Source organism: Tyto alba, unplaced genomic scaffold (genome assembly GCF_018691265.1).
Source record: "Tyto alba isolate M040663 unplaced genomic scaffold, T.alba_DEE_v4.0 Super-Scaffold_40, whole genome shotgun sequence".
NCBI lineage: Eukaryota > Metazoa > Chordata > Aves > Strigiformes > Tytonidae > Tyto > Tyto alba.
Genome location: NW_024881316.1, coordinates 32,682,683 through 32,826,861, shown reverse-complemented (window position 1 = coordinate 32,826,861; position 144,179 = coordinate 32,682,683). Strand labels below are relative to the sequence as shown.

The 144,179-nt window shown below is 40.8% G+C and overlaps 3 protein-coding genes across 10 annotated transcripts; 1 reads left to right on the top strand and 2 right to left on the bottom strand.

The window, feature by feature from the left end:
• Positions 1 to 25,055: 25,055 nt before the first annotated feature.
• On the bottom strand, positions 25,056 to 92,450 carry RNF144A (ring finger protein 144A). 8 transcript variants are annotated; one of them, XM_042803408.1, is made up of 10 exons: positions 92,245 to 92,449; positions 79,485 to 79,589; positions 75,395 to 75,484; positions 55,610 to 55,755; positions 37,825 to 37,929; positions 37,557 to 37,617; positions 36,385 to 36,592; positions 34,357 to 34,504; positions 32,940 to 33,029; positions 25,056 to 29,804 (listed from the first exon to the last, which is right to left on the bottom strand). In XM_042803408.1, exons 4-10 carry the CDS (start codon positions 55,742 to 55,744, stop codon positions 29,673 to 29,675), a joined length of 879 nt encoding a protein of 292 aa, XP_042659342.1. In that variant the 5' UTR covers positions 55,745 to 55,755; positions 75,395 to 75,484; positions 79,485 to 79,589; positions 92,245 to 92,449; the 3' UTR covers positions 25,056 to 29,672. The 8 variants fall into 8 exon arrangements, with proteins under 8 accessions (XP_042659342.1, XP_042659343.1, XP_042659341.1 ...); XM_042803409.1 differs by lacking the exon at positions 79,485 to 79,589 and adding an exon at positions 77,168 to 77,219; XM_042803407.1 differs by lacking the exon at positions 79,485 to 79,589.
• Positions 92,451 to 93,832: 1,382 nt separating this feature from the next.
• Positions 93,833 to 102,325, bottom strand: RSAD2 (radical S-adenosyl methionine domain containing 2). The gene is made up of 6 exons (XM_033009846.2): positions 102,004 to 102,325; positions 101,635 to 101,796; positions 100,974 to 101,203; positions 99,509 to 99,658; positions 97,579 to 97,611; positions 93,833 to 97,033 (listed from the first exon to the last, which is right to left on the bottom strand). The coding sequence occupies exons 1-6, from the start codon at positions 102,323 to 102,325 to the stop codon at positions 96,869 to 96,871; spliced, it is 1,062 nt and encodes a 353-aa protein (XP_032865737.2). The 3' UTR covers positions 93,833 to 96,868.
• Positions 102,326 to 110,645: 8,320 nt separating this feature from the next.
• On the top strand, positions 110,646 to 117,640 carry CMPK2 (cytidine/uridine monophosphate kinase 2). The gene is made up of 5 exons (XM_042803449.1): positions 110,646 to 110,750; positions 111,706 to 111,820; positions 112,603 to 112,804; positions 115,013 to 115,246; positions 117,052 to 117,640. Exons 1-5 carry the CDS (start codon positions 110,646 to 110,648, stop codon positions 117,170 to 117,172), a joined length of 777 nt encoding a protein of 258 aa, XP_042659383.1. The 3' UTR covers positions 117,173 to 117,640.
• Positions 117,641 to 144,179: the final 26,539 nt, after the last annotated feature.

Sequence of the window (144,179 nt, the reverse complement as noted above, 5' to 3'; positions counted from 1 at the left end):
AAATGAATGTGTGCACAGAATTCAACGAGTAATTAATCCCAGCGTTAAGCAACATCAAGCTGGAAAGATGCATAAAGATGGGATCTACAAGGTTCCATGCTCAGTCTGGTAGTCTCCAGTATCCACATTAAATAACTTGGACATCAGAACAGAAACATGTTTCTGAAATCTGAGGCTGTACCAATCTGGAATTGTAAGTATAGTAGGTGGCAGAATTAGAGCTCAGAATTACTTCGAAAAATTGAATACATTCTTGATGTCAAGAATGACATTGAGAAATTGAATAAATGACATGCAATAAAGGGGACACAAATCAACAAGGATATATGCAAAATATGGCACTGTAAGAAATAAACAGATGTGAAGTACAAATACATCAAGAAATCAACTGGTTAGAGAAAAAGCTCTTGAAGCTATGGTGGATCATGCACTAAATACAAATTGATGGTGGCATACATTACAAAAGGGCTAACATCACACTGGTAACAATAAGCAGGTTTATGGTGTGGTAGGCATGTGATGGAATCTCTTCCACTTCAAATAAAATGTGACTTCAGCCAGAGGCCCATTCTATATGTACTCCTGAATAAAAAGGCACTTCTGGCCTGACTCCAGAGGTCAGTGACCTAGGAAGGAAACTTGAACTAATTGTCTTTTTTTTTTTTTTTTTTTTTTTTAAAGTGCAAATAAAAGAAGTGAAGGAGAGGCTTAAAAGCATTTTTCAACTATATCAAAGTTTACTGAAAAAGGGAAAGAAATGTGTTTGGTATTAGTTGTTTTGAATTTTATTTTTTTCATGCACACTGGAGATAGAAAAAGTACTACAGGTTTAAATTGCTGTGGTAGGAATTTGCATGAAGTTTTCTGACTGTATGGAGAGAGAAATACCAGATTAGCTTGCCAATGATAATTATAGAATCCTAAAAGTTTGTAGACCAGGTTAGGCAAATAACTATTATACACAGTAGATAGGCAGATAAGTAGATATTTTACCTTAGGTTTAGGAATTTGGTTACTTCTTCTAGGCTCTTTCCTATATACTTTATTTGATTCTATAATATTTACTGGATTCTATTCTTTCCTTCTTAGGGAACAAAAATGATACAAAGCAATTTTAATCTCTTTCTGTGGCTTCAATCCTGTTGTCAGTTATTGGAAATGGTCAGTTACTTTGAGAGATGAATGTGGATAAGATAATATAACATTGGGATTACAATCTGCTCTGGAAGATTGCAGGATCTGTGATGGACATTACTGCTCCTCTGAGAAACATTGATGTCACTTGCAGATGAGACTCACTGTAAAGCATGCAGTTATTCCAAAGGAACTTGGCTATCCATGAGCCTAGAGTTAGAGAGTTATTTTTAGATATCCTTGGTTTAGACTATAGTATATCTTGAAGGCTTTGAAACCAGCATGGAGCTTGAAAGACAAGTTGTGTTGCTGACAGATTCATATTCTGGAGTATCGTATGATATTAGTTCATTTAGGGAGTGAGAAAGGCATAAATGTTCCTTTTCCTTATCTGTCAGGTAGAGCATTCTGTCATCGACAGGGTATGACTGAAAGTTTTAACCACAAGCACTTCTTCTTGAAATCTGTGCATATAAGTGAAAAATCCTTTTCATCTGTGAGAATAAAAGTAGAGGGCTACACTCAGTTTTAAATATATACAAAATAAAAAATAAAATTACAAAGAAAAGGAAAAACAGACACAACAGGAAAACATTTCCTTCCAGCTCTTTCTTTAGTGAATTTTGTCTCATAAACTCTAATGAAAAACGTATATGACAAACCCTTAAAGTTGTAATGTTTACCTATAAATTATGTGCTATAGACAAAAAGAAATTATGCTGCTTCCTTGATTTGATAAAGGTTGATTTCTTGGTTTATGTGAGAAGAAAATAAACACAGGTAGTCTTCTTTATGAAAAAAAAAAGAAAAAAAAAAAAAACAAAGAAACCCAAATAAAAATTAAATTTCAGTTCTAATTACTATGGAACGGTTTTACCTCTTTCCTTTTTTAATACATATATTAATCCTACGGTTTCATCCTTACTAAGGGAAATTTTCATTTTTCTCATGCATGCATATTTAGTATTTGAGGGAAGGCTTCATTGATTTTGATTATGTACTGCAAAAAAAAAAGAAATTTAAAAAATAATTAACAGAAAAATACCAAGAAGACATTTTTATGTGTCTAGAGAACTTATCATTATACAAAATTATTTCTAACACTTATCTGCCCTGGTGCGTTTATATTTATATACTAGCCAAGGAGAGAAAACCCAAATAAAAATAAATCTTCAGCAGTCCCTTTAAGTAGTTGAACATTTTTTTCTACTTTCATGTGAAACATGGGAATATAATCTAGGTCCTTATAGGCCTTTTTCTGAACTTTTATTATCAATTCTATTTAATGCAACTAATAAACAAGAAAACCTGATTGATTAAAGACAGAGGAATTTTTTTTTTTAATCTACATATTTCATTATGTGCATTGGAAGTTTAAAGAAAATGATTTTAGAAATCTTTTCAGGGGGCAAAGATTCTCATATGTCTGTCCTATGAAAATACATGAGGTTTAGTCTAGGATAAGTCATCCAATTATTATATTCATGCAGCTTTTATCATGTGAGAGGAAAAATAGCCCATACCTTTATTGTTCATTTCTGATAAGAATGTCTTGTTTTTTGGGAGTGGTATCTGATAGAACTGAACACTGGTTTGCTTAAATGTTGTTTTTGGAAAAACAGACCTCAGCTACTTTTCTCCTTGGCAAGGTTTGCAGTGCAAATAATTAATGCCAGTAAAACCAAGGTAAGAGAGCTAGCTAAGCTTAAAGTTGACTTTGAATTTTTCTTACTCATAGGACCATCAGAATAGTAAAGTCCATGGACTAGTTTGACTGAATAAACTTTATACACTTTGCAGTGCCCAAAGGTCTGGAATGAACACCACTTATTTTACATTATTTTGGCACTATCTCAGTGACATTGCAAGGAAAGCATGAGGATGATACTGTCTCCATAATATAGCTGTTGGATAAAATCTTCTGTACCAAAAAATGAGAAAGATGAATACTAACAGGGTCCTTCGGAGAGAGTGTGGCATAGCAGGGAAGCCAGACCATGCATTTTTGTCTCTTGGACAATATCAATGGTTCTAGAAGTCTGATGAGTTCATTTAAGTTAGATTTCTGCTTCCAGGTTTCTAGTGTAACTGACCCAAAATTAAGGCAAATTGCTGAGCAAATAAGATATTCTGGGCACCTCCATCCACAGAATCACAGATTCACAGAATCACAGAACTTTTGAAGCTTTGAAGCTGGAAGGCATCTCTGGAGATTGCCTAGTCCAAAGCCCTGCTCAAAGCTGGGTCAGCTATAGCAGGTTTCTCAGGACTGTGTCCTGCCAGGATTTAAATATTTCCAAGGATGGAGACACCACAGCCCCTCTCAGCAGCCTGTTCCAGTGTTCAACCAGCCTCACATTAAAAAAAAACTTTTTTCTGATGTGTAAACAGAATTTTCAGTACTTCAATTTGTGAGCATTTCCTTTTGTCCTCTCGCTAAATATCACTGAGAAGAGCCTGGCTATGTCTTCTGGTCAAATATTTATATACATTGACAAGATGCCCCCTAAGCCTTCTCTTCTCCAGGCTCATATGTCAGATTCTCCACTCCATCATCTTTGTGGTCCTTCACTGTGTCTGTTCCAGTATGTACATGTCCCTCTTGTACTGGAGAGCTCAGAACTGAACCAAGCACTCCAGGTGTGATATTCAGGGCTGAATAGAGATGAAGGATCACTTCCCTTGACCTGCTGTCATTGCAGCCCTAATGCAGGCCAGGATGTTGACCTTTGCCATGAGGGCACTTTGCTGACTTATGGTCAACTTGGTGTCCAACAGAAACCCCAGGGCTTTCTCTGCAAAACTGCTTTCTAGCTGGCTGGCCCCCAGTGTGTACTGGTGCATGGGGTCGTTCCTCCCCAGCTGTACGACTTGGCATTTCCCTTTGTTGAACTTCATAATATTCTTGTTGGACCATTTCTCTTGCCAGTTGAGGTCCCTCTGAATTGCAGAACAAGCATCTGGTGTGTTAGCTACTCCTCCCAGTTTTGAACCACATGGATACAAGCTGACAACATGGATTTACGTGCAGCATTGGTGGTCCTCCTTTACGCAGAATTATACATACACACACACAAACATACATATTATGCACTAGAATATATAGAACAGGTGAATAGGCAATTGGACTAGATGAACATTGTAGTTCTCTTCCAAAGGAAATGGAAATATTCTATTCTATTCTATTCTATTCTATTCTATTCTATTCTATTCTATTCTATTCTATTCTATTCTATTCTATTCTATTCTATTCTATTCTATTCTATTCTATTCTATTCTATTCTATATTCACTAATGTGTGGATGTATATACATATAAATTCACACACTGATATCCACATGGGTATACATTAGGTGTAACAGGTAAGTTTATGAGGTGTGAATAGATTTTAGGTAGATGAATCTCATTTTAAGCACATTTTAGAAAGTGTCAGTCCCATCTATATTCCACAGACAATGAAGAAAAGTATGCTTATGAACAGTGAGGCATCGCCCTGCTCCCCACCCCACCCAGTTCTGATCACCAGCATGTGCCAAACACAGTCACAGGGACAGCACACACCAACATTCTCCTAGTCCTATCAGCTCTTCGGAAAGTCTAGAGATTGCTGTACGTAGTATCAAGGTCCATTGAAGTAAACACATACTGTCTGTCAGCCAGCTAAGACAAATATACCTACCTTGACAGTAAACCATCGGGAAGATGACATTAAAATCACTCTTTGCCCTTAACCCATGCAATGTGAAGGTAAAACTCCTTTTAAAAATTCTCTGCACTGCAAGAATTGCACAAGCTGGTAGGGTCAGATATTCAAAAATTCAGAAGTCAGTCTCACTCTGATGATCATTTTAATTAAATGGTACCTCAAGGTGAGCTGATTTTCTTGAATGTCCCTTAAGAGGACTTTCCAACTGACACCAGATCTAGAAAACAAGCTGTATTTAATGTCTTTAGTAAAAAGGTTTGAACTACATAGCCACAGCAGGAAGTAAAACCTGGGTTTATATAGAAGCAAGCAGATGATTAGACCGGAATAGATTTAGAGATGAGATTTAGGCAGAATGGACAGAAAAGATGTAGATGGGTAGACACAGTGCAGAGATGGAGAGATGAAGAGATAGATACAGCAGATAGATTCTCATGAAATAGTCTTTCCGTGTTTGGTGTGCAGCTGCATAGCACCTGCCCGACATTTACAGCAGATAGCTTTTATTCATTTCATGGGATATTCATCAAAATGTGGTTGAGAGATGGAGAAAATTCCAAGTATGTGTCATCACTTTACTGGCTTGTGCAGCTGTTTCCTAAAGCACACAATGATGTTGTGTTGTTAAGGAAATACACTGTCACCCTGCTGAACAAATAAAGCATTTAGTTTTATTGAGTAACATTACAATAATGATGGGAGATAATAGACTAAAAATACTGTTTATTCAGTGAGAATGGACAAAAACTTTACTGTCCATGAAAGAATCACTTCATGTACAGAAAATAAAAATTGTGCTATTTATTTAGTTAATATTAATTAATTCAAGCTACCTTTTTAATACTACTGGTGTAAAATACTTCCTGACATAAGCTTTGATCAAGTATAAGGACCGGCAAGCATCCTTAGCAGCAGAACTCATCAGAAATACCAGAGTTCAGGCCACTGGAACCAGACAGAGGACTGTATCTATTGGAGTCTAACAGGCAGCAAATAATTATGCTGGGAAATGCATAAGCTTAAAACAGATGGGGGGGGGGGTTGTTGTTGTTATTGGGATATTGATTTTCTGATCATACCAAAGGCTCATGTTACCCTTTCCCAGGAACAAGACTGCCTTGATTTTACATCTTTTTTTATAAGATGCTAAATATTTCTCAAAAACTGATGCTTTTAGAAACATTTCTTTAAGATATTTATGATGAAGATGGTGACATTTCAGCCAAATCATCTAAGCCGCAGCCCCACAAGACCAGGCTGTTAACTGTATGGAACTCTTTTGCATAGGCAAATCTAGCTCAATATCAGAATATTTTCTTCCTTTTTATTTTATTTCTTCAGATTTTGAAACTGTTGCAGAAGAAAAAGATATCCGTCGTAGTATTTCCTTTCAGAGGGGCAGCTGGGACCCATTTTCTGGTTTCATTATAACGATTCTTCATAGATTTTCTTATGTTTGAGCTTATGGTTTGAGGCTCTTACTTTAATTAAACAAACCTCCATGTGAAATCTCAGGGAAAAGATACAGGTTTTGCATGGTTTGTGTGTGAGACTGTGTTCGCCCAGCCAGGGTCAAAATCAGACTTAATTTCAAACAAGACCCCATTCATGAGCTTTACCTGCCTCATCCTGAACCTGTCACCCATCTCCCACACATCTGAGCTGCTCTTCCGGGAGAGGCACCAGAGACCACCTTGCACCCCATGCTTCCATGTGTTAGCTCAGTGGCATTGCTGCACAATGTAATGACAAACCCCATCAGTGGGGTCAGAAAAGCAATTACCTGAGGACAATCTACAACAGGCCTGTGGGACAAAAGCAAAACTAACTCTTCATCAGCCCAGGATTACCCAGCAAACTCATATGAGCTCCCCTTGCATGGGTAAAGGACAATGTGCTAAAACAGGGCACCAGCAATATGTAATCTGGTATACCTGCCTGGAACAAAAGACTGTAATGGTGCTGGGAGCCAAGAGAGATAAAGACAGAAAGGCTTTTACAAATGAGAGAGAGGGAAAAAATAGTATTCAATAGATTCATGATGTTTATTTATTTCTGCAAATCTAAAAAAATAAATATTCTGTTAAGAAGGTGCTGCAGAGGGCTGAATGCTCAACTACTGACGTAAGCCTTTAGAACGATCTCTGCAATCACAGCTATGGTGACATGCAGTTACTGAACCCGTCCAGGCCATCTGTGGTGGCAGCTGAAGAAGGGAGTTGAGATGCACTGTTGTAATTTATGGAGAAAGCTTCAGAGCTCCCTGAGAGCCCTCACTGTTCTAGAGACAGCCCTAACCACTGCAACCACAAGCTTTTCTAACTTGAGCACTCAGTAGCATCCTCTCGACTAAAAGGATAGTGGATTCAATTCATAATGCAAACTGTCCATTGAAGCCTCCCGCAGCTAAGTAAGGAACTCACGAGGGTTGGAACATTTTAGGCTTTGTCCTGTAGAACAAAGTTGTTAAACTATGACCTCATGGTGCCTCTATCATTACCATGGCCTAGATCCAAAGGCAATTGAAGTCAACTCCTACTGATTTCAGCGGGCTTTGGAACAAGCCCTCTTCCACTCCAGCACAAGGCTATTTTTAATGAATCAAGACAACCTCATCAGAATCCGTTTTGGCCTCTAAAAATGGAGTGTACTGTTGCACTGGAACTGAAAGTCTCATCGTGATGCTTGGCTATGATATCAGGATGGAAGGAGAGATAAAAGCCCTTTTCTTGCATCAAGCTGCTCCTGCTGGAGCTGCCTTTCTCTTGTTACTTGTTGCTAAAATAGCAGTACTATTGTTTGCTTTTATTGGTCTCATCTGTTGGGATTTGGAAATCTCTTCTAGGGGAGAGGAGGGCAACCTGCACACGCACGCGCGCACACACACACAGACACACCTGTCTTTTGTGCTCATTGCTGTCTACATTTCTGCAGAGATATTTTATCTTCATTGTCTACAAGTCACTGGTTGTCTATCCAAAATAAAGTTGTTACTTGTTTATAATCCAGGACAGATTTCCCAGAAGAATCCACTATCATATTGCTCTGCACAAGCACTTTTTCCATTCCTTAAACATGTAGCAGAACAACTTTCATACTACTTCTTGTGCTCAAGAGAGATATTTTTACTTTATTGCCTTATAGTTTTCATAGTGTGTTGTCCTGTCTTAAAGCATCAAACAGTTTCATTGTAATATAAACAGGAGATAGTGATTAAAAAAAAAAGAAAAACAAAAAGAGAAAAAAAAGAGAGAAATTTCATTTGTTACTATGTTATTACAGAGCAACACTCTCCATGATCTAAAAAAAAAAAAAAAACCTCATAAAAAATCTAAACTGGACTTTTCAATCACATTATGATGTTTTATAGGCAATGATAGCTTGCATTTCAGACAGTAATTAATGATAGATATTGACTGTCACATGTATAAAAGAAGAAAATCCCATTTCATAAGCAAATTATTAAACTGAAAAATGATCTCTGACTTCGTATTTCAAAATCTGAATAATTCCTTAGGTTATTATGTTTTAGAATATTTGTTTCATAAGAAATGAATTGTTCTAAATCAGAATGAGAACACATTTCAATATATTACAATTTATTATTCAAAATTAATTACAATTTTCATCTGGCTGTGAATTGTGAGAGCAGTAGAAGGTAAGAAGACCTGTATTTCAAGATGAAAGGTCTTTATCTTGCTTGATATTAATAGAACTTATAAGAGGAAATATTCTGAACTTTCACTGAGCTCTGTGGATGGAAGTCACTACAGAAGTGGAAAGTGCTGTTATTAAAAGGAATAACAGTGATTGCAGGTACTGAGCCAAAATGAGACAGGATATGGAAAGAGCCCGATCCAAAACCCTCTGGAGTCAGTCAAAGTCTTTCCATTGCTTGCCGTGGAACTTGATTCAAATTGTGAGATTCTCATGGTGACATCTGTGCGTCCTTCATTGATGGATGTGGTGAAACAGTGCTGGAGACAATCACAGATAGATGCCATTGCTGCAAAATGACAATTTCCTGGCTTTGTGTAGCATTTCTTCAGTTTTTCATGCCATTCTTTGAATGTCATCATTCATCTGTTTCCCATGGCTCTTTTCTGTTTCCTACTTTGATTTATTCTCTCTTTTTTTTTTTTTTTTTTTTTTTTCACAAGATAAAGTAATAACATATACAATCAGATGTAAAACACTATTTTGAAATGTGACCAGTCAGACTTTACACTGTTTTACTCTGTAGTATTTTGTTTCTTTCCAACTCTTGAGATTGCTTTTTTCTTTACATACAATACAATACAGGTAAGAAGGGTGGTGATGAAGCACAGAATTGCATTTATGATAACCTAAAGAATAACACCTTCCCTCCTTTCCCATGTGAGATTAAATTATGAGTAACATTTTTTCCTGCCACTCCACCATATGTAAATTCCACTGCTATCTTACATTAGAAATATGCAGGAAAAATGAGAGTGCAGTTGTCTCCTTGCTTTTCATCTCATAGGAAAACACATTAATATGATTTTATTCCATTACTTTGGGAGTAGGGGAGAATTTAGGTCCAGCTGAGGTCTACCAAATATGTAATATTGTGTGAGATCAATCTATGTAAATCTTGCATGAGTAGTACCAAGTCTGACTACTGGTCCTCAGTGCATATATTGTTCTGCAGTATAATTGTCCAGTTCATAGCTTGCCCAAAGGGACTAAGGAAGAATATAGTATGCACCTGGAAAACACTAACTTGTCAATATGTCCCTGGGAATGTTATCTTCGCTTTGATCTACACAAAGTGGGTAAAGGAACAATTTGGTTTTGTGCACTGTGGATGTGTAGGTTTAGAAAGGGTCTCTAGATTCTGTAAACACCATGATATGGCAGGCTTTTGAGAGGTGATTTCACTCCACTAAAACCAGAAGATGACAAAGAAAGTGGAGATTTAGTCTATTGACTTCCCAAGTAAGTCTGACTCGGCAAACAGCACTGACTGTTATTTCTTTCCCTTCAGAAAAAGCTTACCTTAAACACTGCAGCTGATATCTACAAAGACAGCAGTCTTGCCTCCAGCCAGAGAAGTTCTTTGTTCTGTTTTAAATCTACTCAACCTGGCACAGCTGATGTGCCAAACTGTCCTACTATTTAGTTATCAAAATAAGAATAATATTGAATGTGTCTACATCAGATCTTACCTTCTGGACAAGTAAAGTTGTCTTCTATTGAAGGTTTGACACAGGCCTTTGAAACAAGTCTTTCCCTTACCACAGGTCTTGCCTAAATACCCTTTGCTCAGTGTCCTTTTGTTTCTTGAGCTCTCTCCACTCCCAAGTTTTTGTTGAAACTATTTCAAAGACAGATATTTTGCCCTCTTTTACTATATTTTCTCAAAGCCCCTGTAAAACTGAGACCATTGCACAGGGTGGTCTGTCCTTTCATTTTCACTGCTTTTATTGTGGGCTGTTAGAAGAGCAAGGAAAAGCCTCTTCTATTCATTAAGCAATATTTTACCTCTTGTTCGCAAACAGCCACTTAATAATGATATGAATACCAAAACCCCTGAAGCAGCTGCCGGGACAGACTCAGACTGTTTCCTCCATATGCTATCTTGAGTATTTGTTGCCACGGAGTGAGGTTTTGATAGCCTTCCTGTATTATAAAACACCTTAGGATCCATAATGACTCTCCCAAGTGTTTGAATGCATGTGTGAACTTTCCTGAAGGTTTGGAGTAGGTGCTACTTGAATGGTTATTGATAACATAAGGTCTCATCATGGATATGGAGTTGTTGGACATCAGAGTTTAGAGATGTTTCAGGAGGCCCCAATCCATCACCAAAACATCTTTCCTATGAAATATTTGTCCAAACTGTTATCAAAACCTCTAACACTAGGAAACATCAAATCCTTAGCCTGTTACAGGGCTGTAGTAAATCTTTGTTTCTGGCTTCATTCTCCTTTTTTGCAGGCTAAAGCCACTCTTTACCCATCTGCTACAGACTGAATATGCCTCAACATCAATTTATTGCTCAGAGGAAAACAAAGCAGCTCAAGCATTGCAGGGTAGCATGATACAGTGGGAAAGGGTGATAGTAAGTGACCACAGACCCCTGCCAGGAGAATTTTGAGATAATCCTTAATTTAGCCATATAAAGTATGTATCTTCAAATGACTGCATAATTCCTAGTTTATAACTCAGAAGATTACAGTTGGGGTTTTCAAGGGCTGAATACCTGCAGGTGTAATCAATTGGCTGGTGGGATGACCAGTTTTCAGATGGAAACTCGACACCTACCCAGCCATTAGAAGGACTGTCCAGACTAAAGCGAGCTGAAGAAATCCCTTGTTTTTGTCATACAGTCATTACAGCCCTGCTGTGCAGCTGGGATTACAGGCTACATCCCACCCAACAGCCAGGAGCTGGGCATCCTCTCAAGACATCTCATTTTCTGGTGTGGAAGGTTGCAATAACCTTCCTCAAATGCTACATATACTTCAGTAGCCTTGTAGGCTGCTAATTACAGAACCTCCAAAACACTCAAGTGACTAAAAAAAGGCCTATCTTTGTTTTCATACTGTTCCCCAGAACCTTGTCACTTTGAGTTACATAGGGATTTAGAGTTAAAAAAAAAAAAAAAAAGAAACAAAAAAAACAACCAAAAATGGAATAGGTGTTTCATGCTAACCCAGAAATAATAATCTGAAGTTATTCAGATATGAATTCAGAAATAATGTGAAGGTCACAGCCTTCAGATTTAGGAGATTATGTTTTCAAACAAAAGTGAATCTAAGATGTAACTGTGAGACTTGAATTTAGCCAAAATACATTAGAGAGGTAAGACCTACTAAAAATATGTTAATGCCAACAGAATTTACTTTGACCTGCATTTTTTGAACTTCATTTTCATTAATAAAATATCATTTTGGAATATCAAACATCTCAGAAACAGATAAATACTTGTGTTAAGCAAGTCTTAGAGAGTTACACCATATGAGGAATTATTATTTAGCACATTTTTGAATGAGAAAGATCAAAGCATTCATCTTTCATCAGGATTTTTGAATGTAACACACCCATCTATTTTTAAACTGATTAATTGCTCTAAAAACAAAGATCAGTCAGAAACAATAATCCGAAGGGGACTATGGACTACTAATAAATATTCAAAGTGAAGACATCTGGCTTCTGGCATTGTTGTTCTGTGGTTATACTGGAAGAGAGACACAGGAAGTAGAAGAAAATTGAAAGAAGGAATATTACCTAAAATGATATTGATTTAAACTGTGAATGTCCTGATATGGGCCTTTTAATATACAGGCTACATCTGATTAAATGAAATTGTGAACTGTTAGCTGGAAAAAGGACACCTGCATACCTGGTGGTTATAATCAACACTAAACAGAAGAGTTGCAAAGTAGGCCCCATGTGTTTTAGGTGAGTTTAGGTAAGTCAGCTGTGCAGAGAGCTCAGCTGACTGCTTCTAATCAAAGTTCAGAACAGAAGACACAAAAGTTTAACCATTTTCCATTTTCACTCTTAATCAAATTCACTTTGTGTTTCCATGTATGGCTGTATCAAATTCACTGTTTTCACTTCAGTATCAGGTGCTTCCCTCGGGAATTCAACTGCTGAAATACAGAGCATGTGCCACACTCTGTTTTCATTTCCCAAAAAGGTTTCTAGTCTTATTTTTTTTCTTTTTCACAAAACTAGTATGTGAAAACAGCAAGTGTATCTTGTCAGCTCAGAAACCAGAATGGGAATCAACCTCTGTAGAGAACTGTCAGGAACATAACCCTCTAACCAGTCCCACAAAAGCAAACACACAAAAGAAAACAGAAATACAATTATCTTGCTGTGGTACTGCAATGTTTTGTTGCTTGTTACATGACCACTGCTAGAGCCATCACCACTGTTTTGATGCAGCTTTCTTGGGTTTGGGTTTTGTTTTTTTTTTTTTTCTTTAAATCAGAAGTTTCTCCAAGATATTTAAGGATTTCCCTGTTTGATAGAATGAAAGTAAGAGAAAGAGAAGATGCTGAATAATATAACACAAGTGGCTTTTGTGGTTGCTTTTCGGGTCCATTTCTTGACTGGTCTTAAGATTTGCTTCTAACATAGAATACAAAAAAACGTTCTTAGAAACCAGTGATGGGAAAATCAGGGTCATAAACTTTGCAAAGGTGGTATGAAGCTACATTTTATTGGAAAGACATCAGGCTCTATCAGCAGGGCCAGCATAAGTTAGGATCTAAAAGTCCAGTCTCCTATGAGAGACAGCAGTTCCTAGCCCTGTCTCCTCAGGGGTTTGAACCTCTCATCAGTGTCACCTTTTCTGGCTGAGAAGCAGTGCCTCTGGCTCCTGTCAACTCCCTACCAGCATACTTAACCTATAATTTGGGGAGGAAAATACAGACTGGTACAACACCCTCAAAAGGGTGCCAGTCCCTGATTTCAGTCCACCCTCTGCCAAGGTCAAATTCTTCTCAGTTTCCAAGCTCATTTCATTCAGTTTTATCCCCTGTGGTTGAGAAGAGTTTCCCATGCACACCTTTGAAACTGCTTCATCATTTTTTATATTGACACAACTCTTAATAAATGTTAAGTTATGAGATGCTGAAATTACAGTATCACAAGGTTTGGTTTTTGAACTTGCCCTGTATGATAATGCAAAGTACTCCCTCTTCAGTGACTCCAGCTGGAGTGCTGAACAAAGGCAAGTCTATTTGTGCTTGGCCAGGTGGGAGAGATGCTGCCACTGATGGAAAGTGTCCTGCCAGCAGTCCTGGATTGAGTAGATTTCCATATCGGGTGCAAAGTAACCCTGATACCTACTTTTCTACACAGACAGTTTATCAAACACAATAAGAATAGACTTTCACACAGGTAGTCTATGAAGTAAAGTATGTATGTTTTTTCACACAAACATTTTACACCTGCTCAATTTGCATTTGGTGTTTTTTCTCCTTTCACTTGTATTTTCATAGTGTTGTTTTTGTTTTTTTTTTTTTTAATTACACTGCTGTGTGTTTCCCTTTTTCATCAAATACAGTATCTTCTTGTACTCTACTGGATGCCTCTCCCCTAACTCTTTGAGCTCTTGTCCTTGCCCCCACTATGAATCAGCTCTGCCAAGTTTTCAGCTGACACAACATTGCTCATCTAGGAAGTTACTGGGCTCCTACCACTTTCCCACTCCTCATTAACTATGGATTAAAAATACAGTCTCTCTTCAGATGCCTGTGAGATCTCACTGTTTTGCTAACTGGGACCATGTTTTTCAGAAGGGACAATTTGGGAACACGTTCCTGGGAGAGAGGGGTTACTAGTACATGTCAATGCTATTGATCATTGCTTGCTTGGCAGTCCATAGGGAAAAAACCTGGGTCTCATTATCTCCATGCATAAAAGAAACACTGTCATTTAAAATAATATCCAAAATAAATGGCAATAGTCATTTGTGGAACTATCTGAAAACATGCTAGAGCAATTCAGATGCAATAAATCCTCCAGTATCATCTGTGGCTATAAACAGTGTTGGCTACAGGCAGTACAGATACAAAACACAGTAAGCGAACCACAGCTAAAACACTACTCATCAGAGTAACTTCAGACTAGTGAATCTGGTTGCTTCCCTGTCTCTTACTCACTCTCCTTTAGCCTCTCAGGTTTCTTCAGAAAGCTGATCCTAAAGTGGTATTACACACCAGAATATCTCCATCCTCCATCTTCGGGAAGTGTCTACACCCCCCAAATATTTCTGCTGAAGAACTGAGTGAGTAACTTTCCCTCTTCAAAAATGTGGCTAACAGGGTCTTTTTTCATCTCTTTGATGCTCCATATGTGGAGACAAGAGGAATCAGAAAAGGTGTCTGGACTTCTCTCATACATCTGGTAAGCGGATCAGTTCTCCAACAGTCTGCCTGGAGGACATGTGTCAATGTGTTGTTCAGTGCTTGTTGCTACTTTTCCCACATGTTCTTCCTCAGTTGCTGTAATGAGTAGCTGTTGTTCTGACATAGAAATTAGTATTCATAGAATTAGTATTCAGAGGTTAGTTATGCAATACCACCAATCCCCAATGCCAAAGTCCGTGATGGCATTATCTTCTGGAACTTCTGCTGTCATCAGCGCATCTTGTGCAATAACTCCTAGAAATGGTGTCAAGATCACAGAGGCAAATAAGGGTGGAGAGACTTATGGTCAAAGTGCCCTCCAAGTAGCTCTGATTGTATGCAAAGGCTTGAATGACAGTGATGTTCATAAGCCTTCAGAACTGCCTAGTGCCTAACTCCTGAGGGATTATGAGTTTAGTTCAAGGTCTTCTCTTTCATTCTTCATTTAGTCAAGAACTAAATACACAGTAACTCCTGAATATAGCCTTTTGTCCCCTCAGGTGGATATAGCTTTCCATTCCAATAAAAAATAACATTTCTCCTTCCATTTAAAAAGAAAGACAATATCCTGTTTAGTCAATGGTAGGTTGTTTGTGGCTACCTGATATCTGGAACATGTAATTCAGGACTGACCTAGCACAATGGAAATAAGATGCCTGCAAATAATTTCATACAAACAAATAAAAAAACAACACCTTGTATGATTTATAATTTATTCAGAAATCCTACTTTTGGAGCTTGTGTTGAATCTCAGTTTTGGGCTTGGTTTGTTTGTTTTGTTTTGTTTTTTTGTTTTGTTTTAAAACACATTGATTCTGGTCTTCATAATGAATGAAAACTTTCAGATATGGATGCTTATGGTTCAAAAACAAATAGGTGGACATAAAGAATCCAGAACTTCCTTCTTCATGATTTAGGCTTTTATACCTCTCATGATTTTCAGGAAGCTGCCTCATAAATAGGTTGCTCATTCATCATATAGGAGTTACTTCTGTGTTATGCAGAACAGTGGCTGTAGGAATCTGCTGCAGGAAATTCTCAGACTTCGCAAGCTCTCCTGCCAGCTGTGGTCCCTTCACAGGATGCACAGTATGTCTGCAGGTGGAACTGCAAAACAGCCTTGCTGGTACACATTTGTAGAGCTGGCTTACCAGGTGTAAGAATGGTATTTAATGATTAAAAACTTGAATTTGGCCCTTTATTTTGGAAAATGTATGCAATACATGACTCTTTATCAATGTAGAGGAGAAGAGAAAAAATAAGAATTGGGTACTTTGTTTCTGAATGAGCAAGTGAAACACCTGTTAGGCTGAAAAGCTTAACTGAATTTTCAGTGAGTTCTCTTTGTATAACATCAAAGTGTCTTTAAGGTTAAAACATCATCATATTGAGGCACGTACTGAATATTTCTCAGATGAACCACATTTTCATATCTGATTATTAAGGCGATAAATCTAATCTTTTTAGAGAAATTGTTAACAGCAATGTTCACTAGGTTGTTCCTATTAAAAAGAGCATGCTTTGTTTTACTCATAAGGTTTACTAAAGTTTAAGAAGATCTGTTTCTCTTAATCACTTACTACCTTTTTCTGCTTTTCCCTTTGAATCTTCTTTTGTCTCAAATCTTTATATTAATTCAAAGTTAGTAATGTTCATTGTCAGCTTGCTGCATGTTCAGATTAGTGACCACAAAATTTATTTACCAGAGAAAGAAAAATCCTTAGTAACAAAGAGCACCTTTGATACTGTTTTGGCAAAAATAAAATCACAAGGCCAGGCTAAACCCAACATGTAAGTAGAGGCCATCTTGCCTGGATTATAATTAATTTTGAATTCTTCCTGTTGCCATGACACCATGCATGAAAAGAAATAAGCCAGGCATTGTGCAGTACTCAAGAGCTTGTTGGAATTTTGGGTTTTGGTTTGGTTTTTTTTTTTTTGTGTGTGTTTAATATAGCAGGAAAATTCCATTTTAGTGAAACAAAAGTCAGCAGTAACACCAGAGAGGTTTTCCTCTCTGTGGAGTGGGAGAGTGGTGAATGCCAGATATCTTTTCAAACCTTGCTCGTTGAATTAAATAATAATAATAATGAATCAGAGATGTTTGTTTAAATTGCCTGATTCTACTCCTGGCAAATCAAGTAATTATTGCCTTTTCTAATCTTTGTGTACTACCCTCATTTAATTTTCCTCTGTGCCACCCCCTCCCAGCTGCTTCAGGGGCAGCAATTAACCAGAGCGCAGCACACAACCCACACACCCATCACACAAACCTTATGTTGTTGAGTCTTCAGTAGCTCTTCAGAGATGAAAAGAGAGGATGAGGTCTTCAGGGTGGAAATGATGATTTTACACAAGGGGCATACAGGACACCCTAGAGTCATGTTCCGACTGGTTTTATGACCTTTAAAGAGATTATGATATTTTCCCGTAAACAGAAAAGGTTTTCCTTCCCCTACCAACACATCGAGTGCTCCTTGTATCCAGGAGCTTTTACAGTTCGTAGTGTTTCATACATAGTTGTTGAATACTCTGAAACATAAAGCCCAATAAAACCCTTCCACTGGGGCATCGTTAGTTGTTTTACTGGCAAATGCCACCCGATGCAGCCTCACGACTGAGACCAATAACTGTTGCTTAAAGCAAGACACAGGGAACATCACAATCATCTCTGTGGGGCTACTGCCCACCTGTGTTTGGAGACGAACATCTATGAACAGACACTATCAAGACCATTTCTGTTGAGTGCTCCATGGTGCTGAGAGCTGCAGCAAAGGGGCAGGCAGGCAGTTCCCAGCTGCACTGCTGGCACTGGGTAGCAACTAGAGCTCCTTTGTGAGCTTCGTGTTCAAGTTGGAGTAAGGAAAATGGTAGTCCATCTAGCCAAAAGAAGTGTTATAACCTTATTGAGCTGTGCTGACAGGCTGCACATTTGAGGTTGCCATCAAAAACTTTAAAGACCTTAAGTACTGAGTGTCCTGAAGGGTCATTAAGGTATCCTGTGATTTAAAGCAGATGTTGCTGGAACCTCAGGCATTTCGCAGTTTTCTTTGCCTCGCAGCCACAGCCTCTGGCCAGACCTTGTGGCTCAGAAGGGGTTTTCTCAGGCAAAACAGTAAAAGCTATCAAAGGGGGATGGTTGTACCCTACAGAACTCTGGGTTTCAAGGGAACCCTGGGATGTCTCCAGAATGATCAAGGTTATTGCTTGCAGGTACTGTAGCTTTTCGCTTTCAGTTTATTTCCATAGACAAATGTCAGAGAAAATATCTGGGTTAATTACTTCAGTTTTAGAGCAAAGGAGCTGACTCAGAAGATCAGCTCTCAAATAAGACTCTCATATTTTAACCCAGTCACAACCCCCACTCTGTCTTCCTTACCAAGTCTTAGTTGTAAGGAGATGTAAGTAATTGACTTCAGAGCCTGCAATGCAGCACATCCTAAGATCACAAGTGAAAGGATAAAAATTGCTGGTAAGGGTGATGGCATTAAGCACGGAACTTATATTTCTTTCTATCTGTCACCGCATAGGTAGAGGTGACAGAGAGAAAAGTGCTCTTTCTCAGCACCTCTCCCTTCTGCTACTCTGGATCTCTGCTTTGTGTTTCCTATTGTGGGAAGCAGTGGAATGGCCCCAGTAGACTTGCATCTTCTAAGGGCCATCTTCAATACACAATGCTGCTCAGCACCTAGAAACCGTACCTTGCTGCTGGGAAGCCAGGAAAAGTTAGTTGCAAGCAGCACTTGAAGACCAGAGGCATCCTGCACCAAGAAGGTTTTCAGTCTGTAACCACCCGCTCAGTGCTGAAGGCTGGGGAAATTTGCTGTACAAAATGAGGTGATATGGAGGGAGTGAAGTGTTAGCATTCCGGTAAGATACACTGTGCTACCCCAGTCCTCTAATTGAACCATTTTGCATAAGATAATTGTGGGGTCCTGAAAAGGAAAAACGGATCCAGCTGAAAAACATGCTCCATACACATCCCTAACAGGCTGTAATTGGCATGAACCAGAAGTTTCCCAGGAGTCCCTGGAAGTTTGGCAGGGAGATGGTAGCAGTCAGGACAGCACATTATAATTTCTTTAAAAGCTAGAGTTCGTGTTAGTGTTGGCAGGATCCTGAAACATACCTCTAGGCCACAAAAAATACAAGAAACTAACTTTTTACTTTGTTTCACTCAGATGTGCTCGGGGGTGGGGAGAAGGAAGACACACGGACATTGGAATATATATAAATAGAGTGAGGTAAAGGCAGAAGGACTCACAGCAACCCCCTGTTGCAGCTTGCCTCCCCTGCCAAACATGTTGAGTGCTAAACGGATGGTTAGAGCTATTGTTTGGACAGTTGCATTGTTTCTGCTGAACATCTGTATTGAGGAACACAGATACGACAGCAGGCGTGGGTAGGAAGGGAGAAGAGAATAATTTGGCTTAGTTACAATATCCGTCAATTATAAAATATAGAGAAGATGCAATGTTATTAGCCAATACTTAATCTGTTTTGAACCAACTGATTTTTAGTGTTCCCCCTTCTCTCAGTGTGATTAATCAATGCTCTCTGAACATGACATTTTGAAAGAGACCTCTGGTTTGCACCTCTCATTTTCATTTGCAGATTGAAACATCTCTATGTGTATATCAATTTTCTGGAAGTTCAAATACTTGGGCTTTTTCACTTTCAGAAAAGGTTTATATACTCTCAGAGAACAGGAGCAATAACATATGTTAATATCCAGAGACTAGAACAGCCCCAGGAGATTGTGCAGGCCCATCATAACATCATTATTTTTAGTCATGATATCATTACAATTAACTCTGTGGAGGTTTTGAAACACAGACCTTAAAAGCTTGAGATAGAAATCTTGTTAATATGGATTTCTCAAAGAAAGGCAGTGCTCATTGCCTGGACTGGTGTTCAGAGACTGCACCCTGCTGGCTTGCAGCAGCACCGTTCGCTGCAAGGGCTTAGAATACCCTTTCCATGTACTTTTCTAGGGCATCAAGAAAAGTTTATCCATATTCCAACTCAGGTATCCCTCACTCGACCTATACCCATCACAGAAGTCACATGAGACTTCAACAAAATGAGTGCATGAATAATTACTGGGGCATGAAAATAAAGAAAGAAATGCTGCATTTTACTCATCTGCCAAGGCAATTTTTAAATGAAATTTTGCACAGTCTCATGCATTTCTCCCATGGCTAATGCCACAAAATGACAGTGTCATTTTCAAAATATAATGAGATATCAGGATTTTGAGGCAGCTCAAGCATTTCTGCCACCCACCAAAACCCAAATCATCATCTCAAGGGAGAAAAGAGAAAAAATAAAATCTGTGCTTGTTTGTAATTGTTCTCAAGAATAAAATACTTCAGTGTAGATCTCAGGAATGGCTGAGCCTGAAGACTTTAAGTTAGACTGGTATGAGCAGGTCAGGCCTACAGAACCTGGTAAATTAGTGTGTTAAGTTCACTCTCATTTAATGATATATAACTTTTTTCTCTTACAGTCCACAGTGAAATCAGTCTCTTGTATTCTGTCAGACAAAGTGGATCATGACAATTGAAACACTGACAGAGAAAACCCTGTAAGAAAAGCAGTTCTCTGTCACAGGTGCTCTCTTACACAGCAAAATGAGCTCATTGCTCACCTCAAATGAAATTCCAAATTCACTAAAAAGTAATGGAAGGACTAATCCAATTTAATGGTCTCTGAGTGTCCGATTCATACCATACATGGTGTCCCATTTATTCAAGATTATAGGTATTTGTTTTCCGTTTTACATCTACTTGAGGGAAAAAAGGCAATGTTTTGGAGGAGGAAGTGATTTAATTCTATTCATAATACATATTCTTCTATGTAAAGATACAAAAAATATCCCAGAACTTTTATCAGTCTATTTAATATGGGCAGTCTGCATTACTCCAGGATCAGACTTCTTGCTCTACAAAATTACGCAGTAGAATTTCTTCTTCCTGTAGACATATATAATCTCCACTGACTAGAATCCACATTTGACATTTAAAGACATGATGCACAGTACTGGTTGGGGCTGGCCTAGAGTTCCCGTTGGTCTGGCAGCGGGAGGAGCTGCAGCCCCCTGAGACCCCAGGGGCTCCCCAGGTCCCAGTGCCCTCACCTGTGTGCGGGGGCGGGGGGAGCACAGCTGGAGGGCTGGGCCCCGATTGGCCGATAGTCCGTGTCATGTGACATTGTGCTCACTATATAAAGGCAGGAGTGGGCTGGGAGGGGCTGCCCCTTCTGGGAGTGTGGCTGTGGGGCCTTGGTGTTTGGGATCACCGGCCGGGAGCAGGTGGGTGTTGGTTGGTCGGTCGGTCGGTTGGGTGGTGAGCAGCTGTATTGTACATTACCTGTTGATGCTGCTGTCAGAGTGTTATTCTGTTACTGTTATGAAACTGTTTTTATCTCAACCCGCGAGTCTCCCTTTGCCCCTCCGATTCCCTCCCCGTTCCCAACTGAGGGGAGGGTGGGTGAGCGACTGTGTGGCATTTAGCTGCTGAGTAGGCTCAAACCACAACATGAACGTAAAAATAAAATACCACAGGTCAGCTAGACACACGTGTTTACATTCAGATTTTAGAGAACAGCACTGAGTTAGGACACCTAGAATTTGAGAGGGTCTATTCTTTGGGACCTAGGTTTAAATTTAGCATTTATATACTGATTATAGTGTTAATTTAATTTTTGGCTTTTTTTTTTTTTTTTTTTTTTTTTAAAAAAGTGACCAGGGAACACCAGGAACAAAATACTAGTTAGCACATGCAGCTTCACATTCTTCTCTCCTGTGCACGCCCCACAATAGAACTGGACTATTCAGTTTTTCAAGTGTATTTCCATTGCTTGCATGTGTGAGTTAGTCTGCATGATTTGCAGCATCTAAACATTTTGTATATGGGTCACATGTTAAGATACAGTCATCACACACACATTCATCTGGAAACACTGTATGGGAGCAGAGTAAGCTGGTTCTAGTTTGCACCAAGTTCTGCCCTGGTATCTTGTGATAAGGCACCTTACGACTGTTTGTTTTAGCCATGTAATAGTTACACACCTGGACAAAGACAGTTGCCTAGACTTCTTCTGTCATCAAAGCGGGTGAGGTAAAAAAAAAAACACACCAGAGAAGCATCTTGAGAGGCTAAAAAAGGTAAGTTGACTAGACAACTGTCTTAGTAAGCAGCATAGGACAGGAAGGAAAATAGCCCAAAGACCCAGGAGGTGTATCTTTGCACTGACTACCACCAGTTAAGGCCAGACACCTGAATGATAAGACAAATCTCATACTTAAGTGGTGTCAGATTCAAGGCTGAATCTTGGTTTCCAGAGAACAGAGTCTGAGTACCAAAGGCTTCCTTGTACAAAAGAGCATTTTCTCTCTTACTTTCAAAATCAACAGAAGTTCCACCAGTTTATCTATATGCTACAGAAAATAAGACTCTTGGTATAGATGCACTGCTCATGGGCAAGTACCCACAGCACAAAATCTCCTATGAGAAACATCCTAGATGACCTTGAATACAAAAAAAAAAAAAGAAAAAACCAAACCCATAAAAAATACTTTTTGGATGTTATGGATGCACTGTGCTTGCAGGTTGGTAGTGTCAATCTCTAGCGCTACCCCCATACATGTATGTGTACATAATTCAGTTTCTACAGTCACATCTCTATTAGTACCATTACAACTAGCAGAATGCTAGAGCCAGCACAATGGTTTTGTGCTGTGGGATTCAATTGTTGCACTTGTTCGGTTATTACAGGACAGTTACGGGCATGATTTTGACTTGAACTCTCCCATCCAGTGTCCAGGTACAGTTCAGGAGTCATTTTGGGCCTGGGGCCCCTCCTATCAGAAATTATTACTACAAATCTGGGTCACCTCTGGCTTGATTGTGGACACTATTTATTAGAATGTACATGGGTTAGAAGTTTGACATTTAAGAGTTCAACTTAAATGATCTAATTTTAGACAGTCGAGACCCTGAAGTCTGTTAATCCACTTAGAGTTTCTGCAGTGCTTGATTCTCTGATCACAGACTTCTTCAGAAACCCAGTCACACAGCTGAAGGTATGAGTAAGAAAATCCTTCTATGGCAAGGTAAGCTGAAACTAGCAGAGAGACTGAGGAAATGCCCAGGAGCTAAACGCTACTAAAATACATGATAATTGCACGTGACTGAGAAATAATCTTCCTCTCTTCAGTTTTCTTTTAAAGCAAAACATACCCTAATTGGAAGCAACAGACTGTGGGAGCAGAGGAAGAAAGCAGAAAGATTGCTTTTTTAATAATACCTGTTCCTAGAATAGGTCAAAACCCCTTGTGGCATTTATAGGCTATTTTCTGCCCAATTAATTGAACAAAATATCTAAACTGATCTTTCCCTTACGGAGAAGAATCATTATGCTCCATGAAAATGAAAGAAGGAATGACTGAGTAGCAGCTATTATGTGGTCTTGATTTTTCCTAAATTGTCAGGTATAAAGCACATGCATGCATATTGACACCATCTACCTGAACATGTGCAAAGCATTTGACACTCCCACAGGACATCTTTGTTTCTAAATTGGAGAGTCATGGATTTGATGGATGGACCCCTCAGTGCACAAGGAATTGAGTGGATGGTTGCACTCAAAAAGTTGTGGTCAACAGCTTGGTGCCCAAGTGGAGACCAGTGACAAGTGGTGTTCCTCAGGGGTCAGTATTGGGACCGGTGCTGTTCAACATCTTTGCTGGTGACATGGACAGTGGGATTGAGTGCACCCTTGGTAAGTTTGCTGATGACACCAAGCTGTGTGGTGTGGTTGACATGCTGGAGGGAAAGGATGCCATCCAGAGGGGCCTGGACAGGCTGGAGAGGTGGGCCTGTGCAAGACTCATGAAGTTCCAACAAGGCTAAGTGCAAGGTCCTGCACATGGGTTGGGGCAATCCCAAACAAAAATACAGGCTGGGCAGTGAATGGGTTGAGAGCTGCCTTGTAGAAAAGGACTTGTGAGTGTTGGTTGACAAGAAGCTCAACATGATCTGTCAGTGTGCACTTGCAGCCCAGAAAGCTAACCATATCCTGGGCTGCATCAAAAGAAGTGCAACCAGCAGGTCAAGGAAGGTGATTCTCCCCCTCTGCTCCGCTCTTGTGAGACCCACTTGAAGTACTGCATCTGATCCTGGGGCCCTTAGCATAAAAAGGACATGAACGTGTTGGAGCAAGTGCAGAGGAGGCCATGAAGATGATCAGGGGGCTGGAGCAGCTCCCCTGTGAGGACAGGCTGAGAGTTGGGGTTGTTCAGCCTGGAGAAGAGAAGGCTCTGGGGAGACCTTAGAGCAGCCTTCCAGTACCTAAAGGCAGCTACAGGAAAGATGGGGGGGTACTTTTTACAAGGGCACATAATGATAGGGCAAGGGGTAATGGCTTTAAACTTGAAGAGGGGTGAGTTAGATTGGATGTAAGGAAGTTCTTTTACTGTGAGGGTGGTGAGACACTGGCACGGGTTGCCCAAAGAAGTTGTGGATACCTCATCCCTGGAAGTGTTCAAGGCCAGGTTGGACGGGACTTTGAGCAACCTTGTCTAGTAGAAAGTGTCCCTGCTCATTGCAGGGTGTTGGACTAGATGACCTTTAAAGGTCCCTTCCAACCCAAACCATTCTAAGATTCTGTGATACTAGTTATGCACACCATTTTTTGGAAGAAATTGTGCCTGTGCTTTTTTTATGGGTATAGACAAATTGTACCCTAACAAGTGAGAAAGAAACTATGGGGTCCGAAAGAAAGACTGCATCAGCTGCAGTTCAGGCAAAATGCAAAGTGCCTGTTGATGGAGTCAAGGACATGAGAACCAAGTCCCACTGTCAGAGACTTAAGTATGCTCTGTTGTCCGGGAGATTGGGCTCTGCCTTTAAAAGTTTCACCTCCACAGCACCAAACTGAGATGAATACACTCTACTTGCAGCCATCTCCACCAGAGCTAAACTCATGTTGCAAGAATCATCTCAGTGTGATCCTCAGAGCAGCACATTCATCCAGGTAGAAGGTCCATTAGTGGACTACAACAGGAGCTGGATCAAAGACCCAGCTGTGGTTCAAATTAGCTCTAGAGATATCCAGATTCACTCTTTTGGCTGAGATGGGAGACAATGAGTCAGAAACCACAGTTATGCCCAGAAATGAGGCAGGTCTCCAGGCTACAGGCTGTGCTTGCTCTGAAGGATTGAGAGACAGATACACATGGGTAGTCCTACCATAACAAAAGCACTTTTCTTTAGTGAACATACAGCACTGAAAAGTCACTAGGAAGAATCACAGGAGACACATTCATTTAAAATATCTATTGAAATTAGAAATTAAACTCTTCAATATGATTCAAAGTACAAAACACAACATTAAAAGGCATTCAACAGCTCTTTTATACATCACAGTGTTAGTGGCACAAAATATACTTACATTTCAAATACATCAACAGAACCATTTTTACACTGCTCAAATACATTATTTATACATACGCATGACTCCTTCATGCTTACCCCTATACAAGCTTAAAATATATCCATGATAAAATGATCAAGAAAGGTTCAGTTATGTACCACGTACCTGTACCTAATGTTCCTGGAATTCTTATATGAAAGATACACAAATCAAAGCAATAATGAAAACCACAGGGCTCTAAACACAAACAGCATGCCTTATTTAGTATAAGTGCATTAGCAATTAAGTGCTGATGCAGGCTTTTTTGATATCTTTAATATCACTGTCATCAACAACTGTATTCTACCTGTTTTCCTCAGGATTTTAGATTACGTATGTGAAAAGTACAAACTTTGGTTTTAAAAAAGCAAACCTGCACAAAGCTTTATGCATGCTGCGCCTCACTGGGATGAAAATGGCCTGTATTAAATATACTTATTCCTATACAGTAAAAGGCCTACAGATGAAATGCACAAAACTTCATTTACATTTTCCTGCCCATAACAATTTTAAATCAAAAGCACTTTATTTTTTCTGACCTATGAACATTTCATCCTGTCAGCTCCATAAACAAGAGAGCTTTTCACTAATTTTGATCGTGTTTCCTGCATGTCAGGAGATCAACTGTAAACTGAGAATTGATCCAGTCAGCTCTTATTTGGGATTCTGCCTAATTCATAAGCTGGAGTATTTGAGGAAAGATCATGCTGCTTGGTATGTGGCGGAAAGCATCCCAAGCTCTTGGCATGCTAAAGTCAGTAGTAGGAGGTTTCAGGATGAATTCCAACATGAATAAAATTGAAATATTAACATAAAACTACAGTAAGCATTTATATATAATCTTTCATCACAGAATCTTGAAGAGCTTCAAAACCGATGAATTTGCCCTCACAGCCCTCCTGTGAGGTAGGTAAATATTGGCCCATCCATTTAAAAGATGGCTAAATTGAGATAAAAAGAGATAAGTGACTTGTCCAATGTCACATGGGGAAAACCCAGTGCTACTGCCACTGAAGTCGGTGCAGGCTGAGCTACTGATCTCTCTCAGGACTGAATTCAGCCCAACTAATGAATGGCAAGTCTAGGGAGATGCAAAGCCTCTGGAGTCTGGACTCTACACTTGCTCACTAGACATGACACTACTCTACCCCAACAGAATATACAAATGATGTACTGTTAAAAACACCATTAAAAACGATCCAAAAAACCTAAATAATAGCATAACCACAAAAATGCAACAGAAATAATGCAGTGAATCTTACTTTTTCTGGTGAAAATCTAAAAAGCCAAGGCTGTTGTAACAGAATTTCATCTGAAAACCAGCAGAGACAAACATTCACTTTTCCATGGCAGGGGGTTTAAATGCCAGAGTTTAAAATAATGTATTTACAATTCAATTTCAGGGTATTAAATGTCACACTATCAACATAACCTGTAACATAAAACCACCCCGAATTCAACACATCACTGCCAGAAGCTGCTATTTTGGAAACAAATCAGCATTTAAAAAATAAAAAACAAAACAAAAAAAATCCCCAAGAAGAATACAGATGGAATGACATTTAGCAAACCTGAAAGGATTAGGTATTTGATAAATATATGTAGGCATATACTCTATCCCAACAGCCATGATGTGAAACAAGAGAGATGTCATAAAAATCTCCAGTAGCAATTCAAGTATGTTAAGATCAGAGACAGAGATATACTGACAGAAGCACACAGTTTTCTGATTATATATAATCTTATCTGTGAGCATCAATTATAAACAATCATTTAAAAATGTCCATATTTGTAAAGGACTCCTTTTTCTTTCAAATCTGGAAATGCATTAATTTTGACATTGATTATTAACTGGCCACACAGTACTGTGGAAAACTCAAGTTTTACTATATTTCCAAACAAAGGCTGTCTCTAAGAAAGGCACAGAGAAAATAAACCTCATATCAGGACACTCGGATACTGCTAACAGGCCAATGCACCTCTGATGTTTACTATCATCCCAGTAGTAGAATCAGTCAGTAAAGCCACTGCCACATAGAGCAAAATCCCTTAGTGCTCTCAATTAGAAAATTAACAATCCATGAAATCTTTACATCCTGCTGTCCAGTTGATTTTTTTGTTTGTTTAGGTTTTTTTTCTCCAGTAAAATAGAATTACAAGCCCAAGGATGAAAGGCCATAGTTCCAGCTTACCTGCAGGAAGCTGTCCTTCGCAGAAGGGTTTCCATTGCTTCTGCACACTGAAGCTGGGACTCGGGACAAGCCAGGTACCTCTGGGGACATGGACTGAGCTGGAGTGAGACCACCACTTCACTGCCTGCTGAACTCAGCAGTGCTTCACACCCCCTTTGTGGGCTGGCAAACACGAATTGAATGTACTACCCAGGCTTCCCTAAAGGTATTTTTGAACAACTAAGCAATCTTTAACAAAGATAGCTAACATACTAAAAATACTCTGATAACAAAAGATGTGAACTGTGCACTGCCATAAACAATCTGAAGATATTACAAGCAGTTCAGACTTGCTGAAAACCAGCTATCCTTTTACTTCACATCACAATGGCTGAACTCATTAAAATGAATGCAAGTAAGCCAATTGCAGTTAACCTCCAGCTCCCAAAGCTAAAATCTGTGGTTAGATACAGTTTGAATTTGGATACCATTAAACTTGGAAGAAGAGGAAAGAAATTAAAATCAAGAGAAGTTTTATGAAAAGACAGTGGCCCTTTTCAAAATTGTACCCCACAGTCTTTTTATTTAATAGATAGACAGCATAAAACAAGAGATAATAAAGGAGTCATTTCTTTATGCTTGAGCTATGAAAACATATTCCCAGCCCATGACAGCAGCCAGAAGCAGTTGCATTTAGGAGTCTTAATACATTTTCAGTGCAAAGTTATCCTGGCTTCAACATATTCATCCATCTCAGTACACTGATAATGCACAGAAATAAATGATGACGAAAAAAATGCAGCCAAACTTCAGTCCACAAGCCATTCAAAATAATGTTTTCCTTCAGTACTACACACAGACATACATATTGTTTCAGGTGCTTCATATTTCACGGCAAGAAGTTATTAGTCAAATTCTGGTAGGCTTTAAAATCAGAGCAAAATGGTTTTCAACAAAATATTTCTAAAGAGAAATTACAATGATTAATAATATGTTGACTAGCACGCTTTACTACCCTGGAAACACAAGCAATGTGTATTCCACAAAACTATCAAATCAAGTGATTATTTTTCAAATAAAAACTTGTTTCGTCACAGTATTGTTATTAACAGCATACACCATACATCACACGATATTAACTCTGAAAACGGGCTAGGTATTTTAAATGTAAAGTACAACTTCCACAAATATCCCAGGCATTTTTATTATTAGCTACAGGGAAAAACCTGATGTATTTTTATAGTTAAAATGAAATATTCACTGATAACCCAAGAGTCTGCTAAACAGTAAAGTTAGTCCTGTGTTTTTTAATAATTGCCCTAAAGACAGAAGCAAGCTATCTTGAACTTCCAAAATATTTCAATAGCACAGCTATTTACACATTTGGTTTAAATAGGATTATATATATATATCTCTATATAAAAAGATTAAGATACCTGGATTAGAAGTTACGTAGCCCTGTAAGTGTAGCAGAACCCTAAACAACAGCAAAAAATAACAATTCAGAAAAACACTAGTGGTCCAGCGGTAATCAATACCATCAATGCATTTTTAAAAGAACCTTGATTAGATAGCAGGTTTGTGTCACCACTCAACCTTACAGCTTAAGCAATTCATTTTTAAAATGTAGCTTTCAATCAAACAAGTTTCTTGTAAGACTTCAAAAAACTCCTGGAAGGCAACAGGACCAACTTTGTCCCTCTAACCCTCCCCAAATTTCCAGAAAGGCATAGGATGGCCTATATGCACCTTATTGATTTTGTTATACTTGGAAAAATAGGTACTGAAAAGGACACTGTGATGGCTTTAACAAAAACAGATGCGTAATAAACATGGTGAAGTCACACTAAGTTGACTATCTGATTTAAATGGTAAGTAACTTAAATATATACAGGAATAAGACACCAAATTTGGAAGCGAACAGATATGCAGAAGTTTATATTGGTATGCATTTTTAGCTTGTTTTGCTGATGTCATTCAGTACACTTCCCAGTCCACTGGCAGGGCAGCAGACACTTTCTGCATCATTTTTAGCAGTATCACCTCTTCATTTCAAATAGCTACCCAGGTCCGTGGTCTCCCTTTAGCACCAAACTTGCCTTTCATTACCCTCCTTGTCTATTATCAATTGATCTATGCAACAGTAGTAACAACAGTTCCTGGAACCAAGACTGTGTGTCAATGAAAAGCAGAATGGGACAAGTAAGGCTACAGCAATGTAAGTGCAAGAGGGAAACATCAACTGCAACAATAAAATCAAAACACATGTTGTGATGAGTCCAATCTTTTCCCAGTCTAGGTAGGTAGAGGGTCATCATCTCCTTTATTACATTTGCACTTGCAGCACAGAATAAAAGGTGTAGCAAGTAGAAGGAAAGGGGAGGCCACCAAAAGTAGAAGACCAAATCCTGCAAAAATTCCTACCACCTGCAAGAGAAAGGAATAGCATTGTGTTAGGGATAGCAATTGTCTAGATTCTGCTGACGTCAGTGCATCTTCAGTGTCCTTCAAAAGGATCTCAGGAAATGCCATTGAATTTAGCAGAGCCAGGACTTCCCCCCCATGTGTACGCTACAGTCAGCTCCTGTGATCAGTAGATGTGTGTGAAATCAGAGACTGAACATTCATTGCTCCCATCAGAACTGTGCCACACAACTCAGTTCCATCACACAAAGTGATGCAGGTAGTTATTCGCCTTTTTGAATTTTCCTATATCTCAAACAACTAATGAAGCAACTGACTAAATACATTTTTATTGACCAAACCTAAATATTAAATATCAGGATCAAGACTCCCACTTTCAGGTGTTCCCCTTCTTTCTGGAGAAAGCTCCAAAAAGAATCAGTCAAGGTTTTGGTGATGCCCACAGAGAATCTGGGAAGGCTCCCACAAACTTCCCACCAGTAGGAACAGAAGCTTGGGAACCTCAGCCACAGATTACAAACATTATGGACTATAGGAGGACTTTGCATATGCAATTGCCTTTTGAAGTCACACCTGAGCTCATCCTGCTGCTTCAGGGGGACATGACCTAACTCTATCTAAAAGCATTTTTTTAACTGACATTTACTGATCACGCTCTTCCCTGTATCGGCAGAGGAGGACCATGGACCTACCCATCCTGTCAATGTGCCAAACTATTAGTTTCTATAGAGTTTAAATTTGGAAAATTATTTAAAAAACATTCAAGTTGAGGTTCATTGCCTGAGGTAGTTTCCCATTTGCCACAGGCAACTGTAGAAGTAATGCTGCAACAATATACCCGCAAATTATTTGAGAAAGTAATTTAGATTTATTCACATGAGAGTGTCTGTGAATATTTTTTAATAATGAAGGCAGGAGTGGAATGCTAATCTACTAGCAAAACCTCACAATAGAAGGCAAAATTAAATTAGACTGCAGTACTCATTAAGAATTCTTCCAGCCAGGGCTAGATATGCCGCTTCAATTAGCTGGCAAATATTTAATTAGCCATGGTATAGATGGGATGATTTACTAGTACTTTTGTCAGCCACGGACAATTTCTCGTGCTGATTACTATGTATTTCTGCAATTCCCCTATCCAGGGATTTTCAGAGGGGGAGCTGAGAGGAAAGGCTGGTTGCAGGAGATGGCGCTGTGTGACAGCAGTCACTGCTCTCAGACTGCATTCCACTATGCCAAATTCTCTCAGTATTGGCTTTTGGCTGTCCAAGGATAAGAAGATCAAACTTCCTTGCCCTAACAATTTTATTTCTTGCCAAAGGCAATTTCTTTTTCAGTTTCAGAGGTGCGCATGTTTCATTACTCATTCTTTTTTCGGAGGTGCTGACAATCTGATGCAACTTCCATTTACTAATCTTTGCATTTATTTACCACAGATATAATCCAAAACTCAATTCTCATCTCCTTTAAAAACTGTGAGCTGCAACTATTGCCATACTGCTCTTTGGAGCAGCACGCCCTTGCCCAGCACTTTGCAGCCCAGGCTAAGAGTGCACTGGTCAGACAGAGCAAAGCTGGAAGTCAGCAATTCAGTGGATCTAAGTGACTACTGGTATTTTTTATGATCTATTTACACCATCCTTTCAGCCTCAATATGTCATCAAAGAACTCATTAAGTTCCATGTTGTTTGTTGTGGGTTTTTAAAATTATTTCTTTTGTATTTTTGTTTGTCTGTTTTTAAAACTAAACTGCCTGCTGAATATTATTTACATATTTTCCAGTTGGTTCTGTTGCTTCTGAAGAAGTTGCTGCCCTACTCAGCATCAAGCCATTTCCGCTGGCCAAAATAAATATTTTTTTTTAAATCCACAAACAACAAACCAAAGGCTCACCTCAATTTGTCTTGGACGAATACTCAAAGAAACTTAACATAAGGAAACGATTGCAATGTTGATTTGGCTTTAGTGGGTTTAACAGAATTATATCCTGTTTGGTAGAAAATTATCACTTTCTTCTCAAGAATGACCAGAACAAACGTATTGTCTATCAAACATATTTGCACTAACTGCTGTGGCTAAGAATAGATTACAAATATCAGATTCACCAGCTCATACTACAGCTATATCAAAGAAAGCTTATGTCCCCACACACTTCCTAAGATACCCCTGGCTAAGCCTAGCAAAACCCAGACCATAGCTCAGGGACCCAGGGGTGTATGTGGAGGGAGAAGGGTGCAAACCTTCTCCTTTTATTTCAGTTTAGCTGTTTGTCCAGACTTGGGGTTTATGCTCAAACGGAAAGAAATCTGTATGTCAGGAAAACCACTTCATCTCAAGCTAAGGTAGCTTTTTACTGGCACACAGTTAATTTAGGAAGAGATGATTCAGATACCCAGATGTCCCTGTTTCTCTGAAGTGATTGTAAAGGCGTAGATTGGACCAAGTCACACACTGGCATCTATATTGTATACATCAAAGTAGTACAGAGAACTCTTTCATTACCAGCATTCATGCTTGGTCCAGCAAGACTAGATCTAGACTACAAGAGGTATCACCACATTCTTTGTAACTGTCAATCTGAATCTGTGTTTGAACCTACTGATGTCCCTGATCATTGCAGGGGGAGTTGGAATTTAAGTAGGGGTTAGATCTTTAAGGGTCCCTTCCAACCCAAACTGTTCTATGATTCTATGGCAAGCTCACAAGGTCACCTTCTATCCAACCTACATGAATGAGTCAACTGGAGTCCACAGCAAGACAGTGAGCATACTCAGGCTACTTCTTCTACAGTCCTGGATCTGGACCTAAAGAGCCCTTGCAGGATGAGCTTCCCTGTTAATAATACGGATGGTGGCAACCTAGTTCATCCTCCAGGTTTACTAAGAACATATCTGGATTGGCACGTAACTGGCTCTGCAAACATACCCTTACTAGTTCTCAATGGCTTTCTGCCAAGCAGTGTCGTCTCTGGGAGATATAACTGTTCCTCTCTAATCTACTGCCCTCTTTAAATCTGATATGAAAATCAGTTACCATTTGGCACAGAATTTTACCCTAAGGTGTTAAAATGAGTAAGGCAATGGAAGGCACTATGACAGTAGTAGACCTGTACAGAGCTTTTAAAGATCTGAGCTTTACCTGTGTTCTGTGCCAGATAACAGATGCCCTGGAGTGTCCCAGCTTGTTTCGACAAGGTCCTTTGTCATAATGTATAAGGAGAAAATCATCCTACAAAATATTAAATGAAAAGGTATGCAATAAGCAGAAGTACAAACTGTTCTTAAAGTTATAAAATACTATTTCCTGAGAACTTAAAACCAGGAATTTACAAGAAGATGAAAGTTTAGTAAGGTGGATATGGCCAGGTCCAACCTTTCCAAAGTGCTTCGTTCATAGTTAGGTGTCTTCACAAACAGGTTTGTTTAGCAAGTGCTATATATCTATAATGAATTCTTCTCCCAAAGGCTCTCGAGCTGCATATTTAAATGCTAACATGGAGTTTAGCATAAGGATCCAAGAATATAAGCTGACCATTGCATAAATTTTACACAGATACAGAAAGAGCAAAGGAAAATTAATACTTGTATCTCAGACTTCCCAAAGCTGGTCCCTTCTACTAGTTGAAGAATAAAAGGACCATACAGATTTTTGAGAAATTATGTCCCTATCTGTCCTGCCATCTTCTCACAAACCAGCCAAGACAGCAGGCCTAGAATCAACGGAACACTGCTCTTTAACTGAGCACGTGAGAAGCCTGTGACTTAAGGGCTGTTAGTAAAGCATTCAAATGGGACAACCATTTGAATAGTCATAGGATTTGAATAGTCAGAGTAGCTTTTGCAAACCTAAACCATTTCCTTTGCTATTGTTAACAATGTTATAAAATAAAACAGATGACATGGAAACAGATGTTGTACATACTCTGATCCTTGGGCATGATAACAGCCTGATTTAAAAAAGCCATAAACATATGACAGCAGCAGCTTACAGACTGACAAATTCCTGGTGTTAGGAGAACATTGTATTCTTTTTTGCATGTCAGATCTATTTCTTGTCCCACAGAATACAATGAATGGTAAACAAATCTGACTGTTAATCTCCTTCATGGTGATGCGCTAAACCTAGAGATTGTCTGTTAAACTTCCACAGACTAAGAATATTGCTGTCCTCATCCTATAACTCCTTCAAGGAGGCGGACATTGAAAAGTCAGTACTAAATTAAGTATTATTAAAAATAAATTTAAAATAGCATCAATGCCCCTCCCTCATATTAGTTGCCATGTAAAGATTGCAAACAGATTATTTTCTTAAAATTTTACTTTTTAATCATTATTTACTGGCTCACATTGGCCAAATGTGAAGATTACACAGGTCAGACAAGTAAAACAGAGCATACAAATCTTATCAAATTATCAGCGTCAGCTCTGGTGTACTATGGTCCACCAAGCTGGGCAGAAGGTAGTGAGCTATTATTTAATTGATTAATGAGACAGCTGGATAGCAAAGCAATGAACTTCTAAGCTTCTGAGAACCAGAATGCATGGCATATACTCACATCAAGAGATTCCAGACAGTACCAGCAAAAGGCATGCTTGCAATTCTTACACATCATTTGGGCACAGCCTTCATCTCGTTCAATGTAAACTTTACACTTTGGACAGCGTTTGATTGGAGCATCATCTTCTTCCATTTTAAAAACTGAACTGTGGGAGAGAGTGAGGAAATAGTAAGATGTGTGGCCACGACAATTTAGAGGAGAACATCTAAGAATGGTGCTAAGAAGGTAAGCCTACTTTTTATTAAAAAAAAAACAAAACAAAACAAAACAAACAAAAAAAATTACTAGAGATCCAGGTATTCAGCTGAGTTTTATTATTCATATATTTTGGCTATACCCTATTTTTCAAATGTATCTCTAGAAAAAATGTCTAATGACTCCAGTGCCTACGTAAGAGTCAAGACATTCTCTTTACCATGTATTTTACCAATTGTTTTTGTTACCTAGTGATACTAACAGGTATTATACAGTTTTCTCCTGGAATATATCAGACAAGTACCAGTTAATTCACACCTAAATGCTTTCTATGTCTGTATCATTTTCCTTTCCCCTCCCTTCTTCTTTCTCAGAAAAGAAGAGGAAGCAATCCCTTGATGGCACAATAAACCCAGATCATGTTCTTTCAGACTGGGGCAACAGGGAGAGATTGCTTGTCTCTGCTCTCCTTGAGGATCCTTCCTAAGAATTTCCCTCCAAATGAGGAACCATGAGGTTTTTGGGGCATGCTGTTCTTTCAAAGTTGATCTCTTAATTTCTAACAGTATCTTAATGAGTCACTGTTCATGAATTAGGGTCAGCACTACCTCTTCTTATCTTGCACAACTGCAAAACCATAGGATGTGCCCTCTTATACTGGGCATAAAACAGACGACTATGGAAACACTCAAAGAACATTTATTTCCCTTGACTAGCTTTCTACCACATGCAGTTTTCATGTACACTAACAACTAAAATATACCTTAACAAATGACACTTCTTGCAGCCGCTGACAGTGGGAGATGGGAGATACAAGAACAACAGATGGGGAACCAAGAGTTTGCTGGAAAATGGGACTGACCCTTGATTGATTGATTGATTTGCCCAACAGCAGGATAAAAGGACATACACTTGTTAGTCACACTAGGACAACTGTATTACAGAAAAATGCTTTGAATCCATAAGTTGTATATGAAACTCCAAATGCAAGGTAACATAAACTGCTACTAGTACCTTATGCTCCAAAATAATGAAAAAACTAATCTCAATGGAGTAAAAAATGAAGCATGAAATAAAAACTAAAAGCAACTAAAACACTAAGGAAAATAGATAAAGTTTTCTACCTTGCCATGGAGTTTAGTGAGCTTCAGTTCTGGTCAAGCACACACAAAAAGCATGGGCAAAAGTTACTGTATTTGACCACAAACTCATCATGACAGCATCCTAGATAGTCATCTGTTACAGCAAAGCTTGAAAGAAGACAGGTTATGAAGAGCTAAGTCTGGGGCTGGCCAGGGCATTAATGATACCCTGAACTGCTACACAATCTTTGAAAAAGCCCAAACATTAAGTGAAACACATGCACAACGGCCTCTCTTATTCACTAGGTGCAGTAAGCCACTGGAAGCAGCTTAAACAGAACTTAAAATCATTGGCCAAATGTGCAGCAGTTAGGATGATTGACAGGGTATCCTAAAAATCACTGTCTGGCATGATGTTACCAACCCTCACGCTGTCCAAAATAGCAGATCTTATCTGAAGGGAAGTTCAGGAGCTGTCTGGATATCATATTTTTCCCACTGTGGCAAAAAGGCTGCTGATAGAGGCTCAAGCAGCTCCTTTGTGCTTTGCCAGAAATGGTGGCAAGAAGTGAGGCTGCCAAGAGCTATCCAGTTTTGGAATACAGCATTAAAAGAACAGGAATGACTAAGTGAAGGAAACAGCTTTAAAACAAAATATCAGGAAATTGCCTCTTTACTATTCATACTCTGGATTGTTCAAAGATTGGGTGTTTTGTTTCTAAATACTTGATCTTTTGCAATACTTTACCTTGTTTCTCCTGGAAGAAAAGAGATTGGCATGTTCTCTTGACAGCCTTGACCTGGATGCCAATTAGATTTGCAAGCAGAGCAGAACTCAATGTCGCAGGCTTTGCACTGGACCAGCTGGGGGTCCTGTGGGCTTGATTCCTGGAGCTGGCAAACTGCCTGGCAAGTAGAGGATGGACACCAAGTCCGACACGGATCCAAAAGCACTTCTGCAAAGGGACATAAAAGAACAAAATTTGAATTAATTGCCCACTTTCATTCACTGAACTAAACTTGTTCTGAGATCTATTTTTCTTCAGTGGTACTTGAAGTTAAATAGAGCATATACTATGCAGGTATAACCCACCAGAAACTGTTGTTACAGTGCCTTGCCCAGTAAGACTATTTCAAGTTGGCTTCTGCCCTAACGTAACCACATGATTAACAATAACATAAGACGGTTATACAGTTTCATCCCTTTCTTGCAGATTGCTTACTGGTAAGTTATTTCATGTTTCAAAGCCCAGTGAAGGTAATAAAAGCCTATCAGTGACTTCAGGGGTTTCTAGACTGGATCCTAACCTCAACAAAACCTTACTGTAAGTTCTCTATGGCCACACAGTTCCACATCCCCATAGGCACCCAGTCAGCTTATATACTCATAAAAATTAACGAGGTTCATGTTATCATTACACAGAACTGCCAAGTAATTCTGCAACAGATGCCATCACAGGAGATAATGGTGGCTCCATAAAAGGGGTCAGTCTACCTCCCCAGTCTCTAGAGTACTGGTAGTCAGCTCAAACAGCAATGCTTGAAATAGAAGTCACTCTCTCCCTTAGCTATAGAGCAATGTAATACATAGCAATTTTCTTTCCTTAGTTTATTCTCAGAACTTTGCAGTTCTGGGAATCACGCAGGCAAGAACAGAAACAATGTTTTCTGTTTATTGGTTTTCGTTTTTTTTTTTTTTTTTTTTGGTTGGTTGTTTTTTTTTGTTTTGTTTTGTTTTGTTTTTTTTGGGGGGGGGGGTGCAGGGTAGGGTGTGGGGGGTGGTTGTGGCTTGTGATGATCAAACAATTAATGCACAATGCTACTGCATGAACATGTGCAGAGCCAGATTCTGATTTATGGGATCGCTCTGCAGTGATACCATTCCCACAGCTTTGCAATGGGTAGTGTTACATGTGTTACCTCTTTCAAACTGTAGCTTCTTATACCTTTGCATGATTTCTGATGCAACCATGCACTCAATCTGTTAAAGGAAGGAAAAGACAAACTTCCAATTAGGAACAGCAATAATCTAAGGCAACAAATGGAGACAAAATATTTGACTTTTAGAGAATTATTAAAAACATATGTTGGCAACAATGGCAGCTGTAACATACAGAGCAAGACACATTTAAACATCCTGGAAAGAAAAGAAGAAGAAAAAAAAAAACTATTTGCAGTAAAAGTGTACCTCATTTTCTTGCAGATGACCTCGCTTTGGGCAGGCAGCATCAGGGCAGCTGATTGCTGTTTCTAGACCTTCTTTGATCAAAAGTTCCACATACTGCTTTAGGCACTGTAAGAGAGCCAAAGACTGAGTTAACTATCCCACCAGGAATAAACCACTCAGTATTTTAACAGCTTTCCTCTGAAAATCTGAAGAACTCAAACTTCTTTGAAAAACCAGATACTACTGTGTCGCTTCTACAGCCACAGGCCATGCTCACAGGTCTTTCCATGGTTATACCTTTACAGAGAAAACAGCAAGTTAATTTCCCATCACCCTTCCTCAATTTAAAATACACAGCAAATTAAAAAAAATAACAAAAAAAAAGGACAAACCAAACAGGGAGCTAAGAGGGGAAAAAAAATTAATAAACCGCCACCCAGATAAAATTAGATTAACCACAGTCCAAAAATATTTATGTGACTGGAAACCACAACAAAGCTTAGTAATCAGTAACTACCCATAGACAGACATGTGTCAAGCATACCAAAGAGCAAAAGAGTGGTGTATCTTGCCTTCTATTTCTAGAAAATAACGAGCTGAACTTCATGGTTAGACATATCTTTTCCATAGGAAGGAAAAATGTGAGAATTAGGACTCCCAGAAGAACTAGTTTCCATGGGGACTGAATAATAAATATTGGTAATACTAATACTTTTCTCCCCTAGCAACCACAGCATTTTATCCAAGTCACAACTGAAAATTTAGCATCTAACACAATAGTGCACAGCAAAACCGTCAGCAAAACAGAGAAGAAAGGTGGATATTTTAGACTAAGAGCAAATTAAGACCAAACCTTGTTATTCTTGAAGAGCAACCACCCCCCTCCACCTCCACACTTCCCGCATTGAGGTTAGAGCTACTGATTAGGTGTCTGCTGGGGAGGCAAGGGGAGTAATGGAGAGAGAGATCCTGCTCTGTGCAGATACCGTGCAACTTCTACCAGACTGATGCTACACAGAAAGAGCAAACGAGGGTCTGCTTTTCAGCAGATGGGTCACCCTGTGGTGTTCTCACCCTGCTTGTGAGCTCAGCTGGTGCTGGCAAACCAGAGACAATCACAAAAAGTAGGCCCCTAACTCTCTGTTACCAGATACATGAATAAAGAGTGCAGCTAGACAAACAGAGTGAGATGAAGATACAGAACAAGCTCAGCATACAGCGGGGCGGGAGGCGAGAAGGATTACACAGTCTGCAGCAAGCTGGCAAAACAGGGACTTCAACTATCATTTCCAGACAGAACTTGGAAAAGGTATGCAGCTGCCGACTCACCATCAGCCTGGGAAGGCAAAGGGCTGCATCGACCTTGCTGAGCCCAGCATGCCTAACTGCAGGTCAGAGCACAAAGCTGCTTCTTCCTTGCAGCCTCGCCAGCAAATGGGCCCATCAATGAGCACACTGCCAGCCTAACCCTTTGCTTGTGGCTTGTAGTTGCTAAGGTCCAGACTTTGAGACTGCTTATTCAGCCTCTTCTCTTTCTATTCTGCCTCTTGCTATGTCTATTCATCTCCTTTCAGAGATCCAATCACCTATAGTAACATTTTATTCTAGATTTACCTCTTGCAGCTTGATTGCAGCAAAAACTTCACTTCCTGCCCACACAATTTCTGCTGCTCTGGTACACAGCTTTTCTGGCAGCAACATGCCAGCACCTTGATAGCACAACAAATCATTTCTGTCAGAATCCCCTTCTCTATCTCCTACTCAACAGAGACAACAGGTCTATTTTTTGGAAAAGAAAAACAGAGGCTGGATAATTGATATCTTTAAAAGTTTTACATGTGTAAAAAAACCATGTGTGACACGTTATAGTCTGTCTTCCTCTTTATCAGTAGGGATTTAATGAAGACAATTGTTCACTTAGTAAATATTTGACTCGCAGAAGGTTTCCAAGCCTTCACTCAGAGCTTTGCAGGGTGGGTGGTGGAGCAGTTCATGAGAACCACTAGCAGCAACCACAGCAGGCTGAGCTTTACAAGGAACAGATCCTTAGTTGCATGCCTTGGCAAACTGTGATTTCAGCTGTAGTGGGGTATTAGTGTTGCTATAATGACACTGTTGGCTCTTCCCTTTCCCCTCCATTTGCAGACACCAAGTGTGGATTAAAATGAAAATGCATACATTTTTAATGCCAGCACTTACAGAAAGTACTTTTCAAGCTGAACAAGCTTTGCCGTCATTAATCATTAATGTGTTTAATTCTCCTCCTCAACCTGTTTGGGACCATTGCTAAAGCTTATTTGATATGTTTCCCTTTCCTCACATCTTCCAAGGAATGACGCAGTTCATCCCTGTCACGAGCAGTGTCCAAGACCTTTCCCCTGATGTGGCAGTGGCACCTATCTCCTCAAAACCAGATCAGCCAAACTGTACTTCTTATGCTACACCTTCTGGGAACACAAGATACTGTCTCAAGGCCATGAAATATCACCGTAAATTAGGCAGAGGATAAAACACCCTGTCCACTCAAGACTTCCTTACTCCAGAGACTTCTGGTGTGGAGTAACCCAAAGTGGCTGCAAGAGAATTTGAAGCACAGGGTACCTGCAGCTTCTCTTGAGAACAGACACAAGATGTACCACTTGTGTCAGAAAATTTTAAATTGGTTACTGTACTAGAAATGCACCACTGTGCAAGCAAACCAACACAGTAGGATTAGGTACTCAGTTACATAGCGTGAAAAATTAATTACAAAACAACTACAAAAAGACAACAAATTAAATGTTGCTCATTTTCTCTGCAGCTTGTGGTTGAACCCATGATGGAAGAAAATATCTTCATAGCCTTTACATTAATGCAAAAAAGTACTATATAGGATGAATGAAAAATGTGGGAGTGTAAGTCACCCCAAACACCTTTCAAAATCAACTGTATTACGTGGTTTTTCTCTGAGAAAAAAGGAGCTGAAATTAGGTACCTGAGGGCTGAGGACGGAATAAGGTCACAAGATATCCTTCTTGTTGTACATTGACCTTTATAAAAACAATAGGCTGAGGAGCATTTATTATTCCTTTAATGGATGCGTGTCAATGGAAAGTTAGCTTTATCTGAAGCAATACTTTTGCTAAATTCCACCTGTTTCTTTCTTTAAAAAAAAAAAAACAAACCTTCATTGTATTTCAATAATTCAATAACTAAATATTATTTAAGTCACACTTGGAGATACACTAAACCTATCAAAAAACAATGGTGTTTAAACTGTACATTTCTGCTTATGTATATAGTCTGACATGATGAAGCCAGGGTAAGACTTGGTATTTCACAAAAAATAACTCTTTACTGAATTAAGTAGGTCATAAGAGAAAATGCTTCCTTTGCATTCAGTTTTGTACTTCATTTCTGTACTCTGACAATCTTTGCCTGGAATAATGAAGACCTGCTGTCGTGGTTTAGGCCTGGATGGCAGCCAACCACAATGCAGCAGCTCTCTCTCCCTTCCCCTCTGGCAATGAGAAGGGACAGAGAGCCAGGCTTGGGGTTCAAGATAGGACTGGGATGGGGAAAAATCCCCCTTTTATGAACACGAGCAAAAGGCAGATTCGTTAGGGGAAGAAAAAAAGAACATACATTTATTACAGACACTAACAACACATAACAGAGTAGGACAGTGAGAAGCATTGCCACATCTTGAGAACACCTTCCCCCCACCCCTCCCTTCTTCCCGGGCTCAGCTCTGCTCCCGATATCTCTACCTCCTCCCCCAGTGGTGCAGGGGCAGGGAATGGGGGGTGCTGCCACTTCCTTCATGTTCGGTGAGGGGAGTGTCCAAAACTTGTTCCTCCTGCTCCATCGTGGTCCCTCTCTCACAGCAGACAGTCCTCCACAAACTTTCTCCGACTTGAATTCCTCCCATGGGCCGCAGCATTCCCCACACTGCTCCGTCATGGGTCACTAACTTCCTCCGACTGGTTTCCCTCCCACGGCTGCAGCCCTTCCCAAGCTGCTCTGGTGTGGGACTCCCCCGCATGCTGCAATCCTCCCAGCGCTGAATTACAGCAGTGGGGCTACCTTTTCCCATGAGACCCCGGCCTTCTTCGGGCACAGCACCTTGATCATCCCGGCGGAAAAACACAGGCCATAAATCAATGTCTGCTCCACCGTAGATCTTCATGGGTGGCAGGAGCCGCCCTGCCGTCTCACCACAGGATACAGGGGGGGTCTCTGCTCTGGCACACCTCCCCCCTCCTTTCTTCCTCCGTTCCTCCACTGACCTTGGTGTTCATGCAGCTGCAGCAACTCCTCCTCATAAGTCCCACTGCACGTCACCACGTCCCTTCTTAAATACGTTATCGCAGAGGCGCAGCTGATTGGCTCAATTTCCCAAACAGAAGTGGAGCTGACGTGGAGCTGGGGGAGCTTCGAGAAGCTTCTCACAGGGGGCCACCCCGATAGCCCCCTCCCCTGCCACCAAAAAACTCCACCCCTCACTCAACCCAGGACACCTGCTTAGCCACAAGAGAGGATCAAGTATGTAAGTTTTTAGTCATTAGTTCTGCTACAGTAACAAACCATGTGTGTGCTCCTACTCCTTTCCCAAAACAGAACTGAAACATGTCAGTTTATAACAATAGTTAGGCAAATTACTCTGCCTTACATTGCAGTTGCAACAAGCAAACAAGTTACTGTAGTAACTTAGATTTCTGTCCAGCATGCATACTGTCAGCATACCAAATGACTTGGGGGTGGAAAAGAACAATTACTATATGATGGCACCCTAGGACACTACTAAGTCTGTTTGGGTTCCTTAACTATACAGTTCTACACCTTAACATTCATTTTACAACTGCATATATTTTTAAATTAAAAGGAGATTGTAATATACTACCATATATGAACGTTAAACAGCAAACCCCATGAAAGCGGTCATGTAACTTTTATAATTTCCTGTAGACAAAGGAAAACAAAGCACTGCACAACATACGTGTTATATATAAACTATATATAGACTATATAAGCTATATATGTAAAACACATATATAAAAACTATATTTAAAACTTTATATAAGGTTATATTAACTATTGGTCAAGATATATTGCATGCCCCAATTGCTGCCAAGATCAGTCAGAAAAGACCGGTTAACTCCCCTGAGCGTGACACCTGCATTTTGACCTGTGTATGCACACTCCTTGTGCACCCCTGCTCTGTCCTCTTTCTGCACATCTGGATGGCTTTTTCTTTTACCTGGTAATCCAAGAATCCTACTGTTGTTTGCTGTCCCCATGACAAAGGGCAGGAGCACATCCACTTTGAGGAGTTTTAGCGCAGATCCATTCTCTCACAAGGATCGACTGAGAGCCAAACTCAGCAGCGATTTTACTATCAGCTGCCTATACAAATTAGGAACACTTTTTTTTTTTTTTTGTCTCAGCCCAAAAGACAAATGGTTAATAAAGGAACAACTTCCTTTCTGAAGCTGCCAAGCATAGCCTAAGATTTAAAGCTCTACAAGATGAGTTGTACTGCTAACCACTGTACATCAAGGATTGCACCACACAGAAAAGTATATTCCGTGACCATTGATGTGCTATTGATTCAGGGCTGCACATCCTTTTTCTAATGTTATAAAGATCGAAATACTCTATGAGAATCAAAATGGTACTTTTCTGCCTAATTTCCAAACCATAACACATAATTTTACTCTGCTGAATTTAACTCTAACAAACCTGCACAGGCCGCAGCAAAGTTTCAATATAAATAATTAAAATGTCCAGCTTTTAATTTTCTTTTAGGAGAATTCAAGCAACGATTATGTCTTTTTCTGATGGTGGTGCTTTGATTTATTTCTCCTGACATGCAAAACCAAATAAAAACCATCATAACTCATGAGAAAGAATCTGACTTCCACTGTTTCCATGTGGGCCAACATTTATCTACCACCTACTTTGACAGGAAAAATGCGTTCACTTGGTGCCTAACATAATTTTACAATACAAAATGCACATAATTTAAACCACTTGAAGATATTTTTGATTAATATCTGAATTTTTTAAAATAGAAGAGCATGCATTTTTGAAAAGTTACAAAAAATTTACTTTTAAGAATGTTATTGCTACTATAGCAGGAGACAAGAAATGACTTTTCAAGATGTCATCTTTTATTTGAGAGTTAGGCAAGCAAAAACATTATCCTGTATTATTTTCTTAAGAGCTGCTAGGTGGATATTGTCAAAATGAAGACTTCTGACTACACTAATACTGCAGATGCAAGTGCCAAGTCATATGGGAAATTTTATAAATAAGTCAGTGGATTTGGAAAGGCCAAAAAAGCATGACAGGATTTCAGAGTCAAGTATATCACTATCGTATCATGTGATTTATTTCTTAAAATTTTAAATGTATTTTAGTGCTGGCACTAGGCCACAGCCATCTCAAAATGAAATATGCACTATACACAAAATCATCACATGCTTGTATTGGTAAAACATTTTAAAAAACCCAAACTCCTACTAATAAAATTGAAGGTAAAAAAAAAAAAAAAAAAAGAAATAAAAAGAAGGAAATGTAGCATTTACTTAGTTATAAAAAAGAAAGGGAATTATTTTTTTTACAACGTGTTTGGTAAAGGTGAATATTGAAGGTAGACAAAGGCAGTTGCTACCGTTCACAAATATTAACCAGGTAAATAACCATTCATCTTGGGCAGACAATCACCAAGAGTTTTGCACCACTCTTCAGGAACACAAGGGCTGACATGCTTTTTCAACAAGTGAGATTTTTTTATTTTTACCAAAAAATATGATTCTACAGTTGGTGGACCCAAGTATCAATGCAAAGAGGGGAAATGGAAAATAATACTGGGAAGAAAGCTGAAACTGAACAAGAAAATGTTTCCAAGTAAGGTGATTATTAACATGTAGACTAAATTGCTGAGATCTTGGAAATTCTATATAATCTACAAACCAGGATTACATGAACTTCTAAAAATATACATACATATATATAAACACACACACATATATTTATATAAACTTGCATTCAACCACATGAGGAGCCAGGAAATGCTGGTTGGTATTTTATGATCCACATTACAAATTACATCAGGCTAGATGAATGTAAAGATCCCTTTTGGCTTTACATTCTAGGAAAGAATATGGAGAATATGAAAGGATATTGAGTGAGAAGCACACACTTCACAGTGTTTTGTAGCTACAAATCTACAATCCAGTCTGTGGGTAGTTTTTGTGCTAAAAGGATACTATACCAAAGCTCAAAATTCACATGATGACACTAGACAGGTGAACAAAACTACTTCAACAACTACTTTTGATAGTATTTGGTAATATTTTTATGCTTTACATACCAGGTATTTTGCTTTACATTACTTAAAAATTAATACTGAGAAGGTGATACCTTTTCTTGTCATAAGACAGTGTAATACCAAGGCTATTCCACTGCTCTGTGCTAATTCCACTAAACTAATTCTGCAGTCAGTTGAGTGAATAGGTATTTATACTTGTAGACATAATGTCCATAAGTCTTTCAGGTAATGTGATGTAATGCTTATTTTTAGCTTCAGATCCGTTGTGGTTTGAGCTCGGAGGGCAACTGAGCACCAGACAGCTGCTCACTCCTCCCTTCCCCCCCAGCGATGAGAAGGGAAAAATAAGCAAGACTTGGGATTCCAGATAAGACCAGGAGGGGCAAATCACCCATTATGGTCACGGGCAAAGGGCAGACTCGTTAGGGAAAAAAAAAAAAGAACATACATTTATTACCGGCACTAACAACAACATTTAGCAGAGCAGGACAGTGAGAAACATTGTCACATCTTGAGAACACCTTCCCTCCACCCCTCCCTTTTTCCCGGGCTCAGCTCTGCTCCCAAAATCTCTACCTCCTCCCCCACCAGCCCAGGGGGCAGGGGATGGGGGGTGGAGTCAGTGCTGCTGCTTCTTCCATCTTTGGAGTGGGGGGAGCTTCTGGCACTTGTTCTCCCTGCTCCATCACGGTCCCCCTCTCACAGGAGACAGTCCTCCACAAACTTTCTCTGACGTGAGTCCCTCCCATGGGCCGCAGCATTTCCTTACGCTACTCTGGCATGGGTACATCAACTTTCTCCAACTGGAGTCCCTCCCATGGGTTGCAGCCCTTCCCAAGCTGCTCCAGTGTGGGACACCCCCACACGCTGCAATCCTCCCAGTACTGAACTACAACAGCGGAGGCTACCTTTTCCAACAAGATCCTGGCCTTCTTCAGGCACAGACACCTTGGCCAGCCATGCGAAGCCCCTCACAGGCCATAAATCAGTGTCTGCTCCACCGTAGATCTTCATGGGTGGCAGGGGGGACCGTCCTGCCGTCTCACCACAGGATACAGGGGGGTCTCTGCTCCAGCACACCTTCCCCCATCCTTTCTTCCTCCACTGACCTTGGTGTTCATGCAACTGCTGCAACTCCTCCTCACCAGTCTGACTGCTTGTCACCACATCCCTTCTTAAATACATTATTGTAGAGGCACAGCTGATTGGCTCAGCCTTGGTGCAGAGGTGGAGTTGACTTGGAGCTGGGGGAGCTTCAAGAAGATTCTCGTAAGGGTCACTGCTGTAGCCCCCTCCCCTGCTACCAAAAAAAGCACATATGCCTGTAGCCATGTATAACTGTCATATGCTACCTTTTTTTAATATGTTGGGGGATACTTCTAAAAGCAACAGGAATGCTCATCTGGTAATAAGATAGATACACTTTTAATCTTAGTGGTTCATAGAAAAAGGAAAACCACTTTCTCCCAAATTTCTGTGGTTTGCTTAGTGCATGCAAGAAAACATGTGAGAGAAAAGAAAAAAATTGTAGGTTCCTTGGAGACCTTTTAAGCTTCTTTCAAACTTACTACATGGCCCTTTTATGTAAAGTAGTAGTTATAATCCTGCCTCAGACACTCTTATTTAATAACAGGCTCAACTTTGAAATACTCTTGCATTGCTGCTCTAGTGTGTACAATCCTCTACAGCAGATCTACAATCTGGCGTTTGAGTATCACCCTCATCCTACTTGGTTGACAAGTGACTTACTGGAAAAGATTTATGTACACTTAATCACAGAGATCTGTTTGAGGCATACGCAGCACTGTGGGAATGATTTTTTTTTTATTAAATATACTGTCAACTATACTGACTAAATCCAACCACCTAGATTTCAGAGACAGATATACATTAGACAGATGTTTAATGTTTGCGATACTACTTTGAACTTTGATAGATCATTTCTACTTCTATAGACATCTTCTCAGAGACAATAATCTACTTTCAAAGAAATCTTCACTATCAAAATTCCAATTTTTATTAACCCTGCAGCTGATGCATCACCCTTAAGAAAAAATCACAGGAGGAAACAGTCCCTTATCTTGACATGCAGTACTTCAAAATCCACAAATGTGACAGCAGTAACAGAATAGTCTTTCATGTTTGCTCTTTATATCCTTTGTTTTGTTGCAGAGACAAAAACATCATGCTACACAAGCATGCAAAACCTTGACTCTAAGACAAGTACCTGCAAGGCTCTTCAGAGGTCTGCAACAGGGAAATATCTAGTGCTCAAATTTGGCCTCCTATGCTGTGAACAAGAAGGTACAAACTGAGAAAGGGACCTGGGCCAGGACCAAAGATGAATAATGTCACAGGTGATAAATGCTTTCCCCAAAATGGCAAGTAATTTGAAAAAAGCTCTGTTTGACAGGCTTCCTGCCTCTACCTGCCCAACACTTGGCCTCTTTTTAAAGATACTTTTTTTGTTCAAAATCGTCAAGGGTAAATACCATTTCCTCCCCCCACGCTGTTGTTTTTTAAAGACTACAGCAGCTGTTCTGAAGCCCTGCTATTGCCTATATTGTCAGCCTAAATCGAGTCACATCATTGTGCCTGTGGATGATGGCCAAGCTGTGTCTTGGCTGGGGAAGATAAACACAACCCATGTGCTTCCCCATCTCAGGACAAATCATCTAAGCATCCCTTCCTGAACTGTAAAAATACGTCCTGTCCAAACGTCCTTGTGCTCCCATCCACTGGTCAAGTCTCAGGATGGGAAATGGCCAGGAGCAGGGACTCACCCTTTGCAAATATCACTGCGTTACTGTAAAGATGGCTGTTGATTTATCCTGTGGACAGCAGCCCGTATTTTGCTGCATGGGCTCTACCTCTGTCCAAATACTTTCTGACGGTACACCCAAATATCTCAGCAGTCCCAGGTCCACATTTCTTAACTGATGCAAACAACTCACAGACAAGATATTCACATTAGGGATGAGATGCAGCATCCCGCTGCTTGAGTACAGCCTCCAAACCCTCTGCATCAAAGTGTGCCAGTTTGTGTACAGATAAGTGTCAGCATCAGGCCATCAATCAACAAACGATGAAGGTGAGGCAAGAATAAATGTATGTATTATCAAGGATGCAGAAAGAGGAGTCCTGCTGACTTCTTTAGCTGGAGAAGTATTAGAACATGGCAAATACCCTCTGACACACAGCAATCAATGACTGTGGAAATCACAGGTAGCACCAAGCAATGGAAACTAAATGAACCTGAAAATACAAGTGGCTGTTTTCAGATGAATGTCTTAATAGAGAAAGGGAAGGCAATGAAGAATTACAGCTGCCTACCCTTTGAAATGAAGGGTTGTGTTGGTTTTGGGTTTGTTTTTTTATTTTATTTTTTTTTTTTTTTTGAGGGAGTTTATATACATATTTATGTACTAGTGCATACTATAAAATATATAGCAGATGAACAATTTTTCTTCAGAGACACATTTCTCATCAGTAGACAGCAGAAAATGGCCAAATGATACAAGAAAAACATCTTGTGGTTTGTGCATCTCTTCGTATTAGATTAGATATTTCAAGTGAATGTACATGTAAACTTTTTTTTCATGTTGGATTTTCACCCTTCCATTAGCTTGCATAAGTTGTTTGTTCTCACTTATTCAGGGCTGCAATTGGTAGAAACACACAGAATAAATTTACAAAAAGAAATTTGTTTTCAAATGCCAACATATGCAGGATGAAACTCAAATATTCAGGAGGCAAAAACAACAACAGAAAAATTCAGTCTTCCCTTATACAGTTGTTTGAGAAGTTTCAGAACAGATTGAATATTTGAGTGGTAGGACAATACACCTGCAAAGGACCTTTCACTTTCACATGCAAAACATTATGCAAAAAAAAAAAAAAAAAAAGAACTAGTTTTCAGTAACATCACACAGGAGAGGGGAGAACTGAAGGCTTTGGCCCAAGTTTAGTTTTCACTCAGGGTTATGCAGTTTCTAACTGTACATTAATTTCTCTATATAGGCAAGTTTATTATCTAAGCAGGGAGTTTTGTCATCTCAGCATTTACAAGATAAATCAGAACCCAGACAGCCATGTGAATTGCTATGCAAACACATAGTGACCTCTAATCATGAAGTATCTACTGACACATCACGTATCAAGATTAGTAGCAGTTCTGTGCTAGTTTGGGGGAAGTGAGCACAAGCAGCAAAATCTAAGCTTTGCCAGTGGCTGGTGGGAAACAGGGAAACATTACAGCTGCTAAGAAGTACCCAGAGCTCACAAGCCATAAGGTTTCCCTGCTCCCTCCTGTTTCAAAGCAAGCAGGGCATCTCCTCTTTGTAGAGGTAGGGACAGCCTGGCCTCAGCCCAGTGTTGCTCTGATAAGGCAGGTTTCCCTTGGCAAACAGGGATGCAGGATAGGGAAGGCAGCCAAGCCCACCTGCTCCCATCCATGCTGCTCTTGGTGTCTGCCTTGCCCCAGGGGAGGGAGAAGCTGACGCTGACTCTGCTTCATTTGGAATGAGGGATAACACTAAGTAAATCGCACTTTTTCCTGTCATTCAACTCAGAGGCCAGCAAAGCTCTATGCACTTCCAGTCAAGCATGACAACAGGAGGAAAAAAAAGGAAAAAAAAAAAAAAAAAAGGAAAAAAAGATGCCTGCTGCCAGCTACAGGCAGGGATAACGATATTTGCCTTGCTGATCATAGGGTCTTCCTTTCAGGTCTTCAGCCTATGCAGAAGATCAATTAGCGGAATGACTACAGTTAAGTAGATGTGTATGAACAGTCATGATTAGGCAAATGAAGTAATTGTAGTTAAAGAGGGCTAGTGATAGCAGTATAGTATCACTATCCCACTGTTATGCTACTTGAGATAGAATACACTTAGATACAGACTTAAATGACAGTTCTAACAAACTCAGAGGGACACCTAAAGGTCCAGGGAAGACTAAACAGCTGCCTTTAAGGTAGAGGCTAAGGGCAGAAAATCAGAAAATCAGAGTATGACTGTCTACTAAACAGATATAAAATTGGCATAGCAGTGTTAGTTTCAAATACCACAAAGGTGATCTACGTGTCTGCAGTTGGACAAGAAATCACAAGCAAGAAGCAGAAGGTAGGTCTTAACATTAGTTTTATTATTTTCTTTCTGACTGTAGGACCCCTCTCTCACATATCTGAACAACAGTCTTTCCTTCCATTGGTAACAAGGTGGACTTCAGATGAGTAATCAAAATAAATTTTTCCAAAGACAAATTCTCCCTCCGGCTTCATATTTCTTCTAGATATTTACCTGAATGGACTGCCTACTTGACTGATTTTCTTTTTAAATTTGAGAAAGGTAACAAATCCTCCTGTACCAGAATGATCAGCACTGCATAACATCTTGAAGGGAACTGAACAATCTATTTTGAAGTCAAGAGGAGCTTAACCTGTCTTGAGTAATAGTAGCATCACTGTACTTGCAACAAATTATTTGACACTTCTATACGTATATTCATATATATATAAATTATATATTATATATGTACAGATATATACATGTAATCCTAAATCAGATTTAAGCAACTAATTGGTTGACTTCCTTGCAACAGTGTCAACTGCAACAGAACCTGTTGTAACTTTAGTAGATATACAATTGGTAACACATCAAGGGAACATCCTGTCCTTTAAGACACATGAGAATTTCATCATACATTATGAAATAGTCAGACTTTCAAGCAGGAATTGGACTAAAATTTCTCCCTCCCTATCTCCTCTCACCCCCCAAAAAAGCTAAATAACTGAAAAATTTTGGTGCAGTAACTAATATAAAACAAATTAAACAAAAAAAGTGATGCTCTGTTTGCTTTACTTTCCCTTTCCTTCCATAAGGAAAATGAAAGCTTTCTCAAGAAAATGTGCAAAATCAATTACTTCTGTTGGGGCAAGCAACTGCTAAATGACTATCTTGAAATTTAAGGTTACTAGCTATGTACTGTGTGCTACTTAAGTAAGAAAAGGTGATTTAAGCGTTTTGGTCCAAAAGTTGAAAAGCGCACTTAAGATTGGTCCCATTGCTGACATGATTCCAGTAGAAAAGATACACTATTTTGCCCCTTGACAATACTCAGAAAAAAAAACAAACAAACAAAAAGCCAACAGCAGATAGCTTGTTTTCCTTCCTACTCTCTAGACTTTTGTTCCTTTGCTTCCTTGAGCAATCCAATAACAGATACATTCCTAATGGATGAGATATACAAAACTTGAGAGAGCTCACAGCATTGTATGTGCATTAACGATCATAACGATAAAAATCATAATGGAGTATTGTACTAATAGCCACAACTGGCAAAATAATACGATGGGAAATTGTAGCGTCTATGTCTTATCAGCAGAGGAGTGGCAGTCTGCTCTATTCAATGCATGAACAGCTCTGCCAGAGAGCAAAAGGAAACAGTGTCCCCATTCTATCTTTCTGAATAGCAATGTTGTGTTATTGTGTAAGTGTTGGGAAGAGACAATCCTTCATAAGATCTTTACCACAGCACTTCTATGGTTATAAAGAGTAAAGACTTGCAGACAGAAATATTACAGGATAGAGAAATCTTCATGTTGATCTAAATTCTGCCTACAGACCAGTAGCACTGCACTTGAAAGATTTCTTTGTAATACATACTCACGCTGTCTCAGCTTGCTGCAATTTAGACAGAAGGGCTAGAGCTAGGAGCAAGAGCCACAGCAAAAATAGTTTTCACACTTGTGACAGACATCCCTTCTTTCTTTTTTGCTCATATCACTGCAGAGGCCATCAGTTACCTCAGATCATTTACATGAAAGCAAGAAGCCAGAACAAAATCATATATTGGTCCAAGAACAAATCTGAAATGGTCAAATATTTCTCCAATTTTATTTCCACTTATCCTAGTATAGTGTACTAGATCTACTATATGTAGACTCCAAAGTCTTGAGCCAAAAGGATATGTTGTTTTTTTTTTTTTCCTGTTGGTTTTCAGTAACTTTAATTTGTCTGTTTACAAAACACAGTTCATATTGAGGACTGCAATGGAGGAACACCAATGGAGAAATCAGTGCATAGTTGTCATACTCTTCCTTAACCATTGACAGTGAGCTGAACAGTCTTAGATGACTCATTATGGGAATATTTTCTTAGGCACTTTATTAACCTACAGGCTGTCCACAAGGTAGAGAAGGACACCTTGGGTTTTAGTCATGCTGAATTCCCGGGCTGTAACTGCTTTATATCTATTGCATCTTGTAATTATTGGGATTGATTCTTATTTCTTCCCCCTCCCCCCCACCAATGAAATCAAGGGTAATATTATTTCCTATTAACTCACAGGAGAACTTCAGGGTAAATAACTTTTTCAAGCACGCAAATGTCACTGTAGTGAAGCTCATACAAATGGCAGATGAGGCAGACAAGGTATGCTGATTTGCTCAAACAGGACAAAGCTAAATGGACATTTCACGACAATGAAACACAAATGGTAAAAATGGACTGATGATTCCACCTGAATAGAGTTCGACACAAGAATTCAATGTCACCACTGTAAGTTTACTTATGCCAGGTCCTAAGAACATGTTATCAGCAAAGGTTATATCTTTAATATCTATAACAGATTCTATCTTTTGAAACAGCAGTAAGAGTCAGTAACTGTATTCTGCCAAGAAATGGAAAAATCAGTGATGGCAGCAAATGTCAGAAGGAACAAGGAGGAGAGGAATAGACAAATCTGACAACCCAGCCTTTCTGTTGCCACTTAAAGTGTTACTGGAAAAAAATGAAATTAAATTATTCTCGCATCCAGGCAACAGGGAGAGACACAAAACTCAGTTGTAAATACTAGAACAGTAGAGAACAGTTTTCATGAAGCCTATTATTTTATATTATTTTGCATGATTGAGCAAATACTCCTTTCAAAGTGCATAACAAAGCAATACTTATTTTTAAATTGGACAGGCACATTGTTTGCAACAGACTGTAGCTGTTTACCTGACTGTGTGCTCACTTTCTTTTCCCAAGGAACATAAACATTAAGGTTGGTTGCAACAACTTGGAATTTTTAGAATATTACATGTATTGGAAACTGAGCTGTTTGCATTGCTTCTTTTTTGTTGTTTTCAATAAGCAACAAAAAACTGTCTGTTATACTGGCAACCCCCTATATCTTCTCAATAACTCTGAGACAAAATTCTACTATTTAAAAATGGTAATATTTCAATGAAGAAAAATAAAAGATAGAAAGACTACTTTAAAAAATGCTTGCTCTTCAACATTAAAAAACGCACCAAAAAACTAACTTTGCTGAAAACAACTTTTGAATTAAAAAAAAAACAAAACAAACAAGCCCACAAAAAAAAAAATAAAAACACCCTATCCCATGTCTGAACCTATAATTTCTCAAGAGTTTATGACATGGTGTTAAAGTCTTTGAGCATCATGTATCCCAGAAATTATATTCTTACTGATGTTACTGTAAGTTTTCCACTGCTGAACCATCGTTACAAGGCCTTTGGTGTATCTGCATCTATGTCAAAATTAAAGGCTCTAACATTTTCATTCCAAATCATCATTAGGGATAGAAAACTACTACTACTACTTCTTTTCTTTCTCTGTTCGTAAACTAGAAAGACTCATTTACTGTGATGATAATCATTGTTATGTACTATACTTATGCTCACCAAATGGTGTTTTGTACTTAACTAACAAGACTCTTGTTATTCCAGGCATGTATTTGTACAATATGATAATGAAAACCTGTTATGTGATTGTAATTATGACACAGTGAAATTAGAATATATAATACATTAAATACTCTTCTAGTTATAAGTGTGTGTATGGCTATTCTGGGTACTATTGAAAGGTATTTAAAGAATAATGCAATCATCAGGCACAGTCAACATGGGTTCACAAAGGGAAAGTCTTGTTTAACTAATTTGATATCCTTCCATGATAAGGTCAGCTGCCTGGTGGATAAAGGGAAGGTGGTGGATGTAGTTTTTCCTGGATTTTTAGTAAGGCTTTTGATACCGTCCTTCACAACGTCCTCCTGCACAAGTTGTCCAACTGTGGAATGAGCAGGTTCACAGTGTGCTGGGTGAAGAACTGGCTGAAGGGCAGGGCTCAAAGGGTTGTAGTGAATGGGGCTACATCTGGCTGGTGACCGGTCACCAGCGGTGTTCCTCAGGGCTCAATCCTAGGGTCAGTGCTGTTCAATATGTTTAGCAATGATCTGCATGTGGGAGTTGAATACACCATTGGCAAGGCTGCTGATGACACCAAACTGGTGGGGGCTGTTGACTCTCTTGTGGGACAAGAGGCCTTGCAGAGGGATCTAGATAGATTGGAGCATTGGATTAATGGGATGAAATTTAGCAAGTGCAAATGATGAATTTCTGCACCTGGGATGGAGTAACACCCAGCACAAGTATAAACTGGGAGAGGAGTGGCTGCAGAACAGCTCTGCAGAAAAGGATCTGGGCTTGCTGCTTGACAGCAGGCTCAATACGAGTCATCAGTGTGCCCTGGTAGCCCAGAGGGCAAACAGCATCCTGGGGTGCACCAACACAGCCTAACCAGCTGGTCACAAGAGGGGATTATCCCGCTGTATTCAGTGTTGGTGCAGCCTCGTCTTGAGCACTGTGTGCAGTTCTGGGCCCCACAATTTAAGAAAGATGTGGAAGTCCTTGAATGTGTCCAGAGGAGGGCAATAAAGCTGGTGACAGGAATGTTCTATGAGGAGTGACTGAGGGCTTTGGGCTTGTCTAGTTTGGAGAAAAGGAGGCTGAGGGGTGACCTCATTGCTCTCTGCAGCTTCCTGAGGAGGGGAAGTGGGGAGGGAGGTGCTGATTTCTCCTCCCTGGTATCCAGTGATAGGACACATGGGAATGGTTCCAAACTGCATCAGGGAGGCTTAGACTGAACATTATGAGACATTTCTTTACCAAGAGGGTGGTCAAATACTGGAACAGGCTTCCTAGAGAGGTGGTCGATGCCCCAAACCTGTCAGTGTTTAAGAAGCATTTGGACGATGTCCTTAATAGCATGCTTTAACTTTTCGTCAGCCCTGAAGTGGTCAGACAGTTGGACTAGATGATCATTTTGGGTCCCTTCCAACTGAAATATTCCATTGTATTATAGTCTAAACAAAAACAAAACCCAACCAACCAAAAAACACCACCTCAAATTCAAGCCACTGATATATAAGAGAAAGTGTGAGTAACCTTGCTAAGGAGGTAACTGTATACAGTAGTATACTGAAGTGCTGAGTAAACCTTTGTTTTTGTTGTTTTTTGGGGGGATTTTAAGCAGGAAACCAGAAAGGTTTACTTGCTAGCATTTGCGTCAAGTAGGTAGCAACACTATTTATTTCCACTGCAGCATCAATACTTCAGGGTGAAATCCACTCAGCAGAAACACATGTGATTTCTGCAGTTAAAATAGTGCATTGGTTTTTATGCCTAATAAGAAAAAGGCAACTCACCAGGGTACAGAAGATGCATTGACATTGTGCTATTGTTGTCATCTGCTCAACGGGATATTCTCCAAGGCAGAGCTTGCAGGACACTAATGGATCAAGTACCAAGTCCCAGGTAGGCCTATATCTTGCTGTAGTCATTGCAGAGCAGTCTGGAAAACAGCACAAAAAATAGATGCTCCATCATTTCCTTATATTGATAGTCAGTACTTTTCTACTACTGAAAATCTCATTGTCAGCTGCTTCCTGTTAGCTCTTTGGTAAAAAAAACTATAAAGAGCAATGGCTAATTTGGCAGTGTCAGCAGTTGCAGTAGGCTATACATCCCCCGCTTGGTAAGCCATACATATAGCAAGCAGAAGGGAAAAAAAAAAAACAAAACAAAACAAGAAACCAACACACAATATACTGAGAAAATATGAGAGCAAGAAGGAAATATCCTTAGGTCACAGACTTTTGTCTGACACTATACATGCAAAAATCTCATTCACAATTCCTGTCATTTTCACCACTAGTTACAAACTTTCCCTCACCAACACTGATTACCCATCACTGAAAATACATTCCTTATCACTTAAAAGACATTTCTTAAGCCCCACAACTCCAGCTACTCAGGCAAGACTCACAAGGTCTTTATGAACCAAGCATCTATTATTCCCCTTTTCCAACTTGATGATGTTGCAACTCAGAGGTAGATATTTTTGTTCATAAGAGCATGACAGATCGATCAGTTTGCTAAGTTAATTTTAGAAAGAACAATGAATATTCTGAGTACATTCAAGTTTTTTAGCCTGCATTTTTCTCCTAACCCTTACAATATGCCAAGAGCACAACTCTGTTGTAGCAACAACCAAATGAGGCAAATAAGAACACAAAGTAAGCTATAAAAAAGAGGTTATAATACCTATATATCACCCTCAAAGACAGCAATAGAATAGGACCACACAGAACATCTATATCCTAGATTTTGGGGCCCAGATGGAGAGTTGTTAAATGACTAACCAGTAAGAAAATAATTTCACCCATAACAAATGTATTCCCACAAAGAAGAAAACTAATTTACAAGTTATATACATTGGGGGAGGAGGGGAAAAACAACAAAACAAACCGAAACAAAAACCCACACACTTCCTCAAACATCTAGGGTAACTTATAAAGTATATCTAATCTTAACACCCTATTTACTAGTATTGTTTTGTCACTGTGATTTACCTTCTAAGTGTAGGAAATGCACATCCTGAGGCTGCTGGGAGGTCCACAGTACCTCACCTCCCTCCTTCTCAAAATTAGCTGGTTCCCTACTTTTCCCATGCCAGCAGTTATGCAGTTACACTATTCCAACCATAATTACAGTGGTGTTGTTTTGTTTTGTTTGTTTGTTTGTTTTGGATTTTGTTTGTTTGGTTGGTTGGTTGCTTGCTTGCTTTTTTTTCCCCCTCCACTGGCACTTGCAGGAACTGCTTATATCCAAGTTATATTATCTGTGAACTTCCCAAGACCTCCAGAACTGCGACAAATAACCTTAAGGATTATTAGACTAGGTTTAGGCAGATGTTCAATCAAAATATGCTTTTTGCCCCCAAAGAAATCACATGGAGAGTTCAAAGAAGTGTTTGTGAAGTCTGAGTCTTTGATATTCAATAAATTGTGGACGTCTCCACTAAGGTCTCTAAATTCTCTGAAACAAAGTGAAGATTTTATGTTAGCCCTCCATTCCATCTAACTCATTAGAAGATGCCCTTTAAAGATTCATAAAAACATCAAAAAAAGCAGAGCCTAATAATTCTTATTTCTAGTGCAGCCAACAGGGAGAAGTGGGGGAGAGAGGAAAGATTAAACCACTCCATTCCCAGGGATGCTCTGGATCACTTCCTCTGACAGCCCCCACACAAGCTCCACACCATTTCAAAGGAAACATGAAATTGTCCTGCAGAATGGCACATGAATAATGGTCTCACATCACAAGATAGGACTTATGCTGTGCAGTCTTTCCTAACACTTCAACAGGAAAGTATGAAATGGTGATATGAATGAAAACCCAAGATTTTTAAAGCTATTAGTCTGCTTCTTTACTATCAATTGCCACTACTTTTTCATTTAACACAAAATATCAGCAAAAACAATTTTCTTCTTCCAAACTTTGGTTTAGCTGACATTTGCAGATAGACTCATGAAGTATTTGAAAAGCAGTGCTCAAACACACCTGAACTAACTCTGTTTGCTATTCATTTGAGTGTCCTTTGCTTGTCCTGCCCAGTTTATTGCACTTCTGTTGTTTATGGCACCAAGCAGATGAAACTAGCAGATGAACAATGAAGAAGGATAAATTTAAAGTTAAGAATACACTTGCACACACTAGGCAGTCCAAAATCCTAGGAAGCTTTATGGCAAAGACTTGAAATCTGACACAGTTCAGACTAAAAGCTTGCCAAACATATTGATACAATTTGATCCAGACAAAAAAGATTTATATATATATATATATATATATATATATATATATATATATATATATATATTCACTGTGGGTCAATAAGTGATGTTAAAGGAGAAAAATATTAACCTTTCCGCTCCAAAGCTTACACTTGTTCCCTAGGAACTTTCAACAGAGGCTTACTGGTATCACTGTGGTAATTTCTCTTCTGTAGCACAACTACACTGCAGTAACACCTCACTGGGAAATACTTTTCCTCTTTGCCTTCTCCTGCAAAGCGAAAGTGATTTAAAGTGAAACTTTTTTCAAGCTAGCATCCAGCAGGCCAGCAGATATTGGCTGTCCCATACAGTTGGCATGTAATCCATGACAAACGCAGCCATGGTGATAACAGAAACCTCAATACAGCCACAAATAGTAGCAGAGACATTCTTGCTCACCCCTCCTTGCCAAACGTCATCTTTTAATATGGAAATCTTACATTCACTATGGGGTGGGGGACAAATCTGTTGTTGCAGGTGGCATTAAAGCAAGGGTCAAGAAATTTGCCACCTATCCTTGGAAAACACATACAAAAAGCTACTACACCCCAGTGGAGCATCTCTGCTAGGGATCCCTGTAAAGGAACACAGAGAATGATGCTTCTCGAAGCACATACGAGATCTTGCTTCATGATCATCTGGCACACTATTGCAACTAAGTAAGTTTCTGTGTTTACATCATGTTGCTTAAGAAAGCTTTAAAATAAATAAATAAAAAAAAAAAAAACAACCAAAACCAAACAACAAACTTACAAGAAACGAGCAGAGGAAAAAAAAATAAACAAAACACCCCTTTGTGAGAACCAGATTAAGACTCCTGCTGTTCCGTGGCTGTGGTCTCTTATGGCTTCAGATTGCATTCTCATGCTTTCGAGTGATATGCAATGCTTTGGGAAGACTGTAAAGTAACAGCAAGAAGAAAGGGAAGGCAACTGAACAGAGCGCTAGGGGAACAAAATATTGAAAAATATGTACTGGTGTGCCTTCGTGCTGAAGACCACCAGTTACAGCATGACCCAGTAGAAAATTTTGTGTCATGGTTTGGCTACCTGCTAGGAGGCAGGTAGCCAAATCATACAAGAAATACAACTAGTAAAGGTATAGAACTACAGTCCAATCTACCTATTGAACAGATATTAGCCCAGTAAATATTTAGTTCATTAAAGATTTAGAGTTGATTACCAAACTCAGTAAACATCAGTACTTCACATGCGCTGATAACAGACGTGCCAAATCAGACTTAGAGACAAAGAAAACCAGAAGAGAAGTTTGTTATCAGTTCAGACTCCAAACTCTACTGCAGTCAAGGTCAGTCTCATTTACATATTTTTGCAGACTATTGTCCATATCTGGTAATGCTGAGTTTAGGAAATATGGTAATACAGCACATAATTTTCTAGGACAGCATTCTAAAGCAAACTGGGAGTAGGAAGCATAGGAAATAGCAATAGGTTGTTCAGAGATGTCTTTTCATCAATAATCAACCTGACTAATGACTATTTAATTCTGCAACCATGTGCACGTCCACACCAAAAAATGAACCACTGCACAAAGAGACAGAAGTGACTGAAGTCTTGTTGCTGTAACATGTTAATATATTGAAAATATGACTGTTACACATTCCGGAAGATGGGTATGGAGTGCAAAGGAATCTCTCGTTATTTCTGCACAACTACTAATGAATTAAATTAGTATGAACTGGATATCTGAACAGTAATCCCTTAGTTTTTGGTCCGCCTACACAGACTACATTTTCAAGTGAGAACAAATGGCTGACTTGATATCTGGTCAAGAATACAATTCTTTCTTTCCAGGCTTCAAGAAGTCGCAGAAAACAGTGAAACAGAAATACTGTGAAAACTTCTGTGAAAAACTCTGTGAAAGCATGAAATAATGCAACTTTCTTCCATGCAAGTCATTCAAGAAATCATAAAACAGTATGATTTTTCTTACTGCACTATAGTCAAGTCATGGCACAGCACTGCACAGTCAAGCTGCAGTTACATTGTCAACACTTCGCAGATACATGACCAGCTATGTGAGAAAAAAGCGAGTAGGAAATATGATGGAATAATCATACACAGCACATTTTGACTAGTGGGTCTCTTTAACCAAGCATGACTCAAATCAGACCTTTCAACAGAATCTAAATTTCAGCTTTAGATCATGGATGGGTCTTCTTCCAGACAGCTAGTTAATTAGGCACACTTAAGTCATCTGCCTTAAGGAAGTACCTTAATCTGAATTTACTGACATGATATAAAACAGCTCTTTTAGAAGTCAAAAGAAGGGATTTAGGTGCAATTTAAAATTGGTTCTTATTCCTGTTGTCCTTCTGTCAAAATTACTCTAGTTAAAATAATCCAGGCTACTAGATGAAATTAAATACATCTCCTATAGTAAAATTTTAATTTTTGTATATATATATGTGTGTGTGTGTGTGTAATCCAGGCTATACTTCTTTCTACATGAAGTCAAACACACCTGTCACGGTACAATTTTATATATTTAATATATAAAGTATGCTTATATATTATATTTATCCATCTAATATTTATAAATACATAAAATTGTAAATATATACAAAATTTTCCAGATTTTTTACTTATGTGGAAAAATGCACATTTCTGAAGTGGAATCATCTGCAGAAAGGTTACTATGCTGCACCCTGTAACTGGCACTGCCTGCCACATCTATTAAGTGAATATTTTGACTGACAAACAATTCTGAGCCTTCCTATGTAGCCACAGCTGTAGCTCACTGCATGTGATTCAGACATCTACAATACCCCCCATGTCATCAGGGACTAGTTTACTTGATCAAGGTTGGTGGCTGAAGGTGTTCAGCAACAGTTCTGAACCTTGGATTATTATACTCTGTCAAAATTGAACTTGATGCCATTTTCCTCTGTTCCTAGGCTCTTCCAAGGATCATAAGAAAGATTATATGGATAGAAAGATACAAAAGAAGCCTGCATGACTTAATTGACCAGTTAGCACCTTTTTTATGTTGGTGCTGCCAGTTTTTATTATGCAACTGTACCACAGACTGATAAGGCCATGTAAGACTCTCTATAAAACAAATTAATGAATAAATTCACCCATTAGGTAGATTTTATGGTTGTAAAAGTTAGCAGGCAGACTTAGTGTCTCTCACTTATCAATCCCAGTTACTGGCATCTATCACTGCATGAACTGTCTGTCTCCAGCTCTTCATCTTCACAGAACTGCTTGGGAGGTAAAGTAGAATAATTCTCTCTGATACTTGTCAGGTAAACTAACACATAGAAGACTGCATTTACATAGATGTTTAGGTATTTAGAGATTATTAATTTACAGATGTTTGGTGCTTGCCTTTGGTTCTTAAATCCTGCTAAATGCCTACCTAACTCTTAAGGCTCACTCAGAAATCTGATCCACAATCAACAGTACAAGCCCAGCAGATATCAGTCATCCTTTGAACTCCAGACAACCCCAACCAGTAAAGCCATGTTCTGTCCTCCAGCAGTATAGCAGGCTGCTGTTTTCAGGCATAACTCTTTTCAACATAGAAGAAACTTCAGCCTGTACAGAATCCTGCAGAAAGTCACGTCAACACATAGTCTATTGGGAACTCTTCAGACCTGGCCTTTAAGCCTTTACACCAGCTAACCACCAACTCCAAGCTCATCGTCTCTGTTCTTATCTTCAAGCTATTCCAGGGCCCGAGCCCAGAAGAGATAAAAGACCGTGTAAAAGCTTAGAGCACTGTCAGCAACTTTAATCTCCTGGTCAATACAGCATGTGGGAAACAGGCTCCTTCTTGAGTTTAAACAATTATTCCAGAAACTTCGGTCCACCCCATGAATAGCCACTATGTTTCTTTGCCTTACCTTCCTGACTTATAAAAAACATACTTTAAATATACTTAACTATCTAATATATATGCACATATATATATAATATAAAAATATATACACATATAAAGATTACACTGAAACATTCCAGTGCCCAAGAAGACAAAAAAAAAAAAAGAGAAAGAACAGCTGGTTTCCCAGTAATAAAAGGTATCTGAACAATAGCATCAGGAGTGGGAAAAAAAAAAAAAAAATTAGAATCTACTGGAGTCACTGTTAGGAAGAAGTTAAAAAAAAAATTCTTTACTAAATATCTGACTAAAAAGTTTCCTTGTTTCTTTTCCTGAGAAATTAGTATCATAAGGAAAAAAAAAAAAAAAGAATAATTTACACAGCTTGGTTTCATTACAGCACAGACCATGAAAGATTTTAAATATTAGAAAAGTAATGGACAGCCTCTAGATCTATGTATGTATATGATGGAACTGTCTATCAAATGCATGGGTAGGTAGAGAGGAAAAGATATTATGGAGACAAACACGGAAAATAAACAGATTTTTAAAGCTCAAACTTCTAAAGAGTACTACAAATAGACATGCCACAAAATCATCTTCTGTCAATGCAGACGTACCTCAAAGGGCAAGATCCTTTCATGTATCCCAAAAAATACAGCCGCTGAATAATGTGACAGAGCCAAAGGCTTTTCTGACTTTGCATTTTCCTGTGTTTGTCACCAGCTCTGGTGCCACTGTGGCTTCTGGAAGCACTGCCAAACAGCAGCAACCTGAAATAAACTGGGTGTGACTGTTATTCAGACCCTGTAGGCAGGGGTGAAAACATTTAAAAGAAAAAAAGAAAAAAATCACTATTCCATCTGAATGAAGTTGCGGTCAGGCAGAAGGGAAAGAACTGTAAGATTCAAAAGGTATGAAGAAAAAACCCACATAATTTAATAAAAAGGGGGTGAGAAAGAAGACAGAGAACACAGGAAATACAGGGGAGAAATTAGGAGAAAAATAGGGGGAAAAAAAAAAAAATATATTCTTCCCGGCTGTTCACAGAAGAAAGGTATTTTGTTGTACAAAGTACAACTGAAGTGGAATTCCACTGCATTATGCCCCAAACATTCAATATTCCTATAAAGATGACATGAACAAAATGACAGAGACATGGTAATATTAAGGGAACACTACTCAGAATTCACATGTCTAATCGATGTTTGTTATCCAAGAGATTATACAAGTCCCGGAGCAGCAGAGCACCTCAGGGAGAGAGCTAAGAATTCCTTGCACCCTCCTATTTCTCAGCAGTGGAGTCCCAGACCCTCAGTACACACCTTGGGGCACTCTCAGCAGCCTGAGAGACAAGGCCTCAAGATAATTCGAAACAGCTAGGCCAAGATGATAAGCACTTGAAAAGCATCCTCCTCCATGCTGAGCACAAAAATTCCATCCTCCGTTGTACTGGAGAAAAGCCTAGACACTGTAGCACAGCTGTATCACCTGGATCTGAAACTGGCACAAATGCAACACATCTTGATCTGGAGAGAATGAGCCTGCCCATCCCCTTTGCTTGCTTTAAGAGTCATGAACCTCTTAGATCCTCATTAAAAACTCCCATGAACTTTAAAGCCATTCCTCATTAAAAACCTCCCATAAACTTTAATACAATGAACCACTGCCTTTGAATACTAGAGCCAAGACCAAGGTACCATCTATGAGTTATTGTGGCAACCACTAAGCCGATGCAGAAGTGTGGAAGACCACAGCTTAAATCATTAACAGTTGAAAAGTTTAAGTTCTACGTATTTTAGAGGCAGGAAGATCAGCTGCACATAGAATCTAGGAAATAATTAATGCTTTCTCCATATGACAAGTGACACTCTACACTCCACAGTTCCTCTTCTCCCCCATTTCAACAAACCAGAAACAAAGCTCCATGACTGAAATAGTAGTGAGACTAAGATCAATTACAAATTAAAACAACCTATTGGCATCATGAATGAAGGAGTAAGAGCTCAGGAAAAAACCCAAACCTTCTCTCTCCACTGATAGTTGAATATAACAAACGCAGTGTAACTTTTCTTGAAAGGAGTTGTGATATAACCATTTCAGCAGATGCAGGCAACAACCACAAGACTTTCAGAGTGAAAGAGCAACATCCTGTTGACTTGGGTTTTTTGGTTATCACAAGACAAAATCAGGAAGTCAAACTCATTTTCCTGGCTGAATGTTTTCAGATTTTACTTATACTGGAAGAAAGCTGACAGTTACTAAGTTTTCAGGTTTACAGAGTATTCTGTACCTTGTAGCCACCACCTTTGTTAACAGAATTTAAGCTCAAAACTATAGCTACGCCAAGGGCTACACAGCTAGCATTCATCAGCCAAGGCAGGCAGCTCAGAATACAGTTAAATTCTACTCCAAATTAACATGGCTAAGAAGATACTTTCATGTTTTCCAGCTATAAGCTCCCATTATAATCATGGGCTGTAGGTGCCTACATTGGGGTGTGCTGACTATTTTGGTAGTTCTGGTGGCCATACCAACTAGAGCTCTACTACTGGCTACAGGCAACCTGCATTTAAACTACCTTAAACCTTAGGCTGATTTCCACCCATATGCCTTGCCCTCTTGCTGGTCATAACTCTCCCACAATGAAAGGAGACCAGGGTGAATCCGACAGACTTCCAACATCTGTAAAAGGTCTTAAAGTAAGGTAAGATGAAGCTGACCTAAAAGACCCTGGTCTTAACCAAAGCCAGTTGTAACCTGAGCATGCAACTTGCGGCTTCAACAGTCCCTGAACACTATTCAGCAGTGATAAGTCACTCATTACTGAATTATGTTATAGATTGTGAAGGCCATAGTAATAACAAGGGCACAGACAATTTCACTGCTCTCTAGGGTTAACTCTTATTTTATTATTTTTCAGAAACTTGTAAACCACTCAAAAACAACTGCTTTGCTATGCCTTCCTTCCCATCCCTTACATTTTCCCATGTTTTTACTTTATCTTCCCCAACTTTTTCTCCCCTCCACCCCCTTCCTTGCTTCCTCCTATTCTTTCCCTCCTCTCTGCTTACAAGGAACTGACGAATTAGTACATTCTGAGCTGTCTCCACAATAGCAATAAATCAGTAAGGAGCAGTTTGAAACTTTAACATACACAAGGTTTTTCCTTCTCCACAGTTGACTCTCAAGAAATTAAGAGCTATGTTTACACAAAGCCCAAATGCCACCAAGCTCGAGCTTTGTGAGTTTGTTCTTTGCTGAGGGAAGAGAAAAGCCTTGGAAGCTTAAAGCCACATTTAAAGTTATGCAAAATTACTGAGAAGATGTTAATATGAGCAAGGGGAGTGGAGCCCTAGTGCTGACTGAGACACCTGGAAAGACCAGCTGAGCAATTCTTTCACTTCCACCAGTCAAAAGAAAATCTAAATTTTCTTTGTAACTTTTTTTTCTTGCAACTGTGGCAAAACACATGCTTCATGTACTGCCCAGTACTGTGCAAATCTCAGATGATGCAGTAAAGTACATGGGATTGAAAAACTCCACAAACCTTTTTACTGTCACTTGTATACTAACAGTGGAGCTCAGGTTTTGACAACAGCTCACAGCTGTAAAACATCTCATACACAAGTACCATCCCTTCACATGCTACATGAACTGCAAAGCAGATACACTGGTAGCTGAAAAGAGCAGAGTGGGGTGAAGTCTGGTTAACTTACCCACAGCTCTCTTTGTTCCTGTGACTCAATAACCACCACTGAATTCCAGGCAGATATTTGTAAGAGATGGCATTTTTCACAGCTCATGGTGTGGACAGCAAGTTCTCAGTCTCATGCCCCAGATCTGCCCTTCAGAGATTAGCATCAAGTTCTCCCTTGTTCTGAAGTTATCTTCCACTAACAGTATTAAGAGAAAGAACCACCATGAGAGCACATAGTCAGTCAATAGGACTGGGAAGAAAATATTGCTGAAGTATAAGAAAAGAGAAGGACTCTTCATAGAAAGAGTAAAACTTCAAAGAAAGGTTTTGTCTAGTAATTACAGCCATCTGGAAAATTACTTTTACTTTTTCTAAAACCATGCCTAAAAACAGCAACTCTAGCTAGAAGTTGGACAGCTTCTCTGTAGAAATAACAGCTTCTATTATACCATATTGCACTGTGCTTCAGCTATGACCCAGAACTACCCTTCTAGTCTTCAGCTGACAGAAAAATATGGTGTATTTGTATTAGATGCCACGGTATACAAACTCCTTCACCATGTTTCTGTGACACACTGGACTAAGTATAAGGAGAAACTTAGGATGGGATTTAGACTACCTAAGATAGTCACCCTATTGATAAGGCCTAAAGGAAGCCGATTTTCTAAGATAACTGCCTACATTACCTACTCAGTGGAAGGAGAATGATTTTGAAGGCCTTCAGGGGGAGACTGTGTGTCTAATACCAGGCACCTCAGCCAGAGGAAAAACACTGAAACAGAAAAAACAAAAACAAACCAAACACACTAGATCACCACATCTTTCTGGAAGAATTCTGTCTCCTGACAATAAATCTAATGCCTTGAGCTGTGCAGTGGGCTGAATTATAGAACAGTAAAATGATTTGGTTTTTTTTTTTTCCCCTCTTTCTCAAACACTGAGAAAACTCTGATATAGCCTGCTCAGTACATCCTGCAGATAGGATCTAGCCTAATCAACAGAACCAGTTTCTTACTGTTTCTCTTAATAGTAGTATCAAATTTAAAACTGGATAACAGAAGAAAAGATTTGAGAATTGCTGAATCTCTCACCAAACAGTCAATTCCTCATATCATCTTATGCCTCACGTGATAAAAATTATACATATCAGCTAGGACATTTTACAACAAACTTCTGGCCTAAGAAACTTGATGACTCTGGATTCAAATGTCTCTCTGCATACTGTTCAAATCCAACTGATTATCACCTTGCATCCTCCTAAAAGTTTTATTTTGTCTTTTTATCTCCTTTCTTATACATAATACTGTTGCTCCAATTTCCTCCTGCTTGAAGCAGCCTGCCCTCTTCCCATCACATCATCTGCATCACAATCCAGTTCTTCAGTCTCACCTTCACTGCACAGTATCCAAGGGAGGATAGCCCAGGTCAGTGGAGGAACGGAGGAAGAAAGGAAGGGGGAGGTGTGCCGGAGCAGAGACCCCCCTGTATCCTGTGGTAGAGACGGCAGGGCAGCCCCCCCCGCCACCCATGAAGATCTACGGTGGAGCAGACACTGATTTATGGCCTGTGTTTTTCAGCTGGATGATCAAGGTGTCTGTGCCTGAAGAAGGCCGGGGTCTTGTGGGAAAAGGTAGCCCCGCTGTTGTAGTTCAGTGCTGGGAGGATTGCAGCGTGTGGGGGTGTCCCATGCTGGAGCAGCTGGGGAAGGGCTGCAGCCCGTGGGAGGGAATCCAGTTGGAGAAAGTTTGTGGAGGACTGTCTGCTGTGAGAGGGGGACCACGACGGAGCAGGGGGAACAAGTTCCAGAAGCTCCTCCCACCGAAGATGGAGTAAGTGGAAGCACTGACTGCACCCTCCGTCCCCTGCCCCCTGTGCAGATGGGGGAGGAGGTGGAGATATCGGGAGCAGAGCTGAGCCCGGGAAGAAGGGAGGGGTGGGGGGAAGGTGTTCTCAAGATGTGGCAATGCTTCTCACTATCCTACTCTTTTACATGTTGTTAGTGTCTGTAATAAATGTATGTTCTTTTTTTTCTTCCCCTAACGAGTCTGCCTTTTTCTCGTGCCCATAAAGGGTGATTTTTTCCCCATCCCAGTCCTATCTCTAACCCCAAGCCTGCCTCTCTGTCCCTTCTTATTGCCAGAAAAGAAGGGAGAGAGAGTGGCTGCGTGTTGGTTGGCTACCGACCAGGCTCAATCCACACTCTCTGGATGCTACTGGCATTCTGCTGGATCCGTAACTCCTACTTGCCCTCACTGCACACTTGTGGGTCGCAGTGCTGACCTCCTGACTAGCAGCACATTCAGAACAGGGATAGAAAACACGTACTTATTCTGCACAGTTTCCCAGCAGAGAGATCTGGCATGCAGCGTAAAGTGAGGGAAACTTCCATAGACTTATTCTAGCAAGAATTAAAACCTCTCTCGGGCAGCTTAAGTTTGTGGTCATCATCCTAGGAGTTTATAAAGAAGAGCTTTAAAAACGAAACAGTCAAACGAAGAGCTTTCTTCAATGAGTCCTGATCGTTTTTAAAGGAAGTTAACATTACCAGAATTAAGCCATTTTACTTCCTAAAGAAGGAAACAGAATAAAGCAGCGACACTTATAGTTTAAAGCACTGATATATACAATATATTCCCTAAGCCACTTAATCACATGAGCTCCTTCCACAAGTCTAAGTGATCAGCCCATAACTAAAAGGTGATTAAAGTTTGCCCTACAAAAACAGTACCAATGAAACAGCTAATAGCTCTTTGAAGACATGTTTCTCCCTGTGTAAAACATCTATATCAAGCCTCTCACCTTGAACATCAGTTACGTCTGAAAAAGTCTTTTCAGGACCTTGACAGATACTCGGGCGGCTGCTCTGCACAGTCACAAACAGTTTATTCAGGAATCAAACAAACTACCTTAAACACTAGGTCAGGTCTTGCTTCATACTGTAAGATAACCCAGAAAAGGGTTGGTATCACCCTCAGACTGCAAACTCCTCTATGGGAAAAAGATTTTACTTCTCCTTTCCTGTTTGCATAGTGCACACTGCCATGGACCACAGGTTTCAGAAGTTAACATCGGTACAAAGTTATAAAACAATTCAACTAATATTAATAGCCTTTGTATTAAGTTCTCTGACTCAGAAAACAGATGAGTAGCTGAATTTAGTGGACAATCATTTTCTCTAGACCCATTTGGGTGTCAGGAAACAGTATTTGTCTGAGCAGTTTGATTCCTATAGCTTCCTCCCTTTTGTATACAGCCTAAAAAAGAAGAAGCAATCATATCAATCATTTAGCATTATTTCACTATTATAAAATAAAGCAGAAAAGACTTAATAAAACAAAATTTTGCTGTAAGTTATTATTAAAAAGGCTGAATTAAAAAATGGTAAATATATTCTACAGTTTCCAGAGGCCACGTGTTGAACATTTTAGATGGAAGGAATCTTTCCAAGTTCAACTTGTGCTTTCCCAAACAAAACAAGACAAACCACAGAAGTCTGCCCTCTTTTCAGCTTCTGGGAAGATCACAGATGAGGTCGTTCATTATGGTCCCAGCAAAACAACATGGTACACACACACACCACCCACCCAGCTCTTGAGACATACCCCCCTTATTTAAAGGGAATCCACTATACTAAGAAATGAATCTTTTTTGGTAAGTTCTGTAATTGCTACTTTTTCCTATTTACTTTAATGGTCACCGTAGTGTTTTATGTTAAGGAGACCATGAAAGAGCAGCCACAGTGGTCTGACATACCGATTTAAAATAGACACATTTGGAAAAGAATTCCTCCAGAGTTTCTAAGCTAAACAATATGGATTGCAACCCACTGCTTAAAATTAGCCTTTGTGGTTTGTTTTTAGATATTCCTAGTAACAAACTCAATCTGATTGCTCTCTCTTGGTTAACTTTATTGCACCTAGCAATCCAGAAGGCCAATAATAGAAATTTCATTTAAAATATGGCTATTAATGCTCCTAAAGATAGTCTATTACAGGAGTAAACTGTGTTACAGGCCTGAAGTCATTCTTTAGAATATTTTTTTTTTGGGGTCAAAGGACAAAATTTATTTGACTAGGAGTTAAGAGCTGTACATGCTTTTAGGATTAAATAGTTTGTCAGTACTAAAACTATATGGGAAGAAAACTTCCACATGGAAGGAACAGAACCCTGGAAGGTCTTTGAATTCCTATTCCATATTTAATGAAAAGAATCCCCCACCAAAGAACAAGTGATTAACCATCAAAGTTATCCCACATTTCTCTTCTGAAATCCTTGGTTAGTCTATATTGTCTACCAATACAGTATTTTGCCCCAGTTAATTGGCAAAGGCAGCCCTTTAGTTTCTTTCTAGCAGGAAACCAATTAAATAAATTCAAGAGCAATGCAATGATACTTTAAAAACAAAAAAGAGGGAGGAGCACAGTAGCTGGCTGCCGCTTCTTCAAGAGTTGGAACAAGCTATTTGTTTAAAAATTGGAGACACAAGACCAGTGCATCTCCTTTACACCAGTCAGCACAAGTGGCAGCAAGAGCGTTGCAACCTGAGCAAAGGTGCTTAGTGGGCTTTGGAACTCACTGAGGTAGGAAAGGCCAGAGCAGTATAGGAAGATCCCACAAGGCAACCGAAAAAATGAGAAAATCCGGATCTCTCTCATCCATACCAGACTGTTCTAAATGGAGAATAAGGAGGTTTTTGCACCAGACATACCGTACCAGCTGTAAGCCAAGGCAGTGCTACCTAAGCTTTAAGCCACTGAACACTAATAGCTGAAGTCACACAGTTGAGTTAATGGGGAGTTTGGGAATATGACTAACAAAGCAACTAGGTCAGTAACTAGCAGCACAATTGTAGTCTATCCATACTGCAAAAGAACGAAAAATCCCAAACCCCACTAATGAAGATCTACAAGACAGTGAAAATGAAAAGAACATGCAGACCAAAAAACATCCACAATCAAGATTTAAAAACATATAAAAGCAGAAGCTGACCACATGGGGCTTCTGACTATGTAGTAGCTAGAAAATAAAAGTATCTAACCTTTTGTAAAAATGGCTGATAAAGATGACCAAAAAAAAAAAAAATCAGTTAAAAAAAAAAAAAAATCACAAAGCAATATAAAAGGAACGAATTATGGTCACAGAAAATTGGCATTAGAATGAGAATTCAGGATGCTGGGCAGAGATGTCTTCTTCTAGGCACAGGTCAGCAATATAGGCTCTTGCCCTTGGACATAACAATTCAATATTGAGTGGCAAACTGGTCCTTAACTTCTAATCATAGATTTGAATGACCTGAGCTGGGTTGAGGAGGATACACCAATACCTGCTAGTGACCTGAAATAACCAGGAGGCCTGGGTTCCTGCAATGCCAGGCATGGTTGGCGACTTAGTAGATGGAAAAAGCAGGCAAAGTGGTATGTAGTGCATAAAGCAATATAATTATCCTGTCACAGACAGTTTGTACTCTCTCCTGTCTTCTCCACTAATACTCAAAATGAAATGGTTTCTTCTGGGGATATTGGCTTTGCGTTTTGGTTAAAGAAAATGTGGTTGAAAAGTGGGTGTTGTGCTTGGACCAGCAAGCAGTGAGGATTGAGAGGGCTCCAAGTTCCTGGAGAAGTTCCTTCCACAGCCCCTGAGAAAACTACTTGTCTTGCGCAGCTCAGCTTGTGCCTATGACAGACCAACCACAAACCTGCTTCCTCCTGAGCCCTGGGTTTTAGTCTTTACAGAAATGAAAATCAGTACACCAAAATTATGACAGAGACATTAAAATGACTGTATATTAATATGGCAAGCTGAAAATCAGCTTTTTGCCACAGTAGCAAAGGAAAGGGATGAAGCTGACAGCTCATCTCTGAGATGCAGAGCTCTTTGGCAGCTTCATTCCCACCAGCATTTCTGATCATGCAGGATGGTTTCAAGCCAACCTGCAAATTTTATAGGAAAGTTAAACTAAATTGAGACATACAGAAAGCAAGCCAGAATTAAAGAAAAATAAGGAACAGCTGAATTACTAGCTCTTGGGGATGGGAGGAATATTCAGTATTCAGTAATACTGAGATGCCAGCAAACACAGAGCTATTGACTCCCGATGGGATCAATATACTAATGAGAGAATGAAAAACTGATCAGAGATAAAATTAGAAGCCCCACTGTCATGTCTGAATCTAGGAAGGGTCAAGAAAATTTCTCAGGTACTGATATAATGAATTTGTTGCTGCATTCAAATGTAGAAAATGTAGAAAATGTAGAAAAAGTGGAAGTTTTGCTTGGGAGAGCTCAGGAACTGACTTTGTTATACAGCAAAGAGACCTTTTTGCACAAGACAGATGATTGCTGCAAAGACTGGTATACAGTAGTTGCCTAACTCTTCTCTATGATGGTCAAAATACACAACAGCAGACAAGTGTCTTGACTTGTGCCTCTTTCCCTACTTCATACCTTGCCAGTAAATTCCAGCACATTTAAGTACTGGAATTTTACTGCTTTTCCCGGTCGCTTTATGTATCTGCAGTAGTTGGCATCCTCTGCTCCCTTCTCACTGACTGAACAGGAGAAAAAAAAAAAAAAAAAAAACAAAAAAAAAAACAACAAACTATCCCCAACTCCACTGACTCTTGCAATCCCCTCTTAACAGAAAAGTGGCCAGTTGGTTATACAGAACCTGGAACAAATTATTCAGAAAGCCAATTTCATATAAACATAGAATCTGTTCAAAAAGTAAACAGCTGCAGCCAGATTTCAGTCCTACAGACTGCAAAAGAAGGGAAAAAACAATTCCCAGTAAGGTTTTGGTGTATGGTACAATCCCAAAACATCTTATTCAGTCTGAACTTACTAGAAACTAATGCTAGGTTTGAAAAAACAAAACAAAACAAACAAAAAACCCCACACAGCAACAATAAAACAAAACAAAATGAAAGAGAGGAAAACTCTGCCAGTATTTTAAATAAATCCTCAGAAATGCAACTTAGGGCTATTTATTTCAATAGGATGCTCAGTTCTTCTGTAATATTAGTGAGACATTCAGGACTAAGAATTATAAACCCTGAAGACTGAGTAGCAGTTGTCTGGTTAGAACCACTCGATGTTGCTCTGAGAAAGCCACAGACCTGCACATAAAAATAACCAGGCAAACGAAGGAATGCAGATGGCTCTGGAATGAGCTGATATAATTTACTTTTAAATATTTTGCTTAGTTGAAAAAATTCCCACCTTCAAACCTTTCTTTGCTGTTAGGGGCAGATTTTTTGTGTACTAAAGCAAAAAAATAGGGTTAATTTTACATCCTGTTTCATGAAGTATAATTAAAAACAAACTTTACTTTGTGGCTGTTGCCACAGAATGAGTTTGTCACCTCTACAGTGCAGTTTTTCCTTCTTGTCACAGGCTAAAAAACCACTGTTTGACTTTTGTAGGCAGGTTATATTTACATCTTTACTAAATTTCATTTTAGCTATCAAAGTTTTCTATGTTGGACTCAGCCAAGCTGTGCCTTTGGCTACTGTTACAAGAAATAACAATAATAATGCAAATTATGAATGCGTCACTGGAGCTTGATCATCCACACTGCACACTTGTCACTAAATTATGGTACACTGACTCAGTCAGAGGTCTCAGCTGCCATTAGGGTTATGGACAGCTACTTAGAAAACATTATCTTTATCTGAAGCAAAGCCAAAATATTTTGATTGCTTCCTTCCACAGCAAAATGAAACTTTAGAACTATTTTAATTTTATCAACAATGAGACAGAAATAAACAACTCTATAAGAAAGCCCCACAATTTCAAGCCAACACTAGATCATTAAAGAAGATTTCTGCCTTTTACTGGCAAACTCTGACTTCCCCCATCTGCTCCCTTCTCTCCCTACTAATGAGCAGGAGCAAGCTACATCTATGAAAGTATCTCTAAAGATGACAACACACAGAAGCTTTTCTCTAGATGCTTAGGAAAGATCAATAAATTCTGCCACTATGTTCACTATCACACTGACAGGAGTGGCAGGCTCTTGCCTGCTAGATGAGAAAAATCAGAGGGCAACACTCTTCTGCTTTGTATTAATAGTCTGAGCTATGTATGGGGTATGTTCTTGATCGTTACACAAATACCTCATGATAATCTGTATGCCACAAATATTTTCCAATACAGACCTCTGCCAGAATATGTTCCATTTCAGTAATCCCTCAGAGCCATTTCAGTGAAATAGGGTTGGCAGGCAGCAGGAGGATTCAAAATCTCAAGACACATTTCAGCTATGTATATGCACAGTATGTCAGAGCTGGTCTCATGTTGTTCACAAGTCCACAAGAGATCACAGAAGTCCACAGTTGTTTCACATTTGCCAGAACAACGACACTACACTGTTGTTTCTACTTCTTTAAGAAAGAAAGAAGGACTAGCTCTGCATGCTTTTCTGAGAAACTGGACACAGGTCCTGGGAGTACTTTTCACACACTTTTCCCCTTGCGTTTCACAAAATGGGATATGGTGCCTGGGGATGGGTTTGAGGATCTTCAGAAACACCTCAGCAGAAAACTAAACAGGGAGGTGAGAGCACTGAAACATGTTACTCGAGCTGAGCATACAGCTTGTTACATTAAAACCTCAGAACTTAAATTCAAGCCAATGAGGGCATGATTACATTTCTTCCAAAAGAGTTCTTTCCTGTGATCAGATAAACACAAGCAAGAACATCATTACATTTTGATAATTAAGCCAAAAACATGAGTTTCAAAGAAAAGGAGAAAAAAATTAAGAACTGCTAGTCCGTAAGTATATACTTTTCAATACTACTTCCAGAAGATGGGTGCACGCAAAAGTGGCATTGCTTGGAAAAATAGAAAACTACCAACAGCAAACCATAACTCAGGCAAACGAAGAATCTAAAAGTGTCATTATTTCTGCATACAGCCATGTATTAGAGTAAGCATAATGCAGCACTTTCAGCTCTAGTGATATTTACAGGATGATCCTTTCCAAACAGCAAAGAAATTGATAGAGTTTAATTATTTAAACAGATTTTTTACTGCCTTCTAGAAAACAAGGTGATAAATATGTGCTACTTTTTTTTTTTGATTGACTAGAAATGTATTTATTAAATATATCGACTATTTGCTATGGAGTACATATAGACCTGTAGCCATCTCAAAAAGAAAAATGCTTTTTTATTATCTCACTTCCTTATTTGGAGTATGGATTTACTGTTGTTTAAAATTGAAAATGTAGCATTGTGGGACATTAAACTATTAAGTCAAGGACCATATATGAAAGCAAAACAGGCTCTGTTAAGAGATACAGAGATGAATGTTATGTATATATGTTATATAGAGATATAAAAATAAAAGCCTCGTGAACCCATTTCAGGTAGTACATTAAAACTGTGCTTCAAAGAGTTATTGAACTGCGCTGGAACAATTCTTTCTCTCTGCACCTTGTATTTTGCTAAGAAGTCAACTAGAATGCAGATTTTGTTGTCTTCCCACATTTAAATGGTAAATGAACCAAGCCTCCTCATTCTAGAGCTCCATAGTTAAAAGCAAACTTTGACAGACTTCCCTCCTGTGTAGTAGTTTGGGCTGTATGGTTTTGATTTTTATGGGGGAACATGACAGCAATTTGAAAGACTATAAAACCCATCTCTTGGGCACTTCCCCCACCCCAGCTCCTGTTGGCATAAGAGTCCTATGAAAGAGCAGCGGCGTTGGAAGCCACATCCATCTGTGCCCAGGCCAAGTGTTGTCAAGATAGTCAAGGCAAATGCCTACCACAACAATCTCTCCTTTGTCAGTCACAGGGATCCCATGAGAAAGCACCAACCAGTCTAGGAATTTGGCTCAAGGTAGTGTTAGGCAAGCCTGAAAGACAAAAAATAAGGGTCAGACTTTATTTAGATTGATTGTATAAAACAGAACTAACAGCTCCCTTCTGCCAATGAGCTTTTATAATTGTGTGGTGACACAAACGGTCTTAGTGAAGACAGACAAAATTCACCTCTTAACCCCTTCTACTCTCTGCATTTATTGGCTCAGTGTGTACTTATCAGCTGGGGAAGATTAATCCCATCATACAAGAGGTTTTTTGGTTGTTTCATTTTTTTTTTCCTGTTTGGTTGGGGTTTTTTGTTGTTGTTTTTAATGCAATGGATTTCCAAGCCTGGGAAAAAACAAAACAAACAAAAAACCCAAACAAACAATAAAAAAAAAATAAACGCCCACACATTTTACTATCAGCTTACATAGCTACAGCTCCCATGATCCAGAACTACCGAAAAACACAGTCCGAAGGATCAAATTGTATCCAGCACTAGGTTCAGGGTCCTCTCATATATAAAATCAACAGCGAACTACAAGAATTTTCAATGCACTTAGCAAAGCATTACCAGAAACTGTACCAGGAAAACATACGTATAAAACCACATGCAAAGCCTACTACTTTGAGCAAAATCAGTTTACAGGCAAAGCATTTTAATGGGATCAGATGCCAGGGAAGAGAAAGAATTCTGTATACAGCAGTTGGCAGGAGTCCTACTTTCACTTTAAGCTATTTCCTATTTTCAGATTTATACAACAGTATTACTTCTCAGAGAGAAATCATCGGTTCAGTTCCTTTCTAATGAATACTCAGAAAACCTGCTTCCTCAAACTGAGCATGTAGATTAACCTGTCCTTCATTATCAAATCTAAAAAATGAAGCTTGAAATTAGTTTATAGCCAAAATACACAAGATTCTGGTCTTCCTTATTCATCTTAAGTTTTAAACAACATGCTATTTAAAAATACTTGTAGTTACTGAAGCATGCATTAACCTTTGGAACTCCTAAAAATGTGCATTTAATTCCTGCAACATTCTCATTCTCCACTCTAATTTTCATTTAGAGAGATGTGATATGGAAAAAATATCTACCATACTTTTAGGAAAAAAAAAAAAAAAAAAAAAAAACAAAAAAACACAAAGCAAAACAAAAAACAACAGTAGTTAAAGGAAAGACCTGACAGATAAGGCAACCTTTACTTGAACAAGCTCAGATATATTTGCACCATAACATTCTAAGCAACTGATCAGTTATTCAGCCAACAGTTATGTCACCAAAAAAGAGGTTCCCTCCTCCCTTCTTGCACATCCTCCTCACTTTAACCTTCCCCTCCTACTTGCTTCTTTACAATACGGCTTGAAAATTAGGAAATCTGACAAAACTGTGTTATTGCTCTCTTCCCACATTCTCTTGACATTTTAGGAGGGGGAAAAAAAAAGGTGACAAACAAAATCTATTTTCATTACAGTGTATCTTCTTGTAAAATAAGTAAACAGCTTCCTGGAGCTTAAGGTTAGAAGGTCCATTGGATGCATTAGCTTGTTAATCTGAACACCACAAATTATTACCCATTTCCCAGGTACCCTAAAAGCAAGACAAGTAACTGTATGGGGCTAACAAATACTGCCTGGGCACATGACCTGCCTTGGGCTGGACACCTCAAGAGATCCACCACTCGACTGGTAGGAAGGGCAATTTACTGGTTTGCAGAACTGCAGCTGTTCACCTGCTTTCCATTTAGATCTTCAGTCAGTGGTTCTAGTTATATCTCTCACTCTCTAGATGGGAGGAAAATATAAAAAAAAAAAAAGAAAGTAAAAGAAAGTTACTAAAAAGATGCTTTCTTGTCAAGGCAGCTAAGATGCTCAGTGTCTTCTCATACTATCAGGGTATGGCTAGTGTTTAAACTGCCTGAAAACTCCTTCCCTACAGCTCTACCGCAGATGTTTTCCAGCTCTTCTGCCAGCCCTTCTTCCTTAGCACAAAACTCGTCCTGGCCAGTACTCTCAGTCATTGCATCAGCTTCATCTGACTCAAGCGTCTCCTGACCTCTTTCTTCCTCTTAAAAACCTTGCCCTTGCCAGCACCTCACTCAGCACTGCCTTCCTGGGGCCTTCTCTCCCACTTCTAGCTTTCAAAGGCAGGAGGGATCCTGAGGAAACAACTCCCTTTTTATCAGGGGCATTTGTCTCTCCTCCTGTTTGCTCCTGGGCAATCTCTTCCAGCCACAACACTGCAGTTATCCTCCCTCCAGAGGGACCTCACAGATTTACCTCCTGTTCCTTATCCAAACTGGAAATTTCAATCCTCCTCTCTGACATTTCCTTGGAGATATCCAGCTACTAGGTTAAGCTCTACACAGAGCCAGACAAACCTCTTATCTCCCCTCCCACACAAGGCTTTCCCAAGAGGCTCTTCCTTGATTAGCCAGCATCCTGCCAGTCCCCCAGCCTGCAGGCTGATCATTATATTTAACAAGAGCCTGTACATCTAAATCCTGTAGAAAGAACATGCATAATATACATAAAATGCAGTCTCTTTCTTCTGATCTGAAAGGCAGCTAAAATGCTCATCCAGGCACTCAAGATCTTCCTCCTTTTCTTAGGCTTCAACCAACAAAATTTGACTTTAAGAAGTATTTCTGAAGGGACATAAGCAATGGTCATCTCCCCTGCATGCCGCCTTGCCATTTTTACCCTTTTTTGCTATTTAATTCACGTTAAAAAAACCCAAACTACTCTAATTTTAATAGCCTTCTCAGACCGTTTACTCTTGATCATTTTTTACCAGTGTTTAAAAGCTAGATGCCTACTTCTGATCAGCCAGTGACACTGTTCTCCATCACCAACAGAGCAACCTATCCCAGAGATGGACCTGACCAATCAATCCATCGACCTATTTCAGACATTTATCTTTGAATGAGATGAAGTCTATCCTAAAATTATCTGGACAGGGATCCAATAATCACAAATAAGACAAATGCAGGGAAAAAAAATAAATGAAAGCAGCTCATACCCCACCCTTTCCACATTAAATCACTAACAGGAATTTTTTCACCACTAATAATTCTTGTGGCTCTTTTTCTATACCTCCTGCAGGTTTTCCAAAGACCTTTTAAAGATGTGAAAACTAGGACCAGATACAGAATTTGAGTATTACTGTCATTAACGCTGTTCAGAGAGAAAAATGTTTCTTTTATAAATCACATCAGCCAAGGATTAAATTAGCCCTCTCTCCTCTCCCTGCAGCAATGCATTGGTAACCTTAAAGTTCTGTATCCAGCTTGATCCCTAGTAAGTTTAGCAGAGTTGCTGCTTTCCAGGATGCAGTCTCCCATGCTATACATGGACAGAAAACTTGTCCCTGAGAAATCAGACTGCATTCAGCCACACCCTGCATGCCTACCTTTGGTTTTACTCATCAAAAAGAAGTAAATAATTCTTTGTGACTGTTTACTTATCATTAAAACCTGGGAATGACAGAATGCTAAACAGCACAGTCGGTGCTTGCTTTTTTTTTTTAAAAAAAATCTTCTGTCTTACAAATGTTAAATGGTATCTGGTCTAGGCCCAGTCCTGGAGCATCTTGATTCCCAGTTTAATTCACATAGACATCTACTTGTTTATATTTCACAGTCAGCTGCTGCTCCATTCACCCGGCGTGCTTTTGCTGACGTGCTGTAATGGTTTTCCCAACAAAAAAAGCTCTATTGTACAGAGCCACAAGCTGACAGGCAGAATTAGGAAACCTGTGCCGGGCTCAGCACAGGACCAGTGACAGATGTTGAAAGAAAGGCTGTGGGATCTGCTCTGTATTTGTGTGACAGCCTATGGTTCAGCTGCTTTTTGTGTCGGCCAAGAGCAGCTATGAGGCATAAACGGCTGTGAAACTCATCTCTCTCCACTTCATCCTGTCAGAGCTGATGATGCAGCTCACAGCTCAGCAGCTGCAGGGTCCAGGGACAAAAGCTAAGGACACACAGGAAAGAGGATGAAGTTTGACAGGTTACATGCACAAGAGGAGTTTCAGCTTTGGATTCTCACCTTTACTTATAGTGGTGGCAATGCCTTATGCAAAACGTGATGTCCTCACCAGCCTCCTTAGCCTTGTCAGGAGACTGCATTTCATACATTCCTACCCTGCCACCCCTACAGAGGAAAGAACCACAGGGTGAGAGATGAGATCCCTCAGCAGCGATGGCTCCCAGAGCAGCCAGGGACACAATGCACTCGCCAAAGGGAAATTCTGCTGTGTGAAGTATTCACATGCCACAACCAAACCCAAGTCCTGTGAGCTCTGTGCCAGGGAGGTTACACAGAGTTACGTCTCAAAACACTTAAGCAAAAATTCAGTTTAGCGATGAGAGAAGCGAATACGAGCTGTCCAGTGCCAGCCTAGCTCTGCTGCCAATCAAGCCACGAGGTGAAATGCCCATGGACAGAAATGCCCTTCAGACTCTGCATTTCAGAGCAGAGTCTGAAGCTACCACCTGCCAGAGTTCTTCCCCTCCTTCCCTCGGGTTTACATATCCCACATCATTTTCTCTTGGGAAGTGTTATTCGGATTACCACAGCTGAACAGTTATTCGTCTGGCTGGTTCATGACAATAAATTGCTTTTTATCAGATTAGATGTGGGAAGCTCTTTAAAAGGCTTTTTCCAGAAAGCAGCTACCTGATTTCCTGAAGACAGAAAACCTCAAAGCATAGTGATAAAAGGTATTTGAATAGATCCAGTCATATGATACAGGAGATACTGTGTGCTGAAAACAGGGAAATATATTACATTTCTAACATAATAAGACAGAAGATTTAATTACTAGCTTTGCTTTGAACCTGACAGCTATTACTACTCTACTAACTCCTGGATGCACTTGCAAAAGAAGCCTTGTCATTTTATATTTCTAACAGGTGGTCTTAGCTTGGATTTAACTGCCAGGTTTACTATAATAAGTGCAATACAAAAGCACACACAATTAAGCCTTCATGAGAAGGCAACTCCCCCCACACACACACACCTGCTCATTAAAAAGCTGGAATGCAAAATGTCTTCCCTATATTTATTTTTCCCCTCCAGTGAAGAATAAACAATCAAAACCTACTATTAGCATAATGAAATCACTTCTTATTTATCTTACTAGAGGAGGTTTTGTAATCCTTCCAGATGATCTTCAAATGCAGCAAAATTGATGAAATACTGTATGGATTCCTAAAAAAAGGGAGATGTAGGCATATCACACCACTTTGAACAGTCTTAATACTGTGCAGGTAAAAATGCTTTTTCTATATGGCTTGCTAATCTAGTTTCTTAAGGAGAAATAATAAAATAATTTAACTATGATTTGAATCGAAGTGCCAAGTGGTATAAAAAAGTTTCAATTTCAGGAAATTTCTATCCATCCCTCAGACATGTATGAGAATATAAATCCATTTTTTAATTCCTCTATTTGCAAAAATTTTGTAAAGCTATTGTTCATTTGAGAGAAATTAAACAGCAATCTAAGGGCAGGTTCAGCCTGACCTAGAATTCCACACAGATTTAACCTGACCTCATTTTGACAGTCAATCACAAAGGGACCAGCAAAGCTGCTGCTCATCTCTGATACTTTGAAACACATGAAGTATTTGACTGGAAAAAAGGTAGTATTTTTTTTATGAAGGAAATTTTCATTTTTACTTTAAATGCCCTAGATTCACATTCCTGCAGTCCTGAGGCACCTACACTCCCCCTTGAAACCTGAGCACACAAGAGATGGACTGGGTGAAGAGAAACACACAGGCCAACTCCTTTCAGGCCACAAAATGTCTGCACAGCTGGTGACAGAGGTACAGATGTTAACAGAGATACAACTTCATTTTGCATAGTCTACAGCCAGATGGACAGACTTGGCAATGGTTTGATTACTGCTGACTGGCAGTGAGCTACACAGCCAAAATAAAGGTAAAGTAGGAGGCAAAAAGAAATTGATATAATGGCCTTATCCCAAAGCATACACTCTTTGTTTTCCTGGAACTTTGTGGGGGTACCTTCCCTATGCCTGTTGGACTAGCACTGCACATTGACTTTCAGTGCTCTTCCCCTGTATCTTGTGTTGTATCAGCACATCTACCAAAGGCACTGTATCAGTTAAGAGAGAATTATGGTCCTTTGATGGAAAAGGGAATTAGATATGTGATTTATCTTCAGTTTTCTGCCTCGAGTTTCCCATGTAGCCTCAAAACCAAGCCAACCGATCAATACCCCCCCTACACACACAGAAGAACTCAGGGAGAGTGTAAAAGAAAACAGGAATAATCCAAACAAGAATTGTCAGGACAAAAAATGCAGCTCTGTATACAGGGTACACAGCCCCTTCTCTGTGTGCTCATTTAGAGCATGGCATGCAATGCTGTAATTCATAACACCACAGTAGTCAAAGCCCCCCGTTCAGCCTGGCTGCCTCCATGGCTAACACCAGACAGTCCTCCAAGAATGTTCTGAAATAATTCACATCTTTCCTGTCATACAGCACTGCTCACTCATTTACAGACACATCCAGTCTTTACACATTAAAAGTTCATACACTTTTAAGACATACCATCAGATGCCCAACGCTGTTGTTTGTTTTGAGACAGATTGCCCTGAAGCCACTCTTTGCATTTGCATGCTTTGCATATGTGGTACTTCCCCAGAATAGATGACATCTGCCAAAGCATACTGCATTGAGAAGAAAAACACTATATTTACATCATTCTTTTCTGAGGAACTCATATCTTGTTTTCTTTGACAGTTCCATTATATTACTTAACTGTTAACATCCATAGGAAATGTCAACATTCAAAAAAACAGCAAGTATTTTTGGAAATAATTTATGCAAAGTATCCCTATTTCAAAATATCCTCATTTCCTTGTTTCAGTATACTGAATGGCTGCTAAGTAGGAAGGAAAAAAAATGAAACTGGAAGAGGTTCTTTGTATTATTACTATGAAAAGTAACTGTTGTTTCAGAGAAATATGAGAACAGTATATTTAGAAAAAAGTTCTCAGGTAAATCAGGGAATCTTTTCTGATCCCTGCAGACTTCCTGTCAGGAAGGAATATCTTAGTTTTAAATGGCAGGAGCCATCTCAATTAAAGAGAAAGTCAATTTGCACTTAGAATCCCTAAGCATATAATGATGCAATCACATAGGATACTGTTATCACAAACTCTCATGAGCATTTATAAATGCAGCAAAACATGGTGTGCTTATATCTGATGCATGTATTCAAAAATAAGTTGTCTGTACCAAATAGGAACACAAGTCTTTTAAATTATTTCTTATTGTCATGTTACAGCATTTACCATTTTCAAGTACTAGAGTTCTGCATATTTTCACTGAATGGAAATAATCAAAGCTCTGATAGATGTCTAAGAGGGATCTCATTGAGGAACCTCTGATTTTGTCCCACTCAAGCACTGGAACATTTGGACAGCAGATAAATACTTTGGCTAACGTGAAACACCTAAGCTCAGGTCTACAGCTTCTATAAAAAGCATTTCTCACATGTTTCTTGGAAGACCTGCTTGCTGACAGTCAGATACTAACCTCCTGCAGCCTTTCAGCCACTTTCAAGAGCACAGATACCTCCTGTCTTCCCAGCCATCACCTCCAAATACCCGTTTAGAGGCAGACCGTTCACTTTTAGCTTCATTCAGTTCTCATTAAATCCTTTAAGCTGCTCTCTTCCATCAGACAAACACTGGTCCCACAGCCTTACTCTGTATGTGCTGGTTTTTCCCCTTCCCGTCCCGGAGGGTGAACAAGCAGCCTGGGATGTGAAGGAATGGGCCATTTTGACTTGCTAGCAGTTTTACACAGGCCTTGCAGTAATGCAGCTACACAGGGAAGAGATAGGGCTGCTGGTTCTGAAGCAATTCAGTTGTACTTTACTTCAAGGTTATTTTCTTCATTTGCTTCACACGCTCTCCCTGCATACCCTCTCTCCCCCCAGCTTAGTTTTAGCATAATTGGCAAACATTAAAGAAACAAAACATAAAGTCCATAAAACATTTATCAGAAAATTTTAAATTAAAAAGGTTCTAAACCTTGTTCTAAACTGACAGATTTCTACCGTCTTTCATTTAAGCCTACTTCTCTCAAGTTTCTTTGACTGTAAAGATTTTTTTTTTTTTTGAGAAAAAAATTTCCTCTCTTCCATATCAAGCTACAAATACTGTGATTTCTTCAAAACCTCCATAACCAGTAATGTTGAACAATTCCCCTGTCACCCATGTTAAGGAAATAATATGAAAGCTCCTGTGAGATTAAGAAGACAAGTAAATTTTCATGTTAGTTGAGGTGACTTTGATAGGACACCCTGATGTGCATATCCCACATATTGTTTTACCCTGGCACTCTCAAAGTTGTAATTTTAGTAACACTTTGTCCAGTGTAACACAAAAACTGTGTTTTTGTTTTGTTTTGGGTTTTTTTGTTTGTTTGTTGTTGTTTGTTTTTTGTTTTGTTTGTTTGTTTCCAAAAAAAAAATAACACCATCTTTGCCCTTCTTCCACAATTCAAGAACAGAATTAGTTGATAACACAGCAAGAAATACATAGTTATTTCAGTTAACTGATGATTCAGTCTCAAAGGCTGATAAAGCTGTATGAGAAAAGATACTAAGGTGAAAGGATAAAAAAAGAGGTCCTGAATGTCCCTGCTGCCCTTCCAGTGATCCCTCCTGAAGCTGCCACTGGCAGCAGTGTTGCCTGCCAGAAAAATGGTACATCACTATTATTAGCACAATGAGGGGACATGATGGTTTGACTCTCCCTTATATTGGCAGCTATGTTGAATCATCCCATCCAAAAGCAACGCTTTGCACTAATGAAAGTAACAAGGACAGGCCTGTGCTGGTCTGCAGACCAGCACAGTAGAATCATGGAGGAGAAGTAAACAAAACTAAAGAAACCCCCAAGAAACCCATTCAGACCTTTCAGAGAAGAGAAAACAAAACTGATCTTCCCAAGAAAGAGCAGCCTCTGAAAACACATTTTACTGTAACTATAATAAAGCTCCATAGCAGTAGTCTAAATTGAAAGGCAGGGAACACAGCCATAAACATTATATTTCATTCAAATCTGTGAACTTCAGCTGTTTAAGGAGCTAATGGAAATGTGAAGTGACTGGTGAAAATATTTAGTGCTAACTGACAGTTTGCTAAAAAGACTATCACACTCTTTGGATTATGAGTCGTCTAAAGATTTGTCATAACTTGATTTTAAGCTAAATATCTAATGTGAACTGAAGATAGAACTACATTGCTGCTCCCTCTCAAGTGAGATTTGTCAAAGGCAATGTCAACCTGGAACAAAAGATGAGAGAGAAGTGGGTTATCACCCTACTAATGCCTCTTCACAAAGGCAGAGGGGACAATAAAACAAGCAAGAACTATACATTTCACCCTCAGTAACAGTCACCGGTAAAATATTTGAGAATGGATTTTCAGACATAAACACATGCAAGGTCCATGGCTGACACTGCTGCCCCAGTGGGACACCACATCATGGAAGAAAGGAGACAAATATGGGAGGTTACAGATTCTGAACACCACTGCAGCTGATGCCCAGTGATGGCAGTGACTCGATGCAAGCCAAGCTCCCGCAGCATTTGCTCAGGCACACAGCAGGGGTGCGAAACTGCATCAGAGAGAAGGATGAACTCCCACAGTGGAGAATGGATCTATGTGGCTCTGAGGAAGCCAAAGTACAGGGCACAACCAAACAGACATACCTGAGCCAACAACAGCTCGGACAAGTGCCAGGCTCAGCAGCACCATTTAGTGCAAGCCTCACACACAGCACAAATGCTCCTAGCATAACCTTTCCCAAGACTGCGGACTGTCACATCACAAGATAAACAAACTAGCTTGGAGCCTCAAAATAAACTTACACCATGCAGATGAGTATGAACAAATGAAAATCCACGAACTTAAGGCTTTTAACTGTTTACCATCAGAGCTGCAGATGAAGTAGTACACACTGCACCCTTAGGAAGTGGTCAGTGTCAACATGTGTAGCAATTACAAAGTTCACCACCATGCTGTGCATAACAGCCTTTACAGATTTCACCTCTCAGTGATTAACAGGAAGAGTTGCCTGGTCTGTTTTACCTGCAGCTTACCTGAGGCACAAAGGCTATGACCCCAGATTGGTCTTTGGAGCAAGCCAGAACCCAGCAGGCTCCAAGTCTGGTCCTAAGGATCAGCTGAGACCAAGCCTCAAGATGCAATGGGCACCAACAGCTCATCTGAGCTGGCACGTGCATCCTGCAGCCATGACCACGGTTATCCCACCTCTCCCAGCTTTACAGCTGCAGCTAGTGAAACACAGTGAATGTTGTCACGACATCTTTGCTAGAAAGCTACACACACAACTAAGAAACGACTTACACAAGCATAACCTCATAATTTAAAGTAGAGTAAAATGTCATCTGCAAACCTTTCAAGATCTAAAATGTCAACAAATATCAGAAGTACAAAGACAACAGGAAAAAAAATGGAAAGCTTTAATACAAATTGTGGGCTTTGGTTTTTAAAAACTTAAATATGGAATGCCTCTCCCCACAAATCTAACACATCTTACACATATCCCCAACACGTACATTTGGTCACCACTTTTTCCACAAAAGAACCAACAGTACACAAAGGTAAAAGTAATGCATAATTAATCTAAAGAAAGTAGTGTAGGTGTTTTCTCCTCTAGGCTTCAAATGCATGACAATAAATACATTATACATGAAGGATGATGATACAACATTAATCAAAACAGCATGAAGAAACAAACAGAAGACCATCAGATACCAGTGTGTAAAAGTGATCAGATAATTGAAAGGGTCACACAGGATACATTTATGCAAAAAAAATACAGATGAGAAATACATAAATAAGACTAAACTGCTACAGTTTGTGTCCTATGAAGTAACATGCTCCATTTAGGGAACAATCTTTATATATGACAACTACAAGAATCCTAAAAGTTTCTGGATGTCTAAAGAATTGCTATTACAAAATAAATATGACAACTAGAAGAATCCTAAAAGTTTCTGGATGTCTAAAGAATTGCTATTACAAAACAAAATTAATAAAAGAAGAAAAAAAAAGTCAAAATAGTTTAACAAAAGGGAATTCACATAAGCAGAACATTATTATAGTATATGATGAACAGTTTTAGAATATAATGTTTTAAAAAAAAAAAAAAAACAAAGATCCCTTCCTTTCTCATCATGCACTTTCTGCAGTATTATAAAGCTATTTGGGGCTGAAGACTAAACACTTGCGCTTCCTCCATACTCAAAGTTGTTACAAATATATCCAAAGAGGAAGTAACAGTCTAATTTGAGATAGGGTCAAAAAATAGGAGCACAATATAAGTTGATTCATAAGCAACTGAGACAGTAAAATCCAGTTTCCTAGGAATGCGTGTCAAAGTTGTAGGAAGAGTTCAGACTGCAATCTCTCCTTTAGCTGCCATCTTTCCACCTGCCTAGGCTGCCTACTGACAGAAAACTTGAAGGTTTATTGTAGATAAGCTTCTACCCCTCTCAAACGCAACTGGAATTGGTCAAAAAGTTTAAGAGTTATTGAGAGCAAGAGACAGACGTTCAGAGTTGCATATAATCTCCATTTTCTCAGAAAAACAAACTAAAAATATATACACACTGACTGCAGATAGCTTGGTCTTGGATTTTCAGTTGCTGTTGCAAGATTGCACTGGAGACATAAGCCTGATCACAGAAGTCAGAGCACTGCTTTTATTCCATCTTGATGGATGTATTTCTTAATACAGATACAGAGAGACAAAAGTAAAACTGTTTATGTAGCAATAGAAGGAAAATGAGAGTTAAATAACATTCTTTTTGCTCCTAACAGGACATAAACATTGTCCAAAGCATCAGGCTGAGAAAAGTACAATTGCCTTAGCAATATGGCATGACCCCTGCCCTGTGGCCCCGGGGAGGAGGCATTTGGGCAGGAGCTGGTTCTGCACAGCCACACCACCACAGCTACCCTGCACAGTCACTGTGGGCAGGCAGCCCTGCCTGAAAACAGTGCGAGTTCCTCCTAGGAGGGCTTGATGTCACGTAACACCCCTGAGTACCTGGCAGTAGCTGGGCATTTCCCAAAAGTCCTCCAAGCAAGAGCATCTGGCCGTACTGCAGGCTCATGTCCACGGCAGATCCACCCCCCCGGAGTTACCCTGGGGATCACACCGCATGTGTAGCTTCAGCAGCCACCCAGCAGGTTCATCTGTGGCAAGAACAAAAAGACTGATCTGCCATAAAAATCCTTTTTAAATACCAGAAAAAGAGAAATAGCCCCAGGTTCCTCATAGAATCACCTGAATCAGAAGGGGACCTCTGAGGATCGTTCAGTCCAAACCCCCTGCCACTAGAAATGTTCAAGGTCAGGTTGGATGGAGCTTTGAGCAACCTGATCTAGTGAAAGATGTCCCTGCCCACAGCAGGGTGGTTGGATTCTATCTTTGAAGGTCCCTTCCAACCCAAACTATTCTTTAATTCTATGATGAGCAATAACCTGTCTTCCTCTCCACTTCTGCTACCCCATGAGGAACAGGCTACACAGGTCTGCCACAGTTTGTACATACCAACTACCTGCAACAGGAGGAGACTACTCCGAGTCTGCACTGCTCGACAAAATGAAAGCTTCATTATCAGCCTACCCAAATCTGGAGAGGATGCTCAAAGGCAACGTGCTGAGAAAAAGACAGACACCAGAAATCATTATTATGAGAGTTTCAGGAAAGCCAGTGTAGGTGGGACAGCATGCAATCACTGTTGACAGTTCTGCCATATCTTCCCCCTAACAGACATTGTTTAGAAAAATTAAAGGGTAACAAAATTCTTTTTTATATATAACATTATATAATTTATAAAAATTATCTATACACACATATATCTGTAACTCTATATAGGAGATCTGTACCTGTGACATGAAGAAATCTGCACATCTTTCTCTCTCTATGGATCCTTACCAACAATAAAACATGAAGCAGACTGTCTGGTAAACAGCAATAGCAGAAATAATAAGTATAGGAAGAGGCTGATCACAGATTACGGTGGGTCAATAATTGATTGCTGCCTTACTATATTTTTCCTGAATTCATCTTCATATTCCTCACTAGCTAAATGTAAGAGTCCTCTACAAGGACTGGATGTGTATAACAGTTGTCAGGTATTATCCAATTCTTATGCTGCACATGACCTATTTACTAGAGGCTGGAGTTGAGATGAGGGCAGGTCAGCTGAAACTTTCTCCAAGAACCACAGTGATGGCTTTCACAGATTGTAGTTCATAGTGGAGTTTTATGATAACAGGAAATAACCCCAATTCTCCAGAAACAGGTCAGTAAAATTTCCAAGTCAAAGGCAAAAGTAGATATAAAGACTCCAAAACTTGGGAACCTAGCTGGTCACAAGCAAAGCAGTGATCAGTGTGAACAACTTTGAGCATTTGTATGTAGTGAAGAAAATAATGCCTGAACCTGATAAGCTGTTATTTTCTAGACAACTTGCAAGACCCATCTTCACTCCCAAATATTTCAGATGATCCTTTGGATATCATACAGTAGAAAAAGGTTATATTAAGTAAACTTTAGTCCATTTCTTCAATCATAAGTCATTTCCATTCAATACAAACAGGATGCAGTTGCATTAAACTATCATAATGGTACCTAGAGGATAACAGCAAAGTATTTTAATGCGACAAGCTACCACTTGCTAGTCGTCGAATGAAAAGATGGAAATGATGTTATAAGAAAGAAATAACATTGTCTTGATGAGACTAGAATCATCTGATGAGATTTTTTTTTCCCTCACAGTAAATAAAACTACCAGATACATTGCTTCACTTTCTCTGTTCCTCATTTTTCCTTTTTGAGAAAGGACACTTATGGTGTCACCACTCTAAATGGCACCTTCAGCAAACAATCAAGCTATCTGAAAACCCATTTTGTACTAGCACTGCCAGCTCCAGTATTCATTGACTGCATATGCAGAAAAACTGTAAGCATTTCCGATCCGATTTTACTATGAAATAGAAAAATCATTTCCATCACTTTGCAGAAGGCAGCCAAAGGAAAGAGTGTATTTTCAACAGTTCCTCCCAGCCATCAGAAGTGAAAAAATAAAATCATCATTATGACCTTTTGTCTGATCTTCTTCAAAAAGTCAGGGAAGAATTAATATTATGAGCTCACTTCTGCAAAGCTGAATAGAAAAGAATCCTGTCATATAAAAAGAACAGCTGACCACAGCCTAAGTTCGGCACACCAGAATTGCTAAACCATTCAAAATGAGTGGGGGGTTGGTTTGTAACTGTTTTCCATTTCCTTTTTGTAACTCAAGATACAAAACACAATACAGTTAAAAGTGCATTTCCTAATCAAACCATTGACTAACTCGACTGCCTTACTATTAATACTACTTCACAGGACACACAGTGAGAAATATAACAGGTTCTGATTCCCCTGCTACATCAGGTCTCTAGGAAAGAAAAGGTCTACGTACACAGATCAAGCTGCAGGATGATCAGAGTTGTTATCTTTCCCTGAATCAGCACTGGGAGGGCAAACAACAGTTTTCTGCCAGCCTATGAGAGCATTCTTGTAAATACAGCAGGTACACTGAAGCCATTCATACCCCTGGTATGGCACTGCAGCCAAAACTCATGGTTAAGACAGCAGCGTTGTCCTTTGGCTTAACTGAAAGGAAATTTGTCAGAAGTTACTAAAAAAAAAAAAAAAAACCCACACACACCAAACCCACAAAGAAACTACCACAGAAAATGTGACAAAGACTTGGAATGTACTACTGGAAAAAGTGTTAGAAACAAAAGCAGTTAAGCAAATACTTAGTCTTTTTTTTTTTTTTTTTTCCAAAAAAAATATTGCCTTAAAATACTGAAATGCAAAAGCCAGATTGTAAGTGAAGCTAACTTATAATACTATGCTTCAAGGACAAAAATCTGCAATAACTGTTTATAGACGATAAACACATGATTTGATCTGGCAGCTCCTATAATAGGAATCAGGGCGATTTAGAAAGTAAGGGAAATCAACCCTTTGTTTTATCTAAAGGATGGCTCATTTGAAGTAGTTAGATTGAAACATCCGTCACTGTACTGGTATTTCAATAACAGATGTTTTGTCCCCCTCATGAACAATATACAGATTGCACAAGAGGATAATGAGACTTGATGGCCAGGGAAAGGAGGGGTAAAGGAATAAAACTTCATCCTGGAGGGTGGGGGAGAAAAAAAAAAAAATCCTGTCAAGTAATTCCCAAGGAAGGGCAAAGATTTTCCCTACCACCACCACCACCTTCTTTTCTCACTTGATCTTGCTTCTGTTGGGTATTTAACAAACTTCAAGTCAGGTCAGTTTGATGCCCTAACATTACTAGGAGACAGTCATTTAAATTCTCCCACACTGTAAAGTCCCACTGAAGTATAAACAGAGCAGTTCCCTTAAAAGCACAGATCTGCCCCTCAGCGCACCACAGCTCCCCACGCACGCCCCCAGTACATCCCAAGACTGTAAGAGAAACACGCACAAGCAAACAGAGAAGCCAGCGACCAGGAGTTTGAACTACTGATGTAATCTCTCCGGTAGCACTCTGCCCAAGAACATTGTAACTTCAGCTGTAGCCACTCCTGGGTCAGCCCTGATAAACTAACATGAAATGAAGCAATCCATTTCACAATGTAAGCAGTTGTTTGGCTACACGGGGAACAATATAAACAAATGGATCTATTTATAAATCATCATTGATGCTTGTTGTAGGACAAAGAATAATATGTTCCAGGGCAGAAATGCCAGTATTTCCAAGAATACAGTAGAAATTCAAACAGCTTGTATCTTCTTCCACCAGCCTGCCCTATTGACACTCCCAGTTCTATAGAAGAAATAAAAACAGAGTGATACAGGGCCTCATTTTTCAGGACAAGATGCCCTTGATTCAAAAGGACATTGGAGATCCAGAGGGGGTGTGTGTATGGGGGGGTGGGGCAACCTCATTGTCATACATATGGTTTCTTCCAACACCTCAAAAAAGTCAGTGGTAGCATCTCTTCAGCATAGTGAGGGAATTAAAAAAAAAAAAAAAAAAAAAAAAATACAATCACGAAAACCCCGAGTCCTACTACTTTTTCCACCCCGCAACCCAAACAAACCAATTTCTCCCCACGCGGCACACTTCACTCACACCTGCGAACACTGGCTGTGGATGTCGATCCACACACCCCTTTATTTACTCTTTTCACCCCCCGGAGGGGTGGCTATCGCGCTCCAGGGCGCTACACTGCCTGAAGCACCAGCCTCGGCTCGTTTTTGGAAAAAATCGCAGCACGGAAGGCACGCGAGCCGCCAGTACCCCTTCGCCGTTCCGCGCCCGCCAACGCCCGCGGGCAGCCGCGCCCCCTTCCTGGGGGGCAGCCTGGGATCCGCCGTGCCCGCTCCCGAACCGAGCCCCTCCCCAGCACCCCCACCCCACACCCCCCCCCGCCGCAGAGGGGACCCACCGCGGCGGGGGGCGCTGGGTGCCCGGGGCACCCCCATACACCCCCCACACACCCCCCGGGGGCGCAGGGGGGCAGCCGTGACGTTGCGCCCGCCCTCAGCGCGCCCCGTCCGAGGAGGCCCCTTACGTAAGGGGGGGGGGGACGCGGGTGCCTCGCGCCGGCCCGGCCCCACCGCCGCGGCGGGGAGCGGGGACACCCCCAAAACCACACACGCGCGCGCGCGCTCGGTGACCGGGACGCCTTACCCCGCCGCTCCAGCCTCTGCCGGCACCGGGGGCGACCCGCGCTATCCCGCGGAGCCGCGGCAGGGCGCGGGCGCCGCCGCCCCAAGCATGGTCTCCACCCCCCGCAGCGCCGTCAGCCGCGGAGCCAGAGCGTGCGCGGCCGGAGCCGCTCCCGGGCTTTTCTCCGGTGGCGGCGGCGGCGGCGGCGGCGGCGGCGGAGGCGGGTGGGGAGGAGGAGGGTGGGGCGGGGCGGGGCGGGGGCGGGAGGGCGCCATTAACCGCCGCGCGCTTTGAAGCGGCCGCCCCGCTCCCGCCGCGCCGGGCACAGCGGCGCCCCCTGGCGGCGGCGGGCGGCGCCTCCCCGCGCGGGGATCCCGGGGTTCCCCGGTCGGCAGCGCCCGGCGCGCTCCTTGCGCGGGCGCGGGCGGGGGCGGCCGCCTCCCCCGGGCGTGCCGAGCCGAGCCGAGCCGAGCCGAACCGAGCCGAGCCGAGCCGCACAGCCGGTTTTCCCATCTATCTTAAAAATTTATTCTAAGGAATCGCATCTCAGGCGGCCCTGGCGTGGCGCCCCCCCGGCCCAGCAGGTCGTTCCGCGGCAGGAGGAAAACAACGCACGGGGCTTGGTTTTACAAAGGAGGGCGGGAGGGTTTGCCTTGCTTGCGAGGAAAGGGAGAAGGGAAACGCAAGGAAGCCAACGGTGGGCATGGGTGTTTTGCACGCGCTGTCGAGCAAAAACAGCTGCTTTCCTGTTGCTGGTTTATGTGCGGGGCAACGGCCGGCTTTCTTCCGTAACGCGCGGAGACAAAAAAAGGAAAAACAAGGAGCTGGAGAGATGAATAGGAGCTGCCTGGTTGATTTACTAAAACGCAGCTTACAGCCTTGCCCGAGCTCCTGCGGGGGTGACACAACACCCGGGGCCTGGGGGGCACCTCGCAGAGGTCCTGGGGCAGGGACAGGGGGAGGCGTGAAGCATCTTGGTGCAGCTCTGCTCCTGGGCACCTTTGCTCCACTAGAATATGCAGGAAAAAAACTGGGAAAGGCGGGGGGGGGGAGATGCAAAGCCTTCCCCCCACACACGCACCAATTACTGTGGAAAACTCCATTTCAGGTTGTCTGGTATATGACAGTTTATACTGCAGCCTGAAGACAGGAGATGAGCTTGTCTTTACTCTGAATTGACTAGCATTTCTCTCTTATTTACTATAACAGAATATATATATTTTTTTTTTCTCCTGAGATACTTACTGGTAGTTATGTCTTTTGTAACGGCTGTCATCTGACCAGCACAAGGTATTTTAACTGTCTTCTCCCAGCACAGCCCAGTCCACTCAAGCTCATAACAAATGCTTTTCATCACAAGGAGAATCACCACTATTGTTCTCTCTTTCAGCCTAGATGCTGCCCTTGGCACTGTGCAAGCAGCCCCCCTGTGCTAAATACAGCCTGCATCCAGAATTATAGATCTCTTGTGAATGCAGTCACACATTCTGCTAGTATGGTTTTGGATTATATTTTAAAAATCATAATTAAAAAAAAAAAAAAAAAAAAGGAAATTACAGGCAAAATTAAGAAAATATAAACGTTTATTGAAATGTGCAACATACTCATGTAAAACACTTAGCACTAACTGTGTGACGGTATCATTTAAAAATTCATCATTTGTAACATTCAAATATGTCAGCATCCTTCACACTGAAAAAGAGGGCATCTTAAAATGCATCTTAAATGACAGTTTTACTCACTACCCAAGGTATATTCATAATTTTAACTGAAGTCGTTCTCCCAAAGGCTCATTATCTACAAATTTCACAAATAGGAACAGCTGCATAATGCTAGAAAACTACAGTGTAAATTCCTTCCCAATCCAACATCTTTAGCAAGTGCTTAGCTGCAGTACTGTGAGATTACACATGAAAATACAATTAAGCATATCTGTGTTTACAGGACTTAAATTTAAATCCTGACTCTTCAGGGTCACAATGTACATGTAATCTCTAAGCCTGAGAGTAGCCCTACTGAATTCAGTATTATTTTTTCTAGTCCCATGCTGAAAGTCAGGCCCAACTACAGAATGAAAGCCTAAGGTCCGGTTTCGGTCTGATGTGAACTGTGTTTACAGACTAAAAAAAAAAAAAGAAAGAAAGCAGGCTGTAGCGAAAAAAATTTTTGAGATTTTACACAAACATTGACTCCTGCATATAAAAATACCAATAGCCATTCATTAACTTCACTGATTGTCTGTCAAACTGTGTTGTATCAAGTTCTTAATTTCTAATGTACGCAACTGGCATTTCCTTTGCAAAGGAGTATCACACAGAGCAGAAACTTCTTCTTAGTTATGTATGGTGGCAAGAGGCAATGTAAAATCCTTGAGATTTTAAGAAGAACTTAGAACCTTCTGATGAAGCTGTCTTCAATGTCTTTACATTATTTACTGGATTTTCACATTTTCAGCTGCAGTTTGTTTATCCTGCGGCTTCCTCCATAGGCACAGAGGATCTCTTGCAGGAAAAGAATAGCCATTTACAGAGTAAAATGCAAAGCCAAGAATGGCAGGATTTCTGGATCTGAATGGGAGTTTGTGTACCTCACATCTGCGTGCTGTGATACAGCTGGCATTTTCTGCAGAAGCAGCAAGCTAGTAGATTTACTGGTACACTGATGCACTAAATCTTTCCCCATGCTGGGAGTGAGCCAGCAGCAAAGGAAAAGTCTTTTCTTCTATCATGCAGCGTAGATGCTGAGGAAGAGGCTAGATTTAACATTTGAGCAATGGGAAGGCAGAGGAAGTCAAACCCCACAGTTACATAAATTTGCGCTGCCCATAGTTGCTACTCAGGCAGAACTCCAACTGAGGTCAGCGAAACAGCTGCCAAAAGACTGTGGGGTTAATGTGTGTGGGCCACATTTTAAATGTCACTTAGTATTAATACAAGAAAAAAAAAATACTGAAAAGTGTCTAGGAAGTGTTGTGATTGCGAAATGCAAAGAAACAAAAGAGCACCACTGAGACAGTATACTTACAGTTAGAACAGTAAAAATAGAAACCAAAGTAATTATAAATGGAAACATTTTCACAGTGTATTTGGAAATGCACCTTCCTTTATTCAGAAATAGCAGCTCCTACTTAAGGGCTTTCCCCTTCAACTTTGAAGATGCGTTAGGCAAAACATTTCTCTCCAAAACCTCTTTAAAAAAAATCAACTAGCACTATCAGAAAAATGAGAGAAGGTGTAATTTTCCCTACATCATACATTTCATGCATGCTGGCTCCCAACTGCTGCAAATATTTAAGTGTGTGAGACAGTCCAGGCATTGAGTTCAATGGACAGGATGGATGAGTAGTGTCAACTCTCTTTTGCTTTGTACAATGCTTGACCCCGTGCCCTTCATACAGAGATTTGTGGGGTTGGAGGGGATGGGACTAGTTAAATTTGGAAAACTGCAATTATAAAGCTGTAACAATTGCCAGAAAACGAAGAACAAGGGCAGCATATTAGATCATTGTTTTTCCAGGGATTTTTGACTTTTCTCTATTTTTTGTTGATGCTGCTAGCTCTTAAAATCAGAGACAGCTATCACAAACCTCAATTAGTAGTTTCACTTAATACCTGCACATTTGTAACCAGCAAGCAAGAATGATTACTAAGCCAAGCAACCTTTAAAACAAGGTTACAAGGTATATGAACTTTGTTGTTTGTAATTCCGTGGCTTAGCAAAAGAAAAAGCATGCGAATAACACAGCCGGAATGAAACAGAAGATAAATGTTAAGTATGACACATAGTATTAATTAATTTCAGAAGGAATCTTAATCAGAACTGTATGCATGGGGAGAGAAAAACATGGTAAAATTAATAAATCTATATTCACAGATAAAAGGAAAATGGAGGAAGTTATTAGTAAAATGCAAACATTGTTTTCACTGTAAATATTTGTTAGAACTAAAGAGCCATTGCCAATATGAAATAAGAAGTTGCCTGTCATTGGGTAAAATGCACTTTTATGTTTTAGGAGAAATATAATATTCTTTCATACTAAAAACATTTTCACAGAAAATTACATCCCCAACATTTTTGCAAATATCATTTGTGTATATGGAGGAGAGGGAGTAGAACAACAGATGCTTTTACAGTTAAGTCTTAAAGAATGAAAATTGCCAAATTTTTCATCTTGATTTCCTTTTAAATATGCTATTGCAGATAATGATTCCTAGATTCTGACCCTCTATTACCCCTGAAAAAGGCGAGGGCTGCTTCCAAAGGACTGCCAGCTGGCCCTCTTGTGATCTAGTAAGGAACTGCAATCTACCTTTCCATAGCAAAGAGGCAGAATACGTTCACTGGTAAGAGTTTTTCCACTTACACATCATTACAGCTGTTTATAACGAATTAAAGACTGGGGTGGGTTTTGGTTTGTCTTCTGGCATGCACACTTACGTATTAACTTAAAAACTTTTCCTATGTGGCATTATATTAATGGTTTGCCCTTAAGTCTTTCATACAATGGACATGTAACACATTCACATATAGAGTTATACTGAACATCAGTTTGTATAATACATCAAGTGTAGTTAAAAGCATTAGATACATATATACACACCCATTTTCTTTACATAATGCACCTGCCCTAGCTCAGTATATTGAGTTACCAGTCCAGTTTCATGTCTGCTTTACTCCACACATACTTTCCTCCTCTTTTTAGGAACATCTTCTCATCAAATCCACTGAACTGTATAGCTGCTTCTATGCCAACGTCTAGGATAGACTTGGAAGGCTCTTTCCGTCCATTTCTGCAGTTTAGAAAACGCATCTGGAACATCAATAGATAAGACATTAGAAAGTCAGTTTGTAAAAGCTTAATTTTTCTACAGAATCAAACAAATTGCACTGCAATCCCACAAAAGCCAATGTAAGTGCATCAACAGTTTTCCTGTAGTCCTTAGAAGGCTCAGAAGCTCACAGTTAGACACATTGACACATCTTAGCAGGAACAAAGCCATACCATAATTCCCGAAGACTGTTTGCTCTTCAGTTACATGTAAACTAAGTAGGCTCTTTGAAACTTAACATTCAAGACAAGTTCTGTATTTTTAAATTAAAGAAAAACAGCAAAGCTGTCCTGCAAACATACACATCTACACTTTAAGATTCACGATGCAATGATTATACATGCAACCTGATGGCAACTTCTCCTTAGGTCATAGTTCTATTCAAGTTCTCAATGTGTTTGATGGGAAGAAATTACATCTATTCCTTGTACTACATGGTAAAATTATTGTATAGAATGCCCAGTTATCACTGTTGTATACATACATATATTAGCATACAAATACTAAGTATCAAACAAAGACTTACATATTCATCCAGAATGAGGTAGGAATCCCTCATCTGTAATAGATCAAAAGAAAAAACTAAATTAATATGCAAACCAAATTCCATTCTAGTAAAAAATCAAGGATGAAACAAACAACTATTCATTCAAAGCCTGATCCAAATCTTTGAAACATGTAGTGTCTTGCCACTATTTCAGTGAGCTTGGATCAAATTTATAGAAATAAACGACAGGATTACTAGCATGACTTAATGCACAAATAGATCAGTAATTCTTGGAATATGACCACTCAAGTGTCTAACTAAAATGTGGGTGCCCAACTGGATAAAGGTGTTTTAAATAATATGCAAGTTTTCTATTAACTTCCACACCTGCAGATCTTACACTGTTTTGCATACTGGAATGATTTTTAAGGACCCTTCCAACCCAAACCATTCTATGACTCTATCATTATGTCATTTTCCAAACAAATTACATGACCATTTAAGATGGGGTGTTTAATTAACACCCCAGCAGACAAAGATGTTCTCCCAGCTCAAAGGTAATCTTCTAGCTCAAAAAGCTCTCAGGTCTGCACCAAGAAATAGTCCAACTGCTGAAATAAGATGTGTTTGCTCAGCTAACTGGGCATCTCCTACACGATCCTCCCTAAAATTCTCTGGGTAGCTGGAGCTTGCTGCTGTGTAGAACAGGAAATCTGATCAATTTGGTGTCCACCTTCCACACAGGTTTAACAGAAATCAGAAACAATCTTCTAGAACCAAACCTATTGAGGGAAGTCTACTCTTTTTTTTGTAGGACTTCTTGCATGGAAAAACATGTTGAAACAGTTCTGAGTTCTCATCTAATACACCTTCTCTGATGAGTGCTTTCTTACACCAAATGACTTAAACGCTAGACTGCACAGTCCCACCTCTATGTCTTGCATAGTAAAGGCAACCCACCCTGCTCACTTGAGCTCTAGATACACCAACAAGTAAACTGTAAATGGAGAGTCTTAATCTGTGGAGAGGAAAAGGAACATGAGATGGGAGATGTAAGGCATTCCTGAAATCAATATATCCTCATTCAGGTCATAAACTTTCATAACAGTGAGTCTTCAGACTTTCCTCATGCCAGTGTATAGATCCTGTAGGCATCTTACAAAATGTCCTGAGCTCCAAACTTAGGCACTACAGTCCTTTACTGGAATTAACGCAAACTGGATGGCAGCTCATCAAGTTAACTGCTGGGCTCTGCAGTAGCAGAAGGAGTCTTCTTGTGAATGAAGAGCCCAAACGTTCAGTCCAAGGGAGTTCAGTTAGGCAATGATAAAATTGCAACTTTATTGTGGGAGGCAGTACCCAGTAAGATGTGTCAGGCAAAAATACTAGTTCTTGTTCCTCAAAACCCAACATAATCCTGACTGGGATGATATCTTACTTCATGTAGGTCGATGACACTGCCATAGCACAACATCATAGTGAATCTCTATTAGGAAACTACGCTTAGAGTATAAAGTGTGTTTACATTAACATTCAACATTTTCAGGATCTTGTGCCCTGGTGGGGAAGAGCTATTCAGTTCTAAAGGGCCTAATTATGGTTTAGAGTTCACCATTCAGCTGTGGAAAACTCAGTTTCTCCAGTTCCCATGCTGATACTTTATAGATCCATCTCTCTGAGCAGAGGTCCACATGACGCTGTGAGAGGACTCCTGCTGGTTTCCACAGGACTGGGATCAATGAGTTTTCACTCCCCTATTAATAAATCCGTGCTCAATAAAAAACCTTAAAGAAAATTAAGAACCTTGGCTTCTACCATAACAAAACCAGTTACTGACAAAGTTGTACCATACCTTTCCTAAGCCAATACTAATAGAGAAAGTGTTAATTGCCATGAAAGCTTCTAGTTCCTTTCCATCTTTCCAACTTTATTTGAAAATAAGGTTACAAAAAGACAGTTTCAGTTTTACCTTCTGATTGGATTCAGGTACCAAACAGGGGACATCTTTGTGGCGATCCAGGAATTGTTCGAAGTCTGCATCGCTGATAACAAATTTCTCTGCTTCTCTCAGAGCATCCTCACCAGTGTTCTCCCCTTCAATGAGCAGGCACTGGAATACCTGAAGATGTAAGGCACCTGGTTAAGATTTTATGTTTTCACTTGCCTTGAGCATAAGAGATTGACACCATGACAAAAACCTTCAGTTGTCTCAGTAGCAACGTCTTTTATTTTTCTGTCAGTGGAGCCACACTGACACAAATTGTGATAAGTAAATACCACATGAAGGGCATGGTGCAGATTTATATTTATCAAATTAACATTACATAGTTCTAAATGTAATTATACAGTCATGGTTCCTGATCAGGTTTCCACAGAAATCTTAACTGCTCTGATCTTAATAAGGGCACAGATAATCAAAGTTCAAATAAACTTCTGATTGAGCCTCAAATAGTATGGCTATATTATAAATGCCAGTAAGTGCCATGTACAATGCAGCCTATCAACTCAATCTTTATTCTTAAAGATTTTAACCTGATTTGTGACTGTATGTTTTACTAGCTTCAGATGGACACAGAAAAGATAAGGATGACTCCCTAGAAACAAAATGTAATAGTTTGTCTATTTAACAGACTCCTTCTAAAGGTCAAGTCTTCAAATATATTCGGAATAGACTTTGGGGGAAAAAATATGCCTTTGCCATCAATATGCTCCATAACCCCATTAAGAAAGTAGGCCAGGAAGCTAGATAAAATATTAAAATGTATGTCATATTTTCTTCACATTCCTTTTGTATCACCAAGATTTCACTTGTAGTGATTATTCTTTTTTTTCCGGAAAATCACATGTATATACCAATTTCCATGAAGCAAATAATGAGAAATTATTCCATTAGTTCTCCCATATCTATAGGTTACATTATCTCTATCCATTTTCAAACTGATAACACAATGTATTTAATACATTTCTAGTAGAAAATATCATAATATATGCACACTAACCACTAATATTCTATACAGAACATGAATGTCTAATGTACACTTATATATTGCTAATGATATAACTCTAATGTATCATTATACACTAACTTTTCCTCATTTTCTCTACACCATGACACATTTTCAAATGTTAAAGACCTCCTGTCTTATTTTTAATATCATAAAAAAACTAGATCTAATTATGCTAAAATAGTAATTTCCTGTAAATACCACAACAAAAAAGATTCTTGACATGTTGGGTTCCATTTAAGTGCAGGAAGAGACAGAACCTGTCTCAACACCACCTAACACTGACAAGAAGTCTGCTAACATCAGCCCAAGCTGGAGCTGGAGATCTGACTGAAGTCATTAGAAGTTCAGACAACTCCAGGACTTCACTTTGTTCAGACTATTCCTTTTCTCTGAACAGGAAAACAGTGGCATACACTATTCTCTTACCTTCCAGCGCACGGGGTTGAGTGCCTTGATCTGCTCATTCATATCTTCCTCAACATTAAATCTGTTGATCACTGAATTTATTTTAAAAGCAACAGCATAGTCTCGGCACCACTGTCTCAGTTTATGCAGATTTTCCACATGGTTCTTCTTTCCTTGACCACGGCCAATTAAAACGTTGACATCCTCATCAAAACTATCACATGAAATGGCTAGAATGTCTAAATATTCACCTGAAAACAAGTTTTAAAAATTGATTACTATTCAGTCCCTCAGTTAAAAGCTGTCAGGACCCTGCCCACTTTCACTTCCTTGTGATCTGCCACAAACCGCCATGTAAAAATAGTTCTCTGGAGTTACCACATAAACTACAAAATCCACAGCAGCATCCAAAGACCTGTTTTGTGCGTGTGTGTCCCCAGCATTAAGTCTGAGCTATTACTTTATTGTACTATTATATCAAAGAGGCAATAGTACAAAGTGCCTATGTTCACAACATATAATTAACAATATTTCACGGGTGTTTACATTTGGTTTGTGTTTACTGTAAATGAATCCCTAACAAGCCATCTCCAGCTTGCACCAAAACCCATCTTTTGGTGAGGCTGCCCCGAGGAGGCTCCCAAACCCACCAGTGCTTCTGTGCACAGTGTTTTTCCCTTACCATACTTCTTGAACCACCGTTCTCTAATCAGGCTGCCGTTGCTAACGATGCTGACACTTGGTAGCTTCAACTCCTGCTTGCAAAACTGGACCAGTTTGCCTACAAATTCGCCTCTGTCCTGAAGAAAGGGTTCTCCTCCGGAGAAGTTTATTTTCTCCATTCCTAGAAAAGGACAAGGGAAAGATGCTGCGAACCTCTGCCTGCCTACTCCCCGCTCCTTCCGCACGCTGTCTCCGCCCGGCTGCAGCGAGATGAAGAGGGACACCCCCCGCCAGAACTTCTTCGACGCCACTTGGTCCTGCCGGGAGGCGGCCGCCGCGCATCCCCCCGCCACGGCTCCCACCGGAGGTTCCCCCCCCCCGGACTCACCCGCCTCCTTGAGCATCGCCAGCCCCCGCTTGGCCTCCTCCAGGGGCAGCACGAAGGAGGTCTTGGCCGTGTGGAAGCAGAAGCCGCACTTGTAGTTGCACTGGCGGGTGAAGTGGTAGTTGACGCTGGTGGGCGTCGGGGCCGCGCCGTCCCGCTCCCGCCGGGGTCCCGCCGGGCTGGGGGCCGAGACCCGGCGCCAGCCGGGCAGGGGCAGGGAGAGGGGAGCCAGGCTCCAGCACAGCGCGCCCAGCCGCCCGCCCAGTGCCGCCAGCACCGCCCGCGCCACCGCCAGCGGCAGCCGCACCAGCAGGGCCAGCGGCATGGCTCGGCTGGGCTGGGCTCGGCTGGGCTCGGCTCGGCGGGATGCGCTGCCGTTCACTTGGACCCTCTTGGGCTCTGTTCGGCTCGGCTCGGCTCGACTGGGCTCGACCTGGCCTGGCCCGGCTCGGCTCGACGGGATACGCTGCCGTTCACTTGGACCCACTCGGGGCTCTGTTCGGGCTCGACTCAATACGGTTGGGCTCGGTTCGGCTGGGCTCGGCCCGGCCCGGCCCGGCTCTGCTCGGCGGGATGCGCTGCTGTTCACTTGGGCTCGCTCGGGCTCTGTTCGCCTCGGCTCGCAAAGCTGCAGCCCGGCGCCCGGCGCTTCGCGCTTAAGAGCGCGGCCGCTGCGGTCCCGCCCCGCCGTGCCGCAGCGCGGGAAAGCGCTCGGTTTCGTTTTCCTTTCTCTCAGAAGAGAAACTTGGCACCGAGCCGCCGGGCCCGGCACGCCGTTTTCCTTCTTCCCCAGCCCCCCAAACCCGGTTCTCGGCCCATCCCGGCACCCTCCGGCGGCCCAAGCCCCGCAGCTGACCAGCGCCTGCGGAGGCTTTTATGTCTGCGGGCTCGGTGGCTTCGGTTCTTCTGGTCAAAACCGGCGTGACTTGTCAAGCAGGGGGAAAGCTGAGTTAGTATAACCGTGCTGCATCCTTCTCAGAGACAGCTATGAGCTCTTGTGAGTTTAAACGGGTTAGGGAGCCTGGTGACTTAAGATTCATTAAAAGATCCACTAAAGGATCTTTAATTCTTGGTCTCCAATATTGCCTAAAGCACCTCAAGCAAAGCTACTGCACCAAGTTGAATATAAGGTTAGCCTTAACATCAGGAAAAGTTGGCAGCTGCCTGAGGTGACCCATTGGCAGGGCAGATGGCTGCTCCCTCATAGTAACACCAGGAGAGATTGGGACCAAGCTGCCAATTCCCATATTGATAGATTCATAGAATGGTTTCGGTTGGAAGAGACCATAAAGATCATCTAGTTCCAACCCCCCTGCCACGGGCAAGGACACCTTCCACCAGCCCAGGTTGCTCAAAGCCCCGTCCAGCCTGGCCTTGAACCCTTCCAGGGAGGGGGCAGCCACAGCTTCTCTGGGCACCCTGTGCCAGTGCCTCACCACCCTCACAGGAAAGAATTTCTTCCTTACATTCAGTCTAAATCTACCTTCTTTCAGTTTAAAACCGTTACCCCTTATCCTATAATTACATGCCCTTGTAAAATGTCTGTCCCCACCTTTCCTGTAGCCCCTTTAAGCATTGGAAGGCTGCTCTAAGTTCTCCCCAGATCCTTCTCTTCTCCAGGCTGAACAACCCCAACTCTCACACCCTGTCTTCACAGGGTAGGTGCTCCAGCCCCCTGGTCATCTTTGCAGCCCTCTTCTGGACTCATTCTAACACGTTCATATCCTTTTTATGTTGGGGGCCCCAGAACTGGATGCAGTACTCCAGGTGGGGTCTCATAAGAACGGCGTAGGGGGGAAGAATCACCTCCCTCAACCTGCCAGCCACAATTCTCTTGATGCAGCCCAGGATACGGTTGGTTTCTGGGCTGTGAGTGCACATTGCCAGGTCACATTGAGCTTCTTGTCAACCAATACCCCCAAGTCCTTCTCCGCAGGGCAGCTCTCAATCCATTTTTTGCCCAGCCCATATTTGTGCTTGGGATTGCTTCTACCCATATGCAGGACCTTGCACTTGGACTTGTTGAACTTCATGAGGTTTGCATGGGCCCACCTCTCAAGCCTGTTCCTCCAGATTCCTCAACTCTTCAGTGGCACAACAGCTATTGCTGGAGAATGAGCACCTTGTAAGGGACTGTGTTGGACTCTGTTTGTCTTTTCCGAGAAATCGTGAGGACTGAGAAGGACTGCGTCAAAGGGGGCTCGGGTCTCCTCGGAGCGGGGACTTCGGCGGAGCTTGGAGCTTGGAACACCATCACCGGCACCGAGACCAAGCCAGCAGAACATCGCTGGATTCGTGGTGGTGGTACTTAGTGTTGCTGCATCTCTATCGTTTTCTAGCTTAGGGATTCTGACTTTCCCTTCCTTTTTCTCCCTGTCCTATCGCTGCTATCAGTCGCTTGTTTAATAAAGTTCACAAGGTTGTACGGCATCTGACCTTGTTTGTGTCTTAATCTTGCTCTTGGGATCGTTTAAGAACCCTCCCTGACATTGGATCGGGACACAGCTCCATCATAACACCAGTTGCAATCTGCAGTCCTCCAGTGTGTCTAGACACACCAAGAGGTCCTCCACAGCTTTTCAGCCTCACACTGCCTTCAGTCAGTCTGTCCTCATTCTTCCATGGGCAGTTCAGTGTTGCCACTGCTGCCAAGGTACAGAGCCATACTCAAATCTCAACAACTACCAACTGCATGTTGGTTATGGGAGGCTTAAATTGGAGCTTCACTCACTTCCACTGACCTGCCAGAACTGCTATTGTAGCAAGACAGTCTTGCTTTCATGTTGACTTCTTTTCTTTTTTTTTTTTTTTTTTTTCTTGAAAAAGAGGTAGGAGAACTAGCTTCATCCTGTTTGCAAATTTCAAAGGGAAACAAATCCTGCTCATGAATAAAAAGTGTTTCCTTTATGTTAATTAGTACTGTCATTTGCTATCCGTAAATTCCCATCACCTTTCCTTCACTTTTCTGGAGATGATCTACTGGATCAATAATGTCTGGATCAGTGAATAACAGGACTTCAGGTTTTCCCCTTCAGCCAGTTTTTATTGTTCTCTCTATCTGCTGTTACTTGCTGAAACAGATTCATGCCAGTAGGACAGGATGGTAGACTTCTTGCTATTCCTGAGGCTTTCCAAAATCAGAGCTTGTCAGCAGAGGTTATTTCTGTGAGCTACCATGGGAGGAATTATACATGTGCCCTTCCAGTTCCTTCAGGTTTATATAAGACACAAGCTTAGGGATGAAAGCAGGATTTTCTAGTGAAGTAAAGGGTTTGTTGATCACAAATCTGAAAATTGAATTGCAAAAGGAGGAAGACAAGGCAATGCAAGTTTAGACTGAAACCGGACATTAAAGTTGCTCCTTGGTTGTTTCAATCTTCCAATTAATTTGGAGAAGTCTGGTATGCTCTGTTTCTTCCTCGCTCTATACATCCCTTCTGCTTCATGATAGGAGCTCTATCCCATTTCGTATATTCTCTGACCCCAGTTCAAATTCCTTTCTCACCCTACCCCTATCTTTTGTTCATGTCAAATTGAGCCAATGTAGATATAGGGAGTACAGCCTTTCTCCCTCCTTTGAGGTGGAAAACTTTTACTAAGAATACTTGTGGTAAGCACGAGATCTTAAAGACAATCGCAACACTTCAAATTGTTCATCTCAAGAAATATTCTGTGTAGTGTCTAAGTATATAGGTGTGTGTGTATATATATATATTCATACATATAAATACACGTATACATATATATATGTGTGTATGTATGCATGCCACCAAGCTCAAAATCTCTGTATATAGTTTTGCATAGAAATCTTATTGCAGGTGACAAATTACCATTTAGTTCACCTTGTCTCAGAAACTTCTCTGACCTTCTAAAAGTTTGGGAATTGCAGAAGATCCACTGAGACTGGCACAGTGACCTCGACCTGTTGTAGCCTCAGCCCTGAGTTCCTGGATAGGAAAATTAGGTTCAAAACACTTAATTTCCAAGATCAGTAAAAAATCCTTGATGATTACCAATTTCTCTCAAGACAAGACTTACATCTGATACAAGAACACTCCAAGAGCATGGCAGGAGAGTGCAGGTCAATGAATCAGTAAACCAAAACATTACAATTTTTAAATGTTTTTTCTTTGAAAAGAAAGATCTCTGCTACAAGGAACAAAACATGCAGAGAACCTAACGCTTAAGCTTACTCAGGACTTTTTTTTTTATCTGTAATTTTATCTATGCTTTCTTAGAAAATGGCATTTATAAAAGATCTCTCCATTTTTTGCCTCAACTAAGTATGTTTTCAGATGACACTCTCTGCATTACTGTAAGGCCCCACAAAGTAAACCCAGACTGGGACATGCCCCCTACAGAAGTACAAGTCCTAGCAGTTACAAGGAAGACGTTCACATTTTACTTTCTAAACCATTCTAACTCACAGGCTCTATGGTAAGACCTACAAGAAAACACAAATGTGCATTTTTATACACTAGCTTTGAATCTACAAGAAATGTTTCAAACAAGAACTGTAATGAAATTTTCTGTCCTGGAGCCTTCTAGAAGATTCTCAGAAAAGCATGATATTCTCTGAAAGCAGTAGGAAGTTTGATTCCTTCCCTTTCTTTCCTATAGAAGTCATTTTACAGTAGCAAAATGGAGTCCCAGTGCTCAAAATGTTTCAGTTCTGCAAATCTGCACCAAAAACCCTTTTAAAGATAAATATAGCTTTTCAAAAATTATCGAAAAATGTTATTAATGGTGCACTGGATGGTACATAGGTACATAACTAGCATGGAAAAATCCAGCTGAATAAACATGGATAATGCTGTTGTGCTCCCTAGTTGCTATGAAAGTAAAACTTTAAAACAGTGTTATATTATTTATCTAAATAACGGATTTTAATTTATTTAAAGAAAGAGATTGCTTTCTCCAGTGTGGCTAGTTGGCAATTCCAGTCAAACAGTACCTTGCCAGCAAGATTACTGACATGTACCAGTAACATAAATAATGTGAAAAGAGAAGCCGATATCATGTCACCTGTGAGGACCAGAAATGGTCCAAGGACAGCCAGGCAGGTCACACAATGGCAGATATAGTTTTTAGCATGTGATAAATTTATTACTTCTTGCTCCACTCCCAGCTGGAAATTATCTCTTCCCCATTACATCTGCAGCACCATAAATGGGATTCTGTCAAGGACCTTGTACTTGCAGTGACTCATCCCTCCTCGGCATGCAAGAATCCAAGGGGTGCCACTGAAATTGCCAAATAGAAAGTTAAAACCGCATGCCATTGAGTATGAAACACATACAAAACACACAATATAAATATAGCCACAGACTAGGCACATTTGAAAGAGGTCTACCATGGGCCTTTAATGGTGTTCATGTGATCTGCAGCTCAGGAAGTATTTGAACAGATGAATTCTGGAATCTGGGACAAGATATTGGGAGAAGGACCCTTCTGTGTCCTCTCCATATTCTTCACCAAACATCTGGCACTGGCCAGTCATGGGCAGAAGAGGAGGGTCTCTTGGCCTGACACTATACTAACTTCTGCGTTCTTATGATCTTGTCTTCAGAACTTTATCTTTACTGGAGGGCCCTTTGCTGGTGTCCTTTAGAGTCTATTCTGTATGAAAACACCTATATTTTATTTATGTGCATTTTACGTACCTATGTATTTTATGGGCCTTCCACTTATGTAATTCCTGCCTTATGTCTCAGACAGCTGTTTATCTACATTACAGGACTGTGCACTTGGAAAATTTTTAAAGTTACAGACTGATTTATTTTCACTTTTTTTCCCCTATTTTTCCACGTCAGGTGTATCAAAACATTTTTGAATCATCGTATGGCTTCGTATCATGTCTGTATCTCTTCCCTGTAGCTACATGCAAATACAGTGGGCCGTCAAAGATGTGAAGAGGCTCCAGAACAGTGTTTTTCACATAATTAGTACATTTGATCTTCAACATAATTTCATATTATACAGAAAACAAAATGATAAAGGTCCTTGTGAAGAAACTGAAAAATACTTACCATAAAATAAATTCAGAACAGAGTCACATTGTTTTTACATACAAAGACATGTCTTGGACATAAAAGGCAACTCTCTTTTCCTATATTTTTACCTGAACTGTTTGTGTATAATCTGATGGAAAAGACCTAAAATCTTGCAAAAAGATGCATTTTAAGTAATTAGCTGGGAGGGCAGACATCACATGACTCTTATAAATTATCTCATAAGCGTATTATAAATGAAGAAAGAAGCACCACCAACTTGGCTCAGGAATGCTTGTAAACAGGATGGTATTAAGGCCATGGGAGGGGAAAGGCAAAAATGAAAGTACACTCTTCCCATTTAGCCAGCAGGGAGGGAAAAGGCAACAGTGGCATCAGGAAAACAGGAAAACAGAAGACCAAGGAGTCAAATAGGTCAGTGAGGAACACAGACAGCTTTTCAAACACTTTTGAAACGAAACTTAGCTGCAAGTCCATTGGACATTAAAAAAAAAAAAAAAAAAAAAGAGTAAATAGAAAAGTGGCAGATAAGCTTCAGTGTAGATAAAGGTAAGGTGATGAACATAAGAAAAAATAAACAAAACCTTGTATACCTAATGATGAGCTCACTGGTGGCACTTTCATCTCAGGAAAGAGATCTTGGAGTCACTGTTGCTACAGCTCTGAAATCATTGGCTTTGTGGGTGGTAGCAGCAAAAAAAAAGTCAACTAAAAGCTTAGTGTCATTCAGAAAGGAATTGAGAATAAGGCAGATGGCATTATTTTACTGCTCTGTGAAACCTTGGTACATGTAGCCATACCTTGACTTGTGGTACAGTTCAGGTCTCCATGTGTCAGCAGGACCTCACAGAGTTAAAGAAGTTATTCCTGTATCTAAACAATCAAGGGGATGGAAGCAGCTGCCTTACAAGAGATTCAGTCTGTCATTTCTCACATGAAAAAGCTGAGGGAAATCTGAGTGAGCTTTACAAAATCATGAGGGTGATAAATAAACTGAATGTCGAACTTACTCACCAAAGTCAGTAACATTATTAGAAGAGGCACTTGTTGAAAAAAATAGGATACGAGTTTAAAACTTATAGAAGATAATTGATTTTTCTGCAACAGGTGTGTTACTGGAATTTGAGACCACAGGGGTTTGTGCAGGTAGGCTGTGAGGTCAAAAAGGGATTTAGATAGATGTATGAGTAAGGGTCCATAAATAAGTGCTAAAAGGAAGAGATGAAGATATGCTATCTAACATTCCTAATTTGGTGTCTGTTGATGCTGGAGGAGCACAAGAACCAGGAGAAGGGATCATGGATAAGCCAGGCTTATTCACGGCATGTCATTCTGCCAGGCAAAATATTGGATGAGAAAAGTCACTAGTCTGACTCAGTAGTGCATATTATTATGTTCTTAAAATTACCATCTATTGGCTTCTTGTATAATGAACCATGTTTTACTCTGTGTCTTCTGGCATCCATACCCAGCTGCCATAGCCATGTGTTTGATGTGGAACGATGCAGAAGTTCTTAGGTATGAAAAAGGGTGCGTTCAGCCTGAAAAAGCTGGTACTTGCTGCTGAGGCCGTGTTGCCTCCAAGGCTGTGTTCTCAGTTCCTGCTCTGGCCCAGCCTTCCACCAGCCTCTTCAGCATGGGCACCTTCCAACCAGTATAGCTGATCTCTAGCTAACTGGAACTACCTGCCAGCTGCTCTCCTCCCTGCAGATATGCTGAGCAGAAGATATTTGTGCAGCTGACAAGAGTTTCTGACATCAAGTTTCTGAGGAATTTCTTGGGGAGTGTACTCATTTGTAGAGTATACCTTTTCAGAAGATGCATCAAGACACTTAACTTTCGGTATCTCTAAGTGGCAGTTTTCCCAACTATCGAAAGGGAGAAATAGGATTCTGCAGAGGTGCAGGTTCTCCTACATTTCAAGTTACATATTTTGAAATCTCAAAATCCACATTTTGGGCAGCATTACTCATAGCAGCTGACATGAAACTAAGTGAGTGTTATAGTTAATTGCAGTGCCTCTGCATTCTGCCCCTGAGCTGATGAAAGCTGAAATTGGCCATCACAAAGTTATGAAAACACTGCAGGCTTGTAAAAGTCCGTTTTACTTCCCAAATGATTTGAGTCCGTTGGTCTTGTTATCAAGGCACTGAGTAACAGAATAACGGAGTCATGTTGTCGACATGCCCTGGATAGCTCGGTGCCACTTGGGCACTGCAACACAGCAAACCAGTTCAACTGGGTTCATGACTTGCTTATCTCTTCGGGATAGTCCAAAGCAGCAGACAGCGTATTCGTGCTACGGGCGTCCGTGGGAATGTGACCCCTTTTTTTTTGCGCGGGCGGGGGCGGGCAGAGCGGATCCCGAAGCTAAGACCTTCTTTCACTTTCATTTCCAGCCCATCCACGCAGGGATCCATTTCCCGCGGAGACTAATCCAGTTCGCTCCCGTGCCACTAAACCGGGGGCGAGGGGCGGGAGGCGCAAACGCCGCCCCCCCCCCCGGGAGCTGCCCATGTTCCCCGCGGACAGCCCCTTTCCCGGCCCTTTCGGGGGCTAGTTTCGTTTCCCGCTGGCTCCGCCGCCTCCTGCCCCCCTCCGCGCTGCCGCCCGCCCCGGCTCCGGGCGGCGATGATGCGGCGCTGCGCCCCGGGGCCGCCGGGCCCCCCGCCCGGGCCCCCCCCCGTGCGCAGCGCCCTGCCGCCCGCCGCCCCCGCCGTCCGCCTCCGCCTGCGGGAGGTGAGCGCCGGTCGGGGGTGCGGGGGGTGCGGGGGTGCGGGAGGGGTGCGGGGGTGCGGGAGGTGAGGGGACCGCGAGGTTGCGAGGGGTGAGGGGGTGCGGGGGTGCGGGGGTGCGGGGGGTGCGGGAGGTGAGGGGACCGCGAGGTTGCGGGGGGGTGTGAGCGTGAAGGAGTGCGGGAGATGTGGGGGGTGCGGGGGGTTCAGGTGTGCGGGGGCTGCGGGTGGTGGGAGAGGTGAGGGCTTGTGGGGGTGCAGGGGGTACGGGAAGTGAGTGGGGTACGGGAGGTGAGGGGTTGCGGGGGCTGCCGGGGTGTGGGGGTGCAGGGGGTACGGGAAGTGAGTGGGGTACGGGAGGTGAGGGGTTGCGGGGGCTGCCGGGGTGTGGGGGTGCAGGGGGTACGGGAAGCGAGTGGGGTACGGGAGGTGAGGGGTTGCGGGCGGTACGGGGGGTGCGGGAGGGGAGGGGGTGTGGGGGTGAGGGGACCGTGGGGTTGCGGGGGTTGTAGGGGTGAAGGCGTTTGGGGGGATGTGGGAGGTGTGGGAGGTGCAGGGGTACGGGGGGTGTGGGCTTGCGGGGGCTGCCAGGGTGCGGGGAGCTCGGGGGTGTGGGGGTTGAGTGGGGGTACGGAGGTGAGGGGGTGCAGGGGTGAGGGGACCATGGGGTTGTGGGGGGGGGGGTGGGAGTGAGGGGGTGGGGGGGATGTGGTAAGTGTGGGGGGTGCAGGGGTGCGAGAGGGGTGCGGGGGGCATGGGGGGTGCAGGAGGTGAGGGACGTAAGAGGGTGCAGGTGCTGAGCGGGCTGTGGGGGGGTGTGGGGATGAGGGGACCACGGGGTTGAGAGGGGGATGTGGAGGGTGCGGGGGCCTCGTTCAGCTCCTCCAGCTTCACCGGGCGGCGGGGAGGCAGCCCCGGCGGGGGGTGGGTGTGAAGGGTCCCACCACCCCTCCCCGCAGTGCGCAGCGCGAATCCCAGAGGCTGGAGCCCTACTCGACTTGCTGGAGAAATGTCCTGAGCATCAGAAGAAGGGAGGTTTTCCCGTCATAGTTTTTGAGGGGCTGGATGCCACAGGTAAGAGCAATATATGGTTGAAGAACAGCAGATGAGAAATTGTTGGAAAGAGCTTTCAGCCAGACATGAGGCTTAAAAATTAAAAAAATCCTGGAAACCTGTGACAGATTTGAAAGAACTAGTAATTATAAATACCAGTCCATCTTCTCTTCCTTGCAAAAGATCACACAGTCTATGCTAATTTTCATTCAGTGGATGAATTCTTTATCTATGTAGTTGAAAGAATACAAAGAGCAGAGTACTGGAAATTAATTTTTTTATGCAGATGATGAAACATATTTTTACCGGACAGTTTTCAAACAAATGAACTGAAGTAGTGGTAGTATGGGAAACTGGCAGCTGTTTGTCTCAGAGAGAAATATTAGTTGCCTCTGAATTACTTTGTTTTCTGACTTTTCAGTTAGAGAACTGAAAATCCCCTCTAAAAAGAAAATACTGGGTGACAGCATGGCAACATCCACATGAATTGTGACCTAGAAAAATATTATAAATGGATATATAAAGAAATTGCCATACATTTAATGCATTTAAGGGAGTGAAGGCCCAAAGCTGTCAAGAGGGAGGGGTGGAAGGCCTTAACAGTAGGAATGGAGTAATAATTCCTGCAACCAGACACGTAATCATGTCTCACTGAAAACCTTATCACAAGATACTCAGGTTACATAGTCAGGTGTCAGAATGTGTGCTCCAAGTAAACAGATAGGAGCATTTTTCAGTTTTTAAAACTCAGTTGTATCTGATATGCAATATAACAAATGTTTCCTTCTCTAAATGAAATGCAGGCAAAACCACTGTAACCCAGTCTGTTAAGGACACCCTCAGTGGCATTCTCCTGCGGTCCCCACCAGCTTGCATCAGCCAGTGGAGGACAATATTTGATGATGAGAGAGCACCCATTAAAAGAGCATTTTATGCTGCGGGCAACTACATTCTTGCTTCAGAAATAGCAAAAGCGTCCACTCAGGCACCTGTGATCATAGACAGGTTTGTATATTTAAGAAGTATCTTATATCAGTGCCATCATACACTTTGTCCAGCATTACAAGCAAAGTTGTCAGTGATAGTATCTGGGTTTCTTTTTTCTTTTTTGGAAGTGCTACTTTGAAGATAGTATCATGGTTTGAGCCTGGTCGGCAGCCAAACACCACGCAGCCGCTCACTCCTCCCTTCTCTTCCAGAGATGAAAAGAGACAAATGAGCCAGGCTTGGGATTCGAGATAGGACCGGGAGGGGCAGATCACCCGTTATGGTCATGGGCAAAAGGCAGACTTGTTAGGGGAAGAAAAAAAAGAACATAGATTCATTACAGACACTAATAGCAACACTTAACAGAGTAGGACAGTGAGAAGCATTGCCACATCTTGAGAACACCTTCCCTTCCCCCCATACCTCCCTTCTTCCCGGGCTCAGCTCTGCTCCCAATATCTCTACCTCCTCCCCCCGGTGGCGCAGGGGCAGGGAATGGGGGCTGCAGTCAGTGCTGCCTTTTCTTCCATCCTTGGTGGGGGGAGCTTCTGGAACTTCTTCCCCCTGCTCCTTCGTGGTCCCCCTCTCACAGGAGACAGTGCTCCACAAACTTTCTCTGACATGAGTCTCTCCCATGGGCTGCAGAATTTCCTTACACTGCTCTGGCATGGGACACCAACTTCCTCTGACTGGAGTCCCTCCCACGGGCTGCAGCCCTTCCCAAGCTGCTCTGGCATGGGACACCCCCGCATGCTGCAATCCTCCCAGAGCTGAATTACAGCAGCGGGGCTACCTTTTCCCATGAGACCCCGGCCTTCTTCGAGCACAGTCACCTTGAGCACTCATGCCAAACACAGGCCATAAATCAGTGTCTGCTCCACCGTAGATCTTCATGGGTGGCAGGGGGGGCCGCCCTGCTGTCTCACCACAGGATACAGGGGAGTGTCTGCTCTGGCACACCTCCCCCCTCCTTTCTTCCTCTGTTCCTCCACTGACCTTGGTGTTCACTCAGCTGCCGCAACTCCTCCTCACAAGTCCGACTCCTCACCACATACCTTCTTAAACACATTATTGCAGAGGTGCATCTGACTGGCTCAGTTTTGGTGCAGAGGTGGAGCTGGGGGAGCTTCTCACAGGGGGCCACCCTTATAGCCCCCTTCCCTGCTACCAAAAATCCCCATCACTCACTCAATCCCAGGACATTAGTCAGATAATTATTATATCTTCTAAAGAGTAATTCTTATGATAACGGTAAGATGGGTGACTTCCATCAGTTTAATACTCATAACTGCCTTTAGGACATCTGAAAAGTATTACATCTGCAGTTACGAATAGTGGAAACATGGACTGTGAAGCCTGAGCCAAATCAGGGCTCTGTGACAAACATGAATAGAATGAGGACTGCTGGTCATCGCTCTCTCTAAGATGTGTCTGAGATACAGGTGGATTAGAATGACCGATTTTTAGGTAGACTTACTTTTTGAGGATGTAAAGCCAGAAATATGTTTGCCACTTTTTTGGTTTTGTTCATGTAATTTCTTATTTTCACTTGCTGTATAGGCAGCTTGCAGTATTACTCTTAATAAAAAAAGTCTTGATGCACTACTTGGAACCCCCTGGCTTGTTGCAGTAGATGTACTGTAACCTCCCCCCACAACACACATACACGGAAGTTGTTTGCATGTGTGTGAGTGCTATTTTAAACCATCCTCAGAACCACTGAAATGTATAAAACATAGTGAGTCATAGTGGTGGGAACATTAAATACAAGTGAAACGCATAACTTAATAAAGTCTATTTTCATTCACATGTGGTTGAAGACTGTATGTTCTCTAACCAAATCTGTTGCATGAAGTAGAATGGGAACCACAAAAAAGGGACTCAGTATTAGATTTTGACATATAATGTAGCTCTTCTTTTGACCTCTCCCATTTTTTTTTTTTTTGATAGGAGTATCTAGAACACAGTTTGCATAATACGTAGTTTCTGCCATATATTTTAATTAATAATTCACAGTAATTCTGAGTTGAGTTGCGCTGAGTATTGTCACTCTTCTAAGAAATAATAGATGGCACAGAACTGTTCTTTACTTTTCCCTTAAAAATCACAATGACACCTAATTTGTCATTATTGCACATGTTGTTACCATGACATCTGTCTCCTGTATTACCAAAGAATTAGTGTCCTTTTTAAAATTTCTCTCTCCATTTGGCATTTCCCCGACAGATACTGGCACAGCACAGCTGCCTACACAATTGCCACTGAAATAAATGAGCAAGTCCAAGATCTTCCACCAGCTAACGATGAGGTGTACCAGTGGCCTGAGGATCTGCTTAAACCCGATCTTGTTCTTCTCCTGACTGTTGACCCTGAGGAGCGAGTGCGGAGACTTCAGTGTCGGGGACTGGAGAAAACAAAGGAGGAAGCTGAGCTGGAAGCTAACAGCCTGTTTCGCCAAAGGTGAAACTTTAATTTGCACTTTAATGAGGAATAAGAGGATGGAAGCAACTTGTCCTGTGGGATCAGTAACAAATGTCCCACTCACATTACTGGGACAAGGATTTCCTATGTCTAAGATTTTGGGTTGTTTTGTTTTGTTGTTTTTGTTTTGTTTTTTTGTTTTTTTTTTTTTTTTTTTTTTTTTGGAAGGGATTAATGACTGACAAGGAGTGAAAACTTCAGACAGAGAGTGTTTGAGAGCTACAGGTGAAGATCTCTCCTGCAGAGGAGCTTTGAGTTAAAGTACTTGCATTTTGCTACTTGCTGCTTTTATTGTAGCACCTTTCTTATTGAGGTTATGAAGGAGAGAGACCTAAAAATTCCAGAACTGGGAGGCAAGAAGTTGAAACACATGGCTTCTGCAGAAAAATCCATAATTGAGCTCCAGATTAAGAGAATAAAATTTAGATCTCCTCTTGTACATGTCTTTATTTGTGCTAAGTGTCTCAGGTCCCAGTATAGTCAATACATTCAATAGTGCCTACAAAGTGATTCAGCTCACCACCCACTTGGAGCCCAGCTATCTAAGCATAAGTTCCTGGAGCCATTTGATACAATCTGAGACATCTACATAAAGCTGGCAGATGTGATGCAGAACCCGTGGATACTTTCTGGACTGGCAGCTGGAAGCTAAATGAGATAGTCTGGAGCATCTCAAGCAGTATTGGATACATTTGCTGAAGCAACTGAATTGCACCCTAGGTATCTGACTTCAGGGTGTGCTGAATTGCTGTCTAGGCTCTGCCAAATGTATTGATTTGATCATCATTGTCTACAGTGGAAACTTAAATACCTTGTGTAAACTTAAAATGCTTGTGTAGATACCTCAGTATAGACACCTGAATGTTGGTGTCTGTATCTACAAATTGCAAAGCTGCAATCTATGTCTAGCATTTTACCATTGCTGGTGATGATATACCTTAAAAATATCCATTGCTTAATTCTGACAGAAACTCTGTGCAGACACACAATTCATATAGTGGAACGTGTAGAGAGATGGGTGTGCTAGGGAACATGCTGCCATTTGAGAATTTTTTGTGTTCTAATTCTGTTGCTTCTTATTCCTGTCAGAAAGCCTTTGGTTATTTCTACTTGTTAATTTTGTCAACCTGGATGTGAGAACATCCAGAATCTTGCTTGATTCGCCTTATGACTTGCATCCTGAATGTTTGGCATTATTAATTGTGGGAACATAGAAAATAATATTCACATCCTCGTAGGCTAAATGTGGGAGAGTTCTGCATTATAAGAAGGCTTATAGGCTGAGCGAGGAGATTTTCATCCTGCATTTCATCCTGGTATTCATCTGGTTAGCAAAGGTGGTCAGAGGAAAGCATTGAACAACGTGTCAGCTCCATAATCCAGTGACTCAAATCTGAGAACAGTCTGTGAGCACACCTACACAATGCCATACCATATAGTTCAGAGACACCTTAGCAGGCTCTGAATAAATTAATTCAGGTGTTAGAAGCAGGCTGTCTACTATACTGCTGTACCAGACTGCATCCAGTGCAAAGCTGTAAAGAAAGAAATACTTTAATGCCATGCCATGGGAATTTGGATAGAGCTCTGGGAATCAGTTTGAGGTTTGCATTGTAATAGTTACTATTGGTTTATTGCTCTTTGCAGTAGATTTAATTGTTAGCTTCATATTAGATTTTTTTTCCTTTGTCTCTGCAGTGCGAATACTTTCTTCCAAGACTGATGACTAATGCCATTTCATATCCCTGTAATTTGAAGTTTCATTTCTCTTGTTTTGTTTTTAGAGTTGAAGAATCATACAGAAGGATGGTGAATCCTGCATGCCAAGAGGTTGATGCCAGCCCCCCCAAGGAAGAAGTTCTCAAGACAGTGCTACAACTAATTAAGAAACACTGTGCTTTGTGAAAGCAACTTCTTTGTAATAGCACTTAAAAGATACTTTTTAGTGCACTTTAAAGGTGCTTTTTATTGTCCCTTGGTTTTGGTACCTGAAAATGTACTGTGATGCATTTCATCCTGAAGACGAATCTTCTCTTTCTTCTGTTGACAGTAATCTGTGCAGATTATCTGTTTCACCATTGCCTACTGTACTTTTCTGTATAAGGCAAAATACTACTCACTTATTATTCAGCATTCTTAGTAAAGCCACAAAAATACTACAGTCATGTATGAAGTATCTCAGAGTGCTCTATAACACTGTGACATTTCAAGATGCTATCATGTTTCATCTTCATCACCAGGAGAACCTGCTCCTGCATCTGTTGTGTTCCAGAATTCACTGGACTGCAGCAGGAGCATTAGGTGCCCAAGGAGAGGCTGAAATGTCATCCAGCAGTAAAACAATAAAATGATCATGACATTTAGGAACAGACAGTCCAGTGGCCTGATGTTGTTTACTGGAATAGAGGATGAGCAGCTACTGCTGTGACGGGCATCCTAGAAAATGTGTTGTGAGGGCCAGTAAGAATCTAGGTTTCTAAGTAATAAAGTCCAAGCCTGTCAACACAGGCAACTGAAATATCAGTTTGTTTGTAAGGGACTGTGTTGGACTCTGTCTCAACATTTCTGCTGCACCACTTCCACCTTCTGGCCTCAGCATCCTGTTGCCACGAAGGGAAGGCGACGAATAGTTCCCAACGAAACCACAACGTCCGCCCAAAGCTAAAACAACAACATCCCTGGCAGTGCCTGCCGAGCTGCACCTGCGCGCGAGCCACGTGGAGGAGGCGAGGAAGATGTGCACCCTCGCCCGCAAGACCATTGTGAACACCTGGGCACGCGCGCATGGAAGACCACGGGGCGACAATGAGCTCCGTGGAAATGGGCAGACTTTTCCGAGAAATCGTGAGGACTGAGAAGGACTGCGTCAAAGGGGGCTCGGGTCTCCTCGGAGCGGGGACTTCGGCGGAGCTTGGAGCTTGGAACACCATCACCGGCACCGAGACCAAGCCAGCAGAACATCGCTGGATTCGTGGTGGTGGTACTTAGTGTTGCTGCATCTCTATTGTTTTCTAGCTTAGGGATTCTGACTTTCCCTTCCTTTTTCTCCCTGTCCTATCGCTGCTATCAGTCGCTTGTTTAATAAAGTTCACAAGGTTGTACGGCATCTGACCTTGGTTTTGTCTTAATCTTGCTCTTGGGATCATTTAAGAACCCTCCCCGATATCAGATTGGGACATCATTTTGGAGGGAAAGAGAAAAATGTTGGCATATTAGAAACAGATACCTGAGAATAACCTGAAGTTTAAAACATTTTATAAGCAATTGCTAAAATATTTTTCTACAGAACATTTCCTCTATTCTATTAATATTTGTTAATGAATGTGAAATGAAAAACCGCAGAGAATCTGAGCAGTGGGAATGATTGTACCTTTTCACTTCACCTTTTCCTGTGTGGGTTTCTGCACATGTTGAATGTGAAAGCAGGCTACCATCAAGTCTTCACCTCTGCAAAGGCTTATTTTCATGTATGTTAGTTTCACTACTGTTACTCCTAAATGTAAAACTGAACATATGGATAGGCCTTTTTAGGGTCAGAAATGAACTGCAGATCCAGAAAGAACATAACTATATTACAAATTTGATTTAAAAGACTGTTTTTACTCATGTCCTGTGTTAATCAAGTGCAATTATCAATGATTCTGTCCTTTAGTACTCAGTTTTTATATCCAATCTCTATACTCAATGTGATAGAAATAAAAAACTTTAACAAATACATTTTATTCATGCACTGTTTAATGTTTGTGAATATATGCTATTAATACAATACATTTATACATACTAGTAATATACGCTGTTGTATTTGGTGCATTATTTATATAACAGTAGCCTTGGGATTTGCCATACTCACAGACAAAAAATACATAGTTGTAGGTGCTCCACTTTAGAAATGATGAAGCATTCAGGTATTCAGTCTATATAGGAAATTCACATATGCAGAGCATCACTGCATGTGGACAAATAGGGTACAAATAGTGTGCATGCCAAAAAAATGTGTAGCCTTAGCCTTTCTAGGTATGAAATCAGTTGACCTCAGAAAAGCAACTAAATGCATTTTCTCCTTATTCAAACTTGCACATGAAGGAAGACTCCCTGTTTTTTGATGCTGAGTTCTTAAAAGAGTAGGTTTGTATTTAAAAGAGTGCTGATAATATATATGCAACGAGTAGCATCAGACACTATTAATTACATACGTGCAGTATATATTCATATATATTCATTTGGGGTTTTCTTTAACCCAAAGCTACTTAGGCAGACTATCAGAGCAGAAAAGCAAAGTAGACCAAACCAATGTTCCCTTTCTCATGTCTTTGTTACAATTAAAGGTCTGCAACAGGTTGTGTGCCACATGGGGAATGTTAATGTGCATAATCACTCCCATACTTCCCATTTCTGTGGAATTTCTACCACATTTTTGTCCACAGTGTCTAAAAAGACTGCACTACTGCTTTAATTTACATTTATAACAAATGTAGAGGTTTGTCACTGGCTGCTGAAATGCAGGCAGGTCTGGGAGAGGAGCAGCAGGAATCCCTGAATGCTGGCCCTTGTGTACTCAGCAAGAGCATCACCTGCTTCACGTGCTAGAAGCTGTTTTGCTGGCAGTTTCACGGCCACAAGAGGTCAGGGTTTTGGTTTCAGTGCTTAAAAGACCTGAAGCTTCAAACATTCCATGCAGATTTAGAAACTTGGGCTGCTTCCTGGTAGATAAAACCGTTTTTCTGCAGCTTTGGGGCCCATCGTTGTGTGAGGCTGGGAGATCAGCCCATGACCCAGCACTGGCCAGTGGCCACCAGCCTCTGCCCCGCCGTCCCAAGTGTGGTCACCCCCCAGAGCATCCATCCCTGCCTACCCCCAGCCAGCCTGTTCTGGAGGCCAGGCGGCTGGTAGCACAGATGAAGGCTTCTCTCTGTCGGTCATCCTCAGGGCAGAATACGTGCCAAAGCCTGTTTCTTTTATTACAACCCCAGCAAAAGTAGTAATTTTATATTTTACTGACTTACTAGTACAGACTTAGCTTTAGGACGTGATCCTGCAAAGATCCTGACACTATAGTCCTCAGAGCATCTGGAGTGTTAGAGCAGTAAAGCACACACACAGAAACTTAATTTCAATCTTCTCAATATTTCTGTTAAAGTCAGTGAATCCAGCCCTTACTGAACAATAAATGCTCTTTGTAAAGTTCAAGTGTTTCTTAAAGTACAAAGCAGTACTTTTATTGGACCAAATTGAGCATTGTGTACTTTTTAGTTTAAAAAAAGTCTCCAAGAGTTTTAAGTGAGAGAATTTTACAAGAAATGTTATTTTATTTTATAGAACTCACTATGGTAATTCAAGCACCTTTTTTCTCATTTTAAATCTCATTTGCTTTATTTTTTTTGGTCTAGAGGGGAATAGATACTTAAATAAAATGGTATTTAGTTTCCTAAACATAGACATCCCCAGCAAGCTAGTCTCCCGAAGGTATCTGAGATGTCTGTGTGGGGCTGCCAGATATGACATGAGACATTTGGTTGAGCTGTTGATCTGCAGAGTGGCAGCTGGAGGCCTGCAGGGATACCATATGGTGCCTAAAATGACACTATTCACCCATTTAAGCAGTGAGAGGGTTAGAAAGCAGCAGTGCAGCCTCCTTGGGCTGTGCCTATATTAGCAGGTGGCCTGGAACAAGTAGGGCAGATCTGTAGCACAGAGGAGCTGGCACAGAGGACTCAGTGTGTGCCCTCCATGTATTTCAGAGATTTATTTCAGACCAGCTCTAACCTGGTCACATTGACTGGTCTCGTGTTAGTGGCCGCAGTGCAGTAAGTGTGCTCCCACACCAGTTCTTTTGGTTTAGCTTTGGATGGGTGGAGTCCAGTGCAGAGGTGCCAGGACTGTTCCAGGCCGTGAAGCAAAGCATGGTGAGGAGGGGCGCTCAGGAGGAACGCTTCAGAAGTGCTTTCCTGATCCAAGCTGAAATGCTAAATTGCATGTATTACAGAGGTGCAACGTAGAAGCAACTTGTATCTCTTGGAAAGGATTCCTTGGATCCAAACCAGACTTTGGGTCCAGTTCGCCCTGTCCTGATTGAGGGCTCACCTGGAACATGCTATAGCTCCTTTTGGTCCATGTTCCCAGGTTTCTGAAGGGGGGAACCACAGGATGGGAGCAGGGAAGAGGGGATTTCGGTGTGTACTTGGCCCCATTCTGCCATGGCATGAGGTGTAGCCATGGTGCTCAACCGGTTTTGGGAATAGTAAGTGCTGCTATCAGCTTGAGAGGAGAGGAAACCACTCGTAAGCAAATATCTAACTTCAGCAGTGGAATGTAAGGCTTGTGTTCAGCCATTCCCCTCAAAAAATAAAAGTTTGCAAGACAAAGACTAATTCCTCAAAGTCAGATGCTAGGAGGTGACATGCAGGCTCTTTTGGAAGACATGAAATATCTATCGTCATTACAGATACAGTTTCACAGTTACGATTTTTACCATTATTATCTATAGAGATAACAAGTGACTTTATATACAAACTGATGTTTTAATAAGTAGGAGTTCACTGTGCTGAGTGCCTGGAATTAACAAAAGATAGTTAAAGAGGCCAGTTCTTCACCATTTTTTCTTCACTGTTCTGTATTTTGTGTCTTTACCCCATAGCATTACCAGCTTCTAGAAATTTGCCTAAAAAAGGGCGTGCTGCCTCCACTATCAATTCCTGATAGTTTCAGAGGCAGGGAAGTCAGGACACTTCATGTGACTTTGATGGCAGGAAAAATGTCTCTCTTCAAGCCCAGGATAAACAAAGGCCCCGGAGAGTTTTCATTGTAATTTTAATTGAATTTTATTTTATTTTTTTTTTTTTTTTTTTTTAAATGAATGAATAATTGCTAGTTGTCTGTTAAAATTCATTAGCTTTTTCAGTCTCATTTCCCCTATTTTTGTAATTTGAATATTTGAAGAAACACATAAGACTGAATTGTTGCTGCAGGTGGCTGCACTGACTTTGATCTTTTAAATGGAAAGCTATGTTCAATAAAATTAAATCATCTCTTCTGTAAAGACAAAGATCATCACCCTCTGGCTTAATTTAACTAAACAGATGTAGGGTTTATGTAAATATGCAGTCATTGTCATGTGAAACAAAAGCTAGAATACCCTGCCATTAGTGTAAAAATGCATTCTGTGTTACCAGCTGGTCAGTCATGACCTTTTATTCAGCCATAGAGACAGTGCATGTCATGTACTCCCAAGTAGGGGAAATATGATGAAAAATGCTCTGTCCACGAACTCATTGCTTATGAAAAGAAATAGCTAGATAAAGCCCCATTTTAAACACGTGGCAGGTACAGAATGAGTTCCAGTTGGATAATTTACTTTTTCTTCCACTTTCCTCCTGCCTGGGGCCAGCTGTACAGGTGAAAGGTTGGTGTAGTCTGTGTATTTATTTGGGCTTTCAGTTTTCTTTTGTGAAAGATGTTGCAATCAGACAGGCACATCTTTTCTTGACTGGACAGAAGACACAACTTCTGTAGAGGATCTAGACCACCTCCCACAGCTGTAAGTCTCCTGGGCCAGCAACTCTGAGGTTTTTTTGTTGGTGATACAAACACTTTTGTAGAAGACTATTTCCAGATAAGTCTTCCTTGATTCTCATGGTATCAGACTTGCATGAGGTTGGAGCAATAAGTAACGATGCACCATGCTAATGAGTCACCTGCTGATACAAGCAGCTTTCAGTGTATTGACACACAGAAGATATTGTGCTGCTGCTGTCTCTGAAGTTTGGTCTGTATCCAGCTGATATACTCCTTGTTCCCAGCCTGTAAGATTTTAGGGTGAATGCTCTAGTCCATGACTGCAGCTCCCAGAAACTTCCCTTTCCTTCCTGCACTCCAAAGTGCTGGCAACAGAAGTTCAGACACACGTGACACCCATCTTGTCCTTCCAAAAAAGAAATCCTCAAACATCTTAAAACTATTTTATTTTTTACTCCAAACTGGTATGCAATGCTTCTGTGTCAGGTTGGCAAAAATGTTTCTGTGCTAATATTTGTTTGGTCTTTCTCACTCTAAAACAGTATTTTACTGTAGCTGATTACATAAGTGAGTCTGTTCTTCAATGAGCTATATAGACGTTCCTTAATAATGTAGTTCATGTATTATTTTTGTGTACTATTTATGTGTATTGGTCAAACAATATGGGTTTTGCTCTGCTTTTCCATCTTCCGGGTGAGAATTGTTTGGTAAATGGAATATAGGCTATTTTATTGAAGGGAAAGCACTTACAGTTCGCTTTTATTGAGCAGTTCCCAGCTTCCGAACTGCCGTTGGGTTTAACTGTGGTACTTGGGATTAAAAGCTTTTAACTGGGTCTGTCTGCTTCCCCATAGCAGCACAGCTCCTCAGCTACCAGCAGCATTCCCATATGACTCTTGTAACACAGCAAAGAGTTCAGCTCTAGAGTTCATCTACTTTACAATTACAGCTGTCTCCCTTGGAGGATGCATCATCTGTGCAACAAACTGCTCTCAAGGTACCATAAAAAGCCTCTCCTTTTTCTGTGTGGGAGTTTCACTGAGCAGACAGCTAAGAAATTATCTGAATGTGGGCTCTGCATAGGAAATTAGAATTTATTTATCTGCAGCTTCAATTCAAAGGAAGTACCTACACATAGCATTGCCAGAGATCACTAAAAATAGATTCACTTTCTCAAAGTGTTTGATCCTAGGAAGAAATTACTTGGCATTTTACAAAGGTTTTCATATAAATCTGAATCTGTCGGGACAAAACCCGTGCTCACGTAAGTCTCCAGAAACACTGGATCTACACGTTGGTTTTTCAGGATGATTGCACAATATTCAGAAGGGACAGGGGTTGCTACCCCCATCTATTTTACAAATAAGTTCTTTGGGCAGGTCTTGTCAGGGTAAAGCAAAAGAACAGCTGCGGAACTGTCCTGGAGAAGGGGAGCAGAATGGACTGCAAACACTTCTACGCACAAATACACCAGTCAGAACAGTCCCTGACATCCACCCTGACCAGAGAGCCCTGGGACACTGCCCATGCCTCAGAAACTTGAGCAAACAAAAGGGCAGGACACTGCAGAAAGCCTCTCGAGGAGTGCAAAGGGAAACAGGAAAAGTTTTCCAACACAAATAAAACAACCTAGGAGCTGCTCTGCATTTTCAGCTCCCCAGGCAGGGGGGAGATCTGAGTCAGAGGGGAATCGCTGAGGGCTGTGCTCAGCTCGTGCCATAATAAAGAATGAAACAGGAAAAATGGGGGATATTCAAACAAAAGGCAGGCTCAGAGGAACATACATTTCCCTCCTGAAAGGTTGTGCCACAAAAAGCACAAAAGTAAATATTCCATACAAAATCAGCAATGGGAAAAAATGAAGAAAAAGCAGAAAAGACATTTCTGTTTCAAACCTTCATCATCTATGAGAGAATCACACTGATGAAAGATTGAAAGACTGCAGGGATGCTGGACTGGATGCACACCATCCATATGTGTATGTATGCATGTGTGTGTGTATGTGTGCACAGACATACTGGGGGAAAGTATAGGGAATTAAATCTGTCTCTGAATACCTCGCTTAATCATATGACAGGAATTTTGTTTCAAATGCCTCCTGCCTGGAATTTTCATGTACCTCCCTAAGGAATAGCAACTGTTGGTCAGTGGATCCCAGAAGCTCACCCAGGCTGCCTGTATAGCTCACCAGTGGGGAGCATGCATAACCTGATCCATGCAAGGGACACTCCAGTGGGTGTAATGCTTCACATATGTTGTTTTGCATCCCTAGATCTGAATGCCTTTTGGCACACTTCTAAAACCGCTGCATATGTTACCCAGTCTGCACCGTGATCCCTTAGTAGTGTGTGATTTCTCTCACATAAGACAGACAAGGGTGGTGATTTTCTAATCTTTTCCCTACAGGGCCACAAGAGCAAAAACACTCTTATTCCCAAAGCAATTTTAGCCTGACTCTTACCAGAGAAAAGAGGCAAGGGATTGAACCTCTGAAGGTAGAGTAAGGATCTGATCCATGGTTATGTCTTCCTGGAAGGTATTTTGTCAATCTGTTGTACAAAGAAGGAACATTTCTGTCCCTGTGCTCTCAAGGTCCATGGGCGAGCCCTGGCCAGTCTTTACACTGGAAGGGTACCACCAAGCAGAAGTTGCACTCCTGGGCAGACATGAGCAATTCATCTGATAGGGAGGAGGATTTAATATGGACCTTCTTCTCAGACTTTCCAGTTTGGTTATTCTGGAGGCCTGTAACAAGTTCCTCGATCAAAGTCTACACTCTGCACATAAAATGCAGGTACCTCATTCAGGCTTCTGACTTCATCTTTGGCAGACAGCAAAAAAATGATATGTTGATCAATTTTTAGAAAACATCAGCAGTAGGGATGGGAGGAGTGTTTTGGACATGACTAAAACTCTCAGACGAAGCTTAGCAGCCCAAGAAAGTACTCAAGAAGCTTCTGAAGCTCAACTTCCCTCATACATATACCTCTCCCTGCCTTCACCCAGGACTATAAGTACCAAAGCAATATGAAATCCTTCTCTCAGAGAGGTCTGTATCAATAAAACCACAGAAGGCTTGAAAGCTTTGTGGGAGGCTTGTTCTCACCATCATTTCACCTCTCTGTTTGAGGGTTTGTTTTTGTTTTATTCTTTTCCTCAGCACCTGTACTTACTGAGAGATAAATGAATATATTGTAGATGGTGTTGGTTCATATCCCACAGGAAAAATTTTAGAGGTAGGTGATTTTAACATTTCCCATTGCTAGGTTAAAAGGAGCAGAAAATAGCAGCACAATTGGAGGTATTGACACAAGAGGGGGTGAAGAGATGACCATTGGGAAGGAGGAGTTGAAAGATTCCTGTAATCAAGCTCTTTGTCCTAGTTTCCACCCTACAGAGTAACAGCTTTTTAGCAAATATCAATCCTTGCTTTACCTTGGTTTACAGTATTGGGGAGAAAATAGGCAGGAACATACTAGCACACTGCAGGAGAAAAGCAAATCCTGTCCTTTGCTTCCAGCCATGCCAGTGGTATGTCCAGTTGTGACAGGGAAAGCCCTGAATCCAGTTTCAGTAAGTCAAGCACAGGTGGAGCATCAACATGTCTGGGGTTTGCTTTTGTCTCCTGGGATTGGGGTCACGTTAAAGCTACATGCACAGCCTGTGGAGCTGGGGTATGTCACAGAAGTCTGGATATAGGTCTGAACTTCTTCAGAGGTCACGGTTGCTTCGGCTGGGGATTTGGGTTACGTCCATTACAGATTATCACTCTGAGCTCTGATATTCTTTCTCAGTGTGGTATTAACAGGATCCACATGGTGTATTTGGAATCTAATATTCAAATGTGGAGAGCCCTTGGCACTAAGGTCAGGAGCTGTGCACATGCTGAGGCTCAGGCTAGCGGGTCCTGCATATTGGTCAGTGGTAATAAAGCATCCTGCCCTGTTTCAGGCAGTGGAAGATGTTCACAGCCTCAATATGTGCTAATTTTCAAATGCTTCAACAAGAAGAATCAAAAATTTGAAGCAATGGAGTTTTATGGGAAATATTTCAAGGAATTTCAAAAGACTTCCCTGTCCTCATGATCTGTTCTATAACATAAAAGGGCATGGAAGGAACAGCATTTTTTTCAGACAAATATCTCTTATATCTTTTGTCAAATGTTTTCTTCCATAAGGGCTGCCCAACCCAGACAGAAACAGGGATCTCGGATTGCATGTTTTTTCCATCCCCAGCTGTCTGACTGCACACATGACCTACTGATGTCCCTGGTGATCTGTGCAGAGACTCCATACAGAAAGAAGCACTGCCTCTTGACATTAAGATCGTCTTTCTTGGCCTACAGAAAAAGGTTTCTAGTGTGAATTTGGGGAGTGAATTTTGCTCAAGGCAGGCTCCTGTACTGTGAAATCCTCCTCTTGCAGGACCACGGGGGCCAAAGGGAGATGCAGGGAGCCCGGTTGCCCTTTGCAAAGTCTGGGAGGAGGTGGGGAGAGAGGGCAGAGCCACGGCCCCCCAAGGGAGGCAACTCTGGGTTTTGGCAGGCTCCCTCAGGGACCTACGGACCCTGGGGCTTTATCTGCAGGGTGGCCAACATCTGACAAAGCAAGCTTTGGAAGCCTCACTGGGGGAACCTCGCAGACTGTCCCATCACTTGCCCAGATTTCCCCACACAGGGAATGGATCTGGCACGGGTGATGTGGACAGTCTGATTTCAGAACACATCATGCCATAAATTCCATCAAAAGGGGGAAATGGTTCAGATCAGACGTCAGGCTCTGACCCACCCACCTCGCTCTATTTGTGTGCCTAACACTCTTGGGATGCCAGTTCATTTTCTTTTAAGTTCCTTTGCTTTTATTCCTTCTATTAATCCAGTGTATCAAGCATGTTTGTGCATAAAGGGAAATCTGCAGTACATTAGACTAACACTGTCTCTTCTGAAGTTGGTTGCAGTTCTGCAGGCATCCTTTAGAGTCGGTGTATAGATAATATAGGGCCACGAGAGGGAGCGAGAGCACTAAATTAGACAGTTAGGGATGTAGGTTTATACCTCTGGATAAGCATAGTCAGCTTTAGTGATAGAAACACATAAAGCATAAAGAGCTGGAAGAACAAGGTGGGGGTTGGCTCAGAAGGTATGTGGTTGTATTAAAAGGTGGAAAATCAAAAGATAGTTTAAAGCCATTTTGCTACATGTGGTAGGCATTTTTTTTTTGATTCTTGATTTCTTTTTATAGAGAATGCTGGCTAAGCTGCCTAAACTGCCAAATGACATAAAGATGTAGCTTTTACAAGAACCTTTATAGCCTCCCTCTAAGAGAAAAGGAAAGGGAAATATTAAATAAGGTGATTAATATCACCCTCAGTTGCACAGAATTTAAACATAATACTTTATCTTTACAACAGCACTGCTGAAGCAAGGCTTGCCTTTTTTGTCACTGCTTTCTTGTGTGTCTGTGACAAAGTCACCCACACTCAGATCCTCAGGGATAATTAGGTAACTAATACTCAGAAAAATCACAGAACCAGAGTACCTAAATAATACTGTAGCCCTATTTCCCCTATGCCTCATTTACTCTATATGTTTGAAATGAATGTGTTACAACTTCTTCACCTCACAGAGGAACTAAATATGCTCAATACACTAAAGGCCGTAAGAAGATTATATGTTGCAGGTACCTGGGGCTCAGGAGCTTTGATTGTTACAACTAGCATAAAATAACTGGACTTTTTTTTTTAACAATGCTGGTTTTGGTTGAAGTGCATCTTGGGCTAGTATTCCATGCAGCCATGCAGAAGACATGCTGCTGAGGCTCCAAACCAGGTATTCTGATTAAAAAGTCAAGATCCCCAGAGCTCTTCAGCGAGGCATGCATGGCATTGATCTGGCTTCCTATTACAGACCTGTCTTTTGTGTCTCCTGAGTTTTATCAGTTTGCTTTATTGTAATGGGTTCGTTCAGGCTGCAATAATTAAGGGCGTGTCAGATTTTTCCATAATACGATCTTATTTTTCAATGAGCTATAAAATTTCACTCTTGGCTGCAACTTGACATATGTAGTTGAGAACCTGCTGCTTTTAAAGCATTTTCGAGTGCCTTGAAGCATTCTTTGAACCAAATTGGACCATTAAGAAAAAGGGGACTGAACTCTATAATACGCTGGTTCTAAAAACCTCTTTCAAGTCAGTAGGAATTCCTCCCCCTCCCTCTTCTGATATCTTTCAGGACACAAATAATGGCAGGAGCCATATGAATTACTGGTGTTAAAGATATTACAAAATTTCATTGTGGAGATAACACGTTAGTTCCACAGTTAAGCTTGTATTGAGTTTTGATTTTAAAGCAGGGGAAAAATTTACTGTTGAAAAATTAGTTGCGGTGCCTCAAAAATTACATGTACCTGTGTAAGTCTGTGCTTCTTCTAAATAGTATAAGTAGTGGTGTTTATGATGAAAGCTGCCTGAAACATGTCCTTTTAAGATCCTATGTTTAATTTCTCATAACTTTGTCATTTTTTCTGAGTTGAAATATCCCCTGCAGCATGATTGCCCCTGGGTGATTGCTTTTGGAAAAGTGTTAGCAAAACAACTAGGAGAAATGTTGTAAAAAAAGTGCAACGATTCCCCAGCATGGCATACAGGAAAAAACGAGCTGTTTCACCCATTTTAGAAAGTTTCAGCCACCATTTTGTTGAAGGATTCTGACATCTCCATGGTTTGTACTGCATCTGAAACCTGAAATGTGGGCCACTCCTCACTAGGTGTCAGAAATATGCTTGTAGCGTTCACCACAAAAAAAACCCTATCAACATCTGGCCAAGTCATAAGCCTCGGCAGCCTTTCAATTCATGGTGGCTCAGAGGAGGCTTGCTGAAAAGATCTGATGCTTCGGTCAGTGAGCACGGTCTGATGGGGCTGAGCAGAGCTCTCCCCGCAGCCTCATCACCCGCATCCAGCATCCAGCACCCGGCATCGGCTGCAATGGCACAGGGCTGCCTCTGGAGCACTCCCAGCTCACCATCAGGGCTGCTGGGCAGTGAGAATTGCTCTGTGATACCAGCTTAAGGATCAGAAGAATTGGGATGAGCCAAAAGCAAGGAGATACGTACTCAAATGTGCACAATGTAGGACCACTTTCCATACAGAGACAAGGGTCACAGCTTGCTGTCGTTTAAGGCACAAGCTGATGGTGAACAAGATGGGACTCACCAGGTTCAGTCTGACAAAATTTCTTCTATATCCCCACCTTGTGCACTACATGACATACATGGGATTCAGGAAATGGATCAAGATGGGTATTTAGCAAAGCCTCATTAAAAAGGATCCTCGTCTAACTGTAACAATGGAAAGCAGTGAAGAGCTTGCAGTCACAGGAAGGCTGGATGAGTTGTTAAAGCAGAGAGTGATACCCAATCCTGTCCTCTGACTGTGAAGCCCTATGCAGTCCTCAGTGGGAGATAACAATTTTCTCCCCAGCCCTTCCAAAGAAACAGTCTGACAGCAGATCCAATGTGGGGCCAATTTTTTCAGGTAGATATCAAATTCCTAGCAATCTGCCTGGACGATGCTCCATCCCCAGATCTCTCCCTGAGGACCCACCTCCTTCCCGAAACACACAGCTTGTCCCCTGCCAGTCACCTCCATCCTTCCCTTTGCACAGGCAGATGGGCCAAGGCTTGGGCACCTCCCGCTGAGCCCCAGGGCTCTCGTGGGGTCAGGTCACCCTACATCCCTGGGCAAGAGGCATAAATCACATTTTCTTCACAGGTGGTAACTAAGTGTGTGTGTTCCTCTTTGTAATGCCTACCAGGGGACATCTGGTGTCTGGTCTGCAGCAACGCTGAGCTTTCAGGGTGACAACCAGAGTCAGAGGGAATTACGCTTGGAGTAAATAAAGTGTCCTACGATAAATGACGAGCTGTAAAACAATATTGGCTAAAAAGCTGCGGCTTAGCACTTCAAATCAGGATTTAACAAATGAGGAGAAGGTTTTGATGTGAATATTTGTGCCTTTTTTCCTCATCTATAGAAGGAGAAGGGTGAGAACTATTCATGTCATAAGGATGCTATCAAGACAAATCCATTTGGGAAGCATTCACATACTATCCTGATGGAGCTCTACACAGATTCATCATGAAATTACTAATTTGTTTCCCCCGACTGAAACTTTCTGCAGGGATATTCCACCTAAGTTTTATTTTGAAAAAAGACAAAAAGAGTAAAACTTTCTTAATATATTTCAGCACAAATTATACATAGTTTTTGCTACAAACTGAAAAATGAATGGTTTTAATTAGTTAAATAATGGCAACTTTGCTTTACCCAGGACTTTTTTCCTCAGAATTAATTAAAAACAAAACAAAACAAAACAAAACAAAACATTTTGCTTCAATTTGAGCGGAAACAGTTTGAAATATCAGAAGCTTTGCCTAATTGGAAAAACCAAGCCAAACTAACCAAACAAATAATTCTCTAAGAGACCTATTATTTTGAGAAAGATGTAGGCACTCTTTTCGTCAATGCCTACCTTCAGATTACTTCAGTGGTGCTAGAATTTTGTTCTTTGATCTTGGAAATGCATCCATGGCATCAAAGTGTGTGAGGTCCTTAGTAACAGCATTTCTGCTTTCACATTTGCATAAATCCAGGAAAGCACTACAGTGTCAGAGATTAACAAGGTACCCTGTTTAAGCAAAGTGTGATTATTGCTGACCAAAGTGGATAAAGGAATACATGCAAATAAATCAAAGGAATATAAATATTAATAGTGATAAAAATAACAATAAAGCATAACTCTGACAGCTTCTGAGAAATCTGTAATTCTGCTTCAGATGAAAATCGGGATTAAGTCAAATAAATTAAAATGGTATGGATGACAAGGGCATCAGACCCAGGGTTTTCCAGACAGGCAAGAAGCAGCTTGTAACAGGTTTCATTTCAGTCACTACTTCAAAATGGTGCAAAAAATTTGAGCAAATTCTTATATGAAACATAAACATGAATCTAGGCAGCAAGAATGAAAACACAGTTTGGAATAGACAGTGGTTTGGACAGGGTGATTTTCTTCAGCTATCTTGCTCTGACATATGTTGTTGTTTTAATTCAAAGGAATACACACGATTTGAAATCATTGTGTCTTTCATTGAAGACAGATCAGGCAAAATTCCTTATAAAAATATTTCATATATTTTCTAAATGCTTTACTGCTGCCAGAATCGACAAGGGTGCATTATCTAGAGTGCAATCAAATGTCATGCTAGAAAAGCACTAAAGCCTTTTTAATTAAAAATGTCATAAAGGCTTAAGTAAAATTATAACTGCTGGTTACTGTAATCTTCTCAGAGGGGTACTCGTGTGTGTGTATGTGTGCGAGCGGGGGTATGCGAGTGTGCTGGAGTGCAGTAGAAAATGAACCCTGTACAAACAGTGAAGCACAATGTCTACAAGGGTTCATCTGAACTTGCAGCTGCGCATATGCTCCCGCCAGACTCTTAACTCTTTCAGGCTCCCGTGCGAATGCTGCGCAGCTTCGCAGGCTGACATGCACCGCCAGTGCTGTAAGCACGGGGAGCACAGCCATTAAACAAGCTGTGAATTTGCAATGAACGTGTGACTTAAGAACTCAGGAGTGGCCATTCCCGTTGGCACTGTGCTACATCTGCAACGTGCCTTTGCCCCTCTTGCTGCTGGAGTTGAGAGAAGAAGAGGTGGCACTCCAAAGTGAGTGGAGCTCCAGCTGTTTGTGACAGCCAAAATTTAAGGCAAGAAATCTCAAAATTGCTCAAGGCAGGGTCAGAGCAGGCAGCTACCCTGAGACAGGCTATTCCACCTTATATATTACCCATCTCCAGCCTCCACACAGGAATATATGGGATGGTTACTACTTCAAGGCATACTCTGCTCCCACCCAGATATAACTGCTGCCCCATCCCCATCCTGGCAGTAGCAGGAGAGGAAAGCATTTCCATCTACAGCTCTTTGCTGGTTTTCCTTTCTGCCACACTTTTTCCTTCAACACCCTCTTACCTAAACTCCCTTCATGGAAACTTTTGCCCCCTTCAACCTTCCTGTCCTCTTTACCACTTCCTCCCCGCCACCCCAACTCTGCCACCACTCTGCCATCAATAGTAACACTGAATTTTGCCTTGAAAAACTATGTAAATTTATAAATATCCTGCTGCAATATTCATAATTCCCACTTTACATGTGCTTGGCCATTATATTAACCAGCAATTCCATGTAACTTCCAAAACTAACCGTTGACATGTTTACACTGACAATTCAGGCATGATATAATGATGGAGATTTGTTTTTTCAAGGCCAAACTGTGGCTTTGCTGTGAGACCCATGCAAAGGGCTGGATAATGTTACATTGCCCCAGCAGCAGACTGCAAGGCAAGCTGAGTCACCAAGTGCCCTGCTCTAACAGCCACTCACAGTATAATTTTTTATGAGGTGTCTGAGTCCTGTTGTTCCCTTGTGTGGCTCTGGAAGTTGCACCACAATTTGGCCCCAAGGAAGTTTACATATTTTGAGAAACAAATTGCTGGAGTGGCTTGTCCTTTTGTTACAAATTCACTGAAACAAAGAGTTTGATGTGTCAGTACACGACTAATCACACAGAGTCTGATACTCCCTGGCATGTGTGTATTCTGGAAGCAGCAAAAGAGGAAAAGTGCATCTTGTCATCCTCTTGCTCTTGCACTTAATTGTATAAACTTTTACTTTTCTCATTTAAAAAAAAAAATGTTGGCCAGGTTGACTTCATCCAGGTTCCTCATGGACACGCTCCCTTCAGTGCATTATCCAGCTGCATTATTCAAAGTAGAAGATTTAAATTAAAAAAAAGAAAGATCTTTTCCAAACTGTATGTTCTCTGCTGCTCCATCACAAAATCAACTGATAGCCAAAATGAGTGAATGAGACGGATTTCTCCTACTGCTGTCAGACAAATGCTGTTTCTTAAGCAGTAGTATCTTCCTTTCTGTAGTCAACCAGTTCTTGTTGTGCCACCAAAGTAATTTTAAATATTTTTGATTTGTTAAGGTGAGAATATAATGGATGTAAGGACTCCTCGGCACTTATATTTGAGTTCCTCACTTATTATTTGTCTGTTTATTTGCAGTTAATGAATTAAAATAATGAACTTGTGCTGAACACTTGCAATGAAGTTCTTGCCTAGCATTTTCTTGTTTTATGAAGGTAAGCTCAAGATGCCATCATGCTTGTCTTCAATGCATGAACTGGCAACATTCAAATAGCTCTTGTGGGACAATCTAGCACTAAGATTTGTCAAATTAGGAATATTGTTTGTGCCTTGATAAGGAGGGGATTCAGCAGTGTTTCTCCAGAAGAAACTTTGCACAAGAAGGTTTGTGATGTCCCAGCTGATTCAGTCCAGTGTGCAGAGAATGTGTACAATTGCTGGAAGAACCACGGAAGAGATTGCATCCAGGTGTTGCTGTGGTTGAGAGATCTGTCTATAGCTTGTACTATTTCAAGCAAACAGTCACCCTTTAGGAAAACTTGCAAAGCCCCTGAGTTAAGGGTTGAAAATATCAAATATTGGTCTCTGTGGTAAGCCATGACTGATGACATCCAGAAGGTGGGGTCTCTACAGATTCTTGAGTCATCTGCTCTAGTCTTAGAAAATAGAGACATCTGTATTAGTTCATTAAACATCCTCAGGACTGTACTAACAATTTAATAGTATAGGTGAGCCCACACTAGTGCTCAGATGAACATGCAGATGTAGCTGAGACTTGTAGCCTATTCTGGGGTAGCAGTCTCTGCCTAAACTGTATTCCCAAGAGTCCCATGAAAAAGATCTTAATTCAACATTTTGGGACACAAAGATTCTGCCAGCCAAACAAAGAATGTGCTTTGGATTATCCCAAGTAATCTAAATTACCTAATTTAAAATCCAGATTTATAATTCTCACATCACTGTCAGGTCTTTCAGTTAATGAAAGCACCCTTGAATTTTATAGGAAATAGGGGGAGACTAGAATTAAAACCTGTAAAATTTTTCTGTATATGCTTAAATTGAAACATTTATGCAGTCTGTCATCAGAGATATTTGACCACTTCCTAGTCACTGCAGCATTGAGAGCCAGCCTCATTCCACAGACTGGGAGAGAGTGTCTTGTGTAGATTCTGTTACTTCATTTAAGAATCAAAAGAATTAGCAATACTTAAAGTCTTCATCTTAATAAATGCAGATAATTTCTGCTTTCTGTTCCAGTGAGACAACAGCCCATATTGCACCATTTCATTATGGTAAACCATCACAACATCATAAATAAAACAACATTTCTTCAGCATATGGAAAACAATTCTCAGTTTGGCAGGACTGAAACAACTTTACTGTTCCAGGTAGTTGCCGCCTGGAGACAAAGACCATCCTCAGGCTGCTTTGGCTGATGCGTGCAGAAGGGCAGCATCAACATCTCCCAGCCCCGGTGTGCTGATGGACTTCCTCACTTGCCAGCTGTCTCCCTGGAAATCTCGTGGCAGCAGGTGAAGCTCACATGCCGGTTGTAGACTAGACATTGCCTGAGCATCTGAACCATTTCCAAAACAGTTTACCTAGACCTTGGATTTCTGCCAACAGCGGCCAAACCGACAAAGACACCTACCTTGGCACAGTCTTTGTGCATTTTTTTGAAGTTTGTTCTGGTGGAATATTGTTTTTTGTAGTACAAAGGCTTTTGAGGAGCTGCCTCAGCAGAACCATGCAGTAATAAATACAAGTGTGACATTTGGTACCTGCTGTTGAAATGGAGGCACAAACATATGATATAGGGGCTGGCTGATAGATGGGGACATGTTGGGTGCACTATAGTGATAAATTGTTTCCCTGTTATGCCTAGGAGACAGAAGTGATGCACAAACGGCACACTGGCACAGAGTCACTTCTGTATTTCAAATGTAGTAGAAATCTGTGAATCTAACAACCCTTCTTCATTTATTACACCAGTGGTGGTCATTATAATGAAAAAAGAAATAATGCCTTTGCTCTCCATTATTAGTGATTTTTAAACAGGGCCTGATTTCATATTATGGTAGTGTCTCTTTGTATCAACTTAAAATGCTCTAGTCATAAATAACTTAATGACTTTCTGGGCATTATACATACTGAAAATACATATCTGATTAGAAACTGGTACTTCAGGGATTTTGCAGGCAAAAGCAATGATCATTTTATAAGGAGAATCTGTATAATGGAGGTTTACCTGTGCTGAAAGAGTAAAATACCCCTTCCATCTTACATCAAGCAGGTATCAACACCCAAGGTTATGAGGTGGGTAGGACTGCATTTGATTGCCTCTAACTTCACACCCTAGTCACAATGTAGCATTGGATTAGCTTTTAATGTGAGACTGGGAATATACTGTATCATCACTACCTTCTCCTCTGTGCCATTACAGAATATTAATAATATTCCTTTATATGATAATTCAACACACAGCATGGATCATTTTCTGTATAAGTAATTATATGCTCAGAAGCTGCCTTCCAGTTATGTGATTAGACTATAAGCAGTATTGCTATCTATACTTAATCAATAACCCAGATGCTGTCTGGTCGTGGAACAAATACCAGTGAAACTCAGAGTGAAAAACAATGTCGCTACCTCCCTGCTAGGTGCTGACTCATCAGCCAAGATGTATTGTTACTCCTGTACCATAACTCACCCTTCTGCTTCACACTACTAATCAAAAAGCTCTGGTTCTTCATACACTTTCTGAATGAAATAATAATGCTTTTTCTTCCCTCTGCCCTCTCACACATTCCAGTGCATTATCAACAAGGCAGAAATATTTAGCATATTTTCAGCGCTAGGCTGTAATTTTAATTTTTGTGCAGCATGCACAGTGCTAGACAGGTGTTCTGAAATGTAAATAAAAAGCAGTGTAGTGTGGGACACAGTACACAAACTGCTGCAGAAGTCTCCAGCACAATGAGAAGTGCAACATCTATCTGTTTAATAGGGCGGCAGGCTTGTGTAATGAGCAGAAACTGCTCATTTAAAATCTTTACTGCAGCTCTGCAACTAAAATACAAAACACATTCCAAGAAGGCAGGAGGTGGAATAGCAGAGCTCCAGCATAATGTGGAGGGTAGCGCACAACAGCTCAGTAAAAACCCCTCTGTAATGTATATAGGAAGGACATGACAGGCCTCTTAGGCAAGGCAGGAGCCAGCAAATAGCAGCAGGCAGTGTTTGCTCTAACAGGAGTAATACCGAGCAGCCAAAAGGCTGTGTATGGGTCTTAAATGCATGTGCTCTGAGCAGGTTTCTAAGCAAGTTATCCATTTCCAACATTATGTGCCTGTGGTTAAAGGGATTAGCCAGTGGTAATCCAGTTCTGGAGGAGATTAACTTTCAAAAATAAGAGAAAGCTTCTGCAGTGGACACGTTTTTGGCTCTGCTGACTTGGGTGGAGTTGGCTGGGTGGGGGAGGAAGAAGGATGAATAACCTTCACCCTCTGTTTATCTCCCCACTAGAGGCCTCTACACAACTGTCAAAAAAAGCTTTTATTGTCAGCATATTTTTAGGCCACTTAAGATGACAAAGTGCAGAAACCAGTCAGGCAGCCTTCTATGGAAGGCAAAGCCCTGTGCGAACAGAGCTCCAGACACAAAACTGCCCCTTAGGTAGTGAGGACTTCCACCATTGTCTGGTAGCTGTCCTAGAATTAGTAATATATTTCTATTTAAAGCTTGATCCTGACTTCACATCAGGCGGTTTTATGCAACATGATCCCACTGCTTTCAGTGATGCTATTTTAGTTGATATTGGTGTGAGCAAGGTGAAAAGCAAGGAGAAAAGCAAGGAGGTACCATGTTATAACAAATAATATAAGTAGCACATTTGATTTATCTGTATATTGTTATATCTTTCAGCTACTGTTGACCTGAAAGCTACATCTGAGCTACACTACATAAGCTCTTCGGCTTCCCATTAAAACATTATTTCAAATAGCTCTTACTTTTAGAAACTGCTTTTCAGTGCTTCAGCCTTTTCAGGCAGAACCAGCGCTGATGCTAATGACATCAGCATTGATGTCTATCCCACAGACTATAGCAGGTCTCTAATTCCATCAAGAGAAAGACTTGAGGGGTTGGCTAATGTCACCAGAAACTCTCAATGGAATTACAGCCACAATTGTGAGGGTCTGGAGTGTTTCACTTGCTGCAGTATGGGGCAGGAGTGCTGTCCCTCTGTCTTCTCTCCGCTGTTCTCTGAAACACAGTCTTATCGAACTGTTCTGAGCAGTGTGTAGAGATTAAGGAGAGGATACGTCTGTTTCCCCTCTGTGTCAGTGGAGGTGTCTCCTTGGGTTTTGCATACCCAAGTGAATTAGAGGATCTCCATTCTACCAGCCTGCACCCTGGATGAGGGGTGGTTTGGTAGTGAAGAACTGGCTTCCAACAACTGCAAAGAGAGTCATGTTTAGAGGAACTTTGCTTTAAGAATGGGAGTTCAAATTCCTTGTATTGTTTTGCATGTTGGGTTTAACCCTATAGGTGCCCACATTTATATTGCCCATACACTGTCAATATTTTTTAAGCCTTCTTGTGGCTGAGGTCACTTTTTGCCTGTTTCAGGCTCTCGCCCTCTGTGGATGAACTTACTTTTTCTCTCCCCATCCCATAACATGAATTTTCTGTGCACTACTGTTCGGATGGCTAAAGACTACTGCATGAAGTCACTGGCACACTATTCCTGATTCTTTCTCCTTGGAGGCTGGAAAACTTATTTCATGTAAAACCAGAACATATGTCTGTGTACATATGCTTTGCTGTGTGACAGCTGCAGCTATAGACACCTGTGCAAGTCCTGCCAAAAACATAAGGAAACAAAAAACCCCAAACCCAGTAATAAAAAAAGACCCCAAACAAAGCAGTGGGCTAAAATAAAAAGGCATCAGAGTTACATAGTTCCATTAAAATCAGAATACAAAGACATATGGGCAGCACCTGGGTCTGTAGCTGTGGCCCCACTCCCCCTCCCCTGCCCCCAGGAACATACAGATTGCTCTTCCTGCTGTAGGCAGAGGTCAGTGATAATATTCTGCTTACGTGTTTCTGAAGGTCACCTTCATGTAAAACCTGTCTTCTTCCTCCAGATTCTCAACACACATTGCCCAAAACTTTCTTAGAAATGTTACCTTTTGAGAAGCATTGTAATATCTACTCTGGTCTCCTCCCACCCCCCCAGCACCTAGTTCCAGTTAGACTGGCAGAGATGCTATCACACATGCTCTCCTCTTCTTTCATTGTATGCTCTTGCAGAAATTACTCTTCAAGCTGAGTTATGCTTCCAGGGTCCTTAAAATATCATAGATTTTCAGCACAAACTGAAACCTAATAACAGTAATGAACAGAGAGCTTTTATCTTGCTTTTTTTGCCAAGTTCAAGTATTATGGCTCAAACCTTCATAATTACCCCATCATTTTATCTGTGATTGCTTAGTGTGATGATTTCATGAGCTTTGCTGGGGAAGAGGTAATCTAGCCAAGGAACATTTTCAGGCTATCTGGTAGCCTCTCTTTTCAAAAGATGTATTGTTCCTATTGGAGTTTACTCTACTATTTCATTCAATTGGTCTTGACATTTTGCTGCTTGCATGGTGAGCTCTTAAGGAAAAAGATAGTTTAGTCTTTGTCCTCTTTATCTCTACTCTCATCTTGTTTGTTGTTAGCCTTGAAAGCAGAAGCAATGGCTATCTATATGCCAGAAGAAAAGACAACTGACTTCCTTCTAGGTTTATCTGGCCTGCTTCAAGCTAATTTAAAGAAGTAGTCCTGGCAGGCCATATAAATGAGAATATAAATGGTCATAACCTGTCTAGGGAGACTTTTAAATGCACCTAGCAGATTTAAGAGCACATATCTAATTGTGCTTAAATCGCTTATGTTCTTTTATAAAATTCCTTATCTCCAGTGCTCTCTTTCAGTAAAATAGAGAGGCTGCATGGATAAGTGACTCTGAGACTGTTGAATTTCGTTTAAAGATTCCATTCAAGGTAAAGGAAAATTAAGCCTTGAAAAAGGATGGTATCTCTCACAAAGAAAAAAAATAATTCTTTAGTCATAAGGATGGCCTCTTCTAGGCTGTTTTTTAGGCTTTATTTTTCCCTGGCAGCATATTTTTCTTACAAACAAAGCATAAATCTTGAGATTAATATATCTTTTCCAAAGTGATCATATGCACTCCTTTAACAAAATATATGGAAAACATTATATTCCCGCGAGGAGCTGCATCAGTTCCCATCTGGAAAACTCTTGCAACTAGCCTTGAGAAGATAGAACTGTTTTCCCATGGAATTTTTTAAACCATCTTATGCCAAACTAAAATGGAGATGTTGAATTTTATGACAGACTGCATCACTTTTTAAATTATGTCCCTAACTTTGGAAACATTAGAACATTTATTGCACTTTATTTTGAAAATGTCAGAAAGTTTCAGTTCAGTAATGTTAAAAGATTTCATTTAGACCATGGCAAATCACAGTATAAAATATTAAATACGGTAGATATGTTATATAGAGAGTAGCATTAATATTTAATACTTAGGTCAGAGGAAAATGCACAAAAACAATAAAGCCAAATCAATTTATTTTAATACTAATGAAGATTTTTATGTTATTTAAATGAAACAAAACTGTATTATTAATTCTGATTTTCTTTTATTGAAAGTGAAAGTAAGTTCCAGTTTTGCCAAAAATGCTGTTTGTAATCTGGAATATTATCTGCAGTCATGTCTCTCAAAAAGGATATTGTAGATCTGCTAATGGCACAGAGAAGGTCAAAGAAGCTCAAAGATGTGGAGTGGCTGCTGAGATCAAGTACAGTTCTGTCAGCTGGAAAGAGGTGGATGGGGGGAGATTTGGCACTGTGATGGTCTAGAAGTGCCTCACGAGAGATTATTCACTTCCTCTTCCAGCATAAGAAGGAGAAAGGACCGGTGGCGGAGTAAAAACAGAAAAGAGAAGCTATTTCCATAGCTAAGTACATATAAACCATGAAGCGCCTGGCATGTGGAAGGATCGCAGTTTTATTGAGCAAGTGGATAAACTACTGGGTGAAAATCTATGACAGGCTGCTGAACATGGGGTGCTACCTCTGGCTCAGGAAGCTCTGGGCTGCGAATGCCGGAGGCTGAGGGAGGTTGGCAAAATGTCTCTGTAGCAGCGTGAGGGCCTCTTTGTCTGGCCCTTCTTGGGCTAGCTGCACTTCTGGGCAGTCTTCCTAAAGGGCTTTCCAGAGTCAAACCCTAAAAAATGGCCTTGACCACAACTTTCTATGAGCTGCAAATTCTCCTTGCTTGCATCAGCCCAAAAAACAATTGCTCATTGCACCTTGTCCCCAAAAGGCCAACAGGTTCCTCATGAAACCCATTCTCCTTCCCCCAGCATTGATGCTGCAGAGAGACATTCTGTTACCTGAAATATTTCATAAGGATGTGATCCAGAGGGCAAGTTTTTCATGCCAGCTCATTTTCAAGCTGTCATCTCTTAAGCAATGCGTCAAGCTTGGGATGCACACTTCAGAAAATCTGGAGGGAAGAAAAAAATGTGTGGTTAATCAGCTAACCACTGGATGACACTGTTGTTCCACACAGCTACAACTGAAAGGCTTCATCTGGAAGTGAAAATGTGCCTTATAAAAGAAAAGTGCAGATGTGGGGTTTTAAGTGTTTAGTGTATTCTGTGTCTTAGTGCAAGGGGCAAATTCATTGCATTTGCCTTTGTGTATGTCCTCACAATTAAATGCTGGCTTTCATTCCTTGGCGTTTAGGTTAAACAGCCTGATCCAATCTGGGTTTAGCCACTACTGCCTGAGTTCTCCAGATCCATAGCAATGAAGAAAATAGTAACTTCATATGTCACACAGGGCGGCTTTACTTACAACATCACTTAGAAGATTAAAAATAAATTGAAGCATATGTCACTTCAAAGGGGGCAAAAAAAGGACATCTGCATTATTTGATGCATTAATGAGAAAGTTCTGCTGAGTCTTGATTTGAACTGTATGGGAAATGATGCGATTGGTAAGCTTGCAAGTTAAATGTATTTCCAATAAAATTGTTTCTGAAATTTGTATTTAAGCTAGGTTAAGGGATTCTTGCATTTTATACTTCGCCTTCTGACATCTTGTTCGTAGATTGAGCTTTACCCTTTTAACTTGAGGAGTTTACAATAAAAAAAAAAAAATCAAAGCAATTTAGCTACAGATATCTAAGGCTGCATTTCAGTAGAATAAGCAAGAACAGCTCTCCTGCCTGAGGCAAATCTTATCATCCATGACCATCTGTGCAGCTACAAACTAACTACCTCCGGCACTGCATGATTCTATAGACACTGGGCTATGGGTTAGCAAACTAACATCCATCCATCCTGATTCCCACCCCAGCTCCAAATACTCCTCCCTGGTATCTTCAATTCCTTTTAAAAAGAAAAGAAACATATTAGTTTTCCTTATGTATCAAATATCCCCAAAAATATAGAGGACCAGATCATTTCTACCTTTCCCATCTTTACCATGGGCATGAGGACAAGTAAAGGTCAGCAAAATACAGCTGGATGTTAGAGATGCATAGGCAGAAACACTCATGAAAAATTCACGAGGAACAATATGAGTTTCTCCACGCCATCTTGGTGCTTCTGGTTTGTACAGCTCGACTGAGGAAGGCTTCTTTCCTTCTGAAGGAAATATGACTTCCAGGAGGCTAATGTTCTGTGTTTAATGCATTAGCTTTTCCCCTTGGGGCTCAGTTACAAATGCAGCTCAGGCCAAATTGATGAAATATCAGTTAATATGCGAGTCTGACAGCTTGGAAAAGACACAGCTGCAGTGAGCTAGGACAGTTTGGGGGTGATAGAGAAAAATCTAAATATATGAAGGCCAGTATTTGCATATGTAGATCTTTTACAGGGAGACACCGACAGCTTATTAATGAAATTAAGTATAATCAGTCTGTTTTTCCAGTGATAATTTCTCTAGTGTTCATCCTACAGGGGAATTTGGCATGGTACAAAAAATCCAGGCCTAAACCATAGTCCATTTGTTTTATTATTAGTATGACATTTGTGCTGCATAAAGAGTTCAGATATGTGAACTTTTTTGGCTTATGTGTATCATGACTCTCTGAAAAATTGGTGTGTGGATACTTGCCAGAGCTTAAATAAAATGCCTTCCATTTGGTTTACCCTGAAGCCGTGGGGATTGTTCCAGCAGAATGGAAGAAGGTCCAGTTTCAAATAATTTCACACGTAGCTATATTCACAAGCATATTTTAAACTCATGTCAAGAAGCCAACAAAAATTTGTCTTTATGTACAGAATAGCCAATGCAGGTGGCTAAATAACATATGCAATCAGATTTAAAAATGTTTCCAAACATTGTTCTTGAGAATGTATTTGGGTAAAAGCTATGCACCTATAATCAGCTGAAATTGTGGATCACCATGAGATCCTAGGCCAAATCCCCCCCCTAGTCCATGAAATAGTATCAGGAGCACAGACCAGTCATGTGAGTTATACTGGTCCCCTTCTGCTGCAGTTTATTAGCGTGATCTTTTGCTGCAGACTCCATGTGGCTCCTTCAGTGCTGCAGTGTGATTTGGAATTAGGATTCAGCTATTTTTGCCTGGACTCGGGGCCCCTGGGGAAGGCAGCAACTGTGGGCACATCCCACCCGTGAGAAGAGCCTGGCACTGAAAGGAGCCCGAAGAGCCCGCTGTGTCAGGGACTGCTGTGCCTATGTATGCCATGGGAGGCAAGGTATGGACGCCTGTTCCTCACTGATAACCCGGTGTGCTCACATATATGTCTCTATCAAGCTATGCGTTGGCCCAAAAAACAACTGGGAGGTCTATAACACATCTTGAGGTTACACCCTGCAGATGGAAGCATTTAGTTCTTTGCAGCCTGAATAAGCACTACAGGGACTAAGAGAAGCCAGGAAGAGAAAATCCCTCAGACATAGAAACTGCCTGTGTCCCTTTGGAGAGGCAAGAAAATCAGAACTGTGCTCTCTCCTGTCAGTGTTTCACAGATATTCTATAATGGCATATGAATTAATTAATGAAATATTGAAGAGAATTTGAAAGCATTCAGGTTCCAGAGTAGATCTTCCAAAAGTTAGCTTTTTTTCATAGGAGATGTGATGGAATGAAACAAGAATAGGTGGAAAAAGAAAGGATGGACTGAGGCTTAAATTGAGATTTAAATACGTTCCTTTTTTTCACGTAAATGGAGAAAGACAAGAAAAACTTCCTAGATAAACTTTGTGTTTTCAAATACCCAGGTATTTTAGTTACTGATTTATGTCTGAAATAACTTACATAGTTTTAACATTTTTAGATTCAAACCTCTTGCTAAA

Bases quoted from the DNA above. Each gene is read 5' to 3' on its own strand.
- RNF144A (XM_042803410.1), bottom strand. From the start codon at position 55,744: ATGACTACAGCAAGATATAGGCCTACCTGGGACTTGGTACTTGATCCA. The intron at 37,930-55,609 runs GTGAGTTGCCTT...GCTCTCTTACAG, and splicing joins AATGCATCTTCTGTACCCTG to TGCCTAAAGCAGTATGTGGA. The intron at 37,618-37,824 runs GTACACTTTTAC...TTCCTTTAACAG, and splicing joins GTCATCTGCAAGAAAATGAG to ATTGAGTGCATGGTTGCATC.
- RSAD2 (XM_033009846.2), bottom strand. From the start codon at position 102,325: ATGCCGCTGGCCCTGCTGGTGCGGCTGCCGCTGGCGGTGGCGCGGGCG. The intron at 101,204-101,634 runs GTAAGGGAAAAA...ACTTGTTTTCAG, and splicing joins ACGGTGGTTCAAGAAGTATG to GTGAATATTTAGACATTCTA. The intron at 97,612-99,508 runs GTAAAACTGAAA...GATCTATTACAG, and splicing joins TACCTGAATCCAATCAGAAG to ATGAGGGATTCCTACCTCAT.
- CMPK2 (XM_042803449.1), top strand. From the start codon at position 110,646: ATGCGGCGCTGCGCCCCGGGGCCGCCGGGCCCCCCGCCCGGGCCCCCC. The intron at 110,751-111,705 runs GTGAGCGCCGGT...CCCTCCCCGCAG, and splicing joins TCCGCCTCCGCCTGCGGGAG to TGCGCAGCGCGAATCCCAGA. The intron at 111,821-112,602 runs GTAAGAGCAATA...AATGAAATGCAG, and splicing joins TGAGGGGCTGGATGCCACAG to GCAAAACCACTGTAACCCAG.